General features: G+C 43.3%; 2 protein-coding genes across 4 annotated transcripts; both read right to left on the bottom strand.

Moving 5' to 3' along the window:
* Positions 1-27,352: 27,352 nt before the first annotated feature.
* On the bottom strand, positions 27,353-35,129 carry LOC128704991 (uncharacterized). Its single transcript, XM_070105225.1, has 3 exons — positions 33,249-35,129; positions 29,451-30,374; positions 27,353-29,127 (listed from the first exon to the last, which is right to left on the bottom strand). The coding sequence occupies exon 3, from the start codon at positions 28,717-28,719 to the stop codon at positions 27,502-27,504; it is 1,218 nt and encodes a 405-aa protein (XP_069961326.1). The 5' UTR covers positions 28,720-29,127; positions 29,451-30,374; positions 33,249-35,129; the 3' UTR covers positions 27,353-27,501.
* A 3,151-nt stretch (positions 35,130-38,280) lies between these two features.
* On the bottom strand, positions 38,281-115,811 carry LOC128704992 (cysteine protease ATG4D). 3 transcript variants are annotated; one of them, XM_070105223.1, is made up of 9 exons: positions 115,691-115,811; positions 110,254-110,977; positions 100,408-100,515; positions 99,877-100,062; positions 82,935-83,124; positions 56,197-56,273; positions 45,087-45,632; positions 41,425-41,621; positions 38,281-40,203 (listed from the first exon to the last, which is right to left on the bottom strand). In XM_070105223.1, the coding sequence occupies exons 2-9, from the start codon at positions 110,963-110,965 to the stop codon at positions 40,027-40,029; spliced, it is 2,193 nt and encodes a 730-aa protein (XP_069961324.1). In that variant the 5' UTR covers positions 110,966-110,977; positions 115,691-115,811; the 3' UTR covers positions 38,281-40,026. The 3 variants fall into 3 exon arrangements, 2 of the variants coding, with proteins under 2 accessions (XP_069961324.1, XP_069961325.1); XR_011394755.1 differs by lacking the exon at positions 38,281-40,203 and adding an exon at positions 42,342-42,474 and having other exon boundaries at positions 41,486-41,621; XM_070105224.1 differs by lacking the exon at positions 99,877-100,062.
* Between the last annotated feature and the right edge of the window lie 17,899 nt (positions 115,812-133,710).

Genomic DNA, 133,710 nt, shown 5'->3' with positions numbered 1-133,710 from the left:
GGATCAACATCTGGGGGTCCCAGACTATTCAATATCTTAACAGAAGATAAGAAACACAGCCAGAACAAGTGTAGAAGCCTTCAAGAGGAAACTGGACAAGTATCTTCACCAGGTGCCAGATCAACCAGGCTGTGATGGATATGTGGGGCAGCAGGCCTCCAGTAGCAACAGCCTGGTTGACCAGGCAAGCACCAGGCAAGCCTGGCCCATGGCTAGGCTCAGAAAGTAGATTAACTCTTGAAACTCTTCGAAGGTATATCGAAGGTACCTAAATAATGTATATTATGAGCTGATTTCCTCTTATTTTATTACAATATACAGTACACTACTGTATGTACATTTAAAAATATACCAGAAATGTTATAAATGGTGCAAAGGTGACATTATAACAACATCAAAGATGAAGGAGGGGTGTTAATGTTGCAGTTTAAAAACTGTAGTGTAAAGCACCCTTCTGGCAAGACAGTGATGGAGTGAATGATGGTGAAAGTTTTCCTTTTTCGGGCCACTTTGCCTTGGTGGGAATCAGCCAGTGTGTTAATAATAAAAAAAAACAAAGATGACTGACACAAACCCACTACCGTTATAGTATGATCCTCACTTAGCGACGAATTCGTGATCTTAGGAATGAAACTCTGTTAAGCGAGGAGAGGCTGTACATTCTGACAACCTTCATTCAGTTTTTGGTGTTGTTATCATTGTTGTGGTGTCTGGGAGACTACTCTGTCTCCCACCTTCATGTCAGACACAAGCATCTCACTCGTTGTTATCTCGTGGAGAAGCAACACAGTGCAAGTTATGATGTTTACTTATCAGTTCATCATCTACTGATAAACTGTCTTGTATAGCAGCAAGCACACACTATGGACCCACTGCATCATCACTGCCCTAACACACTGACTATTTCACTAACAACTTTCTACACAGACTTGACTATTACCCACTGCTTTATTACACCAACTTCAATTATATTTCCTTTACCACTCCCCACTACCCTTACTGACTCTCTCTGTATAATCCTAACCCCTCACTCTTCTTTCATCTTCGCATGTTTTATCCAGCCCTCCAGCACTGTGTTTAATCCTTACTTTTAATTGCAATACAGGTCTCCCTCAACATTCGCATTTTCCACTTTCGCGGGCTTTGAACATTCGCAAATTCACAGCTGCCCAATCATATTTAAAATGTGTCATTACATATGTTAGGAATTGTGGCAGTGGCAGAGTTTGTTTAGAGAGAGGACAAAATAGTCCTTCAATATGACACTAATATCAACTCTACAGCTTATTTATCTATCACAAATCATCTATTATTATTATTATAATCAAAAAGAAGCGCTAAGCCACAAGGGCTATACAGCCACAAATCATCTAATATGACATAATAAACAATATTAATAACAGAAACATGACATATACTCGAGCATGAATAAAATACGTTATTATGTCATGAGTGTTACTGTGTTGTTGTTGTTGTTGGGTGTATAAGGGCCACTGAGAGCATAAGCCTTCCATAGTGGTGGTGAAGGCAGCAGCTGAGGCGGTAGAGACGGCGGTGTTGTCAGTTGCCCTATATAACTCCAACAACATTGGAGGAGTTAGGTTTGTGCTGTCCTTTTTCTATCGATTAATCGCTTAACTTGCTACACTGTTAATGCTACACTTTATCGCTGGCTGGCGCTATAGCCTTTATCAACTCATGCTGTTTTAGTATCGTACATATCGTAAAATCAGTGAAGAAGGCACATTCTCCCCTCTCTCTTCCTCCTCTGCTTTGGTACTCAGCTACAAGTTCTTTCTTGAATTCTATAGTCTTTCTCACCTTCTTTACCAAAGGGCTGGCACTAGTACAATATTTTCATGTGTTTTATGATTGTTCATAGTTCAGTAAGTTAAGGAAGCAGCATTGTTAGGCTAAGTAAATGCTATTATTATATTTCCGTACAATATATTTGTGCACCAAACATTCGCAAAGCTCTTGATCCCCTAACCCTCATGAATGCGAAGGGAGACCTGTAATAATCTACCTGGTAAATTCATGAGATGGATTAAAGAGGTAGATTTGGAACCTGTATTAGTGGAACAATACCAGCCCACAACACTGACAGGACATTTATCAATATTACACACAGTTTGAACCTGTATTAGTGGAACAATACCAGCCCAGAACACTGACAGGCCCTCTACCAATTTTGCACACATTCACCTGTGTATTACTTCCTCAAAACTTACAACACAAGGCATGGCCTATTTTGTAGTCGTGCTTTTAGACAGACATCGGCATACTTTCATCATCGACGCTCTATATACACACACGTCAAAATATAGCCAAGGATCAATAGAATAATGCATCACCTAATTTTTTTTTTAATTATTATTATTATTAACACATCGGCTGATTCCCACCAAGGCATTACACTACAGTTTGTAAAACTGCAACATTAACACCCCTCCTTCAGAGTGCAGACACTGAACTTTCCAACTCCAGGACTCAAGTGCAGCCTGCAGGACTTGAGTCCTGGAGATGGATACATTCACCTCCTCAATATTCTCTCTATCCAATCTGATATCCAATCTTTCATCACCTAATCTTTTTGTTATCCTCATAACCTTACTCTTTCCTATATTCACTTTTTTCTTCTTTTACATACCCTACCAAATTCATCCACCAACCTCTGCAACTTCTCTTCAGAATCTCCCAAGAGCACAGTGTCATCAGCAAAAAGCAACTGTGACAACTCCCACTTTATGTTTGATTCTTTATCTTTTAACTCCACGCCTCTTGCCAAGAGCTTCACATTTACTTCTCTTACAACCCCATCTATAAATATATTGAACAACCATGGTGACATCACACATCCTTGTCTCAAACCTACTTTTACTGGGAAATAATCTCCCTCTTTCCTACATACTCTAACTTGAGCCTCACTATCCTCATAAAAACTCTTCACTGCTTTCAGTAACCTACCTCCTACACCTTACATCTGCCACACTGGCCCCCTATCCACCCTATCATATGCCTTTTCCAAATCCATAAATGCCACAAAAACCTCTTTAGCCTTATCTAAATACTGTTCACCTATATGTTTCACCTATCTTATACTTGGGAAAACACAAGACCAAAGATTATGGGGCACAAATAGTACAGAGTCAAGGTCAAACTCATAAATTACAGAAAGAACTGAACATTTATTACAGAGACACTATGACAAACTGTGTACAACACAGTGATTATTATACCAGCACCAGTTACACACACACACACATGCAACAGTTAGGTATCTATTTCAAAACGTTTCGCCTACACAGTAGGTTTCTTCAGTCGAGTACAAAAAAGTTGAGAACAGAAAACATCTTGGACAACTACTACAAGTGAGAATGGTTGGATTTGAGAGAGACATGACCTCTCAATGATTACACTCTTTCTTCTACTAGTGGACTACATCTCACCTCCTGACAGTACATAAGGCTCCATACTGTCAGTTCAACATCACATTGTTTCAGACTATGGAACAAATACTTCTCTCCAGGCTGAGGGACTGACTGCCTCAAAGCTATGTCTTCAAGGGAGATGGACTGATAACATCATCCTCACATCTCTTCTGCTTCTACCAACGTTTCTGTACTCGGCTGAAGAAGCCTATTGTGTAGGCAAAACGTTTCAAAATAAAGATATCTAACTGTTGCCTATGTCTTACCTAACAACCTGCACACTCGCTGCACAGACTTGTTCTCTGTATCTAAGCGAAAATTAACTACTCACAGCTTATCTGAGTGAACTGAACTCGTATGGGGTCGTAGTGTCAAAGATGTAGTTCTATGTGATGGCAACTTACAGGGTTAAGCCTTGAGTGGTCAATATTGGCTTAAACATAGAGAACAAGTCTGTGCAGTATAAAAAATCCCTTGTTCACATGGACCATGATGACTGTACTGTACTGTACTGTACTAAATTATTTTTTTATTTTTATTATTAACACACTGGCCGATTCCCACCAGTATAAAGTTTTTCTTCTTCTCTTTTTTAGTAAATGTCTACAGGAGAAGGGGTTACTAGCCCATCGCTCCCGGCATTTTAGTCGCCTCATACGACACGCATGGCTTACGGAGGAAAGATTCTTTTCCACTTCCCCATGGACAACAGAAGAAATATAGAAGAACAAGGGCTATTTAGAAAAAAGAGAAAAACCTAGATGTATGTATATATATATGCATGTGCGTGTCTGTGAAGTGTGACCAAAGTGTAAGTAGGAGTAGCAAGATATCCCTGTTATCTAGCGTGTTTATGAGACAGAAAAAGACACCAGCAATCCTACCATCATGCAAAACAGTTACAGGTTTCTGTTTCAGTCATCTGGCAGGACGGTAGTACTTCCCTGGGTGATTGCTGTCTACCAACCTACAGTCATCTGGCAGGATGGTAGTACTTCCCTGGGTGGTTGTTGTCTACCAACCTACTACCACAGGATGGTAGTACTTCCCTGGGTGGTTGCTGTACTAAATCAACCCCAAAAATGCTAAAGAATCTGTAAATGAGCACATTAGTTTGATTTCAAATACGTACAGTAATAATGGAAGTTACTTAACAAGAAACTCACAAATACACATGTAAAGTACATTGGTGCAATGGTTTTTAACACTGGTAAGAAACAATATTGTGTGAATATTCACTCTGTCAGACACTGCAACACAATGGTATCTTGGTACAGAACAGAACAGGTATATAAGGCTCCATCCTGTCACTTCAACTCCAAATTGTTTCAGACTATGGAACAATACTCTTCCCCAGACTGAGGGACTGACCACCTCAAAACTTCAAGGGTGATGGACTGATTACATCGTCTTCACGTCTCTTCTGCTTCTATCAACTTTTCTGTACTCGACTGAAGAAGCCTACTGTGTAGGCGAAACGTTTTGAAATAAAGATACCTAACTATTGTATATGCGTCTTACCTAACAACACTGGTAAGTAAGCTTGGAGGAAGGAGTTAAATGAAGCTTTGAGTTTTAGGGTCTTGAGCATCCAGCACACTTGTGTGCATGTGTGTTTGGAGTGAATCGAGACACAGAGTTTTGATGAATGTGCTGTTGGAGTGAGAGTGGAGTGATTAAAATGCCGGGAGCAAGGGGCTAGTAACCCCTTCTCCTGTATATGTTACTAAATTTGAAAGGAGAAACTTTTGTTTTTCCTTTTGGGCCACCCTGCCTCGGTGGGATACGGCTGGTGCGTTGAAAGAAAGAAAGAAAGGTTTATCAGGTCTGAGTCCTGAGATGGGAAGAAGAGAGTCTACATTCTGAAGGAGGAATGGAGATGATACATAAGGTAATCTGAATTGTGATGTTATCACACTTCTAAAAAAACAATTGCATGAATGTTGGTGAGTGGTTTTTTTTCATTAGGTCACCCTGCATTGGTGGGAGAAGGTTGCCGAGTTGAAAAAAGGCTCAGCTAACTTATACAAAAAACACAATTTTATCTGCAAGTTTGAAGAGTGACTGTCTGATTAGGTTTAAAGTCTATCGCTACACATGGGTCAGTAAGGCCTGTGTACCACCTGCTGTCAGGGCCTATGGGGGGGGGAATCAGCCAGTACATTGGCCCAGGGTTCGGCTATGAATTTTTGAGGGGCCCCATAGCCAGACATTATATTTTTTCACTAATTTTTTTTTTAATTTAAGGTATTTTTAGTTTATTTAGAAAATTTACTTAGACTGGGGCCCCCTCAGCCTTCCCCCAGGGGCCCCAGAGCAGTCTTGCTACACCTTGCAAACTTTCTCTTGGAAGCCATCAATGATACTGCAAGACAAATATATATATATATATATTTTATTTTTCAGTAGGTTGGTAGACAGCAACCATTCAGGGAGGTACTACCGACCTACCAAGTGAGTGTAAAAAGGAAGCCTGTAATTGTTTTACATGATTTTCGGATTGCTGGTATCTTTTTTCTGTCTCATAAACATGCAAGATTTCAGGTACGTCTTGCTACTTCTTCTTACACTTAGGTCACACTACACATACATGTACATGTTTATGTACACACACTTATCTGAGTTTTCTTTGATTTTATCTTAATAGTTCTTGTTCCTACTGCTTTTCATTTCATATCCATGGGGAAGTGGAATAAGAATCTTTCCTCTGTAAGCCATGTGTGTTGTAAAAGTCAACTAAAATGCCAGGAACAATGGGCTGGTAACCCCATTTCCCATATAGCTTACTAAAAAGAAAAAGAAGAAAACTGTCAAAGTGGGATGTCTGAATGTGCGTGGATGTTGTGCGAATGATAAGAGATGATTGTGGATGTTATGAACGAGAAGCTGGATGGTGTAAAATAAGGGTTGGATGTGAAAAGTGGGTTATAGTAAGTGTTTATGCACCTCGAGAAGAAAGAAGTGTAGAAAAGAGAGAGAGAGAGATTTTGGGAAATGTTGAGTGAGTGCATGGGGAGTTTTGAACCAAGTGGGAGTACCTGTAGTTGGGGATCTCAATGTTAAAGTGGGTAAAAATGTTGTGGAGGGAGTAGTAGGCAAATTTGGGGTGCCAGAGGTAAATGAAAATGGGGAGCCTTTAATTGAGCTATGTGTAGAAAGAGGTTTGGTAATAAGTAATACATATTTTGTGAAAAAGAGGATAAATAAGTATACAAGGTATGAAATAGCACATAATGAAAGTAGGTTGTTAGATTATGTATTGGTGGATAAAAGACTGATGGGTAGGCTTCAGGATGTAAATGTTTATAGAGGGGCAATGGATATATTGGATCATTATTTAGTTGTAACTACAGTTAAGAGGTAGGTGGGATAAAAAGAAAATGGTAACAGCAAGTAAGAAAGAGGTGAAAATGTACAATCTGAGGGAGGAGGAAGTTACGGTGAGATATAAGCAACTATTGGCAGAAAGGAGGGCTAATGTAAGTATGAGTAGTGGGGGGGTTGAAGAGGGTTGGGATAGTTTTAAAAATGCAGTATTAGAATGTGGGGCAGAAGTTTGTGGTTATAGGAGGGTGGGTGCAGGAGGAAAGAGGAGTGATTGGTGGAATGAAGTAAAGGGTGTGATAAAAGAGAAAAAAGGTAGCTTATGAGAGGTTTTTACAAAGTAGAAGTGTTGTAAGAAGAGGAGAGTATATGGAGAATAAAAGAAAGGTGAAGAGAGTGGTGAGAGAGTGCAAAAGGAGAGCAGATGAAAGAGTGGGAGAGGCACTGGCAAGAAATTTTGCTGAAAATAAGAAAAAATTTTGGAGTGAGATAAACAGGTTAAGAAAGCCTTGGGAACAAATGGATTTGTCAGTTAAAAACAGAGTTGGGGAGTTAGTAGATGGGGAGCTGGAGGTATTGGGTAGATGGCAGGAATATTTTGAGGAACTTTTAAATGCCGATGATGAAAGGGAGGTGGTAATGTCATGCACTGGTCAGGGAGGTATAACATCTTTTAGGAGTGAAGAAGAGCAGGATATAAGTGTGGGGGAGGTGCATGAGGCATTACGTAGAATGAAAGGGGGTAAAGCAGCAGGAACTGACAGGATCATGACATAAATGTTAAAGACAAGGGGGGATACTGTATTGGAGTGGTTGGTATTTTTGTTTAATAAATGTATGAAAGAGGGAAAGGTACCTAGGGATTGGCAGAGAGCAAGTATAGTTCCTTTATATAAAGGGAAGGGGAACAAGAGAGATTGTAAAAAATATAGGGGAATAAGTTTACTGTGTCAAGGGGCTAGTAACCCCTTCTCCTGTATAAATTACTAAATTTGGAAAGAGAAACTTTCGTTTTTCTTTTTGGGCCACCCTGCCTCGGTGGGATACGGCCGGTTTGTTGAAAGAAGTTTACTGAGTATACCAGGTAAAGTGTACGGTAGGGTTTTTATTGAAAGAATTAGAGGTAAGACAGAGAGTAGGATTGCAGATGAGCAAGGAGGCTTTAGAATGGATAGGGGATGTGTAGATCAAGTGTTTACATTGAAGCATATATGTGAACAGTATTTAGATAAAAGTAGGGAAGTTTTCACTGCATTTATGGATTTAGAAAAGGCATATCAGTCTGTAGTGGAAGGAAGGCGGGGTAGGGGTCGGCCTAGGAAAGGTTGGAGGGAGGAGGTAAAGGAGGTTTTGTGTGCGAGGGGCTTGGACTTCCAGCAGGCATGCGTGAGCGTGTTTGATAGGAGTGAATGGAGACAAATGGTTTTTAATACTTGACGTGCTGTTGGAGTGTGAGCAAAGTAACATTTATGAAGGGGTTCAGGGAAACCGGCAGGCCGGACTTGAGTCCTGGAGATGGGAAGTACAGTGCCTGCACTCTGAAGGAGGGGTGTTAATGAGGCAGTTTAAAAACTGTAGTGTAAAGCACCCTTCTGGCAAGACAGTGATGGAGTGAATGATGGTGAAAGTTTTTCTTTTTCGGGCCACCCTGCCTTGGTGGACCACCCTGCCTTGGTGGACCACCCTGCCTTGGTGGACCACCCTGCCTTGGTGGACCACCCTGCCTTGGTGGGAATCGGCCAGTGTGATAATAAAAAAAAAATAATAATATGATAGAGTGGATAGAGGAGCAATGTGGCAGATGTTGCAAGTATATGGAATAGGTGGTAAGTTACTAAATGCTGTAAAGAGTTTTTATGAGGATAGTGAGGCTCAGGTTAGGGTGTGTAGAAGAGAGGGAGAATACTTCCCGGTAAAAGTAGGTCTTAGACAGGGATGTGTAATGTCACCATGGTTGTTTAATATATTTATAGATGGGGTTGTAAAAGAAGTAAATGCTAGGGTGTTGGGGAGAAGAGTGGGATTAAATTATGGGGAATCCAGTACAAAACTGGAGTTGACACAGTTACTTTTTGCTGATGATACTGTGCTTATGGGAGATTCTAAAGAAAAGTTGCAAAGGTTAGTAGACAAGTTTGGGAGGGTGTGTAAAGGTAGAAAGTTGAAAGTGAACATAGATAAGAGTAAGGTGATGAGGGTATCAAATGATTTAGATAAAGAAAAATTGGATATCAAATTGGAGAGAGGGAGTATGGAAGAAGCGAATGTTTTCAGAAATTTGGGAGTTGACTTGTCAGCGGATGGGTTTATGAAGGATGAGGTTAACCATAGAATTGATGAAGGAAAAAAAAGTGAGTGGTGTGTTGAGGCATCTGTGGAGACAAAAAACAATGTCTATGGAGGTAAGAAAGGAATGTATGAAAGTAATGTGCGCCCTCAGCCAGCCTCACATTTGCCGCCGGTGGCATTGTTTACCAGCCAGCCTCCGCGGTAACATCCAAGCATACAATCGGAATATTTCGTATTATTACAGTGTTTTCGGTGCTTTTTCTAGAAAATAAGTGACCATGGGCCCCAAGAAAGCTTCTAGTGCCAACCCTACAGCAATAAGGGTGAGAATTACAATAGAGATGAAGAAAAAGATCATTGATAAGTATGAAAGTGGAGTGCGTGTCTCTGAGCTGGCCAAGTTGTATAATAAACCCCAATCAACCATCGCTACTATTGGTGGTACAGCTCTTATATGGGCGTGAAGCTTGGGTTGTAAATGCAGCAGCGAGGAGACGGTTGGAGGCAGTGGAGATGTCCTGTCTAAGGGTAATGTGTGGTGTAAATATTATAGTGCAGAGAATTCAGAGTGTGGAAATTAGGTGGTGTGGAGTTACTAAAAGCATTAGTCAGAGGGCTGAAGAGGGGGGTTGTTGATTTCCATTATTTCTTATGGGGAAAATTCATTCGCATACCGATTATTTCGCATAACAATGACCCCTCTTGCACGGATTAAAATCGGTGTGCGGGGGTCCACTGTATAGTGGTACCAACACTCTTATATGGGCGTGAAGCTTTTCAGGTCATTTAGAGAATGGATCAAAGTAGAATGACTTGGAGAGCATATAAATCTGTAGGGGAAAGGAGGAGGGGTAGAGGTCGCCCTAGAAAAGGTTGGAGGGAGGGGGTAAAGGAGGTTTTGTGGGCGAGAGGCTTGGACTTCCAGGAAGTGTGTGTGAGCGTGTTAGATAGGAGTAAATGGAGACGAATGGTTTTTGGGACTTGACGAGCTGTTGAAGTGTGAGCAGGGTAATATTTAGTGAAGGGATTGTGGGAAACCGGTTATTATAGATTTAGCAGGACTTGAGTCCTGCAAATGATTAGTACAATGCCTGCACTTTAAAGGAGGGGTCTAGGAAGTTGACAATTTGGAAGGACTTCTAAACTGTCATATCTGGGTGCCTCTGCAAAGACAGTGATTGTGTGAGTGAGGTGAAAGTGTTGAATGATGATGAAAGTATTTTCTTTTTGGAGATTTTCTTTCTTTTTGGGTCACCCTGCCTCGGTGGGAGACAGCCAACTTGTTGAGGGGAAAAAAAAAAATTAACACACTGGCCATCTCTCACCAAGGTAGAGCAAAATGAAAAAAGAAGAAACACTTTCACCATCAATCATTCCATCACCATCTTGTCAGAGGTGTATATATAAAGACATGTACACGGCTCAGAGTAAATAACCTTGAAAGTTTCAAGAGGGCATTTCCTTAACCCGTAAACGGTCCAAGTAGATCTACGTTCACATGTGTAGTGCTCCAAAAGTAGATCTACGTTTTTTTACATTTTTTTTTTTTCAACAAGTCGGCCGTCTCCCACCAAGGCAGATATAACAAAAAAAAAAAGTAGATCAAAGTTTTTTTTACACATTTTCAAATGTAAAAAAACAAAAAGGAGGTCTACTTTTTTTACATACTTTCAAATGTTGAAAAAACGTATATATACGTTTGGACAGTTTACGGGTTAAAGAAACTAAACAAGTTTTGTTTCATATACATACCGGGTTTTTGAACTTCTTGTTGACTTTCTGTATGACTGGTAGGATGCCCTCTAGTTTACCCGGCACCTCGTCAGCGTTGAATTCCTGTATGCCAGGAAGACCAGCAACCTGAAATGCTTCACTCAATTAATTATAATCAATAGTGTTACCTGTATTTACAGGTACTCTTTCTTTATGATGGTAAGACTTAGGATATTTCAGCTTTATGATGGCGTAATAGCACTATCGTACAGTACCGTACATTTATTGATGTGATAAACGTGTATTCATTTATTTACTTTTCGATACTGGTATTTAGTTAGTTCCCTTTTTAACACATCAGTCATATCCTACCAAGGCAGGGTGACCTAAAAAGAAAAACGAGTTTTTCTTAAAAAAAAAAAAAAACAGTACAGCCTCTCCTCACGTAACGACGGAGTTCCGTTCCTAAGGCCATGTCGGTAAATGAATTTGTCGCTAAGTGAGGAGCATATTATAATGGTAGTGAGTTTGTGTCAACCATCTTTGATATTGTTTTTAATGTCACCTTTGCACCATTTATAACATTTTTAGTATAAAGTGGACCCGAGGTTTACGATATTATTTCATTCCAGAAGTATGTTCAGGTGCCAGTACTGACCGAATTTGTTCCCATAAGGAATATTGTGAAGTAGATTAGTCCATTTCAGACCCCCAAACATACACGTACAAATGCACTTACATAAATACACTTACATAATTGGTCGCATTGGGAGGTGATCGTTAAGCGGGGGTCCACTGTATTTTTAAATGTTTAAACAGTAGTGTACTGTATAATGTAATAAAGAGAATAAAAGAAATTAGCTCTAATATATATTATTTAGGTATGCATACTGGTCAGAGAGTTCGTTGTAAGTCCAAGTCATTGGTAAACAAGTACGTTGCTAAGTGAGGAGAGGCTGTAATTTACACACGAGAAGGTGTTATTAGCCTCTTGCTGCCAGCATTTTAATCACCTCTTACAACAAGCATGGCTTATGGGGTAAGAATTCTGTACCATTTCCCCATGGAAGTAGTAATTATTTAATTTTACATGTCGTAAGAGGCAACTAGAATGCCGGGAGCAAGGGGATAGTAACCTCTTATCCTGTATATGTTACTAAAGTTAAAAAGAGAAATTTTCGTTTTTATTTTTGGGCCACCCTGCCTCGGTGAGATACGGCTGATTTGTTGAAAAAAGAAAGAATTATTTGACTGTTTACTCATTCAGTGACAGTACTCATTTATCTATCGTATCATTCTTATTTGACTTGCAATATTTTCAACTCATGACGGGTTCATTGGAATGTAACGCCATCGGAAGTCAAGGTGCATTTGTATGCCTTTGAAAAACTACAGAATGGGGAGGGACTGAACCCAGAGCAATTGAGTCCTTTGTTGAGTTCCGGGAGTTTTTCTACTGCCAGAGCCCTGCCATGGGCCAGGCTTGTCTGGCGCTTGCCTGGTCAACCAGGCTGTTGCTGCTGGTGGCCCACTGACCCACATGTCCATCAAGTGAAAATACTTGCTAGTCAGAAAACCAGCACATTGATGAATAAAAAGTATGTCCAGCACTTGGGTATCTTCAACCTAAAAACATTTTACAAACCTGTGGCTTAATCAATCACATATAGAAATAGTGGAACATATGGAGATTGAGGTAATCATTTCATGAATGTGACACTTGTGCAGCATTTGGTAATCTTTATTATGGAAGCATCCACCAGCTTCATCAGTCTATGCAGAGAAGATCGGTGGAACATGAGGAGGAGTTTGTGATAGTCATTCCCTCAGCCTGGAGTCAATGTGCTCTGTCTATCAATCTTCAGGTAATCAGTCCCTCAACCTACATATTAGGGACCTTCAAACTCCCTGTCCACATCCTCAACAATTCCCTCTATTAGATAAAGGCAATGGCTGGTGAAACACTGCCACAATAAACATAGCCAAGTACAGTGGTACCTCGGTATACAAAGTAAATTCGTTCCAGAAGGCTATTCGAGTGCCTATACCAAATGCATTTGTTCCCATGAGGAATAATGTAAATTACATTAATCCGTTTCAGACTCCCAAAAATACCCTTACAAAAGCACTTACATAACTGTTCGAGTTTTGAGTTGTTTGTATCTAAAGGTACCACTGTATTTCACAAGTGTCATTCAGTCCAGACTGCTAAAACACTGATAGTTCACACAAGTGTCAATAATACAATACAATATACAATACAATACAATATAACCCTGATTTTTAACCATCAAGGTTACAAACATTCACATTTACATGTGTAAAAACCTTGCGACAAATACATTTCTTACAAATGCCTATTTGCAAATACAAACATTCTAACAACAAATCTCATATATTTTCACTAATTTTTAACCAAATGCATATTTAGTGACACTGCATTTTATGCATGTATACATGGATCCTAGTTGTGTAGACATCAGTCAAAAACTTAAAACTTTCAAGGTTTTACTTTTTAAGAAGCTTGAGCACCCAGCAGGCTTGTGGTAGCATTTAGATACAAGCGGAGAAGAGTGGCTTTAAATGTAAATGCTGTTGGAGTGTGACCGCGTTAACTTTGATGAGGGAAATCTGGGGAAAGCAGGTTAACTGCACTAGAGTTCTGGAGGTGGGAAGGGTAGTTCCTGCACTCTGAAGGAGGGCTGGGGATGTTGCAATTAAGGGGTAATCTGATTTGTGATGTCAACATATTTCTAACACATTGAGTGAATAATGGTCAATGTATTTTCTTTTATGGGTCACCCTGCCTTGGTAGATGGTCAGTGAGGTTAAAATAGAAAAAGTAACTCAATTTTTGTATATAGAATCTTCATTGAATAAATGGCTTAGAAGATTGATAAATGAGTATCACCAGTCAGTGGCTTTTTCAGTCCAGTGCAAAGAAGGGTGGAAGATGAGGAATAGTTTGAGGTAATCAGTCCCTCAGTTTGGAGTTAATGTGTTCAGTCCATCAATTTTGTTAAAAGTGCAGCATATTCATGGATTTGGGTCTTATATACTGATGACAGATGAGGTGGAGCAGTGATAGGTGGAGTCACCAGTGGAGAAACCCACATTTTTTTTTTTTCAACAAACTGGCTGTATCCCACCAAGGCAGGGTGGCCCAAAAAGAAAAATGAAAGTTTCTCTTTTTAAATTTAGTAATTTATACAAGAGAAGGGGTTACTAGCCCCTTGCCCCCGGCATTTTAGTTGCCTCTTACAACACGCATGGCTTACAGAGGAAGAATTCTGTTCCACTTCCCCATGGAGATGGAGATAAGAGGAAATAAACAAGAACAAGAACTAGAAAGAAAATAGAAGAAAACTTAGAGGGGTGTGTATATACAGTGGACCCCCGGTTTACGATATTATTTCATTCCAGAAGTATGTTCAGGTACCAGTACTGACCGAATTTGTTCCCATAAGGAATATTGTGAATTAGATTAGTCCATTTCAGACCCCCAAACATACACATACAAACGCACTTACATAAATACACTTACATAATTGGTCGCATTGGGAGCTGATCGTAAACCGGGGGTCCACTGTATGTATATGCTTGTACATGTATGTGTAGTGTGACCTAAGTGTAAGTAGAAGTAGCAAGACGTACCTGAAGTCTTGCATGTTTATGAGACAGAAAAAAGGCACAAGCAGTCCTACCATCATGTAAAACAATTACAGGCTTTCGTTTTACACTCGCTTGGCAGGACGGTAGTACCTCCCTGGGTGGTTGCTGTTTACCAACCTACTACCTTAAGAAACCCACATCTCTGTGAATATATGGACTGGACACACTGACTCCAGGATGAGGGACTGATCACCCCTCAAACTCCTCAGATTACACTTTTCTCTGTACTGGACTGAAGAAGCCACTGGCTGGTGAAACGTTTCAAGAATGAAGATACCTAAATGTTGCAATTGTGTCTCATTTATCAATCTTCACTGTTATGCATGTGTAAACAGCAAATATTTGCTTCAGAGACATTACTAAAACACTGAAAATCTGCATTAATGAGGGAGCTTTCTTGGAGCACTCTACCCATGAGTTTTTACCCATGTCAGGAAGTCTTACAATATCCAGGAACCATTTTTTCTTAATGCACTGGCCATCTCCCACCAAGGCAGGGTGACCTAAAAATAAAAACAAAAAGGTTTTCTTTTTATACTTTTAGGAGGGCAACTATAGCATCTATGTAGGATGGGCTTCTCACCTTCCCCATGTTATTACAGTAAAACAAACATATTGCTGTATTGTGTATAATAATATATAATAATGATATTATACAGATACAGCATCTTAGTTGCCTCTGAGTAACACACACGGCTTATGGAGGAAGAATTCTTCTCACCTTCCCCATGTTATTACAGTAAGTCCTTGACTTACAAACATATTGGGGACCTCCTGTATTGTGTATAATAATATATAATAATGATATTATACAGATACACAGAGAGAAGCCGCCCAGCTGCCGTGGAGAGAAGACGTCGTCGTTCCTGCTCTTCAGTCATCCTGAGTAATTCAGCAGAGCAACTCTGAACACTGTTACTCGAGATTTTTCTTGGGTTATCCTGAGTAGTTCTTCACCAGAGCTGAGAGGAAACTTGCTTGCAGTCACTTTGAGCCCCATCCCATCAAGAGGGTAGGGCGGTGACTTGCCTGCTTGTTCACCCCTCTCTTCCCCATCCCCCCATCCTTCCCCTTCCTCCCCTCACCCAAACAACTACACTGGCCCACACACTAACACACTACATACATTGCTATCCTTCTGACTTTCCTATCTTCTTCTTTTTTGGCAACTTCGCTTTGGCGAGTTAACACAAGGCATTTTGACCATCCGGTAGCCCGTGTGTTTTTTAAAAACCGGCCGATCTTTGCCTTGGGCTCTTTCCCCCTCACCACTTGAGAGTAGGCTATCTTAGGGGCTGACCTTCAAAAGTCAGCTGAAATAGGATGTTAAACTAACACTAAGGAAAGACCCTTTTTGTTAAAGTAACTTATGTGCCAGATGTACCTTCCTGGACATCATGGTGCGGATAAGAGTAAGATTACGGGTTGATGACAATCAAAAGTCAAGGAAAGAAATTCTAGCATGCATTTGCTCAAATTCAACTGTTGCTCCAGTGGATGTTTTCACAACTCTCGCTGGGGTAGTACTTCTCCTCTCTTCTGAAGAGTTACTTCAACTACTTAAGCAGGACGTCCTGGACAAATTGAAGACTTTGGGTATCCACCCAATTGCACCTGAAAGCTATCAAGCACAACGAACTGTGTTTGTTGCCAGAATTAACAGCATCATGAGAGATAGCACAGTGAATGAACTTCTTGCTGACTTTAATGCAGAGAATTCAGAATTTCATGCTGTCCAAGCACATAAATTTTCTAAACCTGGCAACAAACAGGAAACATTAAAATTAATACTTGAGACACCTGAAGAAGCCAAACTAGTGTGCCAAAATGGCTTCAAATGTTTTGGCACAAGATGTACACCTGATCAAATCTCTCTTGAGCGGTTTGTCAGTGTGACACAATGTTACAAATGTTACGCATTTGGGCATACCCCCAACAAATGCAGTACCCAAGCACTGATTTGCAGCATATGCTCTGGGCAACATTCTTTCAAAACTTGTAATAACAAAACTAAACCCAAGTGTGCCCTCTGCAATGGTAAACATCATGCTGTTTCTGCTATCTGTCCCGAGAGGAAAAAGGAAATGCAGAAAATTCTAGAAGCTAAGAAACTGTCTAATTCTAAGAAGAACACTCCCCATGCACCTCCAACAATGTCCCAGACTTCCTTTCCAGCTTTGCCTGGATCTAGTGGGACTCCTCAGGTCTCTTCCACTGGTTCCAATGTTTGGAATTCTGCCCCTCTTGGAGTGCCCCAATCTAACCCTCGCCTACAACATACACAAACGCAACAACAAGGTTCAGTCTCATCTCCCATGTCTCAGGTATCCACAGCCGGGGATATGACGAGAGCGCAACTAATGTATATGATGGCCAAAGACATAGCAGGTGGTGACATTCAACTCTGCTCTAAAGTTTTAAATGATTTGTTAATGGCTAATGGGATCACTCCCATTACTATCCCAGAAAATGTGAAGGTTATTATGGCCCAGCCTTCTCATAACAAGAAGTATGTACCCTACTCTACTTCTACAAATAAACCTAAGTCATCCCTGGTCCAGGGATCACCTACCTCGCATACCCAGGTTGTCAACTCCCCTCAACCCGATGAGTCAATACCTGACCATAACAATGCCCCAGAGATTGGTGCTTATTCTCCCGCTATTGAAGCTGATCCTGTTGAACAGGAACTTTCCCAGGGTAATTCACCTTGCCTACCAAATTTTCCCTTGGAGCCTCCACAGTCTCCCATTAACTCTCACGAGCCTCTGCTTCCTGTAACTGGTAATATCACACCTCAGTTTTCTGATGATGACTCTAATGATTTTGTTAATATTACCAATTCTAGTGAAAATGATGACACACTTAATACACAAGCAACTACACAGAACTTCCCTCCTCCCCTTGACGAGTCCAGCAGGGATAGTGTGGATACCAAACATGACATTACTTGCAGGCGTTCAGACCGCAGTACACGTGCGAAGTGCAAGAAATAATAGGGATTACAATTTTCCAACTTAATGTTCAACATTTCTTTAATAACCGTTACCTTCCTGAGGTTGAACTACATAATTACAATCCCGATGTTATACTCTTGAATGAGACAGCTGCAAGAGTTGATCAACATATTAAATTTCGTGGTTACTCTACTGTGGAGAAATCGAGAGGACCCTATAGTGGTGTAGCCATCTTAGTTAAATTAGGCTATACATTTAAAAATATTCATGTTGATGAAGATAACATTCTTGCAATAGAAATGACGACGTCTCATGGCCAATTAGTGATAGGAACTGGATATTTTCCCCCGAGACAACAATATACAGTGGACCCCCGGTATTCGATTGCATCGGTATTCGATAAATCCGGTATTCGATGCATTATATCGCAAAAAATTTTCCTCGGTATTCGATTGAAAACCCGGTATTCGATACGATTCGTACGAGACCTGTCCACATGTGGCCTGAACTGCCCCTTGTGTGCCAGTGTTTACAAGCCAGCCAGTGTGCGCACATCTAAGGATACATTCGGTACATTCCATATTATCCATATTATCACTGTGTTTGGTGCTTGTTTCTGCAAAATAAGTCACCATGGGCCCCAAGAAAGCTTCTAGTGCCAACCCTGTGGTAAAAAGGGTGAGAATTAGTATGGAAATTAAGAAAGTTTTTGAAGGGTTTGGGGCTAACCCTGAGAAGCCTATACCAGTTGTGGAATACATTGTGCCTACTTCAAAAATTAAGGAAATGTGTGCACAGTGGGTTGAAGTGCAAACCTTTATGGATGAAAATCACCCTAACACAGCTATTACAATGACAATGTTGTGGCCCATTTTAGACAAATCATAAAGGAACGGGAGGTACAGAGCTCTATGGACAGATTTGTTGTGCAACAGAGGTCCAGTGACTCTCAAGCTGGTCCTAGTGGCATTAAAAGAAGAAGGGAAGTAACCCTGGAAAAGGACTTGCTACCTCAAGTCCTAATGGAAGGGGATTCCCCTTCTAAACACTAACACCTCTCCCCTCCTTCCATCCCATCAATCATCACCAGATCTTCATTAAAGGTAAGTGTCAATTATTTTATTGTTATTGTAATTATTCTATTGCATTAAACTTAATATTTCATGTAGTAAAATTTTTTTTTTCATGCTTTTGGGTGTCTTGCACGGATTAATTTGATTTTCATTATTTCTTATGAGGAAAATTGATTCGGTTTTCGATATTATCGGTATTCGATGAGCTCTCAGGAACGGATTAATATCGAATACCGGAGGTCCACTGTATAGAGTCAATTCCTCTCCATAGGATATTAAGCAGGAATATTCCAACAATTCTAGCAGGAGATTTTAATGTCATCACCCTGCCCTCTTTAACTGTGGAGCTGGTAATCCACTGGGCGACTTGAAAGGAAAACGACTATTTAACCCTTAAACGGTCCAAACGTATATATACGTTTTTTCAACATCTGAAAGTATGTAAAAAAATGTAGATCTTTTTTTTTTGTTTTACATGTGAAAACGTGTAAAAAAAACTTTTATCTACATTTTTTTGTTGTTATATTTGAAAATATGTAAAAAAAAGTAGATCTACTTTTGTAGCACTACGAATTTGAACGTCGATCTGTTTGGACCGTTTAAGGGTTAATATCATGACAGCCAGAAACTTGTCATTTCAAGGCCCATTCTTTAAATCGTTTATTGGTCCTCATCCAGGGACACCAGATATAGTCCTGACAAACCTAGACTGTGACCTCTTTCATTGTCGTATCTCTCCTGGTGGAAACGTAGGATCTGAACATATCCCTGTTTTAATACAACTACAAACTTCTCCATTTAGAATACCTGTACCTCCTAAACCCAATCTCAACACCCAAGGACTTGACCCCTTCAGGGCATTTCTGGGTGACGATGAAATTGTGTCATTGGAAAATCTACCTTCCACTGCAATTGACGACGCGATCAGGTCCCTTCACAATCGAATAATTGATGCTACTAATGCAACCTGTCAATTAGCTTCCACAAAGATCTACCAACAATATAAGCCTACGAGGGAAATCAGAGACGCTTTGAGAAATTATCAAACAGAATGTCAAAGGCATCTTCAAACGCGACAACCACCAGTAGCTACATTGCACAGATTGAGGCAAGAATTAATTAACATGATTAGTCATCACAAACGTGACTTATGGAAACTGCTAGTTCTCCAAGCTAATCAGTATAAACGTGAGCCAGCAAAATTTTGGAGTAAGATCCGACAACTGTTAGGGGCAAAGCACAAGGCTCCTAACTACCTAATTCATACCTTCACTGATGAGGATGATGAAGATGTTGAGATTAAACTTGATGATCCACAGGACCAGGCTAATTTGATGGGTGATGTATGGGAGAAAATTCTCTCCCGCAATAACAGTCGTCGATTTAACAATAATCACTATCAGTTGGTAAATGAATGGAGAGATGAGAACTTTGATGGTCGGGGCGTTCTATGTATGAGGGGCGTGGGGTCATCAGACATTTTATAGGGTGTGGGAGTGGGGGAGGGGTGTTAGCGATTGATTGGGAAGCAGCATATGATAGTGTTGAGAAAACAGCATTGAGGAGCTTTATGATATGGCAGGGGTTTGGGGAGGAAATTGTGCAATGGGCGCGTATGTTATATAGGGGAGCCGGTACATGTGTGCAGGTTAATGGGAGGGTGGGAACTTGTGTGAGGGTGGCTAGAGGTTTGTGACAGGGATGCCCTCTGTCACAAATCCTGTTCGCGTGTTTGCAGAACCCTTTTTTATAGGGCGGTGGAAAGGTGTGTCTGCGAGGGTGTGTGGGAGGATAGGAGGGGTGGACGACTAGGTATCATAGGCTATGTTGATGCTACAACGGTTCTTGTGCATGGGAGGGAGGGTTTAGAGGGTTTGGGGAGAACTGGATGTTTTTGGAGCAGCAACAGGTATGAAGGTGAATGTGGATAAGTCTAAACTTCTAGGATTGGGTGGGTGGAAAGGGGGAGGACATGTGTAAAGAGGGGAGAGGTGGTGTGTAGTGGATAGGCTTAAGATTTGTGGGATTGTGTATATGGCTGATGTGGAGATTGCGAGGGAGGAAAATTCCACGTGTCGTGAATAAGGTGCTGGGGAGCTTGAATGGGTTAAGGTCGACACATCTTACTTTACACCAGCGGGTCATTGTGATAAATGTGCTTCTGTTTAGCAAAATATGGCATGTAGCTGCAATGAATCCTTTGGTGTCTGGGGATGTTTGGAGACTTGGGTAAGGTTTCTAGGTATATATGGGGTTCAGGGTGTGATTGGTTAAGGAAGGAGGTAGTGACACTTCCGGCAGCCAAGGGAGGGCTGGGGTTAATTTCCCTGGGTAATAGGTTAAAGGGTGTTTATGTTAAGCATGAGTACAGGCGGGAGTGCAGGGAGGGGGGGGGGGTTGTGTAAGGTGAGAGAGAACATTCAACAGTGATGGAGGGGGAAGGGCTTACGAGATTGTGAAGCGATTTTGCGGGAATTTTTGTAGGCCAGTGCAACAACAAACATTTGGGTGGGGTCTGTGGAGAGGAGGGTTTAGCCTCAGGTGGCGGTCACTGTGGAAGGAGCGTACCCCATGTATGGGTGGGACAACATCTGGCACCGTTTGAAGGGGTTGCGTCTACGACCGCAAGTGAAGGAAGTAATGTTTTGGTTTCTACACGGGATCTTACCGTCTGGAGTGGTTTTATGGGACAGACGGATTTGGAAAGGTGGGGTGTGTACGTTTTGCGGGGAAGAGGAGTCTGCTTTCCATGTAGTCTACTTTTGTGAGCGTTTAGGGGTTGTGAGGGAATGGATGGGAAAGGTGTTTCAATTGGTGGGGAGGTGGGTTATCTGTGTTGAGGGCATTAAGCCTGGATGTGGGAGGGGTGGAGGACATGATTCAAAGGGCAGTGGCTTATGTAGTTGTTGATTTCGTTTGTGTGTCATGGGCGATGCGGGAGACGACGGTAGGAGAACAGCACAAGGCATTAGCAGCATCATTTTATAAAACTAAGTGCCGCAATAAAGAAATACACCTACCATCCGACTTACCACCGAGCTTGGTTCCGACCAACTGTGCAAGTAAGACACTGCTTATCATGTATTGTACTTTGGAGGCTCTCAGATTTGAGACCATACTGTGACGTTATATATGAAATTCTGTAATTAATTGTGTTTCTGTTTTATTTCTAACCATGTGGTATGTTCGGTTTTGCTTGGCGAAGCTATATATTGTCATGACACTGTGGTGTGTGTGTTTTGTGCATCAAAAACTCTCAAAGAACTCCTCCATTAATTTTTAACACAAAAGCAATCTCTCACCAGGGTAGGGTGACCCAAAAAAGGAGGAAATACTTTCACCATCATTCATTTAGTGTCTTGTCAAAAGCGTGCTGACATCACAGTTCAGATGGCCCTCTGAACTACAACATCCTTGCTCTTGCTTCACAGTACAAACACTGTCCTTCTTACCTCCAGGACTCGTCCAGTTAATATCCCTCTATATGCTACTTTTGATTCCTAGTGAAAATTCTTGAATCACTCAGTAATGACCCATGAATGGGAGGTGCCTTGATGCTGATAAAGGGATCTTGATTCATGGAATCTGAGCTACCATCCTATTCCACATATCAGAATTACTACCTCCCACTGTTGAGGCACTGCATGACAACTACGCATTTAGTGTTTCCACAGTGAATAACAGATGCCCTTTGGCTGGTGTGCAATCCAAGAATATTGTTTCCACATCCTGCAAGCCCAGTCCCTTAAGTAAGTTTATTTAGGTACAGGTACACATTTTTTTTTATTTTTTTTATTATCACACCGGCCGATTCCCACCAAGGCAGGGTGGCCCGAAAAAGAAAAACTTTCACCATCATTCACTCCATCACTGTCTTGCCAGAAGGGTGCTTTACACTACAGTTTTTAAACTGCAACATTAACACCCCTCCTTCAGAGTGCAGGCACTGTACTTCCCATCTCCAGGACTCAAGTCCGGCCTGCCGGTTTCCCTGAATCCCTTCATAAATGTTACTTTGCTCACACTCCAACAGCACGTCAAGTATTAAAAACCATTTGTCTCCATTCACTCCTATCAAACACGCTCACGCATGCCTGCTGGAAGTCCTAGCCCCTCGCACACAAAACCTCCTTTACCCCCTCCCTCCAACCCTTCCTAGGCCGACCCCTACCCCGCCTTCCTTCCACTACAGACTGATACACTCTTGAAGTCATTCTGTTTCGCTCCATTCTCTCTACATGTCCGAACCACCTCAACAACCCTTCCTCAGCCCTCTGGACAACAGTTTTGGTAATCCCGCACCTCCTCCTAACTTCCAAACTACGAATTCTCTGCATTATATTCACACCACACATTGCCCTCAGACATGACATCTCCACTGCCTCCAGCCTTCTCCTCGCTGCAACATTCATCACCCACGCTTCACACCCATATAAGAGCGTTGGTAAAACTATACTCTCATACATTCCCCTCTTTGCCTCCAAGGACAAAGTTCTTTGTCTCCACAGACTCCTAAGTGCACCACTCACTCTTTTTCCCTCATCAATTCTATGATTCACCTCATCTTTCATAGACCCATCCGCTGACACGTCCACTCCCAAATATCTGAATACGTTCACCTCCTCCATACTCTCTCCCTCCAATCTGATATTCAATCTTTCATCACCTAATCTTTTTGTTATCCTCATAACCTTACTCTTTCCTGTATTCACCTTTAATTTTCTTCTTTTGCACACCCTACCAAATTCATCCACCAATCTCTGCAACTTCTCTTCAGAATCTCCCAAGAGCACAGTGTCATCGGCAAAGAGCAGCTGTGACAACTCCCACTTTGTGTGTGATTCTTTATCTTTTAACTCCACGCCTCTTGCCAAGACCCTCGCATTTACTTCTCTTACAACCCCATCTATAAATATATTAAACAACCACGGTGACATCACACATCCTTGTCTAAGGCCTACTTTTACTGGGAAAAAATTTCCCTCTTTCCTACATACTCTAACTTGAGCCTCACTATCCTCGTAAAAACTCTTCACTGCTTTCAGTAACCTACCTCCTACACCATACACTTGCAACATCTGCCACATTGCCCCCCTATCCACCCTGTCATACGCCTTTTCCAAATCCATAAATGCCACAAAGACCTCTTTAGCCTTATCTAAATACTGTTCACTTATATGTTTCACTGTAAACACCTGGTCCACACACCCCCTACCTTTCCTAAAGCCTCCTTGTTCATCTGCTATCCTATTCTCCGTCTTACTCTTAATTCTTTCAATTATAACTCTACCATACACTTTACCAGGTACACTCAACAGACTTATCCCCCTATAATTTTTGCACTCTCTTTTATCCCCTTTGCCTTTATACAAAGGAACTATGCATGCTCTCTGCCAATCCCTAGGTACCTTACCCTCTTCCATACATTTATTAAATAATTGCACCAACCACTCCAAAACTATATCCCCACCTGCTTTTAACATTTCTATCTTTATCCCATCAATCCCGGCTGCCTTACCCCCTTTCATTTTACCTACTGCCTCACGAACTTCCCCCACACTCACAACTGGCTCTTCCTCACTCCTACAAGATGTTATTCCTCCTTGCCCTATACACGAAATCACAGCTTCCCTATCTTCATCAACATTTAACAATTCCTCAAAATATTCCTTCCATCTTCCCAATACCTCTACCTCTCCATTTAATAACTCTCCTCTCCTATTTTTAACTGACAAATCCATTTGTTCTCTAGGCTTTCTTAACTTGTTAATCTCACTCCAAAACTTTTTCTTATTTTCAACAAAATTTGTTGATAACATCTCACCCACTCTCTCATTTGCTCTCTTTTTACATTGCTTCACCACTCTCTTAACTTCTCTCTTTTTCTCCATATACTCTTCCCTCCTTGCATCACTTCTACTTTGTAAAAACTTCTCATATGCTAACTTTTTCTCCCTTACTACTCTCTTTACATCATCATTCCACCAATCGCTCCTCTTCCCTCCTGCACCCACTTTCCTGTAACCACAAACTTCTGCTGAACACTCTAACACTACATTTTTAAACCTACCCCATACCTCTTCGACCCCATTGCCTATGCTCTCATTAGCCCATCTATCCTCCAATAGCTGTTTATATCTTACCCTAACTGCCTCCTCTTTTAGTTTATAAACCTTCACCTCTCTCTTCCCTGATGCTTCTATTCTCCTTGTATCCCATCTACCTTTTACTCTCAGTGTAGCTACAACTAGAAAGTGATCTGATATATCTGTGGCCCCTCTATAAACATGTACATCCTGAAGTCTACTCAACAGTCTTTTATCTACCAATACATAATCCAACAAACTACTGTCATTTCGCCCTACATCATATCGTGTATACTTATTTATCCTCTTTTTCTTAAAATATGTATTACCTATAACTAAACCCCTTTCTATACAAAGTTCAATCAAAGGGCTCCCATTATCATTTACACCTGGCACCCCAAACTTACCTACCACACCCTCTCTAAAAGTTTCTCCTACTTTAGCATTCAAGTCCCCTACCACAATTACTCTCTCACTTGGTTCAAAGGCTCCTATACATTCACTTAACATCTCCCAAAATCTCTCTCTCTCCTCTGCATTCCTCTCTTCTCCAGGTGCATACACGCTTATTATGACCCACTTCTCGCATCCAACCTTTACTTTAATCCACATAATTCTTGAATTTACACATTCATATTCTCTTTTCTCCTTCCATAACTGATCATTTAACATTACTGCTACCCCTTCCTTTGCTCTAACTCTCTCAGATACTCCAGATTTAATCCCATTTATTTCCCCCCACTGAAACTCTCCTACCCCCTTCAGCTTTGTTTCGCTTAGGGCCAGGACATCCAACTTCTTTTCATTCATAACATCAGCAATCATCTGTTTCTTGTCATCCGCACTACATCCACGCACATTTAAGCAACCCAGTTTTATAAAGTTTTTCTTCTTCTCTTTTTTAGTAATTGTATACAGGAGAAGGGGTTACTAGCCCATTGCTCCCGGCATTTTAGTCGCCTCATACGACACGCATGGCTTACGGAGGAAAGATTCTTTTCCACTTCCCCATGGACAATAGAAGAAATAAAAAAGAACAAGAGCTATTTAGAAAAAGGAGAAAAACCTAGATGTATGTATATATATATATGCATGTGCGTGTCTGTGAAGTGTGACCAAAGTGTAAGTAGGAGTAGCAAGATATCCCTGTTATCTTAGCGTGTTTATGAGACAGAAAAAGAAACCAGCAATCCTACCATCATGCAAAACATAGTTTAACATACATAGTTTAACAGATGTGTAAATTATCTAGGATAACTCCAAAATGAGCTGCAGGTATTCACACACAGGTCTGTTGATGATAATCCTGGTAAGTGTTCTTGACTCGAAGATATTGTGACAAGGCCAGAGAGGGAGATACCCACAGCCTCTCTTGGGCAGAGTTGTCGTAGAAGCAAACCATTGACACACAGACAATGAATAAGACACACACAGAGCATATCGTTAAGAAACACTGTGTCTAATCGACATGTGACTAAGAAAAAATGATAACTGTCAGTTAATAAGACACAGTGTTTGAATAAAAATCTAAAATTACTCAAAAAAGAAGAAAAAATCTTGACTTTTCAAGAAAAGGCTTTTTCCTTTATATATTATTCCTTCCTGCAGAAGGAATAATATATGAATTTTACAGTTAACTGTGAATAAGTGAAGTTTTCCATTAGAGTTTTTGGTCATACTGAGAATAAAAAATGATGGGTAGCTGTATCAGATGAAAATATTTAACTTCATAATTATTCTTCATCTTTAAACAAACCGGCCGTATCCCACCAAGGCAGGGTGGCCCAAAAAGAAAAACAAAAGTTTCTCTTTTTAAATTTAGTAATTTATACAGGGGTTACTAGCCCCTTGCCCCTGGCATTTTAGTCGCCTCTTACAACACACATGGCTCACGGAGGAAGAATTCTGTTCCACTTCCCCATGGAGATAAGAGGAAATAAACAAGAACAAGAACTAGAAAGAAAATAGAAGAAAACCCAGAGGGGTGTGTATATACAGTGGACCCCCGGTTTATGATGACCTCCCAATGCGACCAATTATGTAAGTGTATTTATGTAAGTGCGTTTGTATGTGTATGTTTGGGGGTCTAAATGGACTAATCTAATTCACAATATTCCTTATGGGAACAAATTCGGTCAGTACTGGCACCTGAACATACTTCTGGAATGAAATAATATCGTAAACCGGGGGTCCACTGTATATGCTTGTACATGTATGCGTAGTGTGACCAAAGTGTAAGTAGAAGTAGCAAGACGTACCTGAAATCTTGCATGTTCATGAGACAAAAAAGGACACCAGCAATCCTACCATTCTTTCTTTCTTTCAACACACCGGCCGTATCCCACCGAGGCGGGGTGGCCCAAAAGGAAAAACGAAAGTTTCTCCTTTTACATTTAGTAATATATACAGGAGAAGAGGTTACTAGCCCCTTGCTCCCGGCATTTTAGTTGCCTCTTACAACACGCATGGCTTACGGAGGAAGAATTCTGTTCCACTTCCCCATGGAGATAAGAGGAAATAAACAAGAATAAGAACTAGAAAGAAAATAGAAGAAAACCCAGAGGGGTGTGTATATATGTGCTTGTACATGTATGTGTAGTGTGACCTAAGTGTAAGTAGAAGTAGCAAGACGTACCTGAAATCTTGCATGTTCATGAGACAGAAAAAAGGACACCAGCAATCCTACCATTATGTAAAACAATTACAGGTAACTTCATAATTATACTACATAATTAATCCTACTTAATAGTCTACGTCTAGTTCTTAAGTAATCTTTACATATTAGGATTAGTTTGAAATACATAGCATGTTAGTGGCTTACTTTTGTGCTTAATAATATTTTATTACAAGTAAATTACATTATCTATATACTGCAGAAATGAAATTGTGGTATCTCATGCCTTATATGTCAATATTTTCTACCTTTATCATTCTTTAGGTGTTTTCTGTTAACACATCAGCTGTCTTCTACCAAAGCAGGGTGACCACCGGGCAGGGTGACCACCTGGGCAGGATGACCACCGGGCAGGGTGACCACCTGGGCAGGGTGACCACCGGGCAGGGTGACCACCCAGGCAGGATGACCACCGGGCAGGATGACCACCCAGGCAGGGTGACCACCCAGGCAGGGTGACCACCGGGGCAGGGTGACCACCCAGGCAGGGTGACCACCCAGGCAGGGTGACCACCCAGGCAGGGTGACCACCCGGGCAGGATGACCACCGGGCAGGATGACCACCTGGGCAGGGTGACCACCCAGGCAGGGTGACCACCCAGGCAGGGTGACCACCGGGCAGGATGACCACCTGGGCAGGGTGACCACCCAGGCAGGATGACCACCCGGGCAGGGTGACCACCGGGCAGGATGACCACCTGGGCAGGGTGACCACCCAGGCAGGGTGACCACCCAGGCAGGGTGACCACCCAGGCAGGGTGACCACCCAGGCAGGGTGACCACCCAGGCAGGGTGACCACCCAGGCAGGGTGACCACCCGGGCAGGGTGACCACCCGGGCAGGGTGACCACCCGGGCAGGGTGACCACCCAGGCAGGGTGACCACCCAGGCAGGGTGACCACCGGGCAGGATGACCACCCAGGCAGGGTGACCACCCAGGCAGGGTGACCACCCAGGCAGGGTGACCACCCAGGCAGGGTGACCACCCAGGCAGGGTGACCACCCAGGCAGGGTGACCACCCAGGCAGGGTGACCACCCAGGCAGGGTGACCACCCAGGCAGGGTGACCACCCAGGCAGGGTGACCACCCAGGCAGGGTGACCACCCAGGCAGGGTGACCACCCAGGCAGGGTGACCACCCAGGCAGGGTGACCACCCAGGCAGGGTGACCACCCAGGCAGGGTGACCACCCAGGCAGGGTGACCACCCAGGCAGGGTGACCACCCAGGCAGGATGACCACCCGGGCAGGATGACCACCCGGGCAGGGTGACCACCCGGGCAGGGTGACCACCCAGGCAGGATGACCACCCAGGCAGGATGACCACCCGGGCAGGATGACCACCCAGGCAGGGTGACCACCCAGGCAGGGTGACCACCCAGGCAGGGTGACCACCCAGGCAGGATGACCACCCAGGCAGGGTGACCACCCAGGCAGGGTGACCACCCAGGCAGGGTGACCACCCAGGCAGGGTGACCACCCGGGCAGGGTGACCACCCATGCAGGATGGCCACCCAGGCAGGATGACCACCCAGTGTAGACAGCCTGTACTGTCTGCACAGACAGTTTATGCTGTCTGCCAGCTTAGTTCATATTTTGCGGCACTAAGGTGCTGCCCTCTCTAGGCCTGCCCAGGTCAGTGGGACGCTGGTCCCACTCGCACTCGCCCATTCACTTAGAGGCCTAGAAGCAGTCAACAAGTCTACTCTCTCCCTAGTGGGCATGACCCTCCTGGACCATGGGCACAACACACAAGCCTGTGTACCCACCACGACCATGCAAATAAAGCAAGAAGCCTCCGAGGACGTTTATCATTGAACCCCACTCCGTTGCAGCATCACCAAATAATCTCGTTATACCAGGCAGGATGACCACCCAGGCAGGGTGACCACCCGGGCAGAGTGACCACCTGGGCAGGGTGACCACCCGGGCAGGGTGACCACCTGGGCAGGGTGACCACCCAGGCAGAGTGACCACCCGGGCAGGGTGACCACCTGGGCAGGGTGACCACCCAGGCAGAGTGACCACCTGGGCAGGGTGACCACCCGGGCAGGGTGACCACCTGGGCAGGGTGACCACCCAGGCAGAGTGACCACCTGGGCAGGGTGACCACCTGGGCAGGGTGACCACCCGGGTAGGGTGACCACCTGGGCAGGGTGACCACCCAGGCAGAGTGACCACCCGGGCAGGGTGACCACCTGGGCAGGGTGACCACCCAGGCAGAGTGACCACCCGGGTAGGGTGACCTGAAAATGAAGAAACAGTTTTTTCTTTTCATATTTAGTAACATATGCAGGAGAAGGGGTTACTAACCCCTTGCTCCCTGCATTTTAGTCGCCTCTTATGACATGCATGGCTAGTGGAGAAAGGATTCTTTTCCACCTCCCCATGGAGAAATACTACAAACATTGTCTGATATTTTTAGGATATGTTCGAAACTCTCCATGAGGAAGTGGGACAGAATTCTTCCTCCATAAGCCATGCATGTCATAAGAGGCGACTAAAATGCCAGGAGCAAGAGACTATACACAAATAATCCGCACGTAGAAGAGAGGAGCTTACGGCAATGTTTCAGTCTCACCTGGACCATTTACAAAGTGGATCATTCCAGTCACGGTATTGTGCCTTTTTTTGTTATTTATGCAAGGGGCTAGTAACACCTTCTCCCATATACGTACATTACTAGAGTCATTTTTCTTTCAGGGCCACCCAGCCTCAGTGGGATATGGCTGGTTTGTTGAAAGAAAGAATATATAATAATGATATTATACACAATAATGATATAATAAAGATATACACAATATAGAAGATTCTCAATGTGTTTGTAAGTCAAGGACTTGGTGTATATTAGACAATTAGGGTGACTGACATATACTGCTACTCTACAGAAACACTGTGGGCAGCCTTGAAATTAAAATGTGATTACCATCAACAGGATATATAGCAAAGATATCAAACTAACTTTAGTACACCACTACTTCCTGATAGTAATGACAATATCTTGAAGTTTTGAAAACTGTGCGAATGGAAGATGTTCAGGAGACAAGTCAATCTCTTTTGAGGGTGCTGGAGAGAAGGTGAAGTTCTGGAGCAATGCTGCTGAGAAGATAAACAGCTCCATCCTGGCCAAAGACTCGCCCAGACATTGCCGTCGACCTGGTGACAAATTTGGTGTGTGAATTTCAGCATTACAAATTAGAAAAAGAGGATCAATACCATGACCGGAATAATACACAAATAACACGCACATGGGAGAGAGAGAAGCTTATGATGACATTTTGGTCTGACCTGGATCATTTACAAAGTCACACTCAAACACAAAGAGGTATCATTGTGACTTTTTAATGGTCTAAGTAGGACCAAAATGTTATAATCTCTCTCTCTACTGAAATTAGAATAAAACTACTGTCTGCTATAAACATAGAAGAAGTATATACTATGATCAATTCCTTTAGTATTAAGTAGTATGTAAGCCATTAATATAGGTAGTAGGTAGGTAGACAGCAACCACCTAGGGAGGTACTACCGTTCTGCCAAGTGAGTGCAAAACGAAAGCTTGTAATTGTTTTACATGATGGTAGGATTGCTGGTGTCCATTTTTCTGTCTCATAAACATGCAAGGTTTCAGGTACATCTTGCTATTTCTACTTACACTTATGTCACACTACACATACATATACAAGCATATATATACACACCCCTCTGGGTTTTCTTCTATTTTCTTACTAGTTCTTGTTCTTGTTTATTTCCTCTTACCTCCATGGGGAAGTGGAACAGAATTCTTCCTCCGTAACCCATGTGTGTTGTAAGAGGCGACTAAAATGCCAGGAGCAAGGGGCTAGTAACCCCTTCTCCTGTATATATTACTAAATGTAAAAGGAGAAACATTTGTTTTTCCTTTTGGGGCACCCCGCCTTGGTGGGATATGGCCGGCGTGTTGAAAGAAGAAAAGTCATTAAATTAAGTCTGCCCATAATGTCTAGGCATGATAGTGGCTCTCTTTGTACTGTACCCCATTATTGTAATTTCATAATCTCAGTGTAACCTTGCAAAGAAATTAACCTTGTTTGTTTTATGTGCAGGTTATTCACGTATTATAAATTAGGCCAGATGTACAGAAGACATATTTTTGTTTTTCTACCTCAATGGTTATCTCCCACTAAAGTAGGGTAAACAAAAGGAAAAAAACACATAATTTTTCTTACAATCATGTACAATGATATATTTAATCTACTTACATATACATCCATTATGTATTCAGTGTTATTTCTATACACTTAATGTCCTTAAAAGCATACTTGTACTGTATATTGCCCCTGTAATATTAATTTAGGCTTAAACTTGTCCAAAATGCTGTGCATAACCATCGGCTTTCTGCACGCATTCAAGTGTCAACCATTCCTGTATATACAATGGATCATGTGGAAATAAACTTCAAATTTGCACTTGAAAACTGTGAATCACTCATTTAACTGCTGTCTTCCCAGAAGTGTGCTAACATCCCTAATTCAGAGATAATTATCATTATTACATTTATGTAATGAGAGAGTGGGTGAGATGTTATCAACAAATTTTGTTGAAAATAAGAAAAAGTTTTGGAGTGAGATTAACAAGTTAAGAAAGCCTAGAGAACAAATGGATTTGTCAGTTAAAAATAGGAGGGGTAGGGGTCGGCCTAGGAAAGGTTGGAGAGAGGGGGTAAAGGAGGTTTTGTGTGCGAGGGGCTTGGACTTCCAGCAGGCATGCGTGAGCGTGTTTGATAGGAGTGAATGGAGACAAATGGTTTTTAATACTTGACGTGCTGTTGGAGTGTGAGCAAAGTAACATTTATGAAGGGGTTCAGGGAAACCGGCAGGCCGGACTCGAGTCCTGGAGATGGGAAGTACAGTGCCTGCACTCTGAAGGAGGGGTGTTAATGTTGCAGTTTAAAAACTGTAGTGTAAAGCACCCTTCTGGCAAGACAGTGATGGAGTGAATGATGGTGAAAGTTTTTCTTTTTCGGGCCACCCTGCCTTGGTGGGAATCGGCCAGTGTGATAATAATAATAATAATAAAAAAACAAAATTTGAAATAATGTTCAATTAATTCACCACTCAAATCATTTGGGATTTGTCAACTTGCTCGTTGTATGATTCATTTTGGGAAATGAAAAATTTCTAAGTAGAGCCCAAAATTTATTTGCAAGGAGGGAACAACCTTTTCCATGTTCTGGCAATAAATTCCAGATCTTTGTGCCCTTTATGTGTATAGCAGTTTTTGCATAGGGTGAGGCTGATACAACGGATGTCAAAGAGTCTTGTTGTTGCTGCTGTTGTTGTTTTCTGCCTCGTGTTATGCCTGTGTGTTCTGTTGTAGTTATCAACAAAGACTGACAGGAGGGTTGAAACTGGAGTATAATGTTCTGTGTATGTAAAACACATAATAATGTGAGTGACCTAGCAGGCAAAGATCTCATTTCACGTGCTAAGGGTCCAGGTTCAATTACTAGCAGGGTAGAAACATTCAATGCATTTCCTTACACCCACTGTCCTGTTCACTTAGCAAGTAGGTAGTACCTGCTTGTTAGTAAACTGGTGCAGGTCACATCCTGTGGGAAATCAGCCAGCCACAGACAGCAAAAATATTAAACAGTATAGATTGCAGTCATCCTTCCACAAAGACTAAAAAATCACTCAATTAGCACTAAATGAAACTGCAACCTCACTTCTTTTTAAGTCATTGGCTAATACTTCAATTTTCTGTACACAAGTAAACAAAGACATCATTATTTCAGTGGTTGACACCAGCAGAGTTTAGCCACACTACACTTAATTACCTTACTATAGCCACACCAACATTCACAGCATCAGCAAACAAGTTATTAAGTGCGAACTTATCAAGTGTTCAATTGCATCAATCACTGCTGACACAGCTTGTGTAAAATTAACACTCCTACCTTCACAAGTGCATTCTTTTACTTCTTTGTCAACTGTTAAAGGGATGAGGGACTGGCAGCTCCCTTCCCCTATGCACATATTGGAACCAACTTACCTGCTGTGGGGTCTGTCCATAATCAGAGAGGCAGCTAACACTCCCAGGTGCTGTTCCTTCGCCCACATGAGGCTACTACTCAATGCTCATATACAAGGAGAATGGTACCTGCAAACAATTAATATTTAGTAACCATGCCTCATGAAATCATAACAAAAAGACTGCAAACAAGACATGGAATGGGTGACATTTAAACCAGTGGCGACTGAGTCATAAAAATGAACATGTACCTAGTTGGATGAATATTATTGTAGCCAGCTGGCAGAGTGGCTTATGCACTAGCCTGCAGTTTTACGACATCACTAAAAATAAGACTGTGGTTTGTTAATGTGTAAGTAACTCTGGTGTAAATCTTAGCTTCCTATATTGTTGGTGCTGACCTAACCAGCACCAGCATGTGCTTTCCAAGTTAGCAGCTTCTGCAACTAGGTTCAAAGAGCATAATTCACTAAGCTAACTCTGCTGCTGCTGCTGCTGCTGCTGTTACAGGCAGGTCCAGCTTTACAGCACTTTGGTTTACAAATTTTCACTTTATGGTACTTCGCTAATGCAGTGGTTTTCAATTTCATTTACTCAAACTTTCTTACAATAAATTTATTCACCATTCATTTTAAGCTAAGGATGAAAATATTTTAATGTAAGTAATGTGTGTACTCTGTTCATTTTTTAGGCCTACTTCTATTGCTCACTTTATATATGATACTGTAAACATATCAGGCATTTATATTCATTTCAAAGTGGAAAAAAAAGCTATGTTTCACTTTACATTATTATTATAATCAAAAAGAACTGCTAAGCCACAAGGACTATACAGCGCTGCATTTCACTTTACAGCAATAACCCACAACCTAACCTGCTGTATAAACAGTACCTTCCTGTACAGCAGTGGCCTGGAACCTAACCTGTATAAGCAGGGCCTTCCTGTACAGCAGTGGCCTGGAACCTAACCTGTATAAGCAGGGCCTTCCTGTACAGCAGTGGCCTGGAACCTAACCTGTATAAGCAGGGCCTTCCTGTACAGCAGTGGCCTGGAACCTAACCTGTATAAGCAGGGCCCTCCTGTACAGCAGTGGCCTGGAACCTAACCTGTATAAGCAGGGCCCTCCTGTACAGCAGTGGCCTGGAACCTAACCTGTATAAGCAGGGCCTTCCTGTACAGCAGTGGCCTGGAACCTAACCTGTATAAGCAGGGCCTTCCTGTACAGCAGTGGCCTGGAACCTAACCTGTATAAGCAGGGCCCTCCTGTACAGCAGTGGCCTGGAACCTAACCTGTATAAGCAGGGCCTTCCTGTACAGCAGTGGCCTGGAACCTAACCTGTATAAGCAGGGCCTTCCTGTACAGCAGTGGCCTGGAACCTAACCTGTATAAGCAGGGCCTTCCTGTACAGCAGTGGCCTGGAACCTAACCTGTATAAGCAGGGCCTTCCTGTACAGCAGTGGCCTGGAACCTAACCTGTATAAGCAGGGCCCTCCTGTACAGCAGTGGCCTGGAACCTAACCTGTATAAGCAGGGCCCTCCTGTACAGCAGTGGCCTGGAACCTAACCTGTATAAGCAGGGCTTGCCTGTACAGCAGTACCCTAGAACCTAACCTGTACAAGCAGGGCCTGCCTGTACAGCAGTACCCTAGAACCTAACCTGTATAAGCAGGGCCTTCCTGTACAGCAGTGGCCTGGAACCTAACTTGTATAAGCAGGGCTTGCCTGTACAGCAGTACCCTAGAACCTAACCTGTATAAGCAGGGCCTGCCTGTACAATACTATCCCAGAACCTGTATAAGCAGGGCCTGCCTGTACAGCAGTACCCTAGAACCTAACCTGTATAAGCAGGGCCTGCCTGTACAATACTATCCCAGAACCTGTATAAGCAGGGCCTGCCTGTACAATACTATCCCAGAACCTGTATAAGCAGGGCCTGCCTATACAATACTATCCCAGAACCTGTATAAGCAGGACCTGCCTATACAATACTATCCCAGAACCTGTATAAGCAGGGCCTGCCTGTACAGCAGTACCCTAGAACCTAACCTGTATAAGCAGGGCCTGCCTGTACAATACTATCCCAGAACCTGTATAAGCAGGGCCTGCCTGTACAATACTATCCCAGAACCTGTATAAGCAGGGCCTGCCTGTACAATACTATCCCAGAACCTGTATAAGCAGGGCCTGCCTGTACAATACTATCCCAGAACCTGTATAAGCAGGGCCTGCCTGTACAGCAGTACCCTAGAACCTAACCTGTATAAGCAGGGCCTGCCTGTACAGCAGTACCCTAGAACCTAACCTGTATAAGCAGGGCCTGCCTGTACAATACTATCCCAGAACCTGTATAAGCAGGGCCTGCCTGTACAATACTATCCCAGAACCTGTATAAGCAGGGCCTGCCTGTACAATACTATCCCAGAACCTGTATAAGCAGGGCCTGCCTGTACAATACTATCCCAGAACCTGTATAAGCAGGGCCTGCCTGTACAATACTATCCCAGAACCTGTATAAGCAGGGCCTGCCTGTACAATACTATCCCAGAACCTGTATAAGCAGGGCCTGCCTGTACAGCAGTACCCTAGAACCTAACCTGTATAAGCAGGGCCTGCCTGTACAGCAGTACCCTAGAACCTAACCTGTATAAGCAGGGCCTGCCTGTACAGCAGTACCCTAGAACCTAACCTGTATAAGCAGGGCCTGCCTGTACAATACTATCCCAGAACCTGTATAAGCAGGGCCTGCCTGTACAATACTATCCCAGAACCTGTATAAGCAGGGCCTGCCTGTACAATACTATCCCAGAACCTGTATAAGCAGGGCCTGCCTGTACAATACTATCCCAGAACCTGTATAAGCAGGGCCTGCCTGTACAATACTATCCCAGAACCTGTATAAGCAGGGCCTGCCTGTACAATACTATCCCAGAACCTGTATAAGCAGGGCCTGCCTGTACAATACTATCCCAGAACCTGTATAAGCAGGGCCTGCCTGTACAGCAGTACCCTAGAACCTAACCTGTATAAGCAGGGCCTGCCTGTACAATACTATCCCAGAACCTGTATAAGCAGGGCCTGCTGTACAATACTATCCCAGAACCTGTATAAGCAGGGCCTGCCTATACAATACTATCCCAGAACCTGTATAAGCAGGGCCTGCCTGTACAATACTATCCCAGAACCTAACCTGTATAAGCAGGGCCTGCCTGTACAATACTATCCCAGAACCTGTATAAGCAGGGCCTGCCTGTACAGCAGTACCCTATAACCTAACCTGTATAAGCAGGGCCTGCCTGTACAATACTATCCCAGAACCTGTATAAGCAGGGCCTGCTGTACAATACTATCCCAGAACCTGTATAAGCAGGGCCTGCCTATACAATACTATCCCAGAACCTGTATAAGCAGGGCCTGCCTGTACAATACTATCCCAGAACCTAACCTGTATAAGCAGGGCCTGCCTGTACAATACTATCCCAGAACCTGTATAAGCAGGGCCTGCCTGTACAATACTATCCCAGAACCTAACCTGTATAAGCAGGGCCTGCCTGTACAATACTATCCCAAAACCTAACCTGTATAAGCAGGGCCTGCCTGTACAATACTATCCCAGAACCTGTATAAGCAGGGCCTGCCTGTACAATACTATCCCAGAACCTAACCTGTATAAGCAGGGCCTGCCTGTACAATACTATCCCAGAACCTAACCTGTATAAGCAGGGCCTGCCTGTACAATACTATCCCAGAACCTAACCTGTATAAGCAGGGCCTGCCTGTACAACAGTAACCCAGACCTTAACCTGCTGTATCATGACACTCACACAAGCTCACCCTTCACTTTTTCATTAATTACTCTATCTTCCACACTTTAATATCAATCCCTAACACATTCAACATCTGTATAAACAACACAGCTAGGGGAAACTGAATGACTGTTAATACAGCAGAAATCTCTACTTACAATCAAATTACCAGCTAACACTGCTCTTGTACAGTTTGACCAATTTTTCCCAGTGGTTACACTATCATAAATACCAATCAATCATTGCATAAAAGTAAAAAAAACTGTCATAATTCTTCAATTCCACTGACAAAACATACAAAATTGCCTCTCATACAAGGATATATGTCTACTATACATACAAAGACATATGTCTACCATACATACAAGGACTGAACAAAACATACATACAAGGATATGTCTCTACTATACATACAAAGACATATGTCTACCATACATACAAGGACTGAACAAAACATACATACAAGGATATGTCTCTACTATACATACAAAGACATATGTCTACCATACATACAAGGACAATGCCTGCACTTTAAAGGAGGGGGGGGGTTAGGATATTGCCAGTTTGGAGGGATATGTTGTGTATCTTTATACATATATGCTTCAAAACTGGTGTGTTCTGAGCACCTCTGCAAAAACAGTGAGTGTGTGTGACATCAAAATGTTGAATTATGATGAAAGTATCTTCTTTTTGGGGATATTCTTTCTTTTAGGGTCACCCTGCCTCGATGGGAGATGGCAGACTTGTTAAAAAAAAAAATATACAAGGACATGCGTCTACCATACATACAAGGACGTGTGTCTACCATGCATATAAGGACATGCGTCTACCATACATACAAGGACATGTGTCTACCATGCATACAAGGACGTGTGTCTACCATACATACAAGGACATGTGTCTACCATGCATACAAGGACATGTGTCTACCATACATACAAGGACATGTGTCTACCATGCATACAAGGACATGTGTCTACCATACATACAAGGACATGCATCTACCATACATACAAGGACATGTGTCTACCATACATACAAGGACATGTGTCTACCATACATACAAGGACATGCATCTACCATACATACAAGGACATACGTCTACCATACATACAAGGACATGCGTCTACCATACATACAAGGACGTGTCTACCATACATACAAGGACATGCGTCTACCATACATACAAGGACATGCGTCTACCATACATACAAGGACGTCTCTCTCCATACAAATAATACTCTCACATAAAAACTAGTTAATTTTAATAAAACACTTTACAATCCTTTCTTTACAGACTTTCTACTTTAAAATAAATAACAAGTGACCTTTATACACCGAGTCAATAAATAAAATAAATCTATACTATAATAGTTTGACTGGATTCCTATTCTGATTTAGTACTACCAGAAATATTTCTCTCGTCTCGTCTCCATGACTGTAGCCGTCAGAGTATTCTTAATCCCGAGATAAACGTTAGGCGTTATTACCGTTAACCTAGACACAATCGTACAGGCATTTCTTTATTATTAACTCAGAAACAAGCCTATAGGCACCGTACATCTACTACTAACCCAGACACAAGTTTATAGGCATGTATATTAATCATCTAGACACAAGCCTATAGACATGTATATCATTCACCCACACAGAAGCCTATAGGCATGTATATTATTCACCCAGACACAAGCCTATAGGCATGCATCTTTATATAACCCTTTTGAGGTAAGGGATCCAAATGAACCCTTAAAAAAAAGATACATGCCTATAAGCATGTATCTTTGAGAGGGAACAAGAGTAAAGAATTTGCTGTTGCTCCCTCCCCTTCTTCCTCTTCTTCCTCTTCCTCCTTCATCACACCACCTCTATTAACATTGCACTTTCATTCAATACCTACATCATATACACCAGTCATCTTAACCCACCACAAAACACAGTATTCTGTCAACATACTTACACAGTTGTCTCACTTAACTGCAATAAAATTTCTCTACTAACAGAGATTTTCATTAGCCAAAGTTGATTAACTTCAGTACTTCAACATTTTTGTGCAGATAAAATGTTAAGCAAATAATATATCCACAATAACAGACTGGTGCACATGGCTGCGACTCGCCATCAAGTCCGAGATTCTCGTCCGAGCTGCTTGACGAGCACGGTCGGCAGAGTTAGTTAGTTAGCTGATCAAACTTTGCTTGAGGTCTAAAGCAATTATAAGATACTCAAGTATAAGACACTTATGTTTGTAAAGTATAGCGTTAATTAATATTCTCTCTACTAAGATATTAGTTCATCACTACCTAAATTATTTTTACATTCTTGGAGAGCACTAAACCTGCAAGGATCACCCACCACTATAAGCCAGAGGTCAAACATATTGTTGTGAAGGACATGTGCACACCATAAGCAAAAATTATTCACAAAAGTAAAGGACACAATAAATTTTCACACGACAAATCAGAGTGAATACATACGAGTGACCTTCGTACGTAAGGACGGACACAGTATACATGTCGCGACACTCGAGAACAATATTGATAAACCCCCTCTATACATACATAATGCCAATCTCCATGAAAATATATCAAAATACATTCATATTAAAACTTTCTAATTATCCTTTCTTTACATTTTGGACATTCATTTCTGCCTACATTTCAAACTATTACCTTCAAAATTACAATTTATTCCACAACATTTCTATATGTTACTTATACTACTTACCTTCCATCTTCAGTACACTATATCATCATTATCATTGACTAAAAGTAATTTTTATTTTTTATTTAGGATAAAAAATTTTATTGAATCAATAATGCAACAAAAATGGTCTGAACGTTTCACTTTGTGGCAAAGTGCAACACAGTCATTCATTAATTTACTATTGTTGTCAGTAATAATGTCCAACACTGTTCACTACTGTTTATATATTATTACACTACATTAGCCTGGTAGGGTAGATGATAATGATGATGATGATGACAATCATCATCATCAGAGGAACACAAATTCTTCCGAGTCCTGAGGAAGTAGTGGAGTATCTCCCGGTAAACATGCAGCCATCTCGTCCTCGGTGCTCACTTGTCGAGTGCAAGCGTCGCTGTCTTCGCACCGGCCGTCGACGAATTCAAATATTGGATATTCAAAGCCGGGCTGCTTGGGTGTAATGAGCTGCAACAAAACAAGTGTATGCAATAAACACATGACACTACTCATCAATGATGTTACATGAATGTGCAATTCATACTTGACTTACAATGGGATTATGTTCCAATGAAACTATCTCAAGTCGAAAATCTAAGTCAAATATGAATGTTCAACGTAGCCGCAGTGCAACGTCGATATTATGTACGTGTATGTGGACTAGTGACTGGTTCAGTCAATGATCCGAGTCAGACTGAAACACTGTCGTAAGTTTCTTTCTCCTATGTGGAGATTAACTGTGTAGTGTACAACACAACAGTGATCATACCCCCACCCTCCCTACTCTCTATATCTGGCCCCTCACAATCATCATCCCCCTACTCTCTATATCTGGGCCCTCACAGTCATCATCTCCCACCCTCCCTACTCTCTATATCTGGCCCCTCACAAGCATCATCCCCCACCCTCCCTACTCTCTATATCTGGCCCCTCACAATCATCATCCCCCTACCTTCCCTACTCTCTATATCTGGGCCCTCACAAGCATCATCCCCCACCCTCCCTACTCTCTATATCTGGCCCCTCACAATCATCATCCCCCTACTCTCTATATCTGGGCCCTCACAGTCATCATCTCCCACCCTCCCTACTCTCTATATCTGGCACCTCACAATCATCATCCCCCACCCTCCCTACTCTCTATATCTGGCCCCTCACAGTCATCATCCCCCACCCTCCCTACTCTCTATATCTGGCCCTCACACTGATCCTCCTCCACCCTCCCTACTCCCTATATCTGGCCCATCTCACCTCCCTCTCTTCCCAGAAAAAACAAATGACACTCAAGGGGCAGCATTTTAACCACATGGAGTATATTCAAGTACACTCTCAGGCTGTGACACATGCTCTTAGAAACAATGCTTCCAGAAATGGTTTGACGAGTGGCAGAGTTACTGGGATCAGCGTATGGCCTCTCAAGGAGAGTACTTGCAGGAAGACACCTTCAACTAGGTGATTATATAAGCCTATATATTTTGTTCATTCTAATTAGCCAACTATTTCACAGCACCTAATATATGCATAACCTATTGACCTCTATGACATTAGTAATAATATAAACTCATTAATACTCAATGACTTAATTACCCTAAAATTCTGCTTATTCAAACACAAATAATCAGTCAATTATATATATACACATATAGTGAAACTCTGGGTAATAATTAAGCCCAGTTAGGCGAGACTTACTTCTGGAATTTCCTCCATTAGTCGTAAAAAATCCATTCTTGAGTGGCAGTAGAAGCCCAGAGTTGCTGAGGGGTCCATGCGAGAGAGTGCCATCTTGCGAGGGGAACAGCAATGGTATGATGACAAGTTGAAATTGGACTGTGTCACCATCACAGCATCTTGACACAGGTGGGGGTCCAGGTGGATCAATGAATCTTCTGTAAAATTATAAAGTCATTGACAATCATTAAAAAAGCATTTAGCAATATTTAATTTTTTTTATTTTTTTTTTCTATTAAACATACTGACAGTCTCCCACCTAGGCAGGGTGACCCAAAACAGAAACACCTTCACCATCACTTACACAATCACTGTCTTGCCACAGGAATGTAGATACGACAGTTTAGATGTCCCTCTAAACGGTAATCACCCCAAACCCTCTCCTTTAGAGTGCAGGCACTGTACTTTCCACCTCCAGGACTCAAGTCCAACTAACTGGTTCTCCTGAATCCCTTCACAAAATAAATGCCACACTGCCCCCAATAGTCAAGAAAAGATACTTATCTCAATCACAGTCCCTACACAACACCAGCAACATACCACATGAGGAGCGATCCTTCTTGAGCAATAATGTACTTTGTGTACTCAACAAATGTTACACAAGTACAGTGTACGGCAGACCATCGTTTAACACAGTACGTAGTTACGTTACTCAAAATGCCGTTTTAGTTAAAATCGTGTTAGACAAACTGAAGAACTTGTGGGAAAAATAGGGTTACATTCCTGGGAGCCCCACAAAAGCCAAACAACTTTTTTTCTAGACCTCTAGATCTTACAAAACTAAAAGTGAATATGTAATTGTAGCTCAATGTGATGCATTATGTTGTTTTTACAGCTTAAGATTACAAATGCAACAAAAATAATAGTATATTTCTTACCTTAAATTGTGGGTGCTGGTGTTTGTGGATGATTGTAGAGAGTGGAGAGTTATGTTGTGGCCCTACTGGGCTGAGGTGGATGGTAGAGGTACTGGTACTGAAGCCAATGGTTGTACGTGAGTGTGCATAAATTCTGTAATGGATTTCTGTTCTATTTTACCCTGAAGTTCATTATACAAATGATGGTAATACATCATCTGCTCTAGATGCTGTTTCAGGGTTCTCTTCAGTGAAAAATTCTAGCTTTAAGTCAGTAAGTCAGTCAAGCCAGTAAGTCAGTCAAGCCAGTAAGTCAGTCAAGCCAGTAAGTCAGTTAAGCCAGTAAGTCAGTCAAGTCAGTAAGTCAGTCAAGTCAGTAAGTCAGTCAAGTCAGTAAGTCAGTCAGTCAGTCAAGCCAGTAAGTCAGTCAAGCCAGTAAGTCAGTCAAGCCAGTAAGTCAGTCAAGCCAGTAAGTCAGTCAAGTCAGTAAGTCAGTCAAGCCAGTAAGTCAGTCAAGCCAGTAAGTCAGTCAAGCCAGTAAGTCAGTCAAGCCAGTAAGTCAGTCAAGCCAGTAAGTCAGTAAGTCACTCAAGCCAGTAAGTCAGTCAAGTCAGTAAGTCAGTCAAGTCAGTCAATCAGTCAAGTCTGTAAGTTGGTCAAGTCAGTAAGTCAGTCAAGTCAGTCAATCAGTCAAGTCAGTAAGTCAGTCAATCAGTCAAGTCAGTAAGTCAGTCAATCAGTCAAGTCAGTAAGTCAGTCAAGTCAGTAAGTCAGTCAAGTCAGTCAATCAGTCAAGTCAGTAAGTCAGTCAGGTCACTAAGTCAGTCAGTAAATCAGTCAGTCATCACACACATACATATTTACCTCATTGTTTTTATGTGGACAAAGAGATACTTCATTACAGCCACAGTTTATCTCGTCCAATATCTCTATTTTCTTCGTTAATTCTAAGACTTAAACGCTGAAAACTTTTCATGCCACCTTCAGCAACACTTGTATGCCTACTGGGTGCCATGATTGCTTGCCAGATTTAAAATTTGGCAAAAAAAAAAAATAAATACATGTATATATAAACTCCTAGCAGAGGATGGTACGTATCCCACAGCAATGTGCCTAAAATTTTTTCCCCCTCCCACTAATCGTGTCAAATTAATTTTACTGAGTATCACACAAATATATACCACAATTCTTCAATTGTATTATAATCAAAACATGTCAGAAACTGCGTTAAACGATGGTGTACCAACTGTGTACTAACTGTTACATCAAGTAAACAGTTTGGTTCTCCTCAATCTAGTTATCAACACCTCACGACTATAAACTTCCTCCTGGTCCACTTGCTACTAAGTAGACTCATGTTATACATTAAAGGCAGCCAGCCACACTTTAAGCATTTCAAAATAATCCCTAAATGTCAAGTTAAGCTTTATATTCAAGAACACAAAAGTCATGAAAAGGGTCTATATTACAAATGTGGATTTCACAACATACTATTGTATTATGCCCAGTGATAACTTCAACTGACTCTGACTACTTGCAATGTTCCCACAAACACTCACAACACTCATGATTCTATTAATCATTCATTTCTCTACCTTTAATACTAGTTCAAGACTCATTTCAACTAACATCAAGATATTCACTTGATCTACATTTTTTAGCACGTTGCCTGTTTACCACCGAGGAAGGGCAACCCAAAAAAGAAGAAACACTCCTATCGTGACTCGCTCCATCGCTGTATTGCCACAGGCATGCCGATACAATGTTTCAAAACTGCAGCCCATCAGAGTGCAAGCACTGTATTTCCCACCTCCACGACTCAAACCTGACTCGTCAATCGTCACCCATCGGTCAGAGTGCAGGCACTGTAGTACTTTCCACCTCCAGGACTTAAGCCTGACTCATAAATGGAAATGTAAACACTTAAGCAGTATAATGTGATCCTTTATTGACAACGTTTCACCCACAGTGGGCTTTATCAAGTCACAAACAGATCTACCTGGGTGAAACATACGTGAGTATTTATAGGATAAGAATGCTGGGTCAGGTGGAGAATGCTGCATGTGGCAATCTTCCAAGTAGAGTCACAGATTCTAGAACCTTAAGCAGCTTTAAAGAGAGACTGGATAAGTATATGAGTAGACCTTCTGCAGTGTTCCTCGATTCTTATGTGGGATAGCAATGAACAAGTTTCTTGGCAAGGGGTTCAGCTATGTTATAGAAGCCATTGTGCTTCTTCAAGTTGTTGAATGTACAGATAAGTGATGATTCCAGGATTTTTTGGTATCGAGTGTTATCTTCTCTGGCAATAAGTATTGCGTTCATGTAGTTGATTAAATGGGTGTGTAAATTTCAATGTTGAACACAGGAATTCCTTACAAGATTGTCACGTGCACCATTCTCCACCTGACCCAGCATTCTTATCCTATAAATACTCACGTATATTTCACCCAGGTAGATCTGTTTGTGACTCGATAAAGACCACTGTGTGGGCGAAACGTTGTCAATAAAGGATCACATTATACTGCTCAAGTGTTTATATTTCCATTGTGTCAGTATTTTATACCATTTATTTCAAGCGACTCATCAATCTTCACCCATGAGTCAGAGTGCAGGCACTGTAGTAGTACTTCCCACCTCCATGACTCAAGCCTGACTCATCAAATCCCTTGTTCAAAAAATAAATTGACAAAACATTCAATATCCATAAAAGTAAATAATGCATACAATAAACTTTTCATTTTAAAGTTATAATTTGCACTGTACCTTGGAATCCAACAAAGTACAGCGAGTGTTTGGGTCGTCCTCCAATAATGCCAACGCAAAGTTCGTGAGTGAATAGGGAATATAAACAGGGAGCATAAATAGGGTTTAAAGCTTCACCACCTAGTCTAACAGGCACCATTATCAGCACTGATCTCCAGTTGTCACACACTGCACATGGTTCCTTCGAATGTCCGCTCCCTAATTTCTTCTCTTCGTCTGTACTCGATTTATCGTGCGTGTCGCTTGACGTCTCTTTCTGGGACTCCTTCGTGCTCTTCCTCCCATTTATCGACACTTCAGCGGCACTCCGTCCATCGTCGTTTTGTCCTGGTTTTTCATTACAGTAGTATTTTGCTTCACTTGCTTTGGTGTCTTTTTTCAATGTGTGTGAAGGTGCAAGATCCATGGCTGCCAGTGATCGTTCATCAGGATACAGACTGCTGCTACTACCTGGTTTGAGGTGAATATCTTTGGCCAACTTGATCAGATTCCCTTTGTTGCACACACATGAAGTAAAGCAAAGATCCAACACATCTTGAATATAAACTGCAAAACAAGAGACTGTGTAAAAAACATTGTGCAATGCTTCTTGAATCAAATAACAACATTGAGCAACTAGTACTACTATACATTAAAGCAGTGACTTGCTACTACATTCACAGTTGAAGCTTACCATCAAACTTAGGAGAATTTCCTACTCTCAGTGGCTAGTGGCCTGCTATATTCTGGGGCTAGTGGCCTGCTATATTCTGGGGCTAGTGGCCTGCTATATTCTGGGGCTAGTGGCCTGCTATATTCTGGGGACAGTGGCCTGCTATATTCTGGGGCTAGTGGCCTGCTATATTCTGGGGACAGTGGCCTGCTATATTCTGGGGCTAGTGGCCTGCTATATTCTGGGGCTAGTGGCCTGCTATATTCAGGGGCTAGTGGCCTGCTATATTCTGGGGACAGTGGCCTGCTATATTCTGGGGACAGTGGCCTGCTATATTCAGGGGCTAGTGGCCTGCTATATACTGGGGACAGTGGCCTGCTATATTCAGGGGACAGTGGCCTGCTATATTCTGGGGCTAGTGGCCTGCTATATTCTGGGGACAGTGGCCTGCTATATTCAGGGGCTAGTGGCCTCCTGCTATACAGTGGACCCCCGGTTTACAATATTTTTTCATTCCAGAAGTATGTTCAGGTGCCAGTACTGACCGAATTTGTTCCCATAAGGAATATTGTGAATTAGATTAGTCCATTTCAGACCCCCAAACATACACGTACAAACGCACTTACATAATTGGTCGCATTGGGAGGTGATCGTAAACCGGGGGTCCACTGTATACTCAGAGAACAAGCAAAAAAATTAATGAATACTTTCAAACTAATAAAATTTAGATAAATGGTCCAAAGAACCAACAAGTTGATAAATCAGACACATGTACAACACTTAGGTATTTATTGCAGAAATGTTTCACCACACGGTGGCTTCATCAGTCCATGGTGAAGATCAAAAGGAGGAGTTTGAGGTAATCGGTCCTTCAGTCTGAATTCGATGTAATCGGTCCATTATAGCAACTCAGACCCAGGGACTGATTAACTCTTTTTGATCTTCACTATTCTCTGTACTGGACTGATGAAGCCACTGTGTGGTGAAACATTTCCATAAGTGTCTAATTTATCTGCCAAGAATGCTTCACATAACAAAGGTGTTTTCTTCACAACACACAATGTTTTGTTGTCTCACAACTGTGTCACCTCTGTAAACAAATTTTTAATGCATTCACCCTAATTTACTTGACTGAATTAACACAAACAATATTCCTAAAGAAACTGCAAACTTCTACAACAAACAATGACTTTTAAAAATGAAACAGGACACAACACACTAAATATCCATCATCCTCAGAGTCTTCAGATAAAACACAAACTGGTGTTGGTACCCAAAAAGTTAGATAACACATATAATACAACAACACTCACCTAGCTAATATAAAACATCAGAATTAGGCTAATAAACTCACACACTGGCCATCTCCCACCAAGAGAGGGAGACCCAAAAAAGAAACACTGTCACCATCATTCACACTATCACTGTCTTGCCAGAGGTGGACAGATACAACAGTTTAAATGTCACTCTCAACAGCAAATATTCCAGATCCCTCCTTTAGAGTGTAGGAATTGTACATCTCACCTCCAGGACTCAAGTCCAACTAACTGCTCTTCCTGTATCCCTTCACAAAATACCACCGCCGTGCTCACACTCCAACAGCCATTCAAGCCAATTCTTCTATGCAGCAAACTAAAATAATACATTGCCTCAAAAACAAAGCCAATAATACATTTGCTCCCAAACAAGCCAATACATCACTATTTACAACAAGTCAACAAAAGCTGCACCAACATTACACTCACCTAAACAGTCCTACTAATACAATGTTTACAGACAGGCCTAGTAATACAGAATCAGGGCCCTCAGTCTATGAGGATAGACTGAGGGCCCTGAATCTGCACCCTCTAGAAATGTGTAGAATTAGGGGTGATATGACTGATGCGCATAAATGGAAAACAGGAATAAATAAATGGATTATAATTTTTTTTTTTTTTTTTTTTTTTTTTTTTTAAACAAGTCGGCCGTCTCCCACCGAGGCAGGGTGACCCAAAAAAGAAAGAAAATCCCCAAAAAGAAAATACTTTCATCATCATTCAACACTTTCACCACACTCGCACATTATCACTGTTTTTGCAGAGGCGCTCAGAATACAACAGTATAGAAGCATACACATATAAAGATACACAACATATCCCTCCAAACTGCCAATATCCCAAACCCCTCCTTTAAAGTGCAGGCATTGTACTTCCCATTTCCAGGACTCAAGTCCGACTATATGAAAATAACCGGTTTCCCCGAATCCCTTCACTAAATATTACCCTGCTCACACTCCAACAGATCGTCAGGTCCCAAGTACCATTCGTCTCCATTCACTCCTATCTAACACGCTCACGCACGCTTGCTGGAAGTCCAAGCCCCTTACCCACAAAACCTCCTTTACCCCCTCTCTCCAACCCTTTCGAGGACGACCCCTACCCCGCCTTCCTTCCCCTACAGATTTATATGCTTTCCATGTCATTCTACTTTGATCCATTCTCTCTAAATGACCAAACCACCTCAACAACCCCTCTTCTGCCCTCTGACTAATACTTTTATTAACTCCACACCTTCTCCTAATTTCCACACTCCGAATTTTCTGCATAATATTTACACCACACATTGCCCTTAAACAGGACATCTCCACTGCCTCCAACCGTCTCCTCGCTGCTGCATTTACCACCCAAGCTTCACACCCATATAAGAGTGTTGGTACTACTATACTTTCATACATTCCCTTCTTTGCCTCCATAGATAACGTTTTTTGACTCCACATATACCTCAACGCACCACTCACCTTTTTTCCCTCATCAATTCTATGATTAACCTCATCGTTCATAAATCCATCCGCTGACACGTCAACTCCTAAGTATCTGAAAACATTCACTTCTTCCATACTCCTCCTTCCCAATTTGATATCCAATTTTTCTTTATCTAAATCATTTGACACCCTCATCACCTTACTCTTTTCTATGTTCACTTTCAACTTTCTACCTTTACACACATTCCCAAACTCATCCACTAACCTTTGCAATTTTTCTTTAGAATCTCCCATAAGCACAGTATCATCAGCAAAAAGTAACTGTGTCAATTCCCATTTTGAATTTGATTCCCCATAATTTAATCCCACCCCTCTCCCAAACACCCTAGCATTTACTTCCTTTACAACCCCATCTATAAATATATTAAACAACCATGGTGACATCACACATCCCTGTCTAAGACCTACTTTTACCGGGAAGTAGTCTCCCTCTCTTCTACACACCCTAACCTGAGCCTCACTATCCTCATAAAAACTCTTTACAGCATTTAATAACTTACCACCTATTCCATATACTTGCAACATCTGCCACATTGCTCCTCTATCCACTCTATCATATGCCTTTTCTAAATCCATAAATGCAATAAAAACTTCCCTATCTTTATCTAAATACTGTTCACATATATGCTTCAATGTAAACACCTGATCTACACATCCCCTACCCACTCTAAAACCTCCTTGCTCATCCGCAATCCTACATTCTGTCTTACCTCTAATTCTTTCAATTATAACCCTACCGTACACTTTTCCTGGTATACTCAGTAAACTTATTCCTCTATAATTTTTACAGTCTCTTTTGTCCCCTTTCCCTTTATATAAAGGGACTATACATGCTCTCTGCCAATCCCTAGGTACCTTCCCCTCTTTCATACATTTATTAAACAAAAGTACCAACCACTCCAACACTATATCCCCCCCTGCTTTTAACATTTCTGTCATGATCCCATCAGTTCCAGCTGCTTTACCCCCTTTCATTTTACGTAATGCCTCACGTACCTCCCCCACACTTACATTCTGCTCTTCTTCACTCCTAAAAGATGGTATACCTCCCTGACCAGTGCATGAAATTACTGCCTCTGTTTCTTCCTTAACATTTAAAAGTTCCTCAAAATATTCTCGCCATCTACCCAATACCTCCATCTCCCCATCTACTAACTCCCCTACTCTGTTTTTAACTGACAAATCCATATTTTCCCTAGGCTTTCTTAACTTGTTTAACTCACTCCAAAATTTTTTCTTATTTTCATTAAAATTTCTTGACAGTGCCTCTCCCACTCTATCATCTGCTCTCCTTTTGCACTCTCTCACCACTCTCTTTACCTTTCTTTTACTCTCCATATACTCTGCTCTTCTTATAACACTTCTGCTTTGTAAAAACCTCTCATAAGCTACCTTTTTCTCTTTAATCACACCCTTTACTTCATCATTCCACCAATCACTCCTCTTTCCTCCTGCCCCCACCCTCCTATAACCACAAACTTCTGCCCCACATTCTAATACTGCATTTTTAAAACTATTCCAACCCTCTTCAACCCCCCCACTACTCATCTTTGCACTAGCCCACCTTTCTGCCAATAGTCGCTTATATCTCACCCGAACTTCCTCCTCCCTTAGTTTATACACTTTCACCTCCCTCTTACTTGTTGTTGCCACCTTCCTCTTTTCCCATCTACCTCTTACTCTAACTGTAGCTACAACTAAATAATGATCCGATATATCAGTTGCCCCTCTATAAACATGTACATCCTGGAGCCTACCCATCAACCTTTTATCCACCAATACATAATCTAATAAATTACTTTCATTACGTGCTACATCATACCTTGTATATTTATTTATCCTCTTTTTCATAAAATATGTATTACTTATTACCAAATTTCTTTCTACACATAGCTCAATTAAAGGCTCCCCATTTACATTTACCCCTGGCACCCCAAATTTACCTACTACTCCTTCCATAACATTTTTACCCACTTTAGCATTGAAATCCCCAACCACCATTACTCTCACACTTGATTCAAAACTCCCCACGCATTCACTCAACATTTCCCAAAATCTCTCTCTCTCCTCTACACTTCTCTCTTCTCCAGGTGCATACACGCTTATTATAACCCACTTTTCACATCCAATCTTTATTTTACTCCACATAATCCTTGAATTAATACATTTATAGTCCCTCTTTTCCTGCCATAACTTATCCTTCAACATTATTGCTACTCCTTCTTTAGCTCTAACTCTATTTGAAACCCCTGACCTAATCCCATTTATTCCTCTCCACTGAAACTCTCCCACCCCCTTCAGCTTTGTTTCACTTAAAGCCAGGACATCCAGCTTCTTCTCATTCATAACATCCACAATCATCTCTTTCTTATCATCTGCACAACATCCACGCACATTCAGACTTCCCACTTTGACAATTTTCTTCTTCTTATTCTTTTTAGTAATCTTTACAGGAAAAGGGGTTACTAGCCCATTGTTCCCGGCATTTTAGTTGACTTTTACAACACGCATGGCTTACGGAGGAAAGATTCTTATTCCACTTCCCCATGGATATAAAAGGAAAATTAATAAGACCAAGAACTATTAAGATAAAATCAAAGAAAACTCAGATGAGTGTGTATAAATAAATGTGTACATGTATGTGTAGTGTGACCTAAGTGTAAGTAGAAGTAGCAAGACGTACCTGTAATCTTGCATATTTATGAGACAGACAAAAGACATCAGCAATCCTACCATCATGTAAAACAATCACAGGCTTCGTTTTACACTCACTTGGCAGGACGGTAGTACCTCCCTGGGTGGTTGCTGTCTACCAACCTACTACCATAAATAGCATGCTAAAAATATCTAGCCAAGACAGGACTCGCAGCAATGGTTTTAAGTTGGAAAAATTCAAATTCAGGAAGGCTATAGGAAAGCACTGGTTTGGTAATAGAGTTGTGCACGAGTGGAACAAATCCTGAGTACCGTCATAGAAGCTAAGACGTTGTATAGTTTTAAAAATAGGTTAGATAAATGCATAGTGGGTGTAGGGAGGTGCGAGATGAACCTGACCAGCTTAAATGAATGTGACCTGACCTGACTAGGTGGATCATTAGTTTAAGCCAGGAGGTGACTTGGACCTGCCTCACATGGGCCAGGCCGCCTGCTGCAGTGTTCCTCCTTTCTTATGTTATGTTCCTAGTAATACAACATTTACAGCTTTCAAATAAAGTCCCTTGTATATCAAGCACTTGGCCCTTACTACAAATACTTCAGGATCTTATCTGAAGAGGCAAGTGTTATCAGATCCTGCCATAACAGCTGCAGACCTCAAGAAAAAAACAGGTGGGAGTGAGGCAGCTGCTGCTTTCCTGAGGTTGTAACTTGCCATACTCGTCACCTTCGGGTCTGTGGCTACGCATATCACAGACACTCCTTGCTCTAATACGGTAAGTGCACGGGTCTTCTCTGCAACTGAAAGTTTAGTCTGACCCATTCTGACCACTTGGAGAGGAGATATAGCGTGGCAAAATTCACGGTCGAGTGAAAAAAGGGGCACTGAGAAACGACACAGCAGGCCTCCTTCCTCACCGACCTCTGACGCATGGCATGGTGGAGAACAATGGAAGAAGACGGGCTCCAGTACACTACATCGTCACGCTTTTCCTATGGCGGAAACCCACGTGAGATGATTGCACCAATATTTTGTGTATATATATTGTTTTAGTGTTGGACATGTATAGATTTTTCTTGCACTCACTGTACAATGAATATTTATAATACTACAATTATTTTATACTCAACAAAACATGGAAATTATTCACAGTCTGACTTTACTGGGTTATATAACTAGTGTGCTTTGTGGCTGAATTCCATCGATATTATCATAAAATTGTAATAATTTTGGATTGAATAAGTCATCTTTGAGCCACTTGCACACCCTATTGGTAGGGAAGCTGGTGGTTCCTTTGTTTACCTTTGAGCTAGTGGGCCACACTAGTATGTTGGACAGTCATCACCTGACTAGTCAACCATGATACATTGTGTGGACTCTGCTGGACTTTGATTTTTATTTTAAATGTACAAGTAAATGGAAGAAGACAGTTGTGCTGAAACAAAAATATTGGCAGGAGGCAGATCTGTGGGTACAAAACATGATGTGTACTAGTATGTCAGACACAGTATCAGCACCTGTGTAATAGCATGTCAGACACAGTACCAGCACCTATGTACTAGTATGTCAAGACACAGTACCAGCACCTGTGTACTAGCATATCAGACACAGTACCAGCACCTGTGTACTAGCATATCAGACAAAGTACCAGCACCTATGTACTAGTATGTCAAGACACAGTACCAGCACCTGTGTACTAACATGTCAGACACAGTACCAGCACCTGTGTACTGGTATGTAGGACACAGTTGAAGGATTAATACTAGAACTAGCATAACACAAATATTCTATAGACATAACCAACTTTAAATCACAATGATGGATTACAATGAGAGTCATATAATTTCAATGAGAGTGACATAATGCCACACCCCGACAATTTCGCGCGCTTTGGAAAAAAATATCGAAAAATTATGGAAATTGAGTTATTCATATAGAAAAATAGCTTAACTCTTTGGCAACACAATGGTACAAGAAACAATGTTCTACGACATTTCTACAAGAAATTATAGTCATTTACATCAGGTATGGTGACGGCGGTGTGGGTAGCACGTCTGCTGTCAGCCCATATATTTTTTTGGAATTTTTTCCTTGTTTTTTATCGCTTTTCCTTGCATTATTCTTTCTAGAATAATAATTGACTATTTGGCATCATATAAGAGTAGTTGGAGCTTATCAATAGACTTCTAGCCAATCAGGAAGCACCTGGGAACACCGGCAGAATTCCCGGTCCAGAGAGAGCCAGGAGAAATCACTTCATTATTACGCTTTATATCAACTGTACGGCTTATTTATCTATCAGAATTTATCTAATATGATATAATAAACACTATAAATAACATACAAACATGTTATATACTCTAGACTGAATAAAATAGGCCATAATATGGCGAGAGTCCATAAGCAATATTTCAATGTAAATGAGTTACTCCTCGTCTCCATGTCATATTCTTTGGTCTTTGAGTGATAGAAAACGGTGTTTTGAAGAGGATAACTGCACTAGAACATCAGTTTACTAAGAAAACCACCAAAACAAACACAATTTTTGCGAAAAAAACTTTTTTTTTTTTTTTGAGACGGCAGGCCGGCCGGCGTTCCAGGCCAATATCTCGGAAGTAACTTATTCACTTATTTCGCTGTACTACGCCATTATTAATGATTGTATTGAAATTATTTTCACAGACAATATAAAACAAAGTGTGTTTGACTATTTGCTGCTTCTTTTCTTGGAATATCTCAAATATTTTTGATTTTGTGGGGGTAAAAGGCAGATATTTTGGTGAATGCCAAAAAGTCTATCAAATGTATTTTTTTTACCATGATAATAAGATATATTAGATGAAAGATGTGCACCCAAAAGTCGTGTTAGACGTATTCTAACAGTAGGGATTGTCGGAAGTGCCACTTGTAGTGCCAATTTGTCACGGCATGCTGCCATATATCAAAAGTCAGTAAATATTTTTTTCTCTGTTGTTTGTTGGCCAATCATATTGAAACTTTGTCGCATTCTTCTACATATGCACCTCTAAACGTACACCAAAAATAAAAAAATCGGTTGAAAAATAAAACAATTGGCCGAAATTATGAGCCTTCAACCTTAATACTTGACAATATCTGCCAACATATTTTCATATAGCCGGACTTGAGTCCTGGAAATGGGAAGTACAATGCCTGCACTTTAAAGGAGAGGTTTGGGATATTGGCAGTTTGGAGGGATATGTTGTGTATCTTTATACGTATATGCTTCTAAACTGTTGTATTCTGAGCACCTCTGCAAAAACAGTGATAATGTGTGAGTGAGGTGAAAGTGTTGAATGATGATGAAAGTATTTTCTTTTAGGGGATTTTCTTTCTTTTTTGGGTCACCCTGCCTCGGTGGGAGACGGCCGACTTGTTGAGAAAAAAAAAAAAATTCTACTATGTCCAGCAGTAACAAAAAATATTTCTAGACAGTGTTAATTAACATCCTCATTCTCTATACTAACAATTAATATTTTAAGTTATCATTTAGTATATCTTGTACTTTTTCCATGAGGGAACAAATGTTTGATAATAAGATTATTCCAAAATTACATCTACACATTTTCTCCACAATAATCAATAAATGTCATAACAACATTTCAAACTAACAGACATTCAAACATTTCATAGTGCAACAAAATGACTAAAATAAGTACCAGTAATTAGAATTTTTTAAATAATAAATAATGTGGTACAACAATGGTGTGACACTTACATAACTAATCTTAGTTAGCTATGAGACACTTACCATCTTTACTTGTAACAACGACAAACTACATTTTTAACAATCTGCAGTAGAGGGGAGGACGGGAAGGGGTTGTCCTAGGAAAGGATGAATTAGAGGGAGAGAGTATGGAGGAGGTGAATGTATTCAGATATTTGGGAGTGGACATGTCAGCGGATGGGTCTATGAAAGATGAGGTGAATCATAGAATTGATGAGGGGAAAAGGCTGAGTGGTGCACTTAGGAGTCTGTGGAGACAAAGAACTTTGTCCTTGGAGGCAAAGAGGGGAATGTATGAGAGTATAGTTTTACCAACGCTCTTATATGGGTGTGAAGCATGGGTGATGAATGTTGCAGCGAGGAGAAGGCTGGAGGCAGTGGAGATGTCATGACTGAGGGCAATGTGTGGTGTGAATAAAATGCAGAGAATTCGTAGTTTGGAAGTTAGGAGGAGGTGCGGGATTACCAAAACTGTTGTCCAGAGGGCTGAGGAAGGGTTGTTGAGGTGGTTCGGACATGTAGAGAGAATAGAGCGAAACAGAATGACTTCAAGAGTGGATCAGTCTGTAGTGGAAGGAAGGCGGGGTAGGGGTCGGCCTAGGAAAGGTTGGAGGGAGGGGGTAAAGGAGGTTTTGTGTGTGAGGGGCTTGGACTTCCAGCAAGCATGCGCGAGCGTGTTTGATAGGAGTGAATGGAGACAAATGGTTTTTAATACTTGACGTGCTGTTGGAGTGTGAGCAAAGTAACATTTATAAAGGGATTCAGGGAAACCGGCAGGCCGGACTTGAGTCCTGGAGATGGGAAGTACAGTGTCTGCACTCTGAAGGAGGGGTGTTAATGTTGCAGTTTAAAAACTGTAGTGTAAAGCACCCTTCTGGCAAGACAGTGATGGAGTGAATGATGGTGAAATTTCTTCTTTTTCGGGCCACCCTGCCTTGGTGGGAATCGGCCAGTGTGTTAATAATAATAATAAAAAAAAGGTTTTGTGTACAAGGGGCATGGACATACAGCAGACATGTGTGAGCATATTAGGGGTGGAGACAAACATTTTCTGGGACCTGATGAGCTGATGCAGTGTGAGCAGGAAAAAATAGTTTGTGAAGGGATTCAGGGAAACTGTTTAGCTGAACTTGAGTCCTGGAGGTGTGAAGCACAATGTCTGCACTTTACAACAGAGGTTTGGGATATCTGCTGTTTAGAGTGACATCTCACTGTCATATCTGCAGGCTTCTGCAAAGACAGTATGGTGTGACTCACCGGCACAATCCTGGGCAACATAGATGCAGATTCTTTGTAAATCAGGAATGTACTTGGAGCCCATTTCAACAGCATCTCTGAAAGGCAAAAAATCATTCATTTGCCATTACTTTTTATGCCTCTAATGCATTTTTTTTTTTTAATCTATTTCTCGTTTCTTCATCCACTGTGACCCCTTCCACTCTTTCATCATCCACTGTCACTCCTTCCACTCTTTCATCATCCACTGTCACTCCTTCCACTCTTTCATCATCCACTGTCACTCCTTCCACTCTTTCATCATCCACTGTCACTCCTTCCACTCTTTCATCATCCACTGTCACTCCTTCCACTCTTTCATCATCCACTGTCACTCCTTCCACTCTGTCATCTATAGTTCAGCATTTTTAAACATTTTTGGGAATATTTTCAAATTTGCTTATAATACCCCAGGAGTAATATTTTTATGCTGATTAACAATATATACTTAAAAACATAAAAAGAGAAACATGGGTTTTAACATGATACATGGCTTTTTGTTCCTGTGATTTCCCTAATATGACGTCATACCATCCTTTGTTAACTCTCACTTTCTCTCTCACTTCTTCCTCCTGGGATTCACACATTATCTGTAAATTGTTACACATTTTTAAGTTGTTGTTATGGTTCTCACTATCTGATCTAGTGTACGTTACCTTAATAATGTCTTATAAGGTCTAGGTGGAATACTGTACTTACATTCATGATTAGTCCTTCAGTCTCTGAAAACCCGTTCATCTATCCTCACAGTTAACAAGCTATTTAAACCAATATTACAACAATAACATTATAAAGTTAGGTAATTACAATTTGTACACGTTCAGCATTCTGGCGCAGTCTTCCCATTCATAGCAAGAGATACCTACTCTAGTCGGAGCCTGACCAGTACAATACATGGTACCTATTTACATGGTCTCATCTGAAACAATTATTACTCCTGTCTCCCTTGTGGCCTTAACCCAGAATGTTGATACACTGTAGCCACTTTGGATATAATGGTTACAACATCAAATATTAATTAATCACAAATGTTAGCTCCTGGACACTCACAGAGGTAGAGTGGGGCAGTTCCTTCCAGCCTGGATACACAACAGTAAGCCAGGCTCTCTCCTGCTTGTATGCCCATAACAACAAACCATCACCACGCACAGTTCCTTAGCTCCTACCATAGTTACTATACCTTACTATACCTTATTTTACTTTTCAAATGCTATCTTTACAATCTACTTATTGTAACTTTCTTTTGCAGGAATGGACCCATCTGACCTGTCTACATAAGTGATCAGTTCTCATGACAGAATTAAGGCATTTATGCATCTCAGCACTTTGTAATAATTAGGAACTTCAAACAATGAGTCTAACTACTAGAGTGGACCCCCCCTTAACGATCACCTCCCAATGCGACCAATTATGTAAGTGTATTTATGTAAGTGCGTTTGTACGTGTATGTTTGGGGGTCTGAAATGGACTAATCTACTTCACAATATTCCTTATGGGAACAAATTCGGTCAGTACTGGCACCTGAACATACTACTGGAATGAAAAAATATCGTTAACCGGGGGTCCACTGTACTTAGTTTCATATACATTTTGGGTTCCATAACCACAAACTAAACCTTCACGTATATCAGCTTTTGTTTTAATCTTATCCACTACCTTCAGTCTTATTTCTTTATCAAGTGTTGATATTTTCAAAAATATTTTTTAAACAACATTCAATTACTGTATCATTTTATAATTGTGTAGGCCTATCTTTGTGTAGGTTTATCTTTGTCAAGAACACCCAGCAAATAGGCAAAACTGGATTGAAGTTCATACGTTTTTGTTTTCAACAAACCATCAGTCTCCCGCTAATGTACGAGACCCTAAAAAGAAGAAACACCTTCACCATCACTCACTTCATCTTGCCAGAGGTGTGCCTACACTACATTTCCCTCCTTCACAGGTGTGCCTACACTATACTTCCCTCCTTCACAGGTGTGCCTACACTACACTTCCCTCCTTCACAGGTGTGCCTACACTACACTTCCCTCCTTCACAGGTGTCTCTACACTACACTTCCCTCCTTCACAGGTGTCTCTACACTACACTTCCCTCCTTCACAGGTGTGCCTACACTACACTTCCCTCCTTCACAGGTGTCTCTACACTACACTTCCCTCCTTCACAGGTGTCTCTACACTACACTTCCCTCCTTCAGAGTGTGGATATTTGTACCAGCAATACACTGTAGCCCAAGTTAGGTTTATCTCCTAGGGAAATTTTTTTTAGTCATGCCTGGAAAAAGCTCTTAAGAGTGAATTATTGAATGAGTATGTGTGAGTGAGGTGAAAGTGTTGAATGATGATGAAAGTATTTTCTTTTTGGGGATTTTCTTTCTTTTTGGGTCACCCTGCCTCAGTGGGAGATGGCCGACTTGTAAAAAAAAAAAATGTATTATTATTATTATTATTATTATTACAGGCTAAGTATCCCTTATCCAAAATTCAAAAAGCTACATCAAACTTTTTTTGTGACCGCACAAAAGGAAAATTTAAGTGGGCTGTGGGGAGGTTCCCAGGCACTATGAACATCACTGTGTAGCCAGACACTTGCAAGTGTGACCTTACATACCCTGGGTCACCCTCAGATGCCCTCTTTCTGCCAGTTTGTTATAGTTACCACTGTAAGACCTTAGTACAATACAGCCTCTCCTCACTTAGCAACGTACTCGTTTACCGACGTCTCAGACTTACGACGGACTCTCTGACCAGTATTTATACCTAAATAATGAATATTACAGCTGATTTCCTCTTTCCTGTATATTTCAATATACAGTACACTACTGTATAAACATATTAAAACATACCAGATATGTTATAAATGGTGCAAAAGTGACATTAAAACAATATCGAAGATGGTTGACACAAACCCACTACCACTGAAGTATGCTCCTCACTTAGTGACGAATTCGTTTAACAACGTGGTCTCGGGAACGGAACTCCAGCGTTAAGTGAGGAGAGGCTGTACTCGCTATGATTACCTTGTGTCTGGTGCTTATTTTCTCTTCTGTCTTGTAAAGACAGTGTTGCAAAAGTCAATAAGGCCAGTAGATGCTGCTATGAGTAACAGTGATAACAGTGTGCACAAGTCTTTTAATCAAAACACAGCATTGTAGGTCGATATTGAAAGCCTCCCGTTCTTTACTGTTTTTTTAGCAACTTATGCAGGTACTGTGACAATGATGCTACGCTTTTTTATTACAAATATATAAAACTACCGTATTTTGCGGCTTATTATATATTTTTTTTTCTATAAAATGTCTCCAAAAACCAGCCTGTGTCGTATAAACTGAAGGTCAGTGATGGGAACTATAAGTCTAGGGTGTGGGGTGGGCTGTAGCTCTCCCAGTTACATCCGATGCTGAGCCACTGAAACTAAAACGAGTCTAGTAGTATTTCACGTCTTATAAGCTGCGAAATACGATACATTCAGGATGTGCGTAAAAACCTGGATTTTTTTCGTGTTAAGACGCCTGCCAACTCCCATCAAGGCCGGGTAACCTAACAAGAAAAACACAAGTTTTCCTTTTTACATTTACGTAGTAATACAGTGGACCCCCGGTATTCGATATTAATCCGTTCCTGAGAGCTCATCGAATACCGATAATATCGAAAACCGAATCAATTTTCCTCATAAGAAATAATGGAAATCAAATTAATCCGTGCAAGACACCCAAAAGTATGAAAAAAAAAATTTTACTACATGAAATATTAAGTTTAATGCAATAGAATAATTACAATAACAATAAAATAATTGACACTTACCTTTAATGAAGATCTGGTGATGATTGATGGGATGGGAGGAGGGGAGAGGTGTTAGTGTTTACAAGGGGAATCCCCTTCCATTAGGACTTGAGGTAGCAAGTCCTTTTCCGGGGTTACTTCCCTTCTTCTTTTAATGCCACTAGGACCAGCTTGAGAGTCACTGGACCTCTGTCGCACAACAAATCTGTCCATAGAGCTCTACCTCCCATTCCTTTACAATTTGTCTAAAATGGGCCACAACATTGTCATTGTAATAGTCACCAGCACGGCTTGCAATAGCTCTCTGAGGGTGATTTTCATCCATAAAGGTTTGCACTTCAACCCACTGTGCACACATTTCCTTAATTTTTGAAGTAACCACAATGGATTCCACAACTGGCATAGGCTTCTCAGGGTTAGCCCCCAAACCCTTCAAAATCTTTCGTAATTTCCATACTAATTCTCACCCTTTTTACCACAGAGTTGGCACTAGAAGCTTTCTTGGGGCCCATGGTGACTTATTTTGCAGAAACAAGCACCAAACACAGTGAAAATATGGATATGGAATGTACCGAATGTATCCTTAGATGCGCGTACACTGGCTGGCTTGTAAACAATGGCACACATGGGGCAGTTCAGGCCACACATGGACAGGTCTCGTACGAATCGTATTGAATACCGGGTTTTCAATCGAATATCGAGGAAATTTTTTTGCGATATAATGCATCGAATACCGGATTTATCGAATACCGATGCCATTGAATACCGGGGGTCCACTGTAACCTGCATATAAAGTATAAATGGATTTTGTCTTTAGACTTGTGTTCCATCCCCAAGTTACCTCGTTATATTACAAAATCCAAAACATTTCAAAATCATAGACACTTCTGGCAAAAAGCATTTTGAACAAGGGATTCTCAACCTGTATTGTCATTAACATTTTATTGTTATATTGTAGAGGTGGATTAATACATCACCAGGGCCATACAACATCACCAGGGCCATACATCACTAGAACCATACATCACCAGGGCCATACATCACTAGAACCATAAATCAACAGGGCCATACAACATCACCAGGGCCATACAACATCACCAGGGCCATATATCACTAGAACCATACATCACCAGGGCCATATATCACTAGAACCATACATCACCAGGGCCATACATCACTAGAACCATACAACACTAGGACCATACAACATCACCAGGGGCTTTCTGCATGCTTAACCAAGTGTCACCATCACTGTACATTTTATCATGTGGAAATAAATCACTGACTGAGTATTGGGAATTAACCTCATTCAATGTAAGACAAGAATACCTTGAATGTCTTCCAGAATTATGTACTTACTCTCATAAACATGCCTCCTCATCACTTAATTTTTTTTTTAACAAATCAGCTGTTTCCCACACAGGCAGGGTGACCCAAAAAAGAAGAAACACTTTCAAAATCACTCACTCCATCACTGCTTTGCCAAAGACATGCCTACACTACAGTTCAAAAACTGCAACGTATCTCCACCCCTTCTTCAGAGTGTAGGCACTGTACTTCCCACCTCCAGGACTCGAGTCCAGCAAACCAGTTTCCCCAAATCTCTTCATAAATGTTACCCTGCTCACACTCCAACAGCATGTCAAATATGAGACCATTTGCTTCCACTCTCTCCTAACAGACTCAGGAGTGAGTGGAGGAAATGGTTTTTATGACTTGATATGCTGTTGGAGTGTGAGCAAGGTAACATTTATGAAGGGATTCAGGGATACACCTGATACACTATTATTTGTGTAACTAAATACAGTATGGTAGAGTTATTATTGAAAGGATTAAGAGTAAGACGGAGAATAGGATAGCAGATGAACAAGGAGGCTTTAGGAAAGGTAGGGGGTGTGTGGACCAGGTGTTTACAGTGAAACATATAAGTGAACAGTATTTAGATAAGGCTAAAGAGGTCTTTGTGGCATTTATGGATTTGGAAAAGGTGTATGACAGGGTGGATAGGGGGGCAATGTGGCAGATGTTGCAAGTGTATGGTGTAGGAGGTAGGTTACTGAAAGCAGTGAAGAGTTTTTACGAGGATAGTGAGGCTCAAGTTAGAGTATGTAGGAAAGAGGGAAATTATTTCCCAGTAAAAGTAGGCCTTAGACAAGGATGTGTGATGTCACCGTGGTTGTTTAATATATTTATAGATGGGGTTTAAGAGAAGTAAATGCGAGGGTCTTGGCAAGAGGCGTGGAGTTAAAAGATAAAGAATCACACAAAGTGGGAGTTGTCACAGTTGCTCTTTGCTGATGACACCGTGCTCTTGGGAGATTCTGAAGAGAAGTTGCAGAGATTGGTGGATGAATTTGGTAGGGTGTGCAAAAGAAGAAAATTAAAAGTGAATACAGGAAAGAGTAAGGTTATGAGGATAACAAAAAGATTAGGTGATGAAAGATTGGATATCAGATTGGAGGGAGAGAGTATGGAGGAGGTGAATGTATTAAGATATTTGGGAGTGGACATGTCAGCGGATGGGTCTATGAAAGATGAGGTGAATCATAGAAATGATGAGGGGAAAAGGGTGAGTGGTGCACTTAGGAGTCTGTGGAGACAAAGAACTTTGTCCTTGGAGGCAAAGAGGGGAATGTATGAGAGTATAGCTTTACCAACGCTCTTATATGGGTGTGAAGCATGGGTGATGAATGTTGCAGCGAGGAGAAGGCTGGAGGCAGTGGAGATGTCATGTCTGAGGGCAATGTGTGGTGTGAATATAATGCAGAGAATTAGTAGTTTGGAAGTTAGGAGGAGGTGCGGGATTACCAAAACTGTTGTCCAGAGGGCTGAGGAAGGGTTGTTGAGGTGGTTCGGACATGTAGAGAGAATGGAGCGAAACAGAGTGACTTCAAGAGTGTATCAGTCTGTAGTGGAAGGAAGGCAGGGTAGGGGTCGGCCTAGGAAAGGTTGGAGGGAGGGGGTAAAGGAGGTTTTGTGTGCGAGGGGCTTGGACTTCCAGCAGGCATGCGTGAGCGTGTTTGATAGGAGTAAATGGAGACAAATGGTTTTTAATACTTGACGTGCTGTTGGAGTGTGAGCAAAGTAACATTTATGAAGGGGTTCAGGGAAACCGGCAGGCCGGACTTGAGTCCTGGAGATGGGAAGTACAGTGCCTGCACTCTGAAGGAGGGGTGTTAATGTTGCAGTTTAAAAACTGTAGTGTAAAGCACCCTTCTGGCAAGACAGTGATGGAGTGAATGATGGTGAAAGTTTTACTTTTTCGGGCCACCCTGCCTTGGTGGGAATCGGCCAGTGTGATAATAAATAAATAAAAATACAGTGGACCCCGACTTACAATATTAATTAATTCCAGAAGCCTGTTCGGGTGCCATTACCGAACGAATTTGTTCCCATAAGGAATATTCTAAATTAGATTAGTCTGTTTCAGACCCCCAAAAATATACGTACAAAAGCACTTACAAAAATACACTTACATAATTGTTCAAGTTGGGAGCTGATCATAAGGCGGGGGTCCACTGTACCTATCATCAACTATTATATTGCTGTATAATAGTAAACTAAATCATTACAATGTACAGTAGAACCCCTGTATCCATGGATTTGGTATCCACAGTTTCACTTATCCATGGTTTACTGTGCCCCAAAATTACCCTTAATTTTGTGTAATAACGGTTCCAAAGTTCAACAGTAGTGACGGTGGCACGTCTTCACAGCCTAAGAAAAGCCATGAAGTGCTTCCCATCAGTGAAAAAATGCTAATTCTAGATTTATTGTGGATAATTTATCAATTAAACTTTATCATAGGTATATATGTAAACAAAAAAATGACATGTATATATGGTTTGCTACTATCCACAGTTTCAGGTATCCATGGTAGGTCTTGGAATGTATATTCTACAAATATGGTTGACTACTGTATACTATTATATAAATGAATAACTATCATGGACTATTATAGTGTTGTATAAGAGTAAACTCTCCATGAGGAAGTGGAACAGAATTCTTCCTTTGCAAGTCATGCGTGTGTGTCTCAACAATCAATATTTGCACCAATAACTTATTACAGTTGTGACCGGGTGTGGAAGTGTGAATTGCTCATTACACTATAATTTGTTCATGATTGTAGCCATGTATAAACGTAAGTAACTATTCTTACAGAATTCATTACCTTTGTAACTTGTGAGCTCATTACCTTTGTACCTAGTTCAGCTATCAAAACTTTGGGAGCCCAGTCCCTGGACCCATTACATACCTCTGTAATCTGTAAATACCTTTGTAACTTGTCATGATTGTGACCAGACCTACCTGGAGTTCATTACCTTTGTAAATTGTGAGTTCATTACCTCTGTAACTTGCTCAGCTATCAAAACTTTGGAGTCCAGTCCCTGGACCAATTATGTACCTCTGTAATCTTTTGACTACCGCCCACAGGATGGGTATGGGGTGCATAATAAACATATTAAACTAACAAGTCATGCAACTAAAATGCCTGGAGCAAGGGACTAGCAACCCCTTTTCCTGCATACATTACTAAATTTAAAAAAGACAGTCTTTCATTTTTCTTTTTGGGCCACCCTGCCTTCGTGGGATACAGCCAGTTTGTTAAAAGAAGAAGCAAAGAGTAAGCTAAATCATTACAGTATATCACCACATATCAAATCCTCTATCAGTTTCATATACACTAATTGTAGGAAGTAGGTTGGTAGACAGCAACCACCCAGGGAGGTACTAGCATCCTGCCAGGTGACTGTGAAACAGAAACCTGTAACTGTTTTACATGATGGTAGGATTGTTGGTGTCTCTTTTCTGTCTCATAAACATGCTGGATAACAGGTATATCTTGCTACTTCTACTTACACTTAGGTCACACTACACAGGCAAGCATATGCATGCATATACACCTCCCATCCGACTTACGGCCTGCTCGACTTACGACCACTCAACTTACGACCGTGTTTTTTATGCCAAATTTCTGGGAAATAAACAACTATTTGTGTTGTACACAGTGTTTATCCTAAACCTTACAGTATAAAATACAGTACTAACAGCATAAAAAGTAAAGTAAAACATGAAATATCAAAATAAAACAATAAAATAAAGTCATTATAAAAATGTTATGTTGATATTCAGTAGTAAAGTTCGACTTACAACCGGTTTCTCGGAACCGAACTCGGTCGTAAGTCAGATGGTAGGTGTGTATATATATATATACAGTGGACCCCCGGTTAACGAACTTTTTTCATTCCAGAAGTATGTTCAGGTGCCAGTACTGACCGAATTTTTTCCCATAAGGAATATTGTGAAGTAGATTAGTCCATTTCAGACCCCCAAACATACACGTACAAACGCACTTACATAAATACACTTACATAATTGGCAGCATTTGGAGGTGATCGTTAACCGGGGGTCCACTGTATATATATATATATATATATCTTTCTTTCAACACACCGGCCGTATCCCACCGAGGCGGGGTGGCCCAAAAGGAAAAACGAAAGTTTCTCCTTTTACATTTAGTAATATATACAGGAGAAGAGGTTACTAGCCCCTTGCTCCCGGCATTTTAGTTGCCTCTTACAACACGCATGGCTTACGGAGGAAGAATTCTGTTCCACTTCCCCATGGAGATAAGAGGAAATAAACAAGAATAAGAACTAGAAAGAAAATAGAAGAAAACCCAGAGGGGTGTGTATATATGTGCTTGTACATGTATGTGTAGTGTGACCTAAGTGTAAGTAGAAGTAGCAAGACGTACCTGAAATCTTGCATGTTCATGAGACAGAAAAAAGGACACCAGCAATCCTACCATCATGTAAAACAATTACAGGCTTTCGTTTTACACTCACTTGGCAGGACGGTAGTACCTCCCTGGGCGGTTGCTGTCTACCAACCTACTACCTTGATATATATATATATATATATATATATATATATATATATATATATAAGTCTGTTGAGTGTACCTGGTAAAGTGTATGGTAGAGTTATAATTGAAAGAATTAAGAGTAAGACGGAGAATAGGATAGCAGATGAACAAGGAGGCTTTAGGAAAGGTAGGGGGTGTGTGGACCAGGTGTTTACAGTGAAACATATAAGTGAACAGTATTTAGATAAGGCTAAAGAGGTCTTTGTGGCATTTATGGATTTGGAAAAGGCGTATGACAGGGTGGATAGGGGGGCAATGTGGCAGATGTTGCAAGTGTATGGTGTAGGAGGTAGGTTACTGAAAGCAGTGAAGAGTTTTTACGAGGATAGTGAGGCTCAAGTTAGAGTATGTAGAAAAGAGGGAAATTTTTTCCCAGTAAAAGTAGGCCTTAGACAAGGATGTGTGATGTCACCGTGGTTGTTTAATATATTTATAGATGGGGTTGTAAGAGAAGTAAATGCGAGGGTCTTGGCAAGAGGCGTGGAGTTAAAAGATAAAGAATCACACACAGGGTGGGAGTTGTCACAGCTGCTCTTTGCTGATGACACTGTGCTCTTGGGAGATTCTGAAGAGAAGCTGCAGAGATTGGTGGATGAATTTGGTAGGGTGTGCAAAAGAAGAAAATTAAAGGTGAATACAGGAAAGAGTAAGGTTATGAGGATAACAAAAAGATTAGGTGATGAAAGATTGAATATCAGATTGGAGGGAGAGAGTATGGAGGAGGTGAACGTATTCAGATATTTGGGAGTGGACGTGTCAGCGGATGGGTCTATGAAAGATGAGGTGAATCATAGAATTGATGAGGGAAAAAGAGTGAGTGGTGCACTTAGGAGTCTGTGGAGACAGAGAACTTTGTCCTTGGAGGCAAAGAGGGGAATGTATGAGAGTATAGTTTTACCAACGCTCTTATATGGGTGTGAAGCATGGGTGATGAATGTTGCAGCGAGGAGAAGGCTGGAGGCAGTGGAGATGTCATGTCTGAGGGCAATGTGTGGTGTGAATATAATGCAGAGAATTCGTAGTTTGGAAGTTAGGAGGAGGTGCGGGATTACCAAAACTGTTGTCCAGAGGGCTGAGGAAGGGTTGTTGAGGTGGTTCGGACATGTAGAGAGAATGGAGCGAAACAGAATAACTTCAAGAGTGTATCAGTCTGTAGTGGAAGGAAGGCGGGGTAGGGGTCGGCCTAGGAAGGGTTGGAGGGAGGGGGTAAAGGAGGTTTTGTGTGCGAGGGGCTTGGACTTCCAGCAGGCATGCGTGAGCGTGTTTGATAGGAGTGAATGGAGACAAATGATTTTTAATACTTGACGTGCTGTTGGAGTGTGAGCAAAGTAACATTTATGAAGGGATTCAGGGAAACCGGCAGGCCGGACTTGAGTCCTGGAGATGGGAAGTACAGTGCCTGCACTCTGAAGGAGGGGTGTTAATGTTGCAGTTTAAAAACTGTAGTGTAAAGCACCCTTCTGGCAAGACAGTGATGGAGTGAATGATGGTGAAAGTTTTTCTTTTTCGGGCCACCCTGCCTTGGTGAGAATCGGCCAGTGTGATAAAAAAAAAAAAAAAAAAAATATATATATATATATATATATATATATATATATATATATATTTTTTTTTTTTTTTTTTTTTTCAACAAGTCGGCCGTCTCCCACCGAGGCAGGGTGACCCAAAAAAGAAAGAAAATCCCCAAAAAGAAAATACTTTCATCATCATTCAACACTTTCACCACACTCGCACATTATCACTGTTTTTGCAGAGGTGCTCAGAATACAACAGTCTAGAAGCATACACATATAAAGATACACAACATATCCCTCCAAACTGCCAATATCCCAAACCCCTCCTTTAAAGTGCAGGCATTGTACTTCCCATTTCCAGGACTCAAGTCCGACTATATGAAAATAACCGGTTTCCCTGAATCCCTTCACTAAATATTACCCTGCTCACACTCCAACAGATCGTCAGGTCCCAAGTACCATTCGTCTCCATTCACTCCTATCTAACACGCTCATGCACGCTTGCTGGAAGTCCAAGCCCCTTACCCACAAAACCTCCTTTACCCCCTCTCTCCAACCCTTTCGAGGACGACCTCTACCCCGCCTTCCTTCCCCTATAGATTTATATGCTTTCCATGTCATTCTACTTTGATCCATTCTCTCTAAATGACCAAACCACCTCAACAACCCCTCTTCTGCCCTCTGACTAATACTTTTATTAACTCCACACCTTCTCCTAATTTCCACACTCCGAATTTTCTGCATAATATTTACACCACACATTGCCCTTAAACAGGACATCTCCACTGCCTCCAACCGTCTCCTCGCTGCTGCATTTACCACCCAAGCTTCACACCCATATAAGAGTGTTGGTACTACTATACTTTCATACATTCCCTTCTTTGCCTCCATAGATAACGTTTTTTGACTCCACATATACCTCAACGCACCACTCACCTTTTTTCCCTCATCAATTCTATGATTAACCTCATCCTTCATAAATCCATCCGCCGACACGTCAACTCCCAAGTATCTGAAAACATTCACTTCTTCCATACTCCTCCTCCCCAATTTGATATCCAATATTTATCTAAATCATTTGACACCCTCATCACCTTACTCTTTTCTATGTTCACTTTCAACTTTCTACCTTTACACACATTCCCAAACTCATCCACTAACCTTTGCAATTTTTCTTTAGAATCTCCCATAAGCACAGTATCATCAGCAAAAAGTAACTGTGTCAATTCCCATTTTGAATTTGAAATTCAAATTCATATATATATATATATATATATATATATATATATATATATATAATATATATAATATATATATATAATATATATATATAATATATATAATATATATATAATATATATATATATATATATATATACATATATATATATATATTTTATTTTATTATCACACCGGCCGATTCCCACCAAGGCAGGGTGGCCCGAAAAAGAAAAACTTTCACCATCATTCACTCCATCACTGTCTTGCCAGAAGGGTGCTTTACACTACAGTTTTTAAACTGCAACATTAACACCCCTCCTTCAGAGTGCAGGCACTGTACTTCCCATCTCCAGGACTCAAGTCCGGCCTGCCGGTTTCCCTGAATCCCTTCATAAATGTTACTTTGCTCACACTCCAACAGCACGTCAAGTATTAAAAACCATTTGTCTCCATTCACTCCTATCAAACACGCTCAAGCATGCCTGCTGGAAGTCCAAGCCCCTCGCACACAAAACCTCCTTTACCCCCTCCCTCCAACCCTTCCTAGGCCGACCCCTACCCCGCCTTCCTTCCACTACAGACTGATACACTCTTGAAGTCATTCTGTTTCGCTCCATTCTCTCTACATGTCCGAACCACCTCAACAACCCTTCCTCAGCCCTCTGGACAACAGTTTTGGTAATCCCGCACCTCCTCCTAACTTCCAAACTACGAATTCTCTGCATTATATTCACACCACACATTGCCCTCAGACATGACATCTCCACTGCCTCCAGCCTTCTCCTCGCTGCAACATTCATCACCCACGCTTCACACCCATATAAGAGCGTTGGTAAAACTATACTCTCATACATTCCCCTCTTTGCCTCCAAGGACAAAGTTCTTTGTCTCCACAGACTCCTAAGTGCACCACTCACTCTTTTTCCCTCATCAATTCTATGATTCACCTCATCTTTCATAGACCCATCCGCTGACACGTCCACTCCCAAATATCTGAATACGTTCACCTCCTCCATACTCTCTCCCTCCAATCTGATATTCAATCTTTCATCACCTAATCTTTTTGTTATCCTCATAACCTTACTCTTTCCTGTATTCACCTTTAATTTTCTTCTTTTGCACACCCTACCAAATTCATCCACCAATCTCTGCAACTTCTCTTCAGAATCTCCCAAGAGCACAGTGTCATCGGCAAAGAGCAGCTGTGACAACTCCCACTTTGTGTGTGATTCTTTATCTTTTAACTCCACGCCTCTTGCCAAGACCCTCGCATTTACTTCTCTTACAACCCCATCTATAAATATATTAAACAACCACGGTGACATCACACATCCTTGTCTAAGGCCTACTTTTACTGGGAAAAAATTTCCCTCTTTCCTACATACTCTAACTTGAGCCTCACTATCCTCGTAAAAACTCTTCACTGCTTTCAGTAACCTACCTCCTACACCATACACTTGCAACATCTGCCACATTGCCCCCCTATCCACCCTGTCATACGCCTTTTCCAAATCCATAAATGCCACAAAGACCTCTTTAGCCTTATCTAAATACTGTTCACTTATATGTTTCACTGTAAACACCTGGTCCACACACCCCCTACCTTTCCTAAAGCCTCCTTGTTCATCTGCTATCCTATTCTCCGTCTTACTCTTAATTCTTTCAATTATAACTCTACCATACACTTTACCAGGTACACTCAACAGACTTATCCCCCTATAATTTTTGCACTCTCTTTTATCCCCTTTGCCTTTATACAAAGGAACTATGCATGCTCTCTGCCAATCCCTAGGTACCTTACCCTCTTCCATACATTTATTAAACAATTGCACCAACCACTCCAAAACTATATCCCCACCTGCTTTTAACATTTCTATCTTTATCCCATCAATCCCGGCTGCCTTACCCCCTTTCATTTTACCTACTGCCTCACGAACTTCCCCCACACTCACAACTGGCTCTTCCTCACTCCTACAAGATGTTATTCCTCCTTGCCCTATACACGAAATCACAGCTTCCCTATCTTCATCAACATTTAACAATTCCTCAAAATATTCCTTCCATCTTCCCAATACCTCTAACTCTCCATTTAATAACTCTCCTCTCCTATTTTTAACTGACAAATCCATTTGTTCTCTAGGCTTTCTTAACTTGTTAATCTCACTCCAAAACTTTTTCTTATTTTCAACAAAATTTGTTGATAACATCTCACCCACTCTCTCATTTGCTCTCTTTTTACATTGCTTCACCACTCTCTTAACCTCTCTCTTTTTCTCCATATACTCTTCCCTCCTTGCATCACTTCTACTTTGTAAAAACTTCTCATATGCTAACTTTTTCTCCCTTACTACTCTCTTTACATCATCATTCCACCAATCGCTCCTCTTCCCTCCTGCACCCACTTTCCTGTAACCACAAACTTCTGCTGAACACTCTAACACTACATTTTTAAACCTACCCCATACCTCTTCGACCCCATTGCCTATGCTCTCATTAGCCCATCTATCCTCCAATAGCTGTTTATATCTTACCCTAACTGCCTCCTCTTTTAGTTTATAAACCTTCACCTCTCTCTTCCCTGATGCTTCTATTCTCCTTGTATCCCATCTACCTTTTACTCTCAGTGTAGCTACAACTAGAAAGTGATCTGATATATCTGTGGCCCCTCTATAAACATGTACATCCTGAAGTCTACTCAACAGTCTTTTATCTACCAATACATAATCCAACAAACTACTGTCATTTCGCCCTACATCATATCGTGTATACTTATTTATCCTCTTTTTCTTAAAATATGTATTACCTATAACTAAACCCCTTTCTATACAAAGTTCAATCAAAGGGCTCCCATTATCATTTACACCTGGCACCCCAAACTTACCTACCACACCCTCTCTAAAAGTTTCTCCTACTTTAGCATTCAAGTCCCCTACCACAATTACTCTCTCACTTGGTTCAAAGGCTCCTATACATTCACTTAACATCTCCCAAAATCTCTCTCTCTCCTCTGCATTCCTCTCTTCTCCAGGTGCATACACGCTTATTATGACCCACTTCTCGCATCCAACCTTTACTTTAATCCACATAATTCTTGAATTTACACATTCATATTCTCTTTTCTCCTTCCATAACTGATCATTTAACATTACTGCTACCCCTTCCTTTGCTCTAACTCTCTCAGATACTCCAGATTTAATCCCATTTATTTCCCCCCACTGAAACTCTCCTACCCCCTTCAGCTTTGTTTCGCTTAGGGCCAGGACATCCAACTTCTTTTCATTCATAACATCAGCAATCATCTGTTTCTTGTCATCCGCACTACATCCACGCACATTTAAGCAACCCAGTTTTATAAAGTTTTTCTTCTTCTCTTTTTTAGTAATTGTATACAGGAGAAGGGGTTACTAGCCCATTGCTCCCGGCATTTTAGTCGCCTCATACGACACGCATGGCTTACGGAGGAAAGATTCTTTTCCACTTCCCCATGGACAATAGAAGAAATAAAAAAGAACAAGAGCTATTTAGAAAAAGGAGAAAAACCTAGATGTATGTATATATATATATGCATGTGCGTGTCTGTGAAGTGTGACCAAAGTGTTAGTAGGAGTAGCAAGATATCCCTGTTATCTTAGCGTGTTTATGAGACAGAAAAAGAAACCAGCAATCCTACCATCATGCAAAACAATTATTATATATATATAATATATATATATTATATATATATATATATATATATATATATATATATATATATTATATATATATATATATATATATATATATATATATATATATATATATATATATATATATATATATATATATATATATATATATATATATATATATATATATATATTGAGTGAATACGTGGGGAGTTTTGAATCAAGTGTGAGAGTAATGGTGGTTGGGGATTTTAATGCTAAAGTGGGTAAAAATGTTATGGAGGGAGTAGTAGGTAAATTTGGGGTGCCAGGGGTAAATGTAAATGGGGAGCCTTTAATTGAGCTATGTGTAGAAAGAAATTTGGTAATAAGTAATACATATTTTATGAAAAAGAGGATAAATAAATATACAAGGTATGATGTAGCACGTAATGAAAGTAGTTTATTAGATTATGTATTGGTGGATAAAAGGTTGATGGGTAGGCTCCAGGATGTACATGTTTATAGAGGGGCAACTGATATATCGGATCATTATTTAGTTGTAGCTACAGTTAGAGTAAGAGGTAGATGGGAAAAGAGGAAGGTGGCAACAACAAGTAAGAGGGAGGTGAAAGTGTATAAACTAAGGGAGGAGGAAGTTCGGGTGAGATATAAGCGACTATTGGCAGAAAGGTGGGCTAGTGCAAAGATGAGTAGTGGGGGGGTTGAAGAGGGTTGGAATAGTTTTAAAAATGCAGTATTAGAATGTGGGGCAGAAGTTTGTGGTTATAGGAGGGTGGGGGCAGGAGGAAAGAGGAGTGATTGGTGGAATGATGAAGTAAAGGGTGTGATAAAAGAGAAAAAGGTAGCTTATGAGAGGTTTTTACAAAGCAGAAGTGTTATAAGAAGAGCAGAGTATATGGAGAGTAAAAGAAAGGTAAAGAGAGTGGTGAGAGAGTGCAAAAGGAGAGCAGATGATAGAGTGGGAGAGGCACTGTCAAGAAATTTTAATGAAAATAAGAAAAAATTTTGGAGTGAGTTAAACAAGTTAAGAAAGCCTAGGGAAAATATGGATTTGTCAGTTAAAAACAGAGTAGGGGAGTTAGTAGATGGGGAGATGGAGGTATTGGGTAGATGGCGAGAATATTTTGAGGAACTTTTAAATGTTAAGGAAGAAACAGAGGCAGTAATTTCATGCACTGGTCAGGGAGGTATACCATCTTTTAGGAGTGAAGAAGAGCAGAATGTAAGTGTGGGGGAGGTACGTGAGGCATTACGTAAAATGAAAGGGGGTAAAGCAGCTGGAACTGATGGGATCATGACAGAAATGTTAAAAGCAGGGGGGGATATAGTGTTGGAGTGGTTGGTACTTTTGTTTAATAAATGTATGAAAGAGGGGAAGGTACCTAGGGATTGGCAGAGAGCATGTATAGTCCCTTTATATAAAGGGAAAGGGGACAAAAGAGACTGTAAAAATTATAGAGGAATAAGCTTACTGAGTATACCAGGAAAAGTGTACGGTAGGGTTATAATTGAAAGAATTAGAGGTAAGACAGAATGGAGGATTGCGGATGAGCAAGGAGGTTTTAGAGTGGGTAGGGGATGTGTAGATCAGGTGTTTACATTGAAGCATATATGTGAACAGTATTTAGATAAAGATAGGGAAGTTTTTATTGCATTTATGGATTTAGAAAAGGCATATGATAGAGTGGATAGAGGAGCAATGTGGCAGATGTTGCAAGTATATGGAATAGGTGGTAAGTTATTAAATGCTGTAAAGAGTTTTTATGAGGATAGTGAGGCTCAGGTTAGGGTGTGTAGAAGAGAGGGAGACTACTTCCCGGTAAAAGTAGGTCTTAGACAGGGATGTGTAATGTCACCATGGTTGTTTAATATATTTATAGATGGGGTTGTAAAGGAAGTAAATGCTAGGGTGTTTGGAAGAGGGGTGGGATTAAATTATGGGGAATCAAATTCAAAATGGGAATTGACACAGTTACTTTTTGCTGATGATACTGTGCTTATGGGAGATTCTAAAGAAAAATTGCAAAGGTTAGTGGATGAGTTTGGGAATGTGTGTAAAGGTAGAAAGTTGAAAGTGAACATAGAAAAGAGTAAGGTGATGAGGGTGTCAAATGATTTAGATAAAGAAAAATTGGATATCAAATTGGGGAGGAGTAGTATGGAAGAAGTGAATGTTTTCAGATACTTGGGAGTTGACGTGTCGGCGGATGGATTTATGAAGGATGAGGTTAATCATAGAATTGATGAGGGAAAAAAGGTGAGTGGTGCGTTGAGGTATATGTGGAGTCAAAAAACGTTATCTATGGAGGCAAAGAAGGGAATGTATGAAAGTATAGTAGTACCAACACTCTTATATGGGTGTGAAGCTTGGGTGGTAAATGCAGCAGCGAGGAGACGGTTGGAGGCAGCGGAGATGTCCTGTTTAAGGGCAATGTGTGGTGTAAATATTATGCAGAAAATTCGGAGTGTGGAAATTAGGAGAAGGTGTGGAGTTAATAAAAGTATTAGTCAGAGGGCAGAAGAGGGGTTGTTGAGGTGGTTTGGTCATTTAGAGAGAATGGATCACAGTAGAATGACATGGAAAGCATATAAATCTATAGGGGAAGGAAGGCGGGGTAGGGGTCGTCCTCGAAAGGGTTGGAGAGAGGGGGTAAAGGAGGTTTTGTGGGTAAGGGGCTTGGACTTCCAGCAAGCGTGCGTGAGCGTGTTAGATAGGAGTGAATGGAGACGAATGGTACTTGGGACCTGACGATCTGTTGGAGTGTGAGCAGGGTAATATTTAGTGAAGGGATTCAGGGAAACCGGTTATTTTCATATAGTCGGACTTGAGTCCTGGAAATGGGAAGTACAATGCCTGCACTTCAAAGGAGGGGTTTGGGATATTGGCAGTTTGGAGGGATATGTTGTGTATCTTCATATGTGTATGCTTCTAGACTGTTGTATTCTGAGCACCTCTGCAAAAACAGTGATAATGTGCGAGTGTGGTGAAAGTGTTGAATGATGATGAAAGTATTTTCTTTTTGGGGATTTTCTTTCTTTTTTGGGTCACCCTGCCTCGGTGGGAGACGGCCGACTTGTTGAAAAAAAAAATATATATATATATATATATATATATATATATATATATATATATATACACACACACACACACACACACACACACACACACACACACACACACACACACACACACACACACACACACACACACACACACACATGCACACATCTAGGGTTTTTTCCTCTTTTTCTTAATAGCTCTTGTTCTTTTCTTTTTTTTCTCTCTCTCTATTGTAGATGGGGAAGTGGAAAAGAATCTTTCCTCCATAAGCCATGCGTGTCGTATGAGGCAACTAAAATGCCGGGAGCAATGGGCTAGTAACCCCTTCTCCTGTACACAGTTACTAAAAATCAGAAGAAGAAAAACTTTATAAAACTGGGATGATTGAATGTGCGTGGATGTAGTGCAGATGATAAGAAAGAAATGATTGCTGATGTTATGAATGAAAAGAAGTTGGATGACCTGGCTCTAAGCAAAACAAAGCTGAAGGGGATAGGAGAGTTTCAGTGGGGAGAAATAAATGGGATTAAGTCAGAAGTAGCTGAGAGAGTTAGAGCTAAGGAAGGGGTAGCAATAATGTTGAAGGACCAGTTATGGAAGAAGAAGAGGGAATATGAATGTGTAAATTCAAGGATTATGTGGATTAAAATAAAGGTCAGATGTGAAAAGTGGGTCATAATAAGTGTGTATGCACCTGGAGAAGAGAGGAGAGTAGAGGAGAGAGAGAGAGATTTTGGGAGATGTTAAGCGAATGTATAGGAGCCTTTGAACCACGTGAGAGTAATTGTGGTAGGGGACCTAAATGCTAAAGTAGGAGAAACATTTAGAGAGGGTGTGTTAGGAAAGTTTGGGGTGCCAGGTGTAAATGATAATGGGAGCCCTTTGATTGAACTTTGTATAGAAAGGGGTTTAGTTATAAGTAATACGTATTTTAAGAAAAAGAGGATAAATAAGTATACAAGATATGATGTAGGGTGTAATGACAGTAGTTTGTTGGACTATGTATTGGTAGATAAAAGACTGTTGAGTAGACTTCAGGATGTACATGTTTATAGAGGGGCCACAGATATATCAGAACACTTTCTAGTTGTAGCTACACTGAGAGTAAAAGGTAGATGGGATACAAGGAAAATAGAAGCAGCAAGTAAGAGAGAGGTGAAGGTGTAACTAAAAGAGGAGGCAGTTAGGGTAATATATAAACAACTATTGTAGGTAATAGGTTGGTAGACAGCAACAGCCCAGGGAGGTACTACCGTCCTGCCAAGTGAGTGTAAAATGGAAGCCTGTAATTGTTTTACACGATGGTAGGATTGCTGGTCTTTTTATTCTGTCTCATACACATGCAACATTTCAGGTACATCTTGCTACTTCTACTTACACTTAGGTCACACTACACATACATGTACAAGCATATATATATATATACACACCCCTCTTATAGGTAGTAGGTTGGTAGACAGCAACCGCCCAGGGAGGTACTACCGTCCTGCCAAGTGAGTGTAAAACGAAAGCCTGTAATTGTTTTACATGATGGTAGGATTGCTGGTGTCCTTTTTTCTGTCTCATGAACATGCAAGATTTCAGGTACGTCTTGCTACTTCTACTTACACTTAGGTCACACTACACATACATGTACAAGCACATATATACACACCCCTCTGGGTTTTCTTCTATTTTCTTTCTAGTTCTTATTCTTGTTTATTTCCTCTTATCTCCATGGGGAAGTGGAACAGAATTCTTCCTCCGTAAGCCATGCGTGTTGTAAGAGGCAACTAAAATGCCGGGAGCAAGGGGCTAGTAACCTCTTCTCCTGTATATATTACTAAATGTAAAAGGAGAAACTTTCGTTTTTCCTTTTGGGCCACCCCGCCTCGGTGGGATACGGCCGGTGTGTTGAAAGAAAGAAAAGACACACCCCTCTGGGTTTTCTTCTATTTTCTTTCTAGTTCTTGTTCTTGTTCATTTCCTCTTACCTCCATGGGAAAGTGGAACAGAATTCTTCCTCCATAAGCCATGCATGTTGTAAGAGGTGACTAAAACACCGGGAGCAAGGGGCTAGTAACCTCTTCTCTTGTACATATTACTAAATGTAAAAGGAGAAACTTTTGTTTTTCCTCTTGGGCCACCCCGCCTCGGTGGGATATGGCCGGTGTGTTGAAAGAAGAAAGAATAAATAACTATTGGAGGATAGATGGGCTAGTGAGAGTTTAGGCACTGGGGTCAAAGATGTATGGGGTAGGTTTAAGAATGTAGTGTTCAAGTGTTCAGCAGAAGTTTGTGGTTACAGGAAAGTGGGTGCGGGAGGGAAGAAGAGCGATTGGTGGAATGATGATATAAAGAGAGTAGTAAGGGAGAAAAAGTTAGCATATGAGAGGTTTTTACAAAGTAGAAGTAATACAAGGAGGGAAGAGTATATGAAGAGAAAAAGAGAGGTTAAGAGAGTGGTGAAGCAATATAAAAAGAGAGCAAATGAGAGAGTGGGTGAGACGTTATCAACAAATTTTGTTGAAAATAAGAAAAAGTTTTGGAGTGAGATTAATAAGTTGAGGAAGCCTAGGGAACAAATGGATTCAACAGTTAAAAATAGGAGAGGAGAGTTATTAAATGAAGAGTTAGAGGTATCGGGAAGATGGAGGGAATATTTTGAGGAATTGTTAAATGTTGATGAAGATAGGGAAGCTGTGATTTCGTGTATAAGGCAAGGAGGAATAATGTCTTGCAGGAGTGAGGAAGAGCCAGTTGTGAGTGTGGGGGAAGTTCGTGAGGCAGTGGGTAGAATGAAAGGGGGTAAGGCAGCTGGGATTGATGGGATAAAGATAGAAATGTTAAAAGCATGAGAGGATATACTAGTTTTGGAGTGGTTGATGCTATTATTTAATAAATGTATGGAAGAGGGTAAAGTGCCTAGGGATTGGCAGAGAGCATGCATAGTTCCTTAGTTAAAGGCAAAGAGGATAAAAGAGAGTGCAAAAATTATAGGGGAAGAAGTCTGTAGGGGACTTGAATGCTAAAGTAGGAGAAACTTTTAGAGAGGGTGTGGTAGGTAAGTTTGGGGTGCCAGGTGTAAATGATAATGGGAGCCCTTTGATTGAACTTTGTATAGAAAGGGGTTTAGTTATAGGTAATACATATTTTAAGAAAAAGAGGATAAATAAGTATACACGATATGATGTAGGGCGAAATGACAGTAGTTTGTTGGATTATGTATTGGTAGATAAAAGACTGTTGAGTAGACTTCAGGATGTACATGTTTATAGAGGGGCCACAGATATATCAGATCACTTTCTAGTTGTAGCTACACTGAGAGTAAAAGGTAGATGGGATACAAGGAGAATAGAAGCATCAGGGAAGAGAGAGGTGAAGGTTTATAAACTAAAAGAGGAGGCAGTTAGGGTAAGATATAAACAGCTATTGGAGGATAGATGGGCTAATGAGAGCATAGGCAATGGGGTCGAAGAGGTATGGGGTAGGTTTAAAAATGTAGTGTTAGAGTGTTCAGCAGAAGTTTGTGGTTACAGGAAAGTGGGTGCAGGAGGGAAGAGGAGCGATTGGTGGAATGATGATGTAAAGAGAGTAGTAAGGGAGAAAAAGTTAGCATATGAGAAGTTTTTACAAAGTAGAAGTGATGCAAGGAGGGAAGAGTATATGGAGAAAAAGAGAGAAGTTAAGAGAGTGGTGAAGCAATGTAAAAAGAGAGCAAATGAGAGAGTGGGTGAGATGTTATCAACAAATTTTGTTGAAAATAAGAAAAAGTTTTGGAGTGAGATTAACAAGTTAAGAAAGCCTAGAGAACAAATGGATTTGTCAGTTAAAAATAGGAGAGGAGAGTTATTAAATGGAGAGGTAGAGGTATTGGGAAGATGGAAGGAATATTTTGAGGAATTGTTAAATGTTGATGAAGATAGGGAAGCTGTGATTTCGTGTATAGGGCAAGGAGGAATAACATCTTGTAGGAGTGAGGAAGAGCCAGTTGTGAGTGTGGGGGAAGTTCGTGAGGCAGTAGGTAAAATGAAAGGGGGTAAGGCAGCCGGGATTGATGGGATAAAGATAGAAATGTTAAAAGCAGGTGGGGATATAGTTTTGGAGTGGTTGGTGCAATTATTTAATAAATGTATGGAAGAGGGTAAGGTACCTAGGGATTGGCAGAGAGCATGCATAGTTCCTTTGTATAAAGGCAAAGGGGATAAAAGAGAGTGCAAAAATTATAGGGGGATAAGTCTGTTGAGTGTACCTGGTAAAGTGTATGGTAGAGTTATAATTGAAAGAATTAAGAGTAAGACGGAGAATAGGATAGCAGATGAACAAGGAGGCTTTAGGAAAGGTAGGGGGTGTGTGGACCAGGTGTTTACAGTGAAACATATAAGTGAACAGTATTTAGATAAGGCTAAAGAGGTCTTTGTGGCATTTATGGATTTGGAAAAGGCGTATGACAGGGTGGATAGGGGGGCAATGTGGCAGATGTTGCAAGTGTATGGTGTAGGAGGTAGGTTACTGAAAGCAGTGAAGAGTTTTTACGAGGATAGTGAGGCTCAAGTTAGAGTATGTAGGAAAGAGGGAAATTTTTTCCCAGTAAAAGTAGGCCTTAGACAAGGATGTGTGATGTCACCGTGGTTGTTTAATATATTTATAGATGGGGTTGTAAGAGAAGTAAATGCGAGGGTCTTGGCAAGAGGCGTGGAGTTAAAAGATAAAGAATCACACACAAAGTGGGAGTTGTCACAGCTGCTCTTTGCCGATGACACTGTGCTCTTGGGAGATTCTGAAGAGAAGTTGCAGAGATTGGTGGATGAATTTGGTAGGGTGTGCAAAAGAAGAAAATTAAAGGTGAATACAGGAAAGAGTAAGGTTATGAGGATAACAAAAAGATTAGGTGATGAAAGATTGAATATCAGATTGGAGGGAGAGAGTATGGAGGAGGTGAACGTATTCAGATATTTGGGAGTGGACGTGTCAGCGGATGGGTCTATGAAAGATGAGGTGAATCATAGAATTGATGAGGGAAAAAGAGTGAGTGGTGCACTTAGGAGTCTGTGGAGACAAAGAACTTTGTCCTTGGAGGCAAAGAGGGGAATGTATGAGAGTATAGTTTTACCAACGCTCTTATATGGGTGTGAAGCGTGGGTGATGAATGTTGCAGCGAGGAGAAGGCTGGAGGCAGTGGAGATGTCATGTCTGAGGGCAATGTGTGGTGTGAATATAATGCAGAGAATTCATAGTTTGGAAGTTAGGAGGAGGTGCGGGATTACCAAAACTGTTGTCCAGAGGGCTGAGGAAGGGTTGTTGAGGTGGTTCGGACATGTAGAGAGAATGGAGCGAAACAGAATGACTTCAAGAGTGTATCAGTCTGTAGTGGAAGGAAGGCGGGGTAGGGGTCGGCCTAGGAAGGGTTGGAGGGAGGGGGTAAAGGAGGTTTTGTGTGCGAGGGGCTTGGACTTCCAGCAGGCATGCGTGAGCGTGTTTGATAGGAGTGAATGGAGACAAATGGTTTTTAATACTTGACGTGCTGTTGGAGTGTGAGCAAAGTAACATTTATGAAGGGATTCAGGGAAACCGGCAGGCCGGACTTGAGTCCTGGAGATGGGAAGTACAGTGCCTGCACTCTGAAGGAGGGGTGTTAATGTTGCAGTTTAAAAACTGTAGTGTAAAGCACCCTTCTGGCAAGACAGTGATGGAGTGAATGATGGTGAAAGTTTTTCTTTTTCGGGCCACCCTGCCTTGGTGGGAATCGGCCGGTGTGATAATAAAAAAAATAAATAATAAGTCTGTTGAGTTCTCCACGGGAAAGTGGAACAGAATTCTTCCTCCGTAAGCCATGCGTGTCATAAGAGGCAGCTAAAATGCTGGGAGCAAGGGACTAGTAACTCTTTCTCCTGTATATACATGTATTACTAAATTTAAAAGGCAAAACTTTCATTTTTCCTTTTAGCCCACCCCACCTCAGTGGGACATGGCTGGTGCAATGAAAGAAAGAAGTCTGTTGAGCATACCTGGTAAAGTGTAAGGTAGAGTTATTATTGAAAGAATTAAAAATAAGACAGAGTAGGATAGCAGATGAACAAGGAGGCTTTAGGAAAGGTAGGGGGTGTGTAGACCAGGTGTTTACAGTGAAACATATAAGTGAACAGTATTTACATAAGGGTAAAGAGGCTTTTGTGGCATTTATGGATTTAGAAAAGGCATATGACAGGGTGGATAGGGGGGCAATGTGGCAGATGTTGCAGATGTATGGTGTAGGAGGTAGGTTACTGAAAGCAGTGAAGAGTTTTTACGAGGATAGTGAGGCTCAGGTTAGAGTATGTAGGAGAGAGGGAGATTATTTCCCAGTAAAAGTAGGCCTTAGACAAGGATGTGTGATGTCACCGTGGTTGTTCAATATATTTATAGATGGGGTTGTAAGAGAAGTGAATGCTAGGGTTTTGGCAAGAGGTGTGGAGTTAAAAGATAAAGAATCAAACACAAAGTGGGAGTTGTCACAGCTGCTCTTTGCTGATAACACTGTGCTTTTGGGAGATTCTGAAGAGAAGTTGCAGAGGTTGGTGGATGAATTTGGTAGGGTGTGCAAAAGAAGAAAATTAAAAATGAATATAGGAAAGAGTAAGGTTATAGGATAACAAAATGATTAGGTCACAAAAGACTGGATATCAGATTGGAGGGAGAGAGTATGGAGGAGGTGAATGTATTCAGATATTTAAAAGTGGACGTGTCAGCAGATGGGTCTATGAAGGATGAGGTGAATCACAAAATTGATGAGAGGAAAAGGGTGAGTGGTGCACTTAGGAGTCTGTGGAGACAAAGAACATTGTCCAAGGAAGTAAAAAGGGGAATGTATCAGAGTATAGTTGTACCAACACTCTTATATGGGTGTGAAGCATGGGTGATGAATGTTGCAACGAGGAGAAGGCTGGAGGCAGTGGAGATGTCATGTCTGAGGGCAATGTGTGGTGTGAATATAATGCAGAGAATTCATAGTTCGGAAATTAGGAGGAGGTGCGGGATTACCAAAACTATTATCCAGAGGGCTGAGGAGGGGTTGTTGAGGTGGTTCGGACATGTAGAGAGAATAGAACAAAAAAGAATGACTTCAGGAGTGTATAAATCTGTAGTGCAGGGAAGGCAGGGTAGGGATCGGCCTAGGAAGGGTTGGAGGGAGGGGATAAAGAAGGTTTTGTGTCCGAGGGGCTTGGACTTCCAGCAAGCGTGCATGAGCATATCTGATACGAGTGAATGGAGACGAATGGTTTTTAATACTTGACGTGCTGTTGGAGTGTGAGCAAAGTAAGATTTATGAAGGGATTCAGGGAAACCGGCAGGCCGGACTTGAGTCCTGGAGATGGGAAGTACAGTGTCTGCACTCTGAAGGAGGGGTGTTAATGCTGCAGTTTTATAACTATAGTGTAAAGCACCTCTCTGGCAAGACAGTGATGGAGTGAATGATGATGAAAGTTATTCTTTTTCGGGCCACCCTGCCTTGGTGGAAGCCGGCCTATGTGTTAATAAAAAAATAAAACAAAAAAAAAAACTGAAGGAGGACAAGCCGACTTACTTAAATATGTAAGCTACAGATGCAGGTCCATACCAATCACCTGCTTTCTTTCCCAGCTTCTGTCCAAAATGAACCAAGTTATGTAGAGAGAGTGGACAGTGTGGGGAAGGAGAGTCACCCAGCCAGCGCACGATACAACGATGAATCAGGTTATCTGCTCCCTGTGTTGAATTCTTGTTATATCTCCAGTCTGTAAAATAATATACACTATCACTTGTACATTTTTAAATAACCTAACCTATTGCATGTTACAGTACATCATTTACCATCTTTGTAAAACATACATCGTAGGAGTCAAGATTAATATTCTTCAGTAAATGGACACAGATGTAATTAATGTGGTATTTTATTGTGACAATGTTTTGCTCTTCGTGAGTTTTGTTGAGCTGTTGTGTTTGACAACAGATCTGTCAAGCTGTTATGCTTGACAGAGTTCCTGGAGAGCAAAACATTACCACAATAAAATGTCACATTAGTTGCATCTGTCCATTTACCTAATATGTATTTTGTCGGTAATTCTACCATTATTATTATGATTAACATTATTAGATTCAGAGAAGTGCTAAGCCCACTCTGGACATACAATGATTACAAAAGACAAAGGCACAATACCATGACTGCAACAATATACAAATAACCCACAGAAAGGAGAGAGGCTTACCATGATCATGTTTTGATCCCACTTGGACCATTGACAAAGTCACAGTGTGACTTTGTAAATGGTCCAAGTCAGACCAAAACATCATCATTAGCTTCACCCTGTGTTCAGGTTATTTGTGTAATGACTACAAAATGTACGACCCATGTGTGGTTTTGTCTAACAATGGTCTGAAATGCACTGTATGCTGGTGGCTTTCTTTGTGGCTAACAATATTTTATTACATGTAAACTACATTACTTGTACACTGCATAAAAGAAATAAAGTACAGAAGGTCCCCACATACACAGCACCTCTTCCATGTTCCACATTTTCGTTGACTTTCAACTGAGTCGTTGTTCCACCCACTGGCAGGTGAAACACGTTGAAAACTGTAGATGAATGGTTCAGAGAACCGACATGTTGTTAAATTAGACACATGTGCAACTCTTGGGTATCTTTATTGAGGATACCCAAGAGTTGCACATGTGTCTAATTTAACAAATTGAAAACTGCCTCAATTTGAAGGTAATGAAAACATGGAGCACCAACAAGAAGTGCTGTATATGCAGAACCTTGTTTGAATTTGAGTATACCTTCAATTCTTTTTGAGAGAGACCTTCAGCAACATCAACACATCTCCTTCAAGGGAATAATGTCAATGAAGATTTACTGCTCTGTTACTTTGCATGGAACATTAACACTCATTGTATTGGTCAAATATTATTACTGATCTAAATATGCATTTACGGATTTTATTACAACCAAAAATACAATATGGTCATTGAGGCTACCTTCTGGACATACATTTACACAAACTTAATTTAAGGGATCCAATATATATATATTTACACCCAACTGACTTACACTTCCTACTGGACATAACTGATACCCAGGTAACTTATACTTCCAACTGGACATATATTTACAGTAAGTTGGTTTACAGCACCTACTGGACAGATGTACCATGATGCCAGATACACACAAAATGGTACTTAAGAATTCCTACACAACATATTTACAACTTGCTCACTTAGGCTTCCTGCTACACTTACTTTTACATTATGATGATTTATGCTACTTATCACAAACAATGATGCTACCTACCACAAACATTGATACTACCTACCACACAAACATTTATGCTGTGTGGGAGGTAGCAGAAAAAGAGAAAATGAACAGCAATCTTTTTTAGACACAAAGAGAAACAATCGGACCAAAGAAAGAAACAAAAAGGGGAAATGCTACAGATGAGACAGATGGGCAGCACAATGGGACATACCAAACCAGGCATCAGACCATTAGCGCTGAATACACAAAAGCAAAGTCAGTACTGGAAAAACCAGGAGTATGTACACCAGGGGCCATACCAGGTAGTACATTACCAGTGGTACTAACGAAACACACAACAAAACAAAACATCCCAAATGGCAATTCCTGTTTTTTTTTTTTTTTAACAAGTCGGTCGTCTACCACCGAGGCAGGGCGACCCAAAAAGAAAGAAAATCACCAAAAGGAAAATACTTACATCATCATTCAACATTTTCACCTCACTCACACAATATCACAGTTTTTGCAGAGGTGCGCAGAATACAACAGTTTAGAAGTACAGTGGACCCCCGCTTAACGATAACCTCCCAATGCGACCAATTATGTAAGTGTATTTATGCAAGTGCGTTTGTACGTGTATGTTTGGGGGTCTGAAATGGACTAATCTACTTCACAATATTCCTTATGGGAACAAATTCGGTCAGTACTGGCAACCTGAACATACTTCTGGAATGAAAAAATATCGTTAACTGGGGGTCCACTGTTATTTTTTTTTTTTATTATTATCACACTGGCCGATTCCCACCAAGGCAGGGTTGCCCGAAAAAGAAAAACTTTTACCACCATTCACTCCATCACTGTCTTGCCAGAAGGGTGCTTTACACTACAGTTTTTAAACTGCAACATTAACACCCCTCCTTCAGAGTGCAGGCACTGTACTTCCCATCTCCAGGACTCAAGTCCGGCCTGCCGGTTTCCCTGAACCCCTTCATAAATGTTACTTTGCTCACACTCCAACAGCACTTCAAGTATTAAAAACCATTTGTCTCCATTCACTCCTATCAAACACGCTCACGCATGCCTGCTGGAAGTCCAAGCCCCTCGCACACAAAACCTCCTTTACCCCCTCCCTCCAACCTTTCCTAGGCCGACCCCTACCCCGCCTTCCTTCCACTACAGACTGATATACTCTTGAAGTTATTCTGTTTCGCTCCATTCTCTCCACATGTCCGAACCACCTCAACAACCTTTCCTCAGCCCTCTGGACAACAGTTTTGGTAATCCCGCACCTCCTCCTAACTTCCAAACTACGAATTCTCTGCATTATATTCACACCACACATTGCTCTCAGACATGACATCTCCACTGCCTCCAGCCTTCTCCTCGCTGCAACATTCATCACCCATGCTTCACACCCATATAAGAGCGTTGGTAAAACTATACTCTCATACATTCCCCTCTTTGCCTCCAAGGACAAAGTTCTTTGTCTCCACAGACTCCTAAGTGCACCACTCACCCTTTTCCCCTCATCAATTCTATGATTCACCTCATCTTTCACAGACCCATCCGCTAACACGTCCACTCCCAAATATCTGAATACATTCACCTCCTCCATACTCTCTCCCTCCAATCTGATATCCAATCTTTCATCACCTAATCTTTTTGTTATCCTCATAACCTTACTCTTTCCTGTATTCACTTTCAATTTTCTTCTTTTGCACACCCTACCAAATTCATCCACCAATCTCTGCAACTTCTCTTCAGAATCTCCCAAGAGCACAGTGTCATCAGCAAAGAGCAACTGTGACAACTCCCACTTTATATACATATGTATATACATATAAAGATACACAACATATCCCTCCAAACTGCCAGTATCCCAAACCCCTCCTTTAAAGTGCAGGAATTGTACTTCCAATTTCCAGGACTCAAATCTGGCTATATAAAATAACCACTTTCCCTGAATCCCTTCACTAAATATTACCCTGCTCACACTCCAACAGCTCATCAAGTCCCAAATACCATTCATCTCCATTCACTCCTATCTAACACGCTCACGCAAGCTTGCTGGAAGTCTAAGCCCCTCGCACACAAAACCTCCTTTACCCCCTCCCTCCAACCTTTTCGAGGATGACTCCTACCCCGCCTTCCTTCCCCTACAGATTACGCTCTCCATGTAATTCTACTTTAATCCATTCTCTCTAATTGACCAAATCACCTCAACAAACCCTCTTCTGCCCTCTGACTAATACTTTTATTAACTCCACACCTTCTCCTAATTTCCACACTCCAAATTTTCTGCATAATATTTACACCACACATTGCCCTTAGACAGGACATCTCCACTGCCTCCAACCGTCTCCTCGCTGCTGCATTTACCACCCAAGCTTCACATCCATATAAGAGTGTTGGTACTACTATACTTTCATACATTCCCTTCTTTGCCTCCATAGATAATATTTTTTGTCTCCACATATACCTCAATGCACCACTCACATTTTTTCCCTCATCAATTCTATGATTAACCTCATCCCTCATAAATCCATCCACCGACACGTCAACTCCGAAATATCTGAAAACATTCACTTCTTCCATACTCCTCCTCCCCAATTTGATATCCAATTTTTCTTTATCTAAATCATTTGATACCCTCATCACCTTACTCTTTTTCTATGTTCACTTTCAACTTTCTACCTTTACACACATTCTCAAACTCATCTACTAACCTTTGCAATTTTTCTTTAGAATCTCCCATAAGCACAGTATCATCAGCAAAAAGTAACCGTGTCACTTCCTATTTTGTATTCAACCCGTAAACGGTCCAAACGTATATATACGTTTTTTTCAACATTTGAAAGTATGTAAAAAAAGTAGATCTTCTTTTTTTTTTACATTTGAAAATGTGTAAAAAAACTAATCTACATAATTTTTTTTATTATATTTGAAAATATGTAAAAAAACATAGATCTACTTTTGGAGCACTACGCATATGAACGTAGATCTGCTTGGACCGTTTACAGGTTAATTCCCCATAATTTAATCCCACCCCTCTCCCGAACACCCTAGCATTTACTTCTTTTACATCCCCATCTATAAATATATTAAACAACCATGGTGACATTACACATCCCTGTCTAAGACCTACTTTTACTGGGAAGTATTCTCCCTCTCCTCTACACACCCTAACCTGAGCCTCACTATCCTCATAAACACTCTTAACAGCATTCAGCAACTTACCACCTATTCTATATACATATACTTGCAACATCTGCCACATTGTTCCTCTATCCACTCTATCATATGCCTTTTCTAAATCCATAAATGCAATAAAAACTTCCCTACCTTTATCTAAATACTGTTCACATATATGCTTCAATGTAAATACTTGATCCACACATCCCGTACCCACTCTGAAGCCTCCCTGCTCATCCGCAATCCTACATTCTGTATTTCCACAAATTCTTTCAATAATAACCCTACCGTACACTTTTCCTGGTATACTCAGTAAACTTATTCCTCTATAATTTTTACAATCTCTTTTGTCCCCCTTCCCTTTATATAAAGGGACAACATACGCTCTCCGCCAATCCCTAGGTACCTTCCCTTCTTTCATACATTTATGAAACAAAAATACCAACCACTCCAACACTATATCCCCCCCTGCTTTTAACATTTCTGTCATGATCCCGTCAGTTCCAGCTGCTTTACCCCCTTTCATTCTACGTAATGCCTCACGCACCTCTCCCACACTCACATCCTGCTCTTCTTCACTCCTAAAAGATGGTATACCTCCCTGGCCAGTGCATGAAATTACCGCCTCCCTTTCTTCGTCGTCATTTAAAAGTTCCTCAAAATATTCTCGCCATCTACCCAATACCTCCCTCTCCCCATCTACTAACTCCTCTACTCTGTTTTTAACTGACAAATCCATACGTTCCCTAGGCTTTCTTAACTTGTTTAACTCACTCCAAAATTTTTATTTTAATTAAATTTCTTGAGAGCCTCTCCCACTCTGTCATCCACTCTCGTTTTGCACTCTCTCATCACTCTCTTCACCTTTCTTTTACTCTCCATATACTCTGCTCTTCTTATAACACTTCTGCTTTGTAACAACCTCTCGTAAGCTACCATTTTCTCTTTTATCACACCCTTTACTTCATCATTCCACCAATCACTCCTCTTTCCTCCTGCACCCACCCTCCTATAACAACAAACTTCTGCCCCACATTCTAATACTGCATTTTTAAAACTATTCCAACCCTCTTCAACCCTCCCCCCCCCCCACTACTCATACCTGCACCAGTTCACCTTTCTGCCAATTATTCAGGGTATGAAATCAAATAAAAATGACAAAGTTAGTTATGTCAGTGGGCAAATGCCATGTTTGGGGCATTTACCGAAACGTGCACACAGTACGTTTTAAGCGGAGAGATAAAGATAGAAAACTATAACGTACAGATGTGACAGAATTAATAGGTCACAGGGAGGAGTAGGACTCTATGTAAAAGATACTTTCTGCTGCACAGAAGTACTGAACTCTATGAATGACACACTATTAGAAATTCTAGGCATTAACCCGTAAACAGTCCAAACGTATATATACGTTTTTTCAACATTTGAAAGTATGTAAAACAAGTAGATCTTCTTTTTGTTTTTTTACATTTGAAAATGTGTAAAAATACTTTGATCTACTTTTTTTTTTTGTTATATTTGAAAATATGTAAAAAAAACGTAGATCTACTTTTGTAGCACTACACATGTGAACGTAGATCTGCTTGGACCGTTTACGGGTTAAAGTTGAAAATAGGAATTTGGTAATTATCCTAGTATACAAACCACCACTAGCAACTGCTGAGGAATTCACAGGTCAGTTAAGGATGATAGATAGCTATCTGGATAGGCTACAAAATCCCACACCAAATATATTACTCCTTGGAGATTTTAACCCTTTGAGGGTTGACAGGCCGTCTCCGAGACTCGTTCTCTGGGTCGGCCAAATTAAAAAAAAAAAAAAAAAAAAAAAATTCTTATGAAAAGATAGAGAATCTTTTCCCAATCATAATGACACCAAAAATATGAAATTTGATGGAAAACTTACGGAATTATGCTCTCGCGAAGTTAGTGGTCTCGACGATTTTTATGGATCGGCGATTTTGCCCACTTTGAGCCCCATTTTCGGCCAGTTCCACTGTACTAGTCGACAAAAAACATGAATATTTCGCTAGAACCCCATTTTTTCTATTGAATGAGTGCAAGAAACCACCCATTTACCAATTTCAACTATCCAATACAGTGGTCAGAATTTAGCAATTTTGCCAATTTCACACAAATTTCAAAAGATGCCAATTTCCAAATAGGGTCCAGGACAAACAAGAAATACATTCCTGGCACTAAAATGACATTTCCTCTGTTCATTAGTCACGTCTCAAGGCCCCTCTTACATTCTTTTGCTTTCCACTTTGAATTTTTATTCTCACAAAAAATAGAAGATTTACTGTTATGCAGACTACTGCATAAGTGTAAAAAATGGTATGAATCATATTGGCGCACTTGCAAAAGAATATTAGACTCACCAGTTGACGTGTATTGAACGCTTGGCATCATTTGTTTACTTTTGAACTTTGGTAAAAATCGAACATTTCTGCTACTTTGAGCTCAATTTCAAGGTACTTTTCATTGTAAAACCAGTCAAAATCATCTCAGTTTCTATGATATGCCTTCCATTCTATAAAATGAGACCAAGAAAACTAGAATACAACAATAAATACCATACGAAATTACAGTGCAAAGTCGCTGTTTTATTCCAGAAAAAGGTCAAATTTTTTTTTTTCTCATTATGCACTGTGTGCTGCAAGATTTTTTTTATACCATGCACACTGACCACATACACCCATTCTTTCATATGGAGGCCTACCAGCTTTCTCCCACTAGGTTTGAGGGCGCTTGAATTTAGGCGTACTAGTACGTCAAAAACCCTGGGTCGTAAGCCGTACTAGTACGTCCAAAACCCTCAAAGGGTTAATCTCCCTCATGTAAAATGGCGCATTATACCAGAAATATCTCCAGGAAGCACCCTGGTGCAACAGGCAGGTAATTAATGAGGCTTTATGAAAAGTACTCATTGAACTAACAGATTTGATATTCACAAACAACAAGGAACTAAACAGAGACATAACAGTTACAAAAACAATATACTCTGATCACATCATAGAATTTCAAATGAGCATTAACTCAGGGTTAGGGAACTGAGTCACTAATGTTAGAGACGGGATGTTCAGTAAGTTTAATTTTAACAAAATTGACAGGGAAAAAAGAAACCAAGAGCTATCAAGCATATCCTGGGAATCAGACAAGAACACCCTAAATCTCCACCAGTGCTTTGAGAAGCTGAATACAGGTATGTATGAAGCACGTACCATTGAGGAAACCCAGAATAAGATCAGATACAGAGATTGAGAGCATAGGAAATGGTACGGAAGAAGAAAATGGGTTACTTAAAAACACAAATATGCTACAACAGAGGAAAGATAGTCTCAGCCAAGAAATCACTGAATTACAGCAAAAACTTAGAATGTCATATCTAACAAAAGTACAAAAGGAACAAAGGGTCATACAGAATATTGCAAGAAACCAAAAATACAGTGGACCCCCGGTTAACGATATTTTTTATATGTTCAGGTGCCAGTACTGACCGAATTTGCTCCCATAAGGAATATTGTGAAGTACATAGTTTAGTCCATTTCAGACCCCCAAACATACACGTACAAACGCACTTACACAAATACACTTACATAATTGGTCGCACTGGGAGGTGATCGTTAAGCGGGGGTCCACTGTATTTCTATTCCTATGCAAAATCCAAGCTATGAACTAATTGGACCATTATTGACAGAAGATTCGAATACTGACAATGAACAGGAAACGAGTGAAATTCTAAAAGAACAACAGTACGAGCCAGTGTCCAGCAACCCACTAAATGACAGAAAATGTAGAAACATATTTCACTCCAGCAGAAGGCCATGCAGACCATCTAACTGACATTAATACGAATCCCATAGATTTCGAAAAAGAAATGGATAACGTGCCCATTCACTCAGCACCTGAACCAGATTCATGGAATGCCCTTTTTATAAAGAAGTGCAAAGTACGACTAGGACGAGCCCTCGGTATTCTTTGGAGAAAGAGCTTAGATCTAGGCGAAATACCAGAGGCCTTAAAGAGTGCAGGTAGTAAGCCACTAGCTAAAAATTACAGACCAGTAGCCCTAACTTCTCACATCATAAAAATCTTTGAAAGAGTGATGAGATTACAAATTTCATGGAACAGCACAACCAGCATAACCTGAACCAGCCAGCATGGTTTTAGAGCAGGATGATCATGCCTGTCACAGCTGCTGGACCATTATGACAGAATTACAGAGGCATTGGAAGATGACCAAAATGTAGATGTGATTTACACAGATTTTGCAACCACCAGACAGCAACCACCCAGGGAGGTACTACCGTCCTGCCAAGTGAGTGTAAAACGAAAGCCTGTAATTGTTTTACATGATAGGATTGCTGGTGTCTTTTGCCTGTCTCATAAATATGCAAGATTACAGGCATGTCTTGCTACTTCTACTTACACTTAGGTCACACTACACATACATGTACACGTTTATTTATACACATTCATCTGAGTTTTCTTTGATTATATCTTAATAGTTCTTGGTCTTATTACTTTTCCTTTTATATCCATGGGGAAGTGGAATAAGAATCTTTCCTCCGTAAGCCATGCGTGTTGTAAAAGTCAACTAAAATGCCGGGAACAATGGGCTAGTAACCCCTTTTCCTGTAAAGATTACTAAAAAGAATAAGAAGAAGAAAATTGTCAAAGTGGGAAGTCTGAATGTGCGTGGATGTTGTGCAAATGATAAGAAAGAGATGATTGTGGATGTTATGAATGAGAAGAAACTGGATGTCCTGGCTTTAAGTGAAACAAAGCTGAAGGGGGTGGGAGAGTTTCAATGGAGAGGAATAAATGGGATTAGGTCAGGGGTTTCAAATAGAGTTAGAGCTAAAGAAGGAGTAGCAATAATGTTGAAGGATAAGCTATGGCAGGAAAAGAGGGACTACAAATGTATAAATTCAAGGATTATGTGGAGTAAAATAAAGATTGGATGTGAAAAGTGGGTTATAGTAAGCGTGTATGCACCTGGAGAAGAGAGAAGTGTAGAGGAGAGAGAGAGATTCTGGGAAATGTTGAGTGAATGTGTGGGGAGTTTTGAATCAAGTGTGAGAGTAATGGTGGTTGTGGATTTCAATGCTAAAGTGGGTAAAAATGTTATGGAGGGAGTAGTAGGTAAATTTGGGGTGCCAGGGGTAAATGTAAATGGGGAGCCTTTAATTGAGCTATGTGTAGAAAGAAATTTGGTAATAAGTAATACATATTTTATGAAAAAGAGGATAAATAAATATACAAGGTATGATGTAGCACGTAATGAAAGTAGTTTGTTAAATTATGTATTGGTGGATAAAAGGTTGATGGGTAGGCTCCAGTATGTACATGTTTATAGAGGGGCAACTGATATATCGGATCATTATTTAGTTGTAGCTACAGTTAGAGTAAGAGGTAGATGGGAAAAGAGGAAGGTGGCAACAACAAGTAAGAGGGAGGTGAAAGTGTATAAACTAAGGGAGGAGGAAGTTCGGGCGAGATATAAGCAACTATTGGCAGAAAGGTGGGCTAGTGCAAAGATGAGTAGTGGGGGGGGGGGGAGGGTTGAAGAGGGTTGGAATAGTTTTAAAAATGCAGTATTAGAATGTGGGGCAGAAGTTTGTGGTTATAGGAGGGTGAGGGCAGGAGGAAAGAGGAGTGATTGGTGGAATGATGAAGTAAAGGGTGTGATAAAAGAGAAAAAGGTAGCTTACGAGAGGTTGTTACAAAGCAGAAGTGTTATAAGAAGAGCAGAGTATATGGAGAGTAAAAGAAAGGTGAAGAGAGTGGTGAGAGAGTGCAAAAGGAGAGCAGATGAAAGAGTGGGAGAGGCACTGTCAAGAAATTTTAATGAAAATAAGAAAAAATTTTGGAGTTAAACAAGTTAAGAAAGCCTAGGGAAAGTATGGATTTGTCAGTTAAAAACAGAGTAGGGGAGTTAGTAGATGGGGAGAGGGAGGGATTAGGTAGATGGCGAGAATATTTTGAGGAACTTTTAAATGTTAAGGAAGAAAGGGAGGCGGCAATTTCATGCACTGGCCAGGGAGGTATACCATCTTTTAGGAGTGAAGAAGAGCAGAATGTAAGTGTGGTGGAGGTACGTGAAGCATTACGTAGAATGAAAGGGGGTAAAGCAGCTGGAATTGATGGGATCATGACAAAAATGTTAAAAGCAGGGGGGGATATAGTGTTGGAGTGGTTGGTACTTTTGTTTAATAAATGTATGAAAGAGGGGAAGGTACCTAGGGATTGGCGGAGAGCATGTATAGTCCCTTTATATAAAGGGAAAGGGGACAAAAGAGATTGTAAAAATCATAGAGGAATAAGTTTACTGAGTATACCAGGAAAGGTATACGGTAGGGTTATAATTGAAAGAATTAGAGGTAAGACAGAATGTAGGATTGCAGATGAGCAGGGAGGCTTCAGAGTGGGTAGGGGATGTGTAGATCAAGTGTTTACACTGAAGCATATATGTGAACAGTATTTAGATAAAGGTAGGGAAGTTTTTATTGCATTTATGGGTTTAGAAAAGGCATATGATAGAGTGGATAGAGGAGCAATGTGGCAGATGTTGCAAGTATATGGAATAGGTGGTAAGTTACTAAATGCTGTAAAGAGCTTTTATGAGGATAGTGAGGCTCAGGTTAGGGTGTGTAGCGGAGAGGGAGACAACTTCCCAGTAAAAGTAGGTCTTAGACAGGGATGTGTAATGTCACCATGGTTGTTTAATATATTTATAGATGGGGTTGTAAAAGAAGTAAATGCTAGGGTGTTGGGGAGAGGGGTGGGATTAAATTATGGGGAATCAAATTCAAAATGGGAATTGACACAGTTACTTTTTGCTGATGATACTGTGCTTATGGGAGATTCTAAAGAAAAATTGCAAAGGTTAGTAGATGAGTTTGAGAATGTGTGTAAAGGTAGAAAGTTGAAAGTGAACATAGAAAAAGAGTAAGGTGATGAGGGTATCAAATGATTTAGATAAAGAAAAATTGGATATCAAATTGGGGAGGAGGAGTATGGAAGAAGTGAATGTTTTCAGATACTTGGGAGTTGACGTGTCGGCGGATGGATTTATGAAGGATGAGGTTAATCATAGAATTGATGAGGGAAAAAAGGTGAGCGATGCGTTGAGGTATATGTGGAGTCAAAAAACGTTATCTATGGAGGCAAAGAAGGGAATGTATGAAAGTATAGTAGTACCAACACTCTTATATGGATGTGAAGCTTGGGTGGTAAATGCAGCAGCGAGGAGATGGTTGGAGGCAGTGGAGATGTCCTGTCTAAGGGCAATGTGTGGTGTAAATATTATGCAGAAAATTCAGAGTGTGGAAATTAGGAGAAGGTGTCGAGTTAATAAAAGCATTAGTCAGAGGGCAGAAGAGGGGTTGTTGAGGTGGTTTGGTCATTTAGAGAGAATGGATCAAAGTAGAATGACATGGAAAGCATATAAATCTATAGAGGAAGGAAGGAGGGGTAGGGGTCGTCCTCGAAAGGGTTGGAAAGAGGGGGTAAAGGAGGTTTTGTGGGCGAGGGGCTTGGACTTCCAGCAAGCGTGCATGAGCGTGTTAGATAGGAGTGAATGGAGACGAATGATACTTGGGACCTGACGATCTGTTGGAGTGTGAGCAGGGTAATATTTAGTGAAGGGATTCAGGGAAACCGGTTATTTTCATATAGTCGGACTTGAGTCCTGGAAATGGGAAGTACAATGCCTGCACTTTAAAGGAGGGGTTTGGGATATTGGCAGTTTGGAGGGGTATGTTGTGTATCTTTATACGTATATGCTTCTAAACTGTTGTATTCTGAGCACTTCTGCAAAAGCAGTGATAATGTGTGTGTGGTGAAAGTGTTGAATGATGATGAAAGTATTTTCTTTTTGGGGATTTTCTTTCTTTTTTGGGTCACCCTGCCTTGGTGGGAGACGGCCGACTTGTTGAGAGAGAAAAAAAAAAAAAAAAAAAAAATTGACAAATGCAATCATGGGTGAGAGCGCACAAAGTGAGGGCCATGGGCATTATGGGAAAGGTAGGCAGATGGATTTTCGGGTTCCTAACACAGAGAACACAAAAAGTAGTAGTAAACAGAACAAGATCCAGTATCATCGGGGTAAAAAGCTCAGTGCCCCAAGGCACTGTCCTGGCACCTCTCATCCTCATAGCAGACATAGATAAAAACACCCGTCACACTTTCATATCATCATTTGCAGATGACACTAAAGTGAGCATCAAAGTCGTTACAGTAGAGGACACTGAAAAACTACAGGAAGACATAAGCAGGGTTTTCCAGTGGGCAGTGGAGAACAACATGATGTTCGATGGTGATAAGTTCCAGCTGCTTAGGTATGGAAAGAATGAAGAACTCAAAAGGAACACTGTGTACAAAACTCAACAGGGTCACCAACTAGAATGAAAGAAACACATAAAAGATCTGGGAATAATTATGTCGGCTGACCTTTCTTTTCAAGACCACAAGAAGATAAAGATCACAACAGCCAGGAAGATGACGGGGTGGGTATTGAGAACTTTCAAAATAAGGGAAATAATGCCAATGGTGACACTCTTCAAATCGCTAGTGCTCCCTCATTTAGAACATTGCTCAGTGCTCACAGCTCCATTCAAAGCAGGAGAAATATCAGAGCTGGAACAAATACAGAGATCGTTTACGGCTCACACTGAGCCAGTAAAGCACCTAAATTACAGTGGACCCCCGCATAACGATATTAATCCGTTCCTGAGAGCTCATTGTTATGCGAAATTATCGTTATGCGAATTAATTTTCCCTATAAGAAATAATGGAAATCAAATTAATCCGTGCAAGACACCCCAAAGTATGAAAAAAAAAATTTTACCACATGAAATATTAATTTTAATACACACAAACTGAAAAAGGCATGCACAGTTACATGACACTTACCTTTATTGAAGATCTGGTGATGATTGATGGGATGGGAGGAGGAGAGTCTTAGTGTTTAGAAGGGGAATCCCCTTCCATTAAGACTTGAGGTGTCAAGTCCTTTTCTGGGGTTACTTCCCTTCTTCTTTTAATGCCACTAGGACCAGCTTCAGAGTCACTGGACTTCCGTCGCACAGCATATCTGTCCATAGTGGCCTGTACCTCTCGTTCCTTCATGACTTCCCTAAAGTGTTTCACAACAGTGTCTGTGTAATAGTCACCAGCACGGCTTGCAATAGCTGTGTTAGGGTGATTGTCATCAAAAAAGGTTTGCACTTTAAGCCACATTCCACACATTTCCTTAATCTTTGAAGTAGGCAACTTCTTCAATTTCTCTCTCCCCTCCTCCGAAGCAGTTTCCTCAGGTGTGGCCTCTTGCTGTTGAAGTTGATGTAGCAGCTCATCAGTGGTTAGTTCTACATTGTCCTCCTCCACCAACTCTTCCACATCATCCCCACTAACCTTCAACCCTAAGGACTTTCCCAATGCCACAATGGATTCCTCAACTGGCATACTCCTCTCAGGGTTAGCCTGAAACCCTTCAAAATCCCTTTGGTCTACACATTCTGGCCACAGTTTCTTCCAAGCAGAGTTCAAGGTCCTCTTAGTCACTCCCTCCCAAGCCTTACCTATAAGGTTTACACAATTGAGGATATTAAAGTGCTCTCTCCAAAACTCTCTTAGAGTCAGTTGAGTTTCTGAGGTCACTATAAAGCACCTTTCAAACAGAGCTTTTGTGTACAGTTTTTTGAAGTTTGCAATGACCTGCTGGTCCATGGGCTGCAGGAGAGGAGTGGTATTAGGAGGCAAAAACTTCACCTTAATGAAGCTCCTGTCCCCATAAAGTCGCTCTGCCACGTCTGTAGGATGACCAGGGGCATTGTCTAACCCCCGGAGGCACTTAAGGTCTAATTTCTTTTCAGTTAGGTAATCTTTCACATTGGGGGCAAATGCATGGTGTAACCAGTCATAGAAAAAGTCCCTAGTGACCCATGCCTTACTGTTTGCCCTCCACAGCACACACAAATTAGCCTTGAGGATATTCTTTTGCCTGAACGCTCTGGGAGTTTCTGAGTGATACACTAATAAAGGCTTCACTTTGCAATCATCACTAGCATTGGAACACATCAACAGAGTAAGCCTGTCTTTCATAGGCTTATGTCCTGGGAGTGCCTTTTCCTCCTGAGTAATGTAGGTCCTGCTTGGCATTTTCTTCCAAAACAGGCCTGTTTCATCACAATTAAACACTTGTTCAGGTTTCAGTCCTTCACTGTCTATGTACTCCTTGAATTCCTGCACATATTTTTCAGCTGCTTTGTGGTCCGAACTGGCAGCCTCACCATGCCTTATCACACTATGTATGTCACTACGCTTCTTAAATCTCTCAAACCAACCTTTGCTGGCCTTAAATTCACTCACATCATCACTAGTTGCAGGCATTTTTTTAATTAAATCCTCATGCAACTTCCTAGCCTTTTCACTTATGATCACTTAAGAGATGCTATCTCCTGCTATCTGTTTTTCATTTATCCATACCAATAAGAGTCTCTCAACATCTTCCATCACTTGCGATCTCTGTTTCGAAAACACAGTTGAACCTTTGGCAAGAACAGCTTCCTTGATTGCCGTTTTGTTGCCCACAATAGTAGCAATGGTTGATTGGGGTTTATTATACAACCTGGCCAGCTCGGAGACACGCACTCCACTTTCATACTTAGCAATGATCTCTTTCTTCATCTCTATAGTAATTCTCACCCTTATTGCTGTAGGGTTGGCACTAGAAGCTTTCTTGGGGCCCATGGTCACTTATTTTGCAGATAAAATCACCAAAAACACTGTAATAATACGAAATGTTCTGATTGTATGCTTGGATGTTACCGCGGAGGCTGGCTGGTAAACAATGCCACCAGCGGAACATGTGAGGCTGGCTCAGGCCGCACATTAGACGCGTCTCGGACGAACAGCGTTGAGCGGGTTTTTTAGCGGTATGCGAGGCAATATCTTAGCGATAAAATGTATCGGTATGCGGATTTAACGTTATGTAATGCCAACAGTATGCGGGGGTCCACTGTACTGGGAACGCCTTCAAGTCTTGAAGGTGTACTCATTGGAGCGGAGGAGAGAGATATATGATAATATATACCTGGAAAGTACTGGAGGGGCTGGTCCCAAATCTGCACACTGCCATAACATACTGGAGTGAGAGATATGGGAGGAAGTGTAAAATAAACCCAGTGAGGAGCAGGGGTGCGGTGGGAACAATAAGGGAACGCTGTATCAACATTCCAGGTCCCAGACTATTCAACATCTTACCAGAAAATATCACAAACACTGCTAGAACAAGTGTAGAAACCTTCAAGAGGAAACCGGACAAGTATCTTCACCAGGTGCCAGATAAACCAGGCTGTGATGGGTATGTAGGGAAGTGGGCCTCCAGCAGCAACAGCCTGGTTGACCAGGCAAGCACCAGACAAGCCTGGCCCATGGCCGGACTCTAAGAGTAGTGAAACTCTCGAAGCTCTTCAAAGGTATATCAAAGGTGCCTACCACACAAACACTGATGCTACCTACCATACAAACATTGATGCAGTGTTAAGTGTAAGGTTTTCATTTGAAAATACATATAGAGTAAGAGATTTCCAAAACATTTTAACCCACTCTGGCTTTAATTTGCATCTCTTATTACTTAATACAGATAAAATCAAACTATGTACAACACAGCAACAACTTACAAACACGACCACATAACAAACTTTCCAGACACTTACAGTAAAACCTCAACATAATGGATTGAAAGGGGGTGTCCATTGTATCAGAATATTAAAAAACAAAGTACAATAAAATGCACTCTACTGTATACCTAACATGGCAGTACGTACTTGTTACACAATTTGGGTATACTCGCATAAACGTCGAAAATAACTAAAAGTACAATTTACTCGGAATTCTGACCATATTTTTAAAAGTCTGTTATACGAGTATTTACTATACGAGGTGGGCAAGGAAACTGGTCTATTATCACTTCATTTAAACTATTTCAATAATTAACCACTCGATTAATTTGTCTGTCAAATCCAGTAAAGAGACTGAATGTAATTAGTTTACCTCTGGTGAGAAAATGTCGGATGAGAGAATGAGCCAGCATCATCTGTCCTGTCCTTAACATACAACCCCAGCCACAGTCAGTGGTCAGGGAGGAGTCTTGCAACGTTGCAAACTGTCGCCGGTACGTGCACCACACTAGACTGTGGAAGTGCTCCTTGAACGCCTCCATACCATGCCTCTCAACCTCTACAATCAAAACACTAATAAGACAAAATGGTCAATACTAAACATTTTGCTATTTTGGATTTTCAGGGACATTATAATCCACACAGTTATCATAACCTACTGATGAATAAATGATCACTTTTTAAATTAGATACGTGCCACTATATATACTTGTTTCATAGTAATCTCTGTATGTGTACTAAACTGAAAAAGACACTCGTGGCTAAACATTTCCTCTAATAAACTACATTTTTCACACTATAAATCACACAGCTATCATAACTTACTTATAAATAAATGAGCATTTTTTGAACTGATCTATATCACGATTTATATTATTCTTCGACTACAAAAATGTTACGTTACCTTCCTCTGAATTATCTTCGTCTTCACCTAAACATTTATGATAGACACATCCCAGCAGGTACACAGGAGAATCCCGGGAGAAATTTGTTTTGAGATTAACCGCCCAACCTGAAAAAAATCCAGACTGTAATCTCCTACTAATCACTGCTAAACACAGTAATCCTACAGATTTAAGCTGACAGAGCAAGACAGTCAGTCATTTTGCCAATTAAGCACAAAACGTTACTCGTCAATCCTAACCAGCCTGATAAGAAGGGCAAAAAAATTGTATTATGAGAACAGATTATCCAACTTACGAGGTGATATAAAAAAGACCTGGAAAACCCTATCAGAAATTCTAGGAACAAAAAAGATATCACGAAATAGCGAAATAAAATTAGCAAAATCAGATGAACCCCAACTCCCACCAACAGAAACAGCAAACAGACTCAATGACTTCTTCTCCACTATAGGACAAAACCTTGCCAATAAAATCCCAAGCTCAGATACCCCACCAAATGACTACCTCACTGGCAACTACCCGAACACACTGTTCCTAGCTCCGACTAACCCATACGAAGTCTCCCTTATTATCAACACGCTAAAAAACAAGGCAGGAGATTTAAATACCTTACCACCCTTTATATACAAAAAAGTGTCACAAGTGCTATCACCAATCATTGCAACACTCTTTAACAAATCCATTGAATCCTCCACCTTCCCTACAGTACTCAAAATAGCAAGGGTCACCCCGATCCACAAAGGAGGAGACCAAACAGAGTTGAATAACTATAGGCCAATATCCAACTTACACCCTCTCTCAAAAATCTTCGAAAAATTAATTCATAAACGAATCTACTCCTACCTTATCTCCCAAAACATACTCAACCCCTGCCAATTTGGATTCAGGCCAAATAAAAATACTAATGATGCTATTATACACATGCTAGAACATATATACACTGCAATAGAGAAAAAAGAAGTCCCACTGGGGATCTTCATTGACTTACGTAAAGCTTTTGATAGAGTTAACCATGACTTGCTCCACGTAAAATTGTCACACTATGGTATAAGAGGGCACTCCCTCAACTACCTCAAGTCATACCTCAGCAACAGAAGCCAATATGTGTATGCAAATGGGGCAAACTCTTCTGCACAACCAATTACAGTTGGTGTCCCACAGGGAAGTGTCCTTGGCCCTCTTCTCTTTCTCCTATACATAAATGACCTACCAAATGCTTCGCAATTACTCAAACCCACACTATTTGCAGATGACACTACATACGTCTTCTCCCACCCGAGCCCAGTCACGCTAGCCAATACTGTAAATACCGAATTACAGAAAATATCTACCTGGATGAGGACTAACAAACTTACACTAAACATTGACAAAACCTACTTCATTCAGTTTGGTAACAGAGCTACAGATGTCCCTCTTAACATAATGATAAACGGATCACCTATCACAAAGCTAACAGAGGGAAAATTCTTAGGAATCCACCTTGATAATAGACTCAAATTTCATACACATATACAACAAATTTCTAAGAAAATTTCCAAGACTGTAGGCATACTATCGAAGATACGGTACTATGCTCCACAGTCAGCCCTCCTGGCCCTATATCACTCTCTTATTTACCCCTATCTCACCTATGGAATTTGTGCATGGGGCTCAACAACAAGTAACCATCTCAGACCACTAATTACCCAACAAAAGGCTGCAGTTAGAATGATAACAAATTCTCACTATAGGCAGCACACTCCACCAATATTCTATACACTAAACCTACTCACCATACAAAACATTCATACTTATTACTGCACCTATTACATACATAGAACACTTAACTCTGATATTAACCCTCCCCTCAAACATCTCCTTGCCAACCTCAACAGAACACATGACCATAACACAAGGCACAGATCACTCTTTGATGTTCCTCGTGTCCATCTCACACTATGCAAAAACTCAATGCACATAAAAGGCCCTAAAATCTGGAACTCATTACCTGTAAATATAAAAGAAACACTACCTGTTTATAAATTCAAGTCTCTTCTCAAAGATCACTTACTCACCCAAAACCAAATAAATACTGAATAACTGAACCTTATAAATTGTATATCTTAAATGTTTCTCACAATTATATCACATAAATGTTAAACCTAAAACCCAATCTAACTTTATTATTTTTTAAATACACTACCTAACAGAATACTCCATTCTACTGAATGTACAACAATGCATACAACCATATGACCTGTCTTTGTAATACTCACTTGTGCTTTATAGTAATCTGTTTACATTAAAGTTTTATCACTGATGTCATCATTGCTTAGTTCATCTTAAGTTAATTTTAAGCCAGCCCGTAATGCTATGCATAGTATAAGTGGCTTTGGCATGCTGCTCTTATCTGTATTTTTTGTACCTCTGTATGTGTGCTCAAATTTTTAAATAAATAAATAAATAAATAGATGGCCAAAAATCTATCAACATAAAATTCTAATTGATACAGGATATGAGGCACCACAAGTAAACAAAAATAATAATTTTAAACTGGCAAAAATGTATTAGCAATTTGCAAGTCAAAACTAATAAACTAACGAAGATATCTACATCATTCAAATAATCTTTCGTAAACTATTTCGACAGCTAATGTGTATAACTCTGACATATGTATAGCTAACATGATGCAAATGTAGATTTTTCAGTCATGATTTCTACATATATAAGCTCAACTTTTAAATAATTGTTGCTATGATACTAGATTAAAAAGAATTACAATTAAAGTCTTATATAATTCCACTAGCTTTCTTTTATAATACAAAAGACTGGTAAACAAATCTGTTATGGTCTGCTGGACGTCAACGTATACAGTGTATTGGAAAAAGACTTCGGAACACTTCTTGACCTTAAACTGACAGCCAAACACTGTATGCATCACAGATATACTGTTCAAACATCAACTATTTCATCATTCAAGGCAATTTTACATCTTGCAAACATTGCAAAATTGCACTAGCAATCTTGCTTCCCACCTCCACCACAAGACAAACACAGCCCATGGCAAACAATGTAATAATGAGCATTTTTGGCCGGCATGTTACTTACCCCATTTTATTTACCCCAACCTCATATCAATGTTGTTATTAACATTAAATTATTTGAACCTGACCTAAGATAACTTTTGTTGGATTAAACTTACGTTCATATTACAAGCTTTAGGCAATGTGTCCCATTTATGATGCAAAATAAAAACATACACCATTTTAACTGGGAAATATACAGTAGACCGTCAGGTAATGCACCGTCCGTTAACACATTTTGCAAAATTGTGGCATATTTTCGGAGGAAATGCCATAAACATCACTTAACGTGGTCGAGTACATGTAGGGGGAATGTGGCATGTGCCACAATCTTTTCCCTCTGCCTCATAGTGAACCTACAGCCCAATCCATTGTCTTGTATAATAGAGGGTGGGAGTGAGCAAGCTACTGGGTGGGAGAGGGCAAGCTACTGGGTGGGAGTGAGCAAGCTACTGGGTGGGAGAGGGCAAGCTACTGGGTGGGAGAGGGCAAGCTACTGGGTGGGAGTGAGCAAGCTACTGGGTGGGAGAGGGCAAGCTACTGGGTGGGAGTGAGCAAGCTACTGGGTGGGAGAGGGCAAGCTACTGGGTGGGAGCGAGCAAGCTACTGGGTGGGAGTGAGCAAGCTACTGGATGGGAGTGGGCAAGCTACTGGGTGGGAGTGGGCAAGCTACTGGGTGGGAGTTAGTGAGCGAGGACTAGGTGAAGAAGGGTGAGTGAAGGTATGAACAAAGGATTGAAAGTGGCTCTCGCTGCCATCCCGTGTTTTCTTCATACACTGTGCATACCATCGGGCACTGCAACATACACCCACTGGTGTAAACATGCGTACAGAGAGGCAGGTGAGGATATGACCTTGATAATATGCTGGTTTCTTTTTCTGTCTCATAAACACGCTAAGATAACAGGGATATCTTGCTATTCCTACTTACACTTTGGTCACACTTCACAGACACGCACATGCATATATATATATACATACATCTAGGTTTTTCTCCTTTTTCTAAATAGCTCTTGTTCTTTTTTATTTCTTCTATTGTCCATGGGGAAGTGGAAAAGAATCTTTCCTCCGTAAGCCATGCGTGTCGTATGAGGCGACTAAAATGCCGGGAGCAATGGGCTAGTAACCCCTTCTCCTGTATACAATTACTAAAAAAGAGAAGAAGAAAAACTTTATAAAACTGGGTTGCTTAAATGTGTGTGGATGTAGTGCGGATGACAAGAAACAGATGATTGCTGATGTTATGAATGAAAAGAAGTTGGATGTCCTGGCCCTAAGCGAAACAAAGCTGAAGGGGGTAGGAGAGTTTCAGTGGGGGGAAATAAATGGGATTAAATCTGGAGTATCTGAGAGAGTTAGAGCAAAGGAAGGGGTAGCAGTAATGTTAAATGATCAGTTATGGAAGGAGAAAAGAGAATATGAATGTGTAAATTCAAGAATTATGTGGATTAAAGTAAAGGTTGGATGCGAGAAGTGGGTCATAATAAGTGTGTATGCACCTGGAGAAGAGAGGAATGCAGAGGAGAGAGAGAGATTTTGGGAGATGTTAAGTGAATGTATAGGAGCCTTTGAACCAAGTGAGAGAGTAATTGTGGTAGGGGACTTGAATGCTAAAATAGGAGAAACTTTTAGAGAGGGTGTGGTAGGTAAGTTTGGGGTGCCAGGTGTAAATGATAATGGGAGCCCTTTGATTGAACTTTGTATAGAAAGGGGTTTAGTTATAGGTAATACATATTTTAAGAAAAAGAGGATAAATAAGTATACACGATATGATGTAGGGCGAAATGACAGTAGTTTGTTGGATTATGTATTGGTAGATAAAAGACTGTTGAGTAGACTTCAGGATGTACATGTTTATAGAGGGGCCACAGATATATCAGATCACTTTCTAGTTGTAGCTACACTGAGAGTAAAAGGTAGATGGGATACAAGGAGAATAGAAGCATCAGGGAAGAGAGAGGTGAAGGTTTATAAACTAAAAGAGGAGGCAGTTAGGGTAAGATATAAACAGCTATTGGAGGATAGATGGGCTAATGAGAGCATAGGCAATGGGGTCGAAGAGGTATGGGGTAGGTTTAAAAATGTAGTGTTAGAGTGTTCAGCAGAAGTTTGTGGTTACAGGAAAGTGGGTGCAGGAGGGAAGAGGAGCGATTGGTGGAATGATGATGTAAAGAGAGTAGTAAGGGAGAAAAAGTTAGCATATGAGAAGTTTTTACAAAGTAGAAGTGATGCAAGGAGGGAAGAGTATATGGAGAAAAAGAGAGAAGTTAAGAGAGTGGTGAAGCAATGTAAAAAGAGAGCAAATGAGAGAGTGGGTGAGATGTTATCAACAAATTTTGTTGAAAATAAGAAAAAGTTTTGGAGTGAGATTAACAAGTTAAGAAAGCCTAGAGAACAAATGGATTTGTCAGTTAAAAATAGGAGAGGAGAGTTATTAAATGGAGAGTTAGAGGTATTGGGAAGATGGAAGGAATATTTTGAGGAATTGTTAAATGTTGATGAAGATAGGGAAGCTGTGATTTCGTGTATAGGGCAAGGAGGAATAACATCTTGTAGGAGTGAGGAAGAGCCAGTTGTGAGTGTGGGGGAAGTTCGTGAGGCAGTAGGTAAAATGAAAGGGGGTAAGGCAGCCGGGATTGATGGGATAAAGATAGAAATGTTAAAAGCAGGTGGGGATATAGTTTTGGAGTGGTTGGTGCAATTATTTAATAAATGTATGGAAGAGGGTAAGGTACCTAGGGATTGGCAGAGAGCATGCATAGTTCCTTTGTATAAAGGCAAAGGGGATAAAAGAGAGTGCAAAAATTATAGGGGGATAAGTCTGTTGAGTGTACCTGGTAAAGTGTATGGTAGAGTTATAATTGAAAGAATTAAGAGTAAGACGGAGAATAGGATAGCAGATGAACAAGGAGGCTTTAGGAAAGGTAGGGGGTGTGTGGACCAGGTGTTTACAGTGAAACATATAAGTGAACAGTATTTAGATAAGGCTAAAGAGGTCTTTGTGGCATTTATGGATTTGGAAAAGGCGTATGACAGGGTGGATAGGGGGGCAATGTGGCAGATGTTGCAAGTGTATGGTGTAGGAGGTAGGTTACTGAAAGCAGTGAAGAGTTTTTACGAGGATAGTGAGGCTCAAGTTAGAGTATGTAGGAAAGAGGGAAATTTTTTTCCCAGTAAAAGTAGGCCTTAGACAAGGATGTGTGATGTCACCGTGGTTGTTTAATATATTTATAGATGGGGTTGTAAGAGAAGTAAATGCGAGGGTCTTGGCAAGAGGCGTGGAGTTAAAAGATAAAGAATCACACACAAAGTGGGAGTTGTCACAGCTGCTCTTTGCTGATGACACTGTGCTCTTGGGAGATTCTGAAGAGAAGTTGCAGAGATTGGTGGATGAATTTGGTAGGGTGTGCAAAAGAAGAAAATTAAAGGTGAATACAGGAAAGAGTAAGGTTATGAGGATAACAAAAAGATTAGGTGATGAAAGATTGAATATCAGATTGGAGGGAGAGAGTATGGAGGAGGTGAACGTATTCAGATATTTGGGAGTGGACGTGTCAGCGGATGGGTCTATGAAAGATGAGGTGAATCATAGAATTGATGAGGGAAAAAGAGTGAGTGGTGCACTTAGGAGTCTGTGGAGACAAAGAACTTTGTCCTTGGAGGCAAAGAGGGGAATGTATGAGAGTATAGTTTTACCAACGCTCTTATATGGGTGTGAAGCGTGGGTGATGAATGTTGCAGCGAGGAGAAGGCTGGAGGCAGTGGAGATGTCATGTCTGAGGGCAATGTGTGGTGTGAATATAATGCAGAGAATTCGTAGTTTGGAAGTTAGGAGGAGGTGCGGGATTACCAAAACTGTTGTCCAGAGGGCTGAGGAAGGGTTGTTGAGGTGGTTCGGACATGTAGAGAGAATGGAGCGAAACAGAATGACTTCAAGAGTGTATCAGTCTGTAGTGGAAGGAAGGCGGGGTAGGGGTCGGCCTAGGAAGGGTTGGAGGGAGGGGGTAAAGGAGGTTTTGTGTGCGAGGGGCTTGGACTTCCAGCAGGCATGCGTGAGCGTGTTTGATAGGAGTGAATGGAGACAAATGGTTTTTAATACTTGACGTGCTGTTGGAGTGTGAGCAAAGTAACATTTATGAAGGGATTCAGGGAAACCGGCAGGCCGGACTTGAGTCCTGGAGATGGGAAGTACAGTGCCTGCACTCTGAAGGAGGGGTGTTAATGTTGCAGTTTAAAAACGGTAGTGTAAAGCACCCTTCTGGCAAGACAGTGATGGAGTGAATGATGGTGAAAGTTTTTCTTTTTCGGGCCACCCTGCCTTGGTGGGAATCGGCCGGTGTGATAATAAAAAAAATAATAATAATAATATGCAGGCATTTGGCAGAGAGGTGGGTGCAAGCATGGTGGGGGATGTGGGTTAAGGGCAACTGTGGGAGATGGGTGAAGGTGTCAGTCCAGAGTCATTCTGGCCCCTGACATATGGCCAGGAGGTTGAGGATGTGTGTGACGGGGGAGGGAGGTTAATGAGAGGTTAAAATACATAGGCAGAGTCATCTGAAAAATAGGCACTGGCTTTGGACATTGTTGGTCAGGGTCTGCTAAAATTACTGCAACAGCATAAACCACCAATAAGCATTCCTGGCAATGGTTTATAACCAAGATATAAAAATAACATTTATTTTTGGTGTAAGGATTGACCGAAAATGTAGAGCAAGTGTTATACAGCCTCTCCTCACTTAGCAACGTACTACTTCTTTACCGACAACTCGGACTTACGACGGGCTCTCTGACCAGTATGCATATGTGCATATTAGAGCTGATTTCCTCTATTCTGTTTATTACAATATACAGTAAACTACTGTATAAACATTTAAAAATATACCAAAAAAGCTATAAATGGTACAAAGGTGATATTAAAACATTATCAAATATGGTTGACACAAACCCACTATGATCATAGTATGCTTCTCACTGAGCGATGAATTTGTTTACCGAACGGAAAGCGTCGTTAAGTGAGGAGAGTCTGTATATTAGAGACATGTGGATGTAATTAACGAGAGAGGAAACAAAGTTACTGTAGTGACTGCAATGTCCATACTTGATGTTTTTGACTTCCACAAATTTAAATTTTTGAAAATTTGTGTAAAATTGATTAAACTACCAACTCCTAAGTACTTAACAGGGTAGTTCCGATGGCAAATGCTCAGTGTCTCGTGATTAATGCACTCTACACGAGATATATCAGAAAAATAGCTGACCACTGCATGGATTTCAATACAGGAATAAGCTGAAAATTGGACTCAAAGTGCTGCCAAACTTCAACATTTGTGCCTGTATAAATCTCTATTACATAAAACTTTACATTTCAGTATCATTATCTTTAAGAAAAGATTCTCTATCATTTTACAAGATAAACTTTTTCTTGATAAATACTGGTAAGAAAGGCAGCTTTTTATCTGTACATTGCAAACCCTTGAAGCATTAATTTACTATCACTTAATATATTAAATTAGTAATATACAAAATCAATTACTTTTTAAACATTACTCTCAGTGTAATCACTTAATGTAAAAACAAATACAGTGGTCCCTCGCTTTTCGTAGTTCTCGGCAATCGTAAATTTCGCCAATCATAGGGGTATTTTCACATAAACATGGACTCGCTTTCATAGGTTGACTCGCGAATAGTAGTTCGTCTGGGATGCGTACGCACGGTGTGAGCTGGGGCGGCGTCCCTACCCAGCCAGTCTGGCATTGTTTACCAGTGAGTGAAGGTCCCCTCAAGTGCTCCTATGAAATATTTCATAATATTCCACTCATTTTAGTGCTTGCAATTACCAAATAAGCTACCATGGCTCCAAAGAAAGCTTCTAGTGTCAAGCCTGTGGTAAAGAAGGTGAGAAATATGTACAGTGACAAAGTCTTGGGCCATTTTCAGGAAGTGTTAAAGAGACGCCAGAAACAGAGCTCTCTCCAGTTACTTTGTGAGACAGGACTCCAGTGACTCTCAAGGTGGTCCTAGTGGCATTAAGAAACAGAGAAGAGAAGCAACCCCAGAAAAGCAAATGGTACCTGAGGTGTTGATGGAAGAGGATTCCCCTTCCAAACTATAAACAATCCACTCTCTCTCCTCCTCCAGTCTCCCATACACTAAGAAGAATCTCCAATAAAGGTAAGTGTTATGCTGTTAATGTTTCATTCATCATTTCCCATTGTATTGTTTATGTACTACATGTATATTTCATGTTAAAAATTTTTTTGTTTTAATACTTCTGGGTGTCAGGAGCAGATTAATTGTATTTACATTATTTCTTATGGGGAAAATTGATTCCCAAATCGTAAATTTCGTTTATAGTAACGGCTCCAGGAACGGATTAATTACGAAAAACAATGGACCACTGTACATGCATTATTACTATTAAGGTGCCCTGTAGCTGGGTTGGTAGCTCACTCAGCTCTCACACAGACATGCGGGGTTCAATCCCCTGTACAGCTGGAAACATTAAGACACGTTTCCTTAAGACACCTGCTGTCCCTGTTCACACAGTAGTAAGTAGGCCCCTGGGTGTTAGTGGACTGGTGCGAGTCACTTCCAGGGGACAAACTTAACCTAGTTTCCAGGAAATGCTCTGTATAAACAAGGACTTTCTATTTAGTATACATGTATTATCATTTATGTCACTTTGTCAAATATAATGATTCAAACATTATGATCCATATACATGTACTCATCATTACCAGTCACCATTATGCTTCACCATTATAACTGACCATTACCACTCACCATATTTGACATTATTCCACAAACCCAACATTTTTGTTTTGACGGATGTCTCGCTCTCTGGAGTCGAACCAGCACTTTTTGATTGTTTTTCAGGACCGGAGCTGAAATATGACTTGATAAAAGAGGCAGACATTGCTAATGTATGTGATGGTGGCAGACTTCTTACTTTTGTGCTGCTAGAGCTCTTGTTCCCATCCCCAGGCATACTAGTTTGACCTCTACCGCCTATCAGTTCCACACTGATTGGTAAGTAACTGTTGGTGTGACTTGTCCGGCTCTTAGTGGCAGGCATTCTGACTGCCACGTCACTGTTCTCCAGAGTTCCATCTTCAAGTTGTGGTGCAGGAAGAGGCGTTTGTTTATGCTCTGCTTCGGGTACTGAGACACTCATGCCTCCTGCTGTTCTGACAAAATATTTATTACACTCATGGTTAGAAGTGGGAGATTTACACAGCCGAACTCTCGCTAGTTTGCTACTCGGGCCTGTCGGTAGGCCCGGCTGTTCGCCGACATGCCTCGAGGTAGGTTCCTCAAAATAATTTGCCACGTAGACGGAGTCACAAGGCCATCTTGGAGCCTCGGTACATTCCTGAGCCATGTGGATGGGTAGTACAGTCTGGTTCCTTAAATCCTGACTGCCACTTGAGGCTCTTCTGTGTTGATGCCGGGAACTTGCATGTTTAACAGCTACAGACTGCAAGCTGGGAATCATTCTTCATTTGTCCTAGAAAAATGAAGGAATATTAATAACAGTAGAATATGATACTAGAATAATACTCTATTAGTACAGTATTAATATATATATACAGTGGACCCCTGCTTAACGATCACCTCCCAATGCGACCAATTATGTAAGTGTATTTATGTAAGTGCATTTGTACGTGTATGTTTGGGGGTCTGAAATGGACTAATCTACTTCACAATATTCCTTATGGGAACAAATTCGGTCAGTACTGGCACCTGAACATACTTCTAGAATGAAAAAATATCATTAACTGGGGGTCCACTGTATATATATATACACAAAACCTATAATTAACAGACTGTCAATTAACACATACAGTAATTACTGATCCCAAATCTGCACACAGAAATCACCAACCTATGAAAGCAAAAGACTCAGCAGAAGTGATTTGAGTACACAGAAATAACACAAAAAGTGTCAGGGGCCCAAGATTGTTCAACAGCCTCCTGGTACACATAAGGGGGATTACCAATAGACCCCTGGCTGTCTCTGAGAGGGAACTGAACAGATACTAAAGTCAGTATCTGACCAGTCAGGCTGTGATTCCTATGCTGGATTGCATGCAGCCAGCAGCTACAGCCTGTTTGATCAGGCCCTGATCCACCACAAAGCCTGGTCATGAACTGGGCCATGGGGGAGTTGACCCCCAAAACACCCTCCAGGTAAAATACAATCACTGGATTTATTAAACAAGATACCAAAAAGACATTATTTCTGGATTTAGTTCATAACTATACTGTCTGGTTCTCTTCTGAATCACTCAATTAAGTCTGACGATATAAAAAAAAAAAACACGGAATGGATGGGGTTTGAACATGTAATAACCACTGGGCATGTTTTCTTAAGACACCTGCTGTCCTTGTTCACCTAGCAGTAAGTAGGTACCTGGGTGTTAGTGGACTGGTGTGAGCGGCATCCTGGGGACAAAACTGACCTAAGTTGTAGGAAATGTTCTACATAACCAGGAACTTTCTATGTAGCATGTCACTGATGTTAGTTATGGTCTGTACAAGCTGTATCATGTACAGCCTCTCCTCACTTAGCGACATACTCGTTTACGGGTTCTCTGACTAGTATGCATACCTAAATAACGTATATTAGAGCTGATTTCCTCTATTCTGTTTATTTCAATATACAGTACACTACTACATAAACATTTAAAAATATACCAGAAATGTTATAATTGGTGCAAAGGTGACATTAAAACAATATCAAAGATGGTTGACACAAACTCACTGCCATTATAGTATGCTCCTCACTTAGTGATGAATTCGTTTAACCACATGGTCTTAGAAACGCAACTGCGTCATTAAGCGAGGAGAGGCTGTACTTGTAGAAGAAGATTATTATTATTATTAGTAAGCATATAAGAAAGCCACTAATTTTGAAATTAATTTCAAGCAAACTAATCCTAAAATAAAAATGTTACTTACGATTTAGGCATGGACAACTAAGTAGACGTTCTTATGCAGTTAAGTACAATCATAAGTACAATAATAAAGGAAGTTAATGAACAAATGGTACCATTAATACAATATTACTTATTCAAGATTATTCAATGTTCTTTAGTTTTGCAGAGTAAATGGTAATTATTATAATCATAACCAAACACTAAACCTGTAAGGGTCTTACAAAACTGCTGAATTAATAGTGAAGATACAGCAATATATTTTTGTTACAACAGAAACAGAATAGGACAAAATGTGTTACCAATTATGTGTGGGAGTTGAAGGATGGAAGGAGAACCTGGAACAGAACAGGATGAAAACTGGTTGTGTTTAACATAATGTAGTATTGCTGTCTTAATTATGTAGGATGATTATCCTAGAGAGAGACATTATCCCAGATAAAGTATACTACATAAAATCTCTCTCTGGTATACAGACATATTCCACTTTATGTCATTTTGGCCAATAAATTCGCCTTTGCGTCACTTTTCTGGAGTAAATTTCAGTTCAGCGAACGTCATTACATCCGACTTTACGTTGCTCGGCAACATCACCGGCGTCATAATTTTTTGTTCATTATTCTTTAAAAATATGACTAAAATGTGTTTTTTGTGTTGTTTATGGTTCAGCAATGGTTATATTCTTTCACGAGTTATTTAAGCTAGTTTAGCGATGGTTGTCGTCACATTAAGGCAGCTTTAAGACATTACGTCTGGTTCATGTCAAAAATCGGATTACGTTCGGGGCTCTTGGAACCAAGTACAGTCCAAGTACCAAGTACAGTCCAAGTACCAAGTACAAAGTACAGTCAGTCAAGTACAGAACCAAGTACCAAGTACAGTCAGTCAAGTACAGAACCAAGTACCAAGTACAGTCAGTCAAGTACAGAACCAAGTACCAAGTACAGTCAGTCAAGTACAGAACCAAGTACCAAGTACAGTCAGTCAAGTACAGAACCAAGTACCAAGTACAGTCAGTCAAGTACAGAACCAAGTACCAAGTACAGTCAGTCAAGTACAGAACCAAGTACCAAGTACAGTCAGTCAAGTACAGAACCAAGTACCAAGTACAGTCAGTCAAGTACAGAACCAAGTACCAAGTACAGTCAGTCAAGTACAGAACCAAGTACCAAGTACAGTCAGTCAAGTACAGAACCAAGTACCAAGTACAGTCAGTCAAGTACAGAACCAAGTACCAAGTACAGTCAGTCAAGTACAGAACCAAGTACCAAGTACAGTCAGTCAAGTACAGAACCAAGTACCAAGTACAGTCAGTCAAGTACAGAACCAAGTACCAAGTACAGTCAGTCAAGTACAGAACCAAGTACCAAGTACAGTCAGTCAAGTACAGAACCAAGTACCAAGTACAGTCAGTCAAGTACAGAACCAAGTACCAAGTACAGTCAGTCAAGTACAGAACCAAGTACCAAGTACAGTCAGTCAAGTACAGAACCAAGTACCAAGTACAGTCAGTCAAGTACAGAACCAAGTACCAAGTACAGTCAGTCAAGTACAGAACCAAGTACCAAGTACAGTCAGTCAAGTACAGAACCAAGTACCAAGTACAGTCAGTCAAGTACAGAACCAAGTACCAAGTACAGTCAGTCAAGTACAGAACCAAGTACCAAGTACAGTCAGTCAAGTACAGAACCAAGTACCAAGTACAGTCAGTCAAGTACAGAACCAAGTACCAAGTACAGTCAGTCAAGTACAGAACCAAGTACCAAGTACAGTCAGTCAAGTACAGAACCAAGTACCAAGTACAGTCAGTCAAGTACAGAACCAAGTACCAAGTACAGTCAGTCAAGTACAGAACCAAGTACCAAGTACAGTCAGTCAAGTACAGAACCAAGTACCAAGTACAGTCAGTCAAGTACAGAACCAAGTACCAAGTACAGTCAGTCAAGTACAGAACCAAGTACCAAGTACAGTCAGTCAAGTACAGAACCAAGTACCAAGTACAGTCAGTCAAGTACAGAACCAAGTACCAAGTACAGTCAGTCAAGTACAGAACCAAGTACCAAGTACAGTCAGTCAAGTACAGAACCAAGTACAGTCATACCCCATAGGATGGGGTATAACTGTACTTGATAAAATATCCCAGACAAATTATCCCTGAAAAATACCATGGAATATCCTTCATCAAGTATTCCAGATAAATTATGTCTCGGGGATACTTGATAAAGTATCCCCGAGATTATCTTTGAAAAGTATCCCCGAGATTATCTTTGAAAAGTATCCCAGAGATTATCTTTGAAAAGTATCCCAGAGATTATCTTTGAAAAGTATCCCCGAGATTATCTTTGAAAAGTATCCCAGAGATTATCTTTGAAAAGTATCCCAGAGATTATCTTTGAAAAGTATCCCAGAGATTATCTTTGAAAAGTATCCCAGAGAGAAGGTATCTTAGATAAAGCATACCAGATACTTAATAAATTATCCCAGGGAGAGTATCCTTGAAAGAGTATCCCAGAGAGAATCCCTGGAAAGTATTATAGATCAATCACCTCTCCAGGATACTTTATCAAGTATCCCTGAGAGATTATCTCTGAAAAAGTATCCCAGAGAGTGTATCCCTGAAAAGCATCCTAGAGAATTCCAGATAAATATGTCTGGGATACTTAATAAAGTATCCCAGATAAATTATCTCTCTGGGATACTTAATAAAGTATCCTAGATAAATTATCTCTCTGGGATACTTAATAAAGTATCCCAGATAAATTATCTCTGGGATACTCAATAAAGTATCCCAGATAAATTATCTCTCTGGGATACTTAATAAAGTATCACAGATAAATTATCTCTGGGATACTCAATAAAGTATCCCAGATAAATTATCACTGGCATACTCAATAAAGTATCCCAGATAAATTATCACTGGCATACTCAATAAAGTATCCCAGATAAATTATCTCTCTGGGATACTCAATAAAGTATCCCAGATAAATTATCACTGGCATACTCAATAAAGTATCCCAGATAAATTATCTCTCTGGGATACTTAATAAAGTATCCCAGAGAGATTATTCCTGAAAAGCATCCTAGAGTATTCTAGATAAATAATATGTCTGGGATACTCAATAAAGTATCCCAGGGAGATTATCACATAGAAAGTATCCCTGTGAGAGTATCCCTCAGCCTTCACCGGAGGTGACTAACATCCGCCTCTCCTCACTCACTTTCCCCTTATTAACCCTCATTACGCAACTCTCTCACACTCCCTGGATCAAGAGCTAACCACTGACCTATCTAGTGAGGTATATTAAGGTGGATAACGCGCCATAACAGCAGAAAACACCAGTGTTAAGAAGACGCCATCACCACCACTATGTTGTTCAGACTTTTTAGGGCCACTGATGGTCACGCCGTATTACCTACCTCCAGTACCTACTTACTTACTTAGCTGGTTACTTAGTTAGCTGTTTACTTAGTTAGCTGGTTACTTAGTTAGCTGGTTACTTAGCTGGTTACTTATTTAGCTGGTTACTTAGTTAGCTGGTTACTTAGTTAGCTGGTTACTTAGCTGGTTACTTATTTAGCTGGTTACTTAGTTAGCTGGTTACTTAGTTAGCTGGTTACTTAGCTGGTTACTTATTTAGCTGGTTACTTAGTTAGCTGGTTACTTAGTTAGCTGGTTACTTAGTTAGCTGGTTACTTAGCTGGTTACTTATTTAGCTGGTTACTTAGTTAGCTGGTTACTTAGTTAGCTGGTTACTTAGTTAGCTGGTTACTTAGCTGGTTACTTATTTAGCTGGTTACTTAGTTAGCTGGTTACTTAGTTAGCTGGTTACTTATTTAGCTGGTTACTTAGCTGGTTACTTAGTTAGCTGGTTACTTAGTTAGCTGGTTACTTAGCTGGTTACTTATTTAGCTGGTTACTTAGTTAGCTGGTTACTTAGTTAGCTGGTTACTTAGTTAGCTGGTTACTTAGCTGGTTACTTATTTAGCTGGTTACTTAGTTAGCTGGTTACTTAGTTAGCTGGTTACTTAGTTAGCTGGTTACTTAGCTGGTTACTTATTTAGCTGGTTACTTAGCTGGTTACTTAGTTAGCTGGTTACTTAGTTAGGAGGATAGTTAGGTTCCTTAGGAGGTTACTGAGTTAGGAGGTTACTTAGCTAGAAGGTTGCTTAGGAGGTTACTTAGTTTGGAGGTTAGGTAGGTTTGTTAGTCTGTAGGTAGGCTAGGTAGGTAGGTAGGCAGGCTAGCTAGTAGGCTAGGTAGGCAGGCTAGGTAGGCAGGCTAGCTAGTAGGCTAGGTAGACACGTTAGGTAGGTAGGCAGGCTAGCTAGTAGGCAAGGTAGGCTAGCTAGTAGGCTAGGTAGGTAGGCAGGGTAGCTAGTAGGCTAGGTAGACAGGCTAGGTAGGTAAGCAGGCTAGCTAGTAGGCTAGGTAGGTAGGCTAGGTAGGTGGTCAGGCTAGCTAGTAGGCTAGGTAGGTACGCAGGGTAGCTAGTAGGTTACGTAGGTAGGCTAGGTAGGTGGGCAGGCTAGCTAGTAGGCTAGGTAGGTGGGCAGGCTAGCTAGTAGGCTAGGTAGGTGGGCAGGCTAGCTAGTAGGCTAGGTAGGTAGGCTAGCTAGTATGCTAGGTAGGAAGGCAGGCTAGCTAGTAGGCTAGGAAGGTAGGTAGGTTAGTAGGCTAGGTGGGTAGGTTAGTAGACTAGGTAGATAGGTTAGTAGGCTAGCTAGGTACGTTATTTAGTAGACTAGGTAGGTTAGTTAGCAGGCTAGGTTGGTAGGTTAGTAGGCTAGGTAGGTAGTTTAGTTAGTAGGCTAGGTAGGTAGGTTAGTTAGTGGGATAGGCAGGTAGGTAAGTAGGCTAGGGGGTGGGCTGGGTGGGTAAGTGGGAGTAAGTGGGTGGGCGGGTGGGAGTAAGTGGAGGGCTGGGAGGGTGGGTAGGGCAGGTGGGAGTAGTGGGCTGGGTGGGTGGGCAGGGTGGGAGTGGAAAGTAGGACTGGGGGGTGGGTGGGCGGGTGGGTGTAAGTGGGGCTAGGTGGGTAGGGCAGGGTGGGTAAGTGGGTGGGAGTGGGAGGGCAGGCAGGGTGGGTGGGCAGGAGGCAGGTGGGTGGGTGGGTGGGTGGGGTGGGAGTGGGTGGGCAGGTGGGTGGGTGGGAGCGGGTGGAGCGGGTGGGTGGGTGGAGCGGGTGGGTGGGCGGGTGGGTGGGAGCGGGTGGGTGGGCAGGCGGACAGGTGGGTAGGGCAGGGTGGGCGGGAGGTGGGAGGTGGGTGGGACGGGTGGGTGGGTGGGTGGGCAGGCGGGAGCGGGTAGGGCAGGGTGGGCAGGCAGGCAGGTGGGAGTGGGCGGAGCAGGTCCGGTGGGAGCAGGGCAGGGTGGGTAGGCAGGTAGGTGGGCAGGCAGGGTCGGTGGGCGGGCAGGTGGGTAGGCAGGTAGGGTGGGTGGGAGGCGGGTGGGCAGGGCGGGCGGGTGGGTAGGGCAGGCGGGTCGGCAGGCGGGCGGGTGGGTGGGTAGGGCGGAGCAGGGTCGGTGGGAGGCGGGAGGCGGTGGGTGGGAGCAGGGTGGGTGGGTGGGCGAGGCGGGTGGGTGGGCGGTAGGTGGGTGGGCGGGCAGGGCGGGTGGGTGGGCGGGTGGGCGGGCAGGCGGGAGGTGAGCGGGTAGGGCAGGGCAGGTGGGCAGGGCGGGTGGTGGGAGCGGGAGGCGGGTAGGGCGGAGGGCGGGTGGGCAGGCGGGCAGGGCGGGGGGTGAGCGGGCAGGGCAGGGTGGGAGCAGGGCAGGCGGGTGGGTGGGCAGGGCGGGAGTGGGTGGGCGGGCGGGTGGCAGGTGGGCGGGCGGGTGGGCGGGCGGGCGGGTGGGGTAGGCAGGGTGGGTGGGTGGGTGGGCAGGCGGGTGGGCGGGCGGGTGGGCGGGAGGCAGGGCGGGTGGGCGGGAGGCAGGGCAGGGTGGGTGGGTGGGTGGGAGCGGGCGGGCAGGGTGGGTAGGGCAGGCAGGTAGGGTGGGCGGGCAGGTGGGAGGCAGGGCAGGGTGGCAGGCAGGCAGGGTGGGAGGTGAGCGGTGGGTGGGTGGGTGGGCGGGCGGGTGGGAGCGAGGCGGGTGGGCAGGGCAGGGCAGGGTGGGCGGGCGGGCGGGTGGGTGGAGGCAGGGTGGGTGGGTGGGCGGGCGGGTGGGCGGGCAGGGTGGGCGGGCGGGTGGGTGGGAGCAGGGTGGTGGGTAGGGCGGGCGGGCGGGTGGGTGGGCAGGGTGGGTGGGCGGGAGGCAGGGTGGGCAGGCAGGGTGGGTGGAGGGCAGGCAGGTGGGCAGGCGGGAGGTGGGTGGGCAGGTGGGTGGGCAGGGCAGGTGGTGGGCAGGCGGGTGGGTGGGCAGGGCAGGGTGGGCGGGCAGGTGGGCAGACAGGTGGTGGGACGGGTGGGTGGGCAGGTGGGTGGGCGGGAGCGGGTGGGCAGGGCGGGTGGGCGGGCAGGGTGGGTGGGCGGGCAGGGTGGGCGGGCGGGTGGGCAGGCGGGCGGTTGGGCGGGCGGGCGGTGGGTGGGGAAGGTGGGTGGGCGGGCAGGGTGGGTGGGCGGGCAGGGCGGGTGGGTAGGGCAGGTAGGTGGGCAGGGCAGGGCGGGCAGGCGGGCGGGCAGGGCAGGGCGGAGGGCAGGGGCAGGCAGGGTAGGGCAGGCGGGATGGGTGGGCGGGAGGCGGGTAGGCGGGCGGGTGGGCGGCAGGCAGGGTGGGCGGGCGGGTGGGTGGGCAGGGCAGGGCGGGTGGGCGGGCGGGTGGGCAGGGCGGGTGGGCGGGCAGGGCGGGTGGGTGGGTGGGTGGGTGGGCGGGCGGGCGGGCGGGTGGGCGGGCAGGGCGGGTGGGCGGGCAGGGTGGGTAGGCAGGGCAGGGTGGTGGGTGGGCGGGAGGCGGGTGGGCGGAGGGCGGGTGGGTGGGCAGGCAGGCGGGTGGGCGGGCGGTGGGTAGGGAAGGTGGTAGGGCAGGGCGGGTGGGCGGGCGGGCGGGCGGGAGGTGGGTGGGCAGGTGGGTGGGCGGGCGCGGGCGGGTGGGGGCGGGCGGGTGGGCGGGCAGGGCAGGGCGGGTGGGCAGGGCGGGTGGGTGAGCGGGTGGGTGGGCGGGCGGGTGGGCGGGCGGGTGGGCAGGGCAAGTGGGCGGAGGGCAGGGTGGTGGCAGGCGGGCAGGGCGGGCGGGCGGGTGGGCGGGCGGGCAGGGCGGGTGGGCAGGGCGGGTGGGTGGGTGGGTGGTGGGTGGGCGGGCGGGTGGGCGGGAAGCGGGTGGGCGGGCAGGGTGGGTAGGGCAGGCGGGTGGGTGGGCGGGAGGCGGGTGGGCGGGCGGGTGGGCGGGAGGCGGTGGTGAGGGCGGGCGGGAGCGGGTGAGGCGGGCGGGCGGGTGGGCAGGGCAGGGTGGGCGGGCAGGTGGGCAGGCGGGCAGGTAGGGCGGGCAGGGTGGGAGCGGGAGTGGGCAGGGCGGGAGGCAGGGTAGGGCGGGAGGCGGGTAGGCGGGAGGCGGGTGGGCAGGGCGGGTAGGGTAGGGCGGGTAGGCAGGGCGGGTGGGTAGGGCGGGAGGCAGGGTAGGGGAGGCGGAGGTGGGTAGGCAGGGCGGGTGGGTGGGTGGCAGGGCAGGCAGGGTGGGCAGGCAGGTAGGCAGGGTGGGTGGGAGGCAGGTGGGTGGGCAGGGTAGGTGGGCGGGCAGGGTGGGGAGGCGGGAGGTGGGGAGGCAGGTGGGGAGGCAGGGTTGGTGAGCAGGACAGGCAGGGTGGGTGGGAGGCAGGTAGGGTGGGCAGGTGGGTGAGGCAGGTGAGGCAGGCAGGCAGGGTGGGGAGGCAGGTGGGTAGGGCGGGCGGTGGGTAGGGCAGGGTGGGTGGGCAGGGCGGGTGGGGAGGCAGGGCAGGGTGGGCAGGGCAGGAGGCAGGGTAGGGCGGGCAGGTGGGTGGGAGCAGGACAGGCAGGTAGGGCAGGGCAGGGTGGGCAGGGCAGGGTGGGTAGGGCAGGGCAGGGCGGGTAGGGCGGAGGCAGGTGGGAGCAGGGTAGGCAGGTGGGTGGGAGCAGGTGGGTAGGGCAGGTAGGTGAGGGCGGGCAGGGCAGGAAGGAGGCAGGTTGGTAGGGCAGACGGGCGGGTAGGGTGGGCAGGCAGGTGGGTGGGCAGGTGGGTGAGCAGGTAGGCAGGGCAGGCAGGTAGGGAGGCGGGAGTGGGTAGGGCAGGGCGGGTGGTGGGCAGGCAGGTGGGAGGCAGGTTGGTGGGAGCAGGGTGGGGTGGGGCAGGCGGGCGGGTGGGCGGGCAGGGTGGGCAGGGGAGGTAGGGCGGGAGGCAGGGCGGGTGGGTGAGGGCGGGGGGCGGGTGGGCGGGAGGGCGGGATGGGCAGGGCAGGGTGGGTGGGCAGGGCGGGTGGGAGGCGGGTGGGCGGGCAGGTGGGTGGGCAGGGTGGGTGGGCGGGACGGGCGGCGGGTGGGTGGGCAGGGCGGGTGGGTGGGCAGGGCAGGTGGGTGGGTGGGCGGGTGGGCGGGAGGGCGGGAGGGTGGGTGGGCAGGGCGGGCAGGGCAGGCGGGCGGTGGGTAGGGCGGGTGGGTAGGGCGGGCAGGGCGGGTGGGTGGGCAGGGCGGGTGGTGTGGGCGGGCGGGTGGGTGGGCAGGCGGGTGGGTGGGCAGGGCGGGCGGGTGGGCGGGCAGGTGGGTGGGTGGGTGGGCAGGGCAGGGTGGGTGGGCGGGCAGGGCGGGTGGGTGGGCGGAGGCGGGTGGGTGGGCGGGAGGCGGGTGGGCGGTGGTGGGCAGGGCAGGTGGGTAGGGTAGGGCGGGCGGGCGGGTGGTGGGCAGGTGGGTGGGCGGGCGGGTGGGTGGGCGGGCGGGTGGGTGGGCAGGCGGGCAGGGCGGTGGGTGGGCAGGCAGGGTGGGTGGGTGGGAGCGGGCGGGTGGGTGGGCGGGAGCGGGTGGGCGGGCGGGCGGGTGGGCAGGGCAGGTGGGTGGGCAGGGCGGGCGGGACGGGCGGGTGGGCGGAGGCAGGGTGGGAGCGGGCGGGTGGGTGGGCAGGGTGGGTGGGAGGCGGGCGGGTGGGTGGGCGGGTGGGCAGGGCGGGTGGGTGGGCAGATGGGCAGGGCAGGGCGGGTAGGGAGGCGGAGGGTGGGCGGCAGGCAGGGTGGGTGGGCAGGCAGGGCAGGGTGGGTAGGCAGGGTAGGCGGTGGGTGGGGGAGGCGGGTAGGTAGGGCGGGTGGGTGGGAGGCAGGGTGGGTGGCAGGTTGGGTGGGAGGCGGAGGCAGGGTGTGAGGGCAGGTGGTGGGCGGTGGGCGGAGCGGAGGGCGGGTGGGCAGTGGGTGGGAGCGGAGGCGGGTATGGGTGAGGCGGGTGTGGGTGGGCAGGCAGGTGGGGAGGCAGGGTTGGTGGGCAGGCAGGTGTGCAGGCGGGTGGGTGGGAGGCAGGTGGGTGGGAGGCGGGTTGGTAGGCAGGGCGGGTAGGTGGGCAGGCAGGCAGGGCAGGGTGGGTGGGCGGGTGGTGGCAGGTGGGTGGGCGGGCGGGCAGGTGGGCGAGGCAGGGTTGGGTGGGGCGAGGCAGGCAGGCAGGGTGGGTGGGAGGCAGGGTGGTGGGAGGTGGGTGGGTGGGAGCAGGCGGAGGCAGGTGGGGGAGGGGCAGGTGGTGGGAGGGCAGTAGGGTGGGCAGGTGGGTGGGCAGCAGGTGGGCAGGCAGGTTGGTAGGGCGGGAGGTGGGAGGGTGGAGGCAGGGCAGGTAGGGCAGGGCAGGGTAGGCAGGTGGGGAGGCAGGGAGGTGGGCGGGCGGGTGGGTGGGCGGGCAGGGCGGGTGGGAGGCGGGCGGGTGGGGAGGCGGGTGGGTGGGAGGGCGGGTGGGTGGGCGGGTGGGTGGGCAGGCGGGCAGGGCGGGTGAGGTGGGCGGGCGGGTAGGTAGGTGGGCGGGCGGGGTAGGTGAGGCGGGTGGGCAGGGCGGGTGGGTAGGCGGGAGGGCAGGCGGGGGGTAGGTGGAGGCGGGAGGTGGGTGAGCGGGAGGGCGGAGGGTGGGCAGGTGGGCGGGCAGGTGGGTGGGCAGGGCGGGGGGTGGGTAGGGCGGGCGGGGGGTGGGCAGGTGGGTGGGCAGGCGGGCGGGTGGTGGGCAGGCGGGCGGGCGGGGGAGTAGGTGGGTGGGCGGGGGGTGGATGGGCAGGCAGGTGGGTGGGCAGGCGGGTGGGCGGGAGAGGGTGGGAGCCAGGCGGGCGGGTGGGCGGGAGGGCAGGGTGGGTGGAGTGGGCAGGCGGGTGGGGGGAGGCGGGCAGGCGGTGGGTGGAGGGCGGGACGGGTGGGTGGGAGCAGGCGGGTGGGAGGGCGGGTGGGTGGGAGCGGGTGGGTGGGCGGCAGCGGGTGGGTGGGAGGGCGGGAGGGTGGGGGCGGGAGCAGGTGGGTGGGCAGGCAGGTGGGTGGGAGGCGGGTGGGTGGGAGGCAGGTAGGTAGGCAGGCAGGTAGGCAGGCAGGCAGGTAGGCAGGCAGGTAGGTAGGTAGGCAGGCAGGTAGGCAGGCAGGTAGGCAGGCAGGTAGGCAGGCAGGTAGGTAGGCAGGTAGGTAGGCATGTGATGTAGTTCAGCTGGGCTTGTGAGGTCTCTTGGGAGACCTAATTTAACCAATTATATGGTCACACCTTGCCTTGGCAGACGTCTGTAGCCACGCCCACGTCTGAGGTCTTTTGTTCTTAACAGCGTCAGAGCTCGGCGTCAGGTCGCAACACGTGGTACATACACCATTGGGGAGGGTGCTTTGACTACGATATAAGCCCAGGGAAGCAGACGGGGCAAGGATGTTGTTGGTGACAGGTCCGTCGAGCAGAGCTCTGGACAGCCCGCGTGTGTAGTGGACCACGCATTGAAGAATTTTAGGGTCAGCTGGTCGGTGAATTAAGAGTGAGTACTAGTCCGTGTTACTGATAACATCTACCCTTCCCCTGGTAATAAGTCTCATAGGTCAATTGTTATATTGTGTAAATTTCCATCAGGATATGTTGTATTCTAGCCCTTTTATGTTATTAAGTGAAACTATAGCCATAGTTCAATTTTTATTTTGTACCTTCATATGCTATTCCCTATTCTGTTAAGCACTGGGATATACAGGAGACGTGCTCACTTGCTGGGATACCTCCGGTAGGAAGTGGGTGGGGTCCTGAGGCAGGTGGGAGTAGGGTAAGGGCAGGCGGGAGTGAGGCAGGCAGGTGAGGCGGGCAGGGGTGAGCGGGAGCAGGGCCAGGGTAAGGGTAGGAGGTAGGTGGTGGGTAAGCAGGCAGGGCAGGTGGAGGTGGGTGGGCAGGTGGGCAGGTAGGGTGGGTGGGTGGGCGGGAGTAGGGCAGGGCAGGGCAGGGCGGGCGGGAGCGGGCAGGGCAGGGTGGGTGGTGGGATGGGGTGGAGCAGGGCGGGCAGGGTGGGTGGGAGCGGGGTGGGTGGGTGGGAGCGGGTGGGCAGGCAGGTGAGGCGGGCGGGCGGCGGGTGGGTGGGTGGGAGTGGGCGGGCGGAGGCGGGTGGGTGGGAGCGGGCAGGCGGGAGTAGGGTGGAGGCCAGGGCAGGGTGGGCGGGCGGGCGGGTGGGCGGGTGGGCGGGTGGGCAGGGCAGGCGGGTGGGCGGAGGCGGGAGTGGGCGGGCGGGTGGGCAGGTAGGGTAAGGGTAGGGTGGAGTGGGTGGTGGTAGGGCAGGGTAGGGCAGGGCAGTTAGGGCAGTGGGTGGAGTGGGTGGGTGGGTGGGCGGGTGGGTGGGTGGCAGGCGGGTGGGTGGGTAGGGCAGGGACGGGTGGGCAGGCGGGTAGGTGGGCAGGTTGGGTAGGGCAGGTGGGTGGGCAGGTAGGTGGGTGGGTGAGTGGGTGGGTGAGGCAGGTGGGTGGGTGGGGTAGGGTGGGATGGGTGGGTAGGTGGAGGCAGGGTGGGTGGGTGGGTGAGGCCAGGCACGGGTGGGCAGACGGGTGGGTGGGCAGGGCAGGGTGGGGTGGGTGGGTGGGAGCGGGTGGGCGGGAGCGGGTGGGTGGGCCGGGTGGGTGGGAGCGGAGGCGGGCGGGTAGGGTGGGAGTAGGGTAGGGCAGGGTGGGTAAGCACGGTGGGTGAGGCAGGTGGGTGGGGTGGGTAGGGTAGGTGGGGCAGGCCCTGGGTGGGTAGGCAGGTGGGGTGAGCGGGTGGGAGCGGAGGCGGGTGGGCGGGCAGGGTAGGGTGGGTGGGTGGGCGGGTGGGCAGGCGGAGGTGGGTGGGCGGGCAGGTAGGGTAGGTGGGCAGACCCAGGGTGGGAGTGAAAGCAGGTGGGCAGGCGGGTGGGTGGGTGGGTGGGCGGGTGGGTGGTGGCGGGTGGACGGGTGGTGGGACGGGTGGGTGGGCGGGCGGGCGGGTGGGCGGGTGGGTGGTGGGTGTGGGTTGAGGCAGGGTAGGGCAGGGTGGGAGCAGGGTGGGCAGGTGGGTGGGCGGCAGGGCGGGTAGGGCGGGCAGGGCAAGGGTGGGTAGGGTGAGGCGGAGGCAGGGTGGTGTGGGCAGGCAGGGTGGGCGGGCGAGGCAGGGTGGGTGGGCGAGGCAGGTGGGCAGGCGGGCAGGGTGGGCAGGCGGGTGGGTGGGCGGGCAGGGTGGGCAGGGCGGGAGCGGGTGGGAGCCAGGGTGGGTGGGTGGAGCGGGTGGGAGCGGGCGGGCAGGGTAGGGCCGGGTCGGTGGCGGGTGGGCGGGTGGAGGTGGGTGAGCGGGTGGGCCGGGCGGGACGGGTCAGGTAGGCCGGAGGCCAGGGCGGGTGGTGTGGGCAGGGTGGGCAGGGTGGGCGGCGGGCGGATGCAGGCGGGTATGGGCGGGTGGGCGGGCGGGTGGGCAGGGCGGAGGCCAGGATGGGCGGGTAGGGCAGGGTGGGTAGGGTGGGCGGGCGGGTGGGTAGGGCAGGGCGGGCAGGGCGGGTGCACATGTAGGACGTGCTAACATGAACCACACATGTTGGACTTTCCAACACGAACCACACATGCAGGACGTGCCAACATGAACCACACATGTTGGACTTTCCAACACGAACCACACATGCAGGACGTGCCAACATGAACCACACATGTTGGACTTTCCAACACGAACCACACATGCAGGACGTGCCAACATGAACCACACATGTTGGACTTTCCAACACGAACCACACATGCAGGACGTGCCAACATGAACCACACATGTTGGACGTGCCAACATGAACCACACATGTAGGACTTGCCAACATGATCCACACATGTTGGACTTGCCAACATGAACCACACATGTTGGACGTGCCAACATGAACCACACATGTTGGACGTGCCAACATGAACCACACATGCAGGACATGCCAACATGAACCACACATGCAGGACGTGCCAACATGAACCACACATGTTGGACGTGCCAACATGAACCACACATGCAGGACATCCCAACATGAACCACACATGCAGGACGTGCCAACATGAACCACACATGTTGGACGTGCCAACATGAACCACACATGCAGGACGTGCCAACATGAACCACACATGTTGGACGTGCCAACATGAACCACACATGCAGGACGTGCCAACATGAACCACACATGTTGGACTTACCAACATGAACCACACATGTTGGACGTGCCAACATGAACCACACATGCAGGACGTGCCAACATGAACCACACATGCAGGACGTGCCAACATGAACCACACATGTTGGACGTGTCAACATGAACCACACATGCAGGACGTGCCAACATGAACCACACATGTAGGACTTACCAACATGAACCACACATGTTGGACGTGCCAACATGAACCACACATGCACGACGTGCCAACATGAACCACACATGTTGGACGTGCCAACATGAACCACACATGCAGGACGTGCCAACATGAACCACACATGTTGGACGTGCCAACATGAACCACACATGCAGGACGTGCCAACATGAACCACACATGTTGGACGTGCCAACATGAACCACACATGCAGGACGTGCCAACATGAACCACACATGCAGGACGTGCCAACATGAACCACACATGTTGGACGTGCCAACATGAACCACACATGCAGGACGTGCCAACATGAACCACACATGTAGGACTTACCAACATGAACCACACATGTTGGACGTGCCAACATGAACCACACATGTTGGACGTGCCAACATGAACCACACATGCACGACGTGCCAACATGAACCACACATGCAGGACGTGCCAACATGAACCACACATGCAGGACGTGCCAACATGAACCACACATGTAGGACTTACCAACATGAACCACACATGTTGGACGTGCCAACATGAACCACACATGCAGGACGTGCCAACATGAACCACACATGTAGGACTTACCAACATGAACCACACATGTTGGACGTGCCAACATGAACCACACATGCACGACGTGCCAACATGAACCACACATGCAGGACGTGCCAACATGAACCACACATGTAGGACTTACCAACATGAACCACACATGTTGGACGTGCCAACATGAGCCACACATGCACGACGTGCCAACATGAACCACACATGCAGGACGTGCCAACATGAACCACACATGCAGGACGTGCCAACATGAACCACACATGTAGGACTTACCAACATGAACCACACATGTTGGACGTGCCAACATGAACCACACATGCACGACGTGCCAACATGAACCACACATGCAGGACGTGCCAACATGAACCACACATGCAGGACGTGCCAACATGAACCACACATGCAGGACGTGCCAACATGAACCACACATGCAGGACGTGCCAACATGAACCACACATGCAGGACGTGCCAACATGAACCACACATGCAGGACATGCCAACATGAACCACACATGCAGGACGTGCCAACATGAACCACACATGCAGGACGTGCCAACATGAACCACACATGCAGGACGTGCCAACATGAACCACACATGCAGGACGTGCCAACATGAACCACACATGCAGGACGTGCCAACATGAACCACACATGCAGGACGTGCCAACATGAACCACACATGCAGGACGTGCCAACATGAACCACACATGCAGGACGTGCCAACATGAACCACACATGCAGGACGTGCCAACATGAACCACACATGCAGGACATGCCAACATGAACCACACATGCAGGACGTGCCAACATGAACCACACATGCAGGACGTGCCAACATGAACCACACATGCAGGACGTGCCAACATGAACCACACATGCAGGACGTGCCAACATGAACCACACATGCAGGACGTGCCAACATGAACCACACATGCAGGACGTGCCAACATGAACCACACATGCAGGACGTGCCAACATGAACCACACATGCAGGACGTGCCAACATGAACCACACATGTAGGACTTACCAACATGAACCACACATGTTGGACGTGCCAACATGAACCACACATGCACGACGTGCCAACATGAACCACACATGTTGGACGTGCCAACATGAACCACACATGCAGGACGTGCCAACATGAACCACACATGCAGGACGTGCCAACATGAACCACACATGTTGGACGTGCCAACATGAACCACACATGCAGGACGTGCCAACATGAACCACACATGTTGGACGTGCCAACATGAACCACACATGTTGGACGTGCCAACATGAACCACACATGCAGGACGTGCCAACATGAACCACACATGTTGGACGTGCCAACATGAACCACACATGTTGGACGTGCCAACATGAACCACACATGCAGGACGTGCCAACATGAACCACACATGTTGGACGTGCCAACATGAACCACACATGCAGGACGTGCCGACATGAACCACACATGCAGGACGTGCCAACATGAACCACACATGCAGGACGTGCCAACATGAACCACACATGCAGGACGTGCCAACATGAACCACACATGTAGGACTTACCAACATGAACCACACATGTTGGACGTGCCAACATGAACCACACATGCACGACGTGCCAACATGAACCACACATGTTGGACGTGCCAACATGAACCACACATGCAGGACGTGCCAACATGAACCACACATGCAGGACGTGCCAACATGAACCACACATGTTGGACGTGCCAACATGAACCACACATGCAGGACGTGCCAACATGAACCACACATGTTGGACGTGCCAACATGAACCACACATGTTGGACGTGCCAACATGAACCACACATGCAGGACGTGCCAACATGAACCACACATGTTGGACGTGCCAACATGAACCACACATGTTGGACGTGCCAACATGAACCACACATGCAGGACGTGCCAACATGAACCACACATGTTGGACGTGCCAACATGAACCACACATGCAGGACGTGCCAACATGAACCACACATGCAGGACGTGCCAACATGAACCTGGCCAGTATTATGTGGATAAAATATAACTCCCACATCACCTGAGGTCAAACAATTATCACTGACGGTGAGGTCAACACATCTCCAGTCACCACACTACAAGGACATCAGTGGCCATGGAAATAGATCACTGACTTCTGTGGGTTATCCTACGTAATTTACACTATTTAGGCACAGGAGCTGTAACTCAACCCCTGCAACCACAGATAGGTGAGTACATAATTACAATTATCATACACTGCCTTGAGTAAACTCTCTCCAGGTAAACTACAGGCAATGTATGATAATTGTCTTGTGTACTCATCTATTTGTGGTTGCAGGGGTCGAGTCACAGCTCCTGTGCCTAAATAAACTAACAGTTTTGGCTGACACACTGTATTAACTCAAGTGTTGGACTCACCCTTGTTTGTGTCATGATTTATTCCACTGTGACATTATCTTGTCTGGTATTAACGTCTGGACAAGCACCTAAAGTCAGTTCCTGATCAGCCGGGCTGTGGCTCGTACGTTGGTTTGCGTGCAGCCAGCAGCAACAGCCCGGTTGGTCAGGCTCTGATCCACCAAGAGGCCTGGTCACAGACCGGGCCGCGGGGGCGTTGACCCCCGGAACTCTCTCCAGGTAAACTCCAGGTATACATCCGTCTTTAAACTGGTCGAATGCTATGTTAGTGTAGACAGAAGGTCCTTCATCTTATGTGTACTCACCTAATTGCGGTTGCAGGGGTCGAGACTCGGCTCCTGGCCCCGCCTCTTCACTGAGTGCTACTAGGTCCTCTCTCTCCCTGCTCCATGAGCTTTATCATGCCTCATCTTAAAGCTATGTATGGTTCCTGTCTCCACTACCTCACTTGGTAGGCTATTCCACTTCCTGACAACTCTGTGGCTGAAGAAATATTTCTTAACATCCCTTTGACTCATCTGGATCTTCAACTTCCAATTGTGACCTCTTATTTCTGTGTCCCGTCTCTGGAACATCCTGTCTCTGTCCACCTTGTCTATTCCACGCAGTATTTTGTATGTCGTTATCATGTCTCCTCTAACCCTCCTGTCCTCCAATGTCGTCAGGCCGATTTCCCTTAACCTTTCTTCGTAGGACATTCCCCTTAGCTCTGGAACTAACCTTGTCGCAAACCTTTGCACTTTCTCTAATTTCTTGACGTGCTTGACCAGGTGTGGGTTCCAAACTGGTGCTGCATACTCCAGTATGGGCCTGACATACACGGTGTACAGTATCTTGAACGATTCCTTACTAAGGTATCGGAACGGTGTTCTCAGGTTTGCCAGGCGCCCATATGCTGCAGCAGTTATCTGGTTGATGTGTGATTCCGGAGACATGCTCGGTGTTATACTCACGACAAGATCTTTCTCCTTGAGTGAAGTTTGCAGTCTTTGGCCACCTAGCCTATACTCTGTCTGCGGTCTTCTGTGCCCTTCCCCTATCTTCATGACTTTGCATTTGGCAGGATTAAATTCGAGAAGCCAGTTGCTGGACCAGGTGTCCAGTCTGTCCAGGTCTCTTTGTAGTCCTGCCTGGTCCTCATCAGATTTAATTCTCCTCATTAACTTCACATCATCTGCTAACAGGGACACTTCTGAGTCTAACCCTTCCGTCATGTCGTTCACATATACCAAAAATAGCACTGGTCCTAGGACTGACTCCTGTGGGACCCCGCTCGTCACAGGTGCCCACTGTGATACCTCATCACGTACCATGACTCGTTGTTGCCTCCCTGTCAGGTATTCTCTGATCCATTGCAGTGCCCTTCCTGTTATACACGCCTGATCCTCCAGTTTCTGCACTAATCTCTTGTGAGGAACAGTGTCGAAGACCTTCCTGCAGTCCAAGGTGATGCAATCAACCCACCCCTCTCTGTCGTGTCTTACTTCTTATACAGTACATTACGGATATTTAATCTGCAATAAACCAGTAAAGTTTTGCAATGTAATTTACAGCCAGTCAGGTCATTATTGTGCCAAAATTCACGCCAGTGTACACTTACACAATACCCAGGTACGTGTATTCTATCTTCTGAATATATAAATACATTTCGCCACTAGACTTTGCTAACCCATATAATATATTATAATATATATATATATATATATATATATATATATATATATATATATATATATATATATATATATATATATATATATATATATATATATCGGTGCATTGGTTTCCTGACACACTTCAAAAGTATTCTGAAAACAATATAATCGTGTCTCAACACTGATAAAAGGGTTTTGTTTAAGACACAGTAATTGTGTTTTGATTCTGTGGTTGAGAGACATGTTACTACAAGCACCACAACACTGCTGACCTTCACTTAGCAGTGTATGGTAGGTACTTGTGTGTTGCTACAAGCACCACAACACTGCTGACCTTCACTTAGCAGTGTATGGTAGGTACTTGTGTGTTGCTACAAGCACCACAACACTGCTGACCTTCACTTAGCAGTGTATGGTAGGTACTTGTGTTACTACAAGCACCACAACACTGCTGACCTTCACTTAGCAGTGTATGGTAGGTACTTGTGTTGCTACAAGCACCACAACACTGCTGACCTTCACTTAGCAGTGTATGGTAGGTACTTGTGTTACTACAAGCACCACAACACTGTTGACCTTCACTTAGCAGTGTATGGTAGGTACTTGTGTTGCTACAAGCACCACAACACTGCTGACCTTCACTTAGCAGTGTATGGTAGGTACTTGTGTTACTACAAGCACCACAACACTGTTGACCTTCACTTAGCAGTGTATGGTAGGTACTTGTGTTACTACAAGCACCACAACAGATACTAATGCCGAAAAAAAAATCCCCCCCCAGTAGCAACAATACCACCAGTCCGATAACATTCTTCTTTGCAAATATACAGGGTCTAAAGCCAGCAACAACAAAATACCTTTCATCCGTGGACTGCTTGCAGAGGCAAAGGCAATGTTCGCGGCTTTCACTGAGACCCACATAAAGGATCACTTGGACAACGAAATATGGATCCCAGGTTACAACCTATACAGATGTGACAGAGTGAACAGGCAAAAGGGGGGGGGGGTTGGCCTGTACATTGCAGAGTCACTTGTTTGCACAGAACTGCTAAATGCCTCAAATGATGTAGTGGAAGTTTTAGCAGTAAAGGTCGAGAACCAAAACCTAGTCATTGTGGTAGTCTACAAGCCTCCGGATGCAACATCCCAGCAATTCCAGGAACAGCTGATAAAAATTGACCACTGTCTGGAAAACCTTCCAGCTCCTGCACCCAACATCTTGCTCCTGGGGGATTTCAACTTAAGGCACCTAAAATGGAGGAATATAGCAAATAATATTGTTGCAGTAATAACACCAGGAGGCAGCTCTGATGAAAACTCACACTCACACGAGCTTTTAAATCTCTGCACAAAATTCAATTTAAACTAACAAATAATAGAGCCTACTAGACTGGAGAATACACTAGACCTCATCTTCACTAACAATGATGATCTGATAAGAAATGTCACCATATCAAAAACAATATACTCAGATCACAACATAATTGAGGTTCAGACATGTATGCGTGGAGCCCCAGACCGACATAATGAGACTAGTCACGAGGGAGCATTCACCAAATTCAACTTCAATAACAAAAACATAAAGTGGGACCAAGTAAACCAAGTCCTAACCGATATAAGCTGGGAAGATATACTAAGCAACACAGACCCCAACTTATGCCTAGAACAGATTAACTCGGTGGCACTCGATGTATGCACAAGGCTTATTCCTCTAAGAAAAAGGAGGAGTAGATGTAAAACAGAGACAGGCGCTACCTTTACAGGCGACGGAAAAGAATAACAGAGCGGCTAAAAGAGGTCAATATATCTGAAATGCGTAGGGAGACACTGGTCAGAGAAATAGCAAGCATCGAACTTAAGCTAAAAGAATCCTTTAGGAGTAAAGAATCGCGGAAAGAACTAAAAGCCATAAATGAAATCGAAAGAAACCCAAAGTATTTCTTCACCTATGCCAAATCAAAATCGAAAACAACGTCCAGTATTGGGCCCCTACTTAAACAAGATGGGTCCTACACAGATGACAGCAAGGAAATGAGTGAGCTACTCAAGTCCCAATATGACTCAGTTTTTAGCAAGCCGCTAACCAGACTGAGAGTCGAAGATCAAAATGAATTTTTTATGAGAGAGCCACAAAATTTGATTAACACATGCCTATCCGATGTTATCCTGACGCCAAATGACTTCGAACAGGCGATAAATGACATGCCCATGCACTCTGCCCCAGGGCCAGACTCATGGAACTCTGTGTTCATCAAGAACTGCAAGAAGCCCCTATCACGAGCCTTTTCCATCCTATGGAGAGGGAGCATGGACACGGGGGTCGTCCCACAGTTACTAAAAACAACAGACATAGCCCCACTCCACAAAGGGGGCAGTAAAGCAACACCAAAGAACTACAGACCAATAGCACTAACATCCCATATCATAAAAATCTTTGAAAGGGTCCTAAGAAGCAAGATCACCACCCATCTAGAAACCCATCAGTTACACAACCCAGGGCAACATGGGTTTAGAACAGGTCGCTCCTGTCTGTCTCAGCTATTGGATCACTACGACAAGGTCCTAAATGCACTAGAAGACAAAAAGAATGCAGATGTAATATATACAGACTTTGCAAAAGCCTTCGACAAGTGTGACCATGGCGTAATAGCGCACAAAATGCGTGCTAAAGGAATAACAGGAAAAGTCGGTCGATGGATCTATAATTTCCTCACTAAAATAACACAGAGAGTAGTCGTCAACAGAGTAAAGTCCGAGGCAGCTACGGTGAAAAGCTCTGTTCCACAAGACACAGTACTCGCTCCCATCTTGTTCCTCATCCTCATATCCGACATAGACAAGGATGTCAGCCACAGCACCGTGTCTTCCTTTGCAGATGACACCCGAATCTGCATGACAGTGTCTTCCATTGCAGACACTGCAAAGCTCCAGGCGGACATCAACCGAATCTTTTTGTGGGCTGCAGAAAACAATATGAAGTTCAACGATGA

This window comes from Cherax quadricarinatus, chromosome 97 (genome assembly GCF_038502225.1).
Source record: "Cherax quadricarinatus isolate ZL_2023a chromosome 97, ASM3850222v1, whole genome shotgun sequence".
NCBI lineage: Eukaryota > Metazoa > Arthropoda > Malacostraca > Decapoda > Parastacidae > Cherax > Cherax quadricarinatus.
This window is presented reverse-complemented; position numbering and strand designations above follow the sequence as displayed.

What these genes read in the sequence shown, in the direction of transcription:
- LOC128704991 (XM_070105225.1), bottom strand. Translation starts at nt 28,719, where the DNA reads ATGGGTGGTCACCCTGCCCGGGTGGTCACCCTGCCTGGGTGGTCACCC.
- LOC128704992 (XM_070105223.1), bottom strand. Translation starts at nt 110,965, where the DNA reads ATGATTCCCAGCTTGCAGTCTGTAGCTGTTAAACATGCAAGTTCCCGG. An exon ending in CGAAGATAATTCAGAGGAAG is followed by an intron (nt 100,063 to 100,407) that starts GTAACGTAACAT and finishes TTTTGATTGTAG; the next exon opens with AGGTTGAGAGGCATGGTATG. An exon ending in CCGACATTTTCTCACCAGAG is followed by an intron (nt 83,125 to 99,876) that starts GTAAACTAATTA and finishes ATTATTTTACAG; the next exon opens with ACTGGAGATATAACAAGAAT.